The 144,179-nt window shown below is 41.1% G+C and overlaps 2 protein-coding genes across 2 annotated transcripts; one reads left to right on the top strand and one right to left on the bottom strand.

The window, feature by feature from the left end:
• The first annotated feature begins 22,855 nt into the window (after nt 1-22,855).
• On the top strand, nt 22,856-40,085 carry serinc1 (serine incorporator 1). The gene is made up of 10 exons (XM_063034004.1): nt 22,856-23,014; nt 24,749-24,910; nt 25,770-25,963; nt 28,947-29,026; nt 31,815-31,952; nt 32,130-32,299; nt 34,018-34,108; nt 35,696-35,837; nt 37,887-38,117; nt 39,666-40,085. The coding sequence occupies exons 1-10, from the start codon at nt 22,976-22,978 to the stop codon at nt 39,799-39,801; spliced, it is 1,383 nt and encodes a 460-aa protein (XP_062890074.1). The 5' UTR covers nt 22,856-22,975; the 3' UTR covers nt 39,802-40,085.
• Nucleotides 40,086-44,423: 4,338 nt separating this feature from the next.
• Nucleotides 44,424-90,075, bottom strand: hsf2 (heat shock transcription factor 2). Its single transcript, XM_063033992.1, has 12 exons — nt 89,927-90,075; nt 89,506-89,614; nt 77,036-77,163; nt 69,723-69,847; nt 66,282-66,357; nt 63,743-63,804; nt 61,466-61,547; nt 61,242-61,372; nt 58,891-59,130; nt 57,583-57,688; nt 47,734-47,803; nt 44,424-46,760 (listed from the first exon to the last, which is right to left on the bottom strand). Exons 1-12 carry the CDS (start codon nt 90,017-90,019, stop codon nt 46,468-46,470), a joined length of 1,515 nt encoding a protein of 504 aa, XP_062890062.1. The 5' UTR covers nt 90,020-90,075; the 3' UTR covers nt 44,424-46,467.
• Nucleotides 90,076-144,179: the final 54,104 nt, after the last annotated feature.

The raw sequence follows: 144,179 nt of genomic DNA, 5'->3' as shown, positions 1-144,179 counted from the left end.
CACCTCCTTGTCCCCCGTTATAATTTCTTCAGCCTCATTTTCTAGTGGTCCTATATCCACTCTCATCTCTCTTTTATTTTTTACAGAATTGAAAAAGCTTTTTCTATCTCCCTTAATATTGTTTGCTAGCTTGCTTTCATATTTCATCTTTTTCCTCCCTAATGGCTCTTTTATTTGCTATGTGTAGGTTTTTAAAAGCTTCCCGATCCTTCCCATGAAATTTTGCTTTGTCTTATGCCCTCTCTTTTGTTTTTACATTACCCTTAACTTCCCTTTTCAGCCACGGTTGTACTATTTTGCCATTTGAGTACTTAGTTGTTTTTGGACTACGTCTATCCTGCACCTTTCTCATTTTTCCCAGGAACTCACTTCATTGCTGCCCTGCTGTCCTGCTGTCATCTCTGCCAGCTGCTCCTTCCAGTGTACTTTGGCCAACTCCTCTCTCATATCACTGTAATTTCCTTTACTCCACTGAAATACTGCTACGTCAGACTTCACTTACTCACTATCAAATTTCAAGTTGAACTCAATCATATTGTGATCACTGCTTCCCAAGGGTTCTTTTACCTGAAGCTCCCTAATCACTTCCGGTTCATTACATGACACCCAATCCAGTATAGTTGATCCCTTAGTAGGTTTGATGATAAACTCCTCTAAAAAGACAGCTTGTAGGCATTCAACAAACTCACTCTCTTGAATTCTATTGCCAGCCTGATTTCCCCACTCGATCTGCATATTTAAATCTCCCATGACTATCATAGCATTGCCCTTTTGACGTCTTTTATATTTCCTGTTGTAATCTGTGGTCCACCTCCTAGCCACTGTTGTGAAGCCTGTATATAATTGCCATCAGGGTCCTTTTACCCTTGCAGTTTCTTAACTCAACCCATAAGGATTCAAACAGGAGGAAATCTGCAGATGCTGGAAATTCAAGCAACACACATCTAAGTTGCTGGTGAATGCAGCAGGCCAGGCAGCATCTCTAGGAAGAGGTACAGTCGACGTTTCAGGCCGAGATGTCACCACAAGGATTCAACATCTTTTGATCCTATGTCAGATCTTTCTACTCATATTTGATGCCATTCTTTACCAGCAGAGCCATACCACCCCCTCTGCCTACCTTCCTATCCCTCTGATACTATGTGTAACCTTGGACATTCAGCTCCCAACTACAACCATACTTCAGCCTCAATTCAGTGATGGCCACAACATCATACCTGAAAATCTGTAATAGTGCAACAAGATCATCCACCTTATTTCTTGTACTCCGTGCATTGAGATATAACACTTCGAGTGCTGCATTTGCTACCCTTATTTAATTATGTATCCCTAATGAACTGATCTTACCCTGCTGGCTGCAATTATGTCCTATCATCTGTCTGCCCTTCCTGACAGTCTGACAGCACACTATCTCTGCTTTTTTTTAAACATCTGTCCTATCCTGAGTCCCTTCACTCCAGTTTCCACCTTCATGTCAAATTAGTTTAAACCCTCCCCAACAGCTCTAACACACTTCCCCACGAGAATATTGGTCCCCCTTGGGTTCGAGTGCAACGCATCACTTTTGAACAGGTCATACCTCCCCCAGCAGAGATCCCAATGACCCAAGAACCTGAAGCCCTGACCCTTGCACCAGCTTCTCAGCCATGTATTAATCTGCCAAATCATCCTGTTTCTACCTTCACTGGCACATGGCACAGACAGCAATCCAGAAATTACTACCTGGGAGGACATACTTCTCAGCTTTCTACCTAGCCCTCTAAATTCTCTTTTCAGGACCTCTTTGCTTTTGCTTCCTATATCATTGGTACCAAAATGTACCAAGACATCTGTCTACTCACCCTCCCTCTCCAAAATGTTGTGGACACGATCCAAGATGACCTTGACCCTAGCACCTGTATTAGTAACAATCATGAAGACATTGACAAAGAAAATTCAGGCTACTGGACAGGATAATCTTTCAAGTTCTTTCAATCTTTCTATTTTTATTCTTAGCAGACTAAGGAGAGTTGGGTAAAGAATGGTTCAGCAGCATCAGCTAGCATAAATTGACATATATCTTTTTTTCTGAGCAACACACACAAAATGGTTAAAGAACTCAACAAGTCAGGCAGCACTTGTGGAGGGGAATAAACAGTCGACATTTCAGGACAAGACCCTTTATCATATATTAAATTCAAATCACTAGGTTCACTTGTTTTCTATGAGATAATAGTAAAGTCTGTATACAAATAAATCTGTGGGTTTGGACATCTTGTATTGGCAAAGATTATGAAGAGACTGGCAAAGAAAATTCATTAATTGCTCAATGATCAGAAAAAATAGTATGATATCACCATACAAATTGTTTACCCAGAGGATAATAGATTTTTAAAATACGCCATTGAAACAGACAATACTGATGAATCAAGAAACAATTACAACCTTCTCTTGATGGTCTGAAAAACATACACATTATTAGATAGTTTAGTGTTGAACTGCATTTAAGATGGTTCCACCATTTGTTTAGTGTAGTTTCCTATTTAAATTGCTGCAAAACTAAATATCGCTTATTACAAAAATAAAATCTATCATTTGTAATTCTGAATATTAAAAAAATCACATCCATTTGGCATATGGACAAAAAAAGCATTATGTAGCACTATACAGTTTTTATTATCACAACCAAAGAAACATCTCTGACAACATGATACCATCTGAGGAACAGAAATATACACGGGCGAGGAGATATGGTAGTAAATTTGGTCTATTAGAAGAAGCTTTTGTTTATTTATAATACTTCCTCCCTCCTTGTGTTACATTAGATTTTGTGAAACGTTGGATGAATGTCTGGAGGGTCAAAATGATAAGTTAGCACTTTCCAAATTTGCAGTATGTGAAATGTCTGTACAGAGTAAACAGTGTTCATCTGTAGAATGTTTGCTGATAGTAGCTGGATTCTTTATTAGTCCCAGGCACCAGTAAAATGCAAATGTATGTCAAGTTGACTTGAAAAATTCTTTTTGGATTTGAGCTTACCATGTCTCTACAGTATAAACATTAATGTACTCTTGTAAGTCCAAAGGAATGCAAGGAGTGACTATTACAAGGTCTAATTAATTCATGAAGACTCTGTTAATGGACACAGGATGTCTTTGAGAAAAAAAGAGACTGTGTTGGAACAAAAGATCAAAGAATTTGTCTGTCTCTGTGTGTCTCTGTACTTCTGAAACTTCAATTTATGGGGGTACCTTTTCCAATTGTGTTGAACTTCAACCAAGGACAGAAGTCGTGATGGTGCCAACAGTGCCTTCATGAAAGAGTCAGAATTCAGAATTCCCCCAACAACAACAATCACATGATGATTAAGAATTGTGAGTCCTGAAATCTTTGTGATTTACTCTGTAGTGTTTTGTGTAGTTTATTTGTACTTTCTATAAATTAGGCTTAAGTTACTTGGTTGTGCTTGCATGCTTATTATCACATCTCCAGGGCACTCAAATTGTTGGGACTGATTAATCCAGCTCATTGCATTATTTTAGGAGTTTTGATGATAAATTACACGACATAGGGAACCTGACCCAAAAGGACAACTTTACATTGTTTTCTGCATTCTGTCTTTTTACTGCCTCTACGTACTTAGGTATGTACAACCAATTGATCCAATAGGCTAAATTACTTCTTGCATCACAATAATGAAGTAACATTGTCTTTTCAATTCAATAGTAAGCCCAACTGGAAGTGAGGTATGTAGTGGAAGAATGTAACCCTCAAAGATGTAATGGACATAAAAAACAGGTGGCTTTGAGATTTCCTTACACACAAAATGCTGAAGGACTCAGCAGTCAGGCAGCGTCTGCGGAGAGAATAAAACAGTCGATGTATTGGGCCAACATGCTTCTTCAGGGTCTCGGCCCGAAACATCAACTGCTTATTCCTCTCCATATATACTGCTTGACTTACAGAGTTTCTTGAGCAATTTGTATATATTGTTCTGGATTTCCAGAAGGTGCAGAGTTTTTTGTGTTCAGGATTTGGGCATTTGTAGTCACACATGAGGCTGCTCAGTAAGATATTAGTCCATGGTATTACGAGAAAGGTATCAGCAAGGATAGAAGATTGGCTCACCGGCAGGAAGCAAAGAGTTGGAATAGAGGGAGCCTTTTTTGGTTGGCTACTGGTGACTAGTGGTGTCTGCAGGTGTTGGATGCTGGTACTGCCTCTTATCACATTATATGTCAATGATTTGGATGACAGAATTGATGGTCTTGTGGCCATGTCTGAGGATGATGCAAAGATAGGTGGATGGGCATGTAGTGTCGAGGAAGTGGAAAGGCTGCAGAAGGGCTTAGACAGATTGAGAGAATGGGCAAAAAGGGGGCAAATAAATATAGTAGAGGTAAGTGTATGATTGTGCACTTTAATACAAGTAATAAAGACATATACTACTTTCTAAATGGAGAGAAAGTTCAAAGAATTAGAGGTGCAAGAAAACTGGTGAGTCCTCACCCAGGATTCCCTAGAGGTTAACTTATAGGTTAAATCGGTAGTAGGGAAGGCAAATGCAATGATAGCATTCATTTCAAGAGGACTAGGATATGAAAGTAAGGATGTAATGCTGAGGCTTTATAAGACATTGAGCAGACCACACTAGGAGTATCGTGGTGAGTTCTGGGCCCCTTATCTAAGAAAAAGTGTTGGCATTGGAGAGGGTTGAGAGGAGTTCATGAAAATTATTCCAGGAATGAAAGGGTTACCATATGAGGACCGATTGATGGCTCTGAGCTTGTACACATTGGGATTCAGGAAAATGAGGGGGATCTCACTGAGATTTGTTGAATATTGAAAGGCCTAGATAGAGTGGTTGTGGAGAGGATATTTCTTATAGTTAGGGAGTCTAGGACCGGATGGCACACACCCAGAAGAGATGGACGTCCATTTAAAACAGAGATGAGGAGAAATTCTTTAGTCAAAGGGCAGTGAATTGATTGCCATAGATGGCTGTAGAGGCCAAGTCATTGAGTATATTTAAGTTGAAACCTGATGGGTTCTTGATTGGTCAGGGCACCTCAGTGATTACAGGGAGAAGGCAGGAGAGTGGAGTTGAAAGGGATAATAAATGAACCACGATGGAATGGCAGAGCCAAGTTAATGAACAGAATGATCTAATTCTGCTCCTATGCCTTATGGTCCTTTGAAGCTCAATTATGCTTCGTTCTTTGTGAGTGATGTCCACTAATAAGGAGCACTATGTTTGGATATTGGATCTCAGGATTGACTTATTTGTTCCCAAGTTTATTCTTGATGACTTTGGAGCCAGAATTCTAACAGATTTGTGCTGTCCCTAGGTATCCTGATGGATTTGTGCAGCTCATCGGCACCAAGCTTTACTGCTAATTTCTTTGATGCATGTCAGGACTTGCCTTGTCATCCTGAGGATTGCACAGGATTGCATCACTGGAAATGACAGCATTACCTTTTCTACTTCAAAGTGCCGAAGCTGAGCTCAATCCCAAAAGTGCCCGACTACGAGATATAAACACGGATAAACACAGGAGGCCCTGCTGCTGCTGGAAATCTTGAGCAACTCACACAAAACGCTGGAGGAACTCAGCAATTCAGGCAGCATCGATGGAAGGTAGTAAACAGTTTTGGGCCAAGACTCTTAATCAGAAAGAAATTGTAATCTTTTCATTCTCTCTTTGATCGCATAAATCATTTTTAAGTCTTTTTGGTTGCTTTGGTGTAATTTTCCCTAAATGTCGCAAAATTACTTTGCAATCTCCAAGATTTTAGGTGTGAACTTGGTGTTAATGGAATCACAGCATAATAAGAGTATGGTCCATAGATTTGCCAATAATCCTGGGCTACTACAGTTCCCTTGAATAGGCCATTCTAGGGACTGTACACTAGATTATGAAAAATAATATTCAATGGTTTATGACAACATTTTTGGAGCAGGGGTTCCCAACCTGGGGTCCATGGACCCCTTGCTTAATGGTATTGGCCCATGGCATAAGAAGGTTGGGAATCCTAGTCTTAGAATGACGTATTTGACATGTTTCTTGCTATTGTTTCCTAATGGAGGTTATACTTTTAATTATCAATTAGCGGCCTTACCTGAGCTAGCATGTCCACAGAAATGCTATTCTTCAGAATTATTGATATTAATTTCTTCTTGATATAACGAACAAAAGAGTTAAGAATAATGGAAAATGATTGATTCATTAATTCCACTTTACTTGGTAGATGTTGTTTTCATTGTAATTTTCTCTCAGGTTCCATGATAGGCATCAGAGCTTAGTGCAGTAATATTAAATTGGACATTATACCTCCATCCCCTTTCTCTTCTAAACAACAATTGAAGAATTTGCATGAAGTATTTACAAGCCATTAACATTTTCCCATATCATATTTATTAAAGGCTATGTTTCTTTCTCCATTAGTCTAGCTGTTCTTGAAACTCATCATTATCAATACTCCTGTAAATTAATTTCTATCTAAAGGGGAAGTATTTATTTTTGAAGTAATCATAGCATGCCTTTTATTGTGTCCTCCAGTAACATAGTTATTATAATACAGCCTTAATACACTTTCACGATGCAATATGAATGCGATGTATGAGCCAAAAGATGGTTTGATATTGAATCAATTCTATATAGATCACAATCAACTATATTAGCAAATAAGTCCATATGTGTTGTAGGAACAATAGGGAAATTCAAATAAAGGAAAGAGTCAGTAAGGGACAAAACCGGCAAATTTTACTGGAGAACCTGAGAGGGGAACTGAAACATATTTGGTCAGTAAAATATGACGAACTGCTATTAAAAAGACAATGCATAATAATAGATTAATTATAGATTGAAAGGAGAAAAATGACAACTAGTTACCAATCTACATACTTATCGGTGTAGAACAGCCAAAAAAAAATCAAATGCTTCTGCACTTCAGGGGTCTAAGTCCATTGCTCTCTCTGAGGTGTTGATCTTCAAGATTTATGGCTCAGAGAAAAGGAAGAAGTGGAGAAGACTTAAGAGTTGAGAAATCTGCACAATATATAACCCATCAATGTGTAATGAGTACAAATTCTGCTTTTAAAACATTGTAGGATTACTGTGTAGCTGTTGAGAGCAATTCTCAAAGGTTATAAAAACATGTCAATCTCTATAAAACCCAAATCTTATCAATAAAATTAAACTGTGACTGAAACTAATGTTTCATAAAGTATCACTGCAAATACGGTGAAAGACGCATTTGCTGCAGTTAGCAGACCGATTCAGAGGTGTGCTCAGAGCACCCTCTTGTGGAAATTCTAAAATTTATTGAAGAATATAATTTTGTTTTTGGAAAGTCATTTGATCTGTTATATATTAAAGTATTTTGGACATTTTTATACGGTGGTTCTTTGATTTGATTGAACAAACCCCAGGCCTATATGTAGTACCTTCTTCTTTGACATTCCCTTGGGATTGAAAATAATATGCTTCCATATCAAATTTCAGGGCTCTAATTTGGCCAATGAGAGAACTGCTGGCTCTGCCGTAAGTGGAGCAGGAGGAGTATGGTGGGGTGAATAATTAGTGAGGTGGTGTGCTTCTTCCACCATTCACAATGGGCTTCTGTAAGCTGTTTGTGCATTGATTTCATGTTCTTAATACCATTCTGAATGTTCTTTCGCTTTGACACTCTTGAGCCAAGAGTCAGGAGGGGTGTCACAATTTTTTTTCCAGGAGGCTTTGAACACATTACTGAATCTTTTCCTGTGTCCAAGTGGTAAGCTCTTTCCAAGGCAGAACTCATATTATCTGTTACAGAAAGTCCTGTCCCATAGCGGGCTACGTTGGGACTGCTTCTTTTTGTGTTATCTATCAATGATTTGGACGACGAAGTTAGTAGCTTTGTGGCCAGGTTTGTGGATGGTACAAAGATAGCTGGAGGGGCAGGCAGTGTTGAGGAAGCAGGGAGGTGGCAGAAGGACTTGGGCAGATTAGGAGAATGGGCAAAGAAGTGGCAGATGGAATACAGTATCAGAAAGTGTACAGTCATGCACTTTGGTAGAAGCAATAAAAGCGTAGATTATTTTCTAAATGGAGAGAAAATTCAAAAATCTGAGGTGCAAAGGGACTTGGGAGTTCTTGTGCAGGATACCCTAAAGGTAAATTTGCAGGTTGAGTCAGTGGTGAGGAAGGCAAATGGAATGTTAGCATTCATTTTGAGAGGACTAGAATCTAAGACCATAAGACAGAGGAGCAGAATTAGGCCATTCAGCCCATTGAGTCTGCTCCGCCATTCCACCATGGCTGATCCCAGATCCCACTCAACTCCACACACCTGCCTTCTCACAATATCCTTTGATGCCTTGACTGATCAGGAAACGATCAACTTCTGCCTTAAATATATGCACAGACTTGGCCTCCGTGCAGACTGTGGCAGAGTATTCCGCAGGTTTACTACTCTCTGACTAAAAAATTCCTCCTTACCTCTGTTCTAAAGAACTACCCCTCAGTTTTGTGTCTGTGCCCTCTAGTTCTGCATACCCCCACCATAGACTAGATGGAGTGGATCTTCTTCACATCCGCCCCATCTAGTCCTTTCAACATTTGGTAGGTTTCAATGAGATATATGTTAATAGAACATAGAACATAGAAATCTACAGCACATTACAGGCCCTTCGGCCAACCAAGTAAGCTACTCTAGAAACTGCCTAGAATTTCCCTAGTGCATAGCCCTCTATTTTTCTAAGCTCCTTGTTAACTCCTTCATTCCCGGACTCTTGCCTCTCTCTAATGATAACATATCCTTTCTGAGACATGGGGCCCAAAACTGTTGATAATACTCCAAGTGTGACCTGACTAGTGTCTTATAAATGCTCAGCATTATCTCCTTGCTTTTATATTCTATTCCCCTTGAAATAAATGCCAACATTGCATTTGCCTTCTTTACCATAGACTCAAACTATAAATTAACCTTCTGGGAGTCTTGCACAAGGATTCTTCACTGCTGACATTTGAGTCTTCTCCCCATTTAGATAATAGTCTGCACTATTGTTCCTTTTACCAAAAATGTATTATCATACATTTCCCAACACTGTATTCCATCTGCCACTTTTTGCCCATTCTTCCAATTTGTCTAAGTCCTACTGCAATCACATTGCTTCCTCAGCATTAACTACCCTCCATCTATAAAAGCAAGGATGTAATATTGTGGCTTTATAAGGCACTGGTAAGACCTCACTTGGAGTATTATGAGCAGTTTTGGGCCCCTTATATTTCAAGATATGCTGGAACTGGAGAGGGTTCAAAGAAGGTTCACGATAATTACTCTAGGATTGAAAGGGTTACCCCATTGGAGGACTGATTGATGGCGCAAGGCCTGTACTCACTGAACTAGAGGAATGTGGAGGGTTCTCATTGAAACCTTTTGAATGGTTAAAGGCTTCGATAGAGTGGATGTGGAGAGGATATTTTCTATGGTGGGGGAGTCTAGGACCAAAGGGCACAGTTTTAGAATAGAGGGACGTCCATTTAGAATGGAGATGAGGAGGAACTTCTTTAGCCAAAAAGTGATAAATCTGTGGAATTTGTGGCCACGCGTGGCTATGGAGGCCAGGTCACTGAGTAAGGCAGAGGGTGATAGATTCTTGATTAGTCAGGGCTTGAAAGGATATAAGGAGAAGGAAGGAGATTGGTGCTGAGAGGGAAATGGATCAGTCTTGCTAAAATCACAGAGCAGACTCAATGGACCAAATGGCCAAATTCTGTTCCTATATCTTATGGGCTTATAGTCTAAATCTGGTACCAAGCTTATGAACAATGTGGATGATTGAGTTTAACAAGGACCTCATTTTTGGGATGTTGACTTAAAGGTTAAATAAAAGTTAAGATAAAGATTAGCCTTATCTTTTACATCTACATTGAAAGATCAAAACATATAGTGAGATGCATTGTTTGAGTCAACAACCAATACAGTCCGGGGGCAGCCTACAAATATCACTATGTTGCCAGCGCTAACATAACATGCCCACAACTTACTAACCTGTAAGTCTTAGGAATGTGGGAGGAAACCAGAGCACCTGGAGGAAACTCACACAGTCACAGTTAGAGCGGACAGAATCTTTACAGACAAGTAACAGGAATAGACCTCTATTGCTGGCGCTAAGGCATTATAGCCATGCCAGTATGCCACCCGAGGAGATGACATTTATGATAGTTTGCTTATTGTGTCATGAATTTGTAAGATTAATGGGAAATTGTTGTTGTCTATACACTAAAAATCCAATCTTTCTGGAAATAATCTCTGCTCAGAGAGTCATAGAATCATATAGTAGAGGAATAAGTTATTTGGCCCATCATATTCATGCTGACCATTAAGTACCTATCAATGCTAATCCCATTTAACAATACTTGGTAAATGTCCCTCTATACCAGGAGTTCCCAACCTGAGATCTACAGACCTCTCAGTAAATCGTATAAAAGAAGGTTGGGAATCCCTGTTACCTTCCCATCCAGGTACTTTTGAAAGTTGTGGTAGTCTTTACCACCACCTCCTTCTCAGGCCCCCTAGGTCTGAGTCGAAGTAGTAGTAGTAGTAGTCCTTTTCAGGCATGTGATCTAGAGTGAAAACTCCCTCTGGTTAAAAAATGTTTCCTCAGATGCCCTCGAGCCTTCTTATTCCTTGGGTTAAACTTATGGCCCCTGGTTTTAGACATAACTGTTATAGGGAAAAGTTTCTCACTATCCACCCCACCTCCAGCCCTCAAAATGTTGGATACCTTGACTGGGATCCCACTCAGGCTTCTCCACTCCAAGAAAACAAACACAGCCTAATCTAGTTTCTCCTTATGAGAACATCCCACCCTCTCACTTACTTTCTTACTGCCCATTACATCGCTGGAGTTTAGGGCAGCAATGAAGGTCTTCCACCTCTCTCTGTATGGAAGGGTTCGTCATTGCTGTTTCTGTAACAATTGATATTTTGACCAGCCAGGGTTGTTAACCCTCAAACCTGGAGGACCAGTGGACCACTCTGAGTCAGGCCTCTACCCTTTGACCTGTTTGGCACGGGTGACCCTACCTAGAGCCAAACCCTGACTCCAGCCAACATAGCTCTCCAGGTCATTGAGGCACACAAGCCTCCAAACCCTACGACAAGGCTGTGGTCCTCTTGGAGGTTCCAACCTCTCAGGTGCATTCATATCCTCCGTATTCTGTGGCGACTGGAATGACACACAATACTCAACTTGCAGCTAACTGAAGTTTCATAAAGTTGTACCAGGACCTTCATGCTCTTGAATCCTATGGCAGCATTCCAAAAGCCTTATCACTGCTTTATCCATCTGTTCATTCCTGTTTAACTAAAGACTATGTTGAGGCAACAGAAAGTGACTGATGCTAAAGCTTGGCAGGACAATATTATTCATTTTGCTTTTCTATTTCCTCCTGAAGGTGAAGAGTCAATTTAATGCAAAACAACAGAACATAATTTAATCTAATTACTTGCAGTGTTACCTTTCATATCACCCTACAATATATGTAACAATGGTACACCTCCCTTACAATAACTGATCATTGATCATATAAGATTAATTTTGTTTTATAGACCATGCATTTGCAAAATTATTTACACAAAATTATGGAAGGGTTACTGTTATTATTCAATCAGTTTTATCTGGTTTGATGTGGAACAAGGAAAATTTTAAAAACAAGAGAAAATCTGCAGAATCAGGAAATCAAAGTAATACACACAAAATGCTGGAGGAACTCAGCAGGCCAGGCAGCATCGATGGAAAAGAGCAGACAGTCAATGTTTTGGGTCGAGACCCTTCATTAGGGTTAACACTGAATATTAATTAATGCTGATTCAACACTACAGACCACTGGAAATAATAGATCATCTCAGTACTTTTATTGCATTTGGGGGGAGGGTGGAAATTACATTAATTCAATGTAATTTACATGTAATTTATGCATTCTAGAGAGTCCATTCTCTCTATGATACTTGAGTCCACTCTTCCACCTCTGCCAGTATTATTCCTCATGCCAGCATGCCACTAGAGGAGATGCAACACTTTTACCCTTACACCCACGACTATGTGGTTAGGCACAGCTCAGACACCCTCTACAAATTTTCCAATGACACAACACTGTCGGCAGACTTTCAGATGGTGGTGAGGGGGCATATAGGAGCAAGATATATCAGCTGGTTGAGTGGTGTCGCAACAGCAGCCTTGCACTTTACATCAGTAAGATCAAGAAATTGATTGTGGACTTCAGGAAAGGGAAGTCGAAGGAACACTCACCAGTTGTCACTGAAAGATCAGTAGTGCATGGTGTGTGTAGTGTCAAAGTTCCTGGGTATCAACATCTCTGAGGATCTATCCTGGGCCCAACGTATTGACGTGAAGTCACGACAGCGGCAATATTTCATTGGAAGATTGAGGAGACTTGGAATATCAACAAAAACACTCGCAAATTTCTACAGATGCACCATGGAGGACAGTCTAACTGTTTGCATCACTGTCTGGTACGGAGGCTGCAGCAAAGCAACAAATTTCATGAAATGTGCTGGTGATATTAAACCTGATTTTGATTTCTCTCAAACAACAGGAATTCTGCAGATGCTGGAAATTCAAGCAACACACATCAAAGTTGCTGGTGAATGCAGCAGGCCAGGCAGCATCTGTAGGAAGAGGTGCAGTCGACGTTTCAGGCCAAGACCCTTCGTTAGTCCTGACGAAGGGTCTCGGCCTGAAACGTCGACTGCACCTCTTCCTACAGATGCTGCCTGGCCTGCTGCGTTCACCAGCAACTTTGATGTGTGTTTTGATTTCTCTCCTCCTCTCTTTTGCTCTTTTAGATTTCACTCAACTGAAACATCTTTATGAAAGCCCAAAGTTTTCTTTACCATTTTAATGCATTTGTTAACTGAAGTGTGAATATTTCATAATGGTAAACTGGAGGAGTATTGCTATTCTTTCATAGGTTGTGGGTGTTTGCTGATAAAGCTAGTGTTTATACAGTGGCATGCAAATGTTTGGGCACCCGGGTCAAAATTTCAGTGACTGTGAACAGCTAAGCAAGTAAAGATGAACTGATTTCCAAAAGGCATAAAGTTAAAGATGACACATTTCTTTAATATTTTAAGCAAGAAAACTTTTTTATTTCCATTTTTTACAGTTTCCAAATAACAAAAAAGGAAAAGGGCCCGAAGCAGACGTTTGGGCACCCTGCATTGCAGTACTTAGTAACACCCCCTTTGGCAAGTACTGTATCACAGCTTGTAAACGCTTCCTGTAGCCAGCTAGGAGTCTTTCAATTCTTGTTTGGGGGATTTTCGCCATTCTTCCTTGCAAAAGGCTTCTAGCTCTGTGAGATTCTTGGGCTGTCTTGCATGCACTGCTCTTTTGAGGTCTATCCACAGATTCTCGATGATGTTTAGGTCAGGAGACTGTGAGGGCCACGGCAAAACCTTCAGTTTGTGCCTCTTGAGGTAGTCCATTGTGGATTTTGAGGTGTGTTTAGGTTCATTATCCTTTTGTAGAAGCCATCCTCTTTTCATCTTCGGCTTTTTTACAGATGGTGTGATGTTTGCTTCCAGAATTTGTTGGTATTTAATTGAGTCATTCTTCCCTCTACCAGTAAATGTTCCCCATGCCACTGGCTGCAACACAAGCCCAAAGCATGATCGATCCACCCCCCTGCATAACAGTTGGAGAGGGGTTCTTTTCATGAAATTCTGCACCCTTTTTTCTCCAAACATACCTTTGCTCATTGCGGCCAAAAAGTTCTATTTTAACTTCATCAGTTCACAGGGCTTGTTTTCAAAGTGCATCAGGCTTGTTTAGATGTTCCTTTCAACCTTATGAATAGAACTTACACCTTACACCTCCTTTGGTGGAGACGTATCTCCACCCTACCACCCAATATTCCTCATTCTTAGGATTCCTTACCTAAAAGCATTGAGGAAGTCCCTTGAGTCCAAGATGGAAGATAACCACCACATTTTCAAGGGAAATTAAAAATAGACAACCCTAAGATCCTGTAAATGAATCAATTAAAATTTGCCTTGCCGTTGCTAATCAGTATCATTCCAGACTGCTGTCACTTGTGACAGGGTGATCTGTAGTCTCCTCCATTGCATTGAGTGGATCATTTACCAGTCCGGCCAAAGTCACTGGAGGTAATCGTAGATCAGGCAAAATCTTCGGGATTGGTCACTGGCCAACAGCTGTTGGCTTATGACTTTTAAATTTGATAGGGCAGAGATATCATGATTTGTGGTCAAGCAGTGAGAGTAGAAAGGTAATATGGCCTTAGTTCCTGGACCAGATTGAGATGATAGATTAATTGTTTCTTTGAACAAAAAAGTAGGACTTTTTTTACGAGTAATTACTTTAAATAAGGATTCAAGTTCCTTTTTATCCGTAAAATTAATTGGGACATTGTGTGACCTGGAAACTTTGCACTTGGTGATCCCAGTTTAATTACTGTTATTATCATTCCAGATGGTACAAATGACTAGCTTTGGGGAGTCTTTGAGGCTGTTTTAATCAGTTGATGCCATCCATTTTAGAGGTGGTAAAACACAATAGATGTAATGCATTGGTGGAAGACAGCAATTAAATTTTTGAGGTCTTGGTCAAGTGGATTGCTTTGTCTTGAATGAACTTGTGCTCCTTCAATACATTTTGCGCTGCAGTGATTCAGACAAATACAGAAGCTTACCTGCATGGTTGGAGCTGCAGTTTTCTAGGTGAGTGGAAAACCTCTCTTCCACTTTCAATTAATTACACCTCATATATTTTGGAAAGGCTTTGCAAAGTCAGAAGTTAAGGGTTTAATTGCAAAATATTCAGCTTCCAATATGTTCTTTCACCCACAAAAATATAATCAGAGCTCCATATCAGTTTCTTGGCAATAATGACCCATTAATGCCAATTACTTTCAAGAGCAGATGGTTACAGTTCTTCCTACTGGAGATATCCTTCCATAAGATATAGGAGGATAATTAGGCTAATTGGCCCATCAAGTCTGCTCCACCATTACATCATGGCTGATCAATTTTCCTCTCAGCCTCAATTTCCTGCCACCACCCCCCTCGTACACCCCCCATATCCCTTCATGCCCCGACCAATCAAAAAAACTATCAACCTTTACCTTAGATATACCTAATGACTTGGCATCCACAGCTGCCTGTGGCAGCGAATTCCACAGAATCACCATTCTCTGGTTAAAGAAATTCTTCCTCATCTCCATTCTAAAAGGATGTCCCTCGATTCAGAGGCTGTGTCCTCTGATCTTAGACTCTCCCTCCTTCTTTGCACTTCTGTGCTTCAGCAAGTCAAATATCAACTTTTCAAATATTGTCCCGACCTGACTGATTTTCTTTTACCTTGTTCTGCAAGTACCTCCAACTTTAGCTGCATTAGTGAGGGTGTAACAGTAACTCTCTCTGGAGGGGAGTGCAGTGTGTCCACAAACTGTTCTAGATATCTGGAATGCCAATTAAGGATTCCTGTTACTTTTTCTACAATGTCCCTTGTAGCTCCATCGCTCCCATTGTAAATTTTCTCAGCAGCTCCCTTGTCCCCCAAGAGACTTTCAGTGTGATAGAGTAGCTGGAATATGGTGAATGCAAGCAGTCCGATCAAGAATGAACAAGTCTTCCACATATCCTGTTGGTCATTGCCAAGCAACAAGGAAACGTCATAGAAGTTACACACAGTGAGTGATAATGCTTTTTTATTGTAAAAGTTCTACAGTCCTATGCTTACGCTTAATCCCCCATTGCCTTTGGCCTGTCTGGGAAGTGCTCAGACTGGGCACACCCCTGTGCTCATGTGACCTGTTGCTCCTTTTTTTAAAGACAAAGATGAATCAAAGTTCAAGGTAATTTTTTTTATTAAATACGTACTTTAATAATATTCGTGAATGTATATGTTACAATATACTGCTTTGAGGTACATTTTCTTGCAGGCATTCATAGTAGAGTAAAGATATAAATAGAATCAAGGATAGGCAACACACAAAGACTGACAAACAAACAGTGCAAAACAAGATAAACTGTGCAAACAAAAAATAATAATAATAATAATAATAAAGGCTATTCAGAACGACTGACAAGATTCTGTAATTCTAATACAAGCCTGGCAGGAAAGCAGAAATTCTTCATGTTGTTATATTGACTTCCAAAAAGGATTTGACTCTGTCCCCCACTCATGGTTAATAGAAGATCTTAATATATAGAAACTACACCCAATACATCTAGAATTCCTACACCATTGGCTTACCCTAATCACCCTATCTATTAACGACCAAAAAAGAGCAAACACCGTTATCAAAATAAACCAAAGCATTTTTTAGGGTGACTCTCTAAGCCGCCTATGGTTTTGGCTAGCTTTAAACCCACTCAACGTCGACAAGGAGGCGTTGAAGACCCAGAGTTGGAGACCTCTTTGCAGAAACAGAAGGGACTCCTGTGGCAATATAGGACAAAAAATATCAAAAATACATAATAAAAGACCAACAAATTCAAGATGATAAATGCAGAAAATGCCAAGAGAAACCAGAAACAATCCAACACATGACAGGATTCTGCAGCAGTTTAACTCAATCTGATTACTTACACAGGCACAATCATGTGGTAAGCATCTTTCACCAAAATCTTGCTTTAAAATACAAACTCATAAAAGGCATATTATACTATAGATACAAGCCTGGTCCAGTTTTAGTGTCAGAGTCCAACAAACTATATTACTATCAATCCATTATTACAGATAGGACAACCCATAATAACTGTATGGGTATAATAAAACAAGATAAACAGTCAAGAACAAATTACTTAATAGATATAGCCATTCCAAACACACATAACATACAGAAATCATTAAGTGAAAAACACTCGAAAAATGCTGAATTAAAAGAGGAAATTGAAAGACTATGGAACATGAACAGGGTAAACATTGTCCCAATAGTAACTGGTGTCATGCCAAAGTCACTACATGATAGCATTAAACAATTAGAGCTACACAGCAATATTTACGTAAATCTTCAGAAATCCACACTTAAATAGTCCGAAAGTTCCTAGTGATTGAGAAAACAGTATGCTTAGCTATGCCCATACCTCAGATTTTACCAGTTTGAGCTGAGAAAAAAAAATTAAAAAACATTAATAATAAAGACTGATAACATGAGTTGTAGAGTCCTTGTAAGTTGGTCAATAGGTGGTGGAATCTATTCAGAGTTGAGGTGAGTGATGTTATCCACACTGGTTTGGAAGCCTGATTGTTGAAGGGTAATAACAGTTCCTGAATCTGGTAGTAGGGGAGCCTCCTCCCTGACAGCAGCAGTGAGAAGAGAGCATGGCTAGGGGGTGGTGGTCATTGCTGATGTGTCTTGGCTGAAACACTGACTGCTTATTTATTTCCATGGACGCTGCCACCTGCTGAGCTCCTCCAGCATTGTGTGTGTGTGTGTGTGTGTGTGTGTGTGTTTCTGTGTGTGTGCGTGTGTGCGTTTCTGTGTGTGTGTGTGTGTGTGTGTGTGTGTGTGTGTGTGTGTGTGTGTGTGTTACTCTGGATTTTCAGCATCTGCAGAATGTCTTATGCCTTGATGATGGATGCTACTGTCTTGTGGTACCCTTCCAGGAGATGTGACAATGGCGAGGAGGGATTTTCCTGTGATGGACAATGCTCTACCCTTCACTTTTTTGTGGGCTTTTCCAATGTTGGGCATTGGTGTTTCCGTACCAGGCTGCGATGCAACCAGTCAGGATTATCTCCACTGTGCATCTACAGTATGGATGTTTGTCAAAGTTTGAGATGACATGCCAAATGTTCGCAAATTTCTAAGCCAGTAAAGGTGCTGCTGTGCCTTATTTATTGTGGCACGCACTTACTGGTCTAAGGACAGAACCTCTGATATGATAACACCGAGGAATTTCCATTGCCTTGGTAAGCAAGTCTCAGAGAAGTCAGAATTACACTGGTGAGCACAAAAAAAGTGAAGATTCATTGGAAAATAGTGGATTATTTGTTTATAATTGCCCTTTCCTGCCATTGGGTAGTACAAGTTGAAATAAAAGCAGAGACAGAATTACAACTATAGAGAAAATGTGTTGCAGCTGTAGATGTAACAGGACAGCTGTGAATATAACAGGAGAGTGTGCTGATGTTCTGCCTGGCTGTATCTTTCACTTCCTCTGAATTTTGCACTGCTTTGCTAATACCAACCCATCTGTGGGTAGCTAGATCCTAACTGATGAATACTTCCAGGATCATTAAAGCTTTGGCAGAGCACAGCACCACCTAGTGGTGGTTAAGTGTGTGAAAGTTTTAAAATTAAAATCCTTGCTTTATGAAATTACCTTTATTCAACAAAAAAACAGAAGAAGAGAATCATAGAAAAATTGCCGTACAAATGGAGGCTATTTGGTCCATCGCAGCCAGGCCATTCCAAAGAGATTTCTAACCTAACCCCACCTCTAGAACAAGAACTTTGCTCCTGAATGTTATAGTTCTTCAAACACACATGGCGGCATTTCCTAAATATGTTGGAGGTTTTTGCCTCTTAGATCCTCGCTGGCAGAGAGCTCCAGACCCCTATTATTCCTCATTTCTACTCTAATACTTATATCAATAATTTTTAATATGTGCTTTCTCGTTTTTGACCCTTCAGCTAATGGAGAAGTTTTTTCCTATTTACTCAGTCCAGACCACTCAGCACTAGTTTTCTCACAACAACAGTGAAAGCCAGGGATATTCTACAGAGATTCTTTTCTTCCTTTCTCATCTGAGTGACTCAGCACAGTAAAAGGCGCCATTATAAACCTGGCAACTATCATTTATATTCCAGAAGGTTCTTTAGTGACAGGGCTCAAGGAAAAGAGTGGGCTTCAAACAAAAGATGAATTGTGTTAAGATCATAATAAAATCTAAAGCATTTTTCTCAGAGCAAGCTAATTTGACTATGATTTCATGTCTTATTCCTTTTTGTAAATATGAATAATGCACCTATAATTCTATAGATTGCTGAATCCTCGATCTCTTGCCAATTTAAATGACTATCCTGGCATGAACCTACAAATAATATTGCATTTTTAATAAGTGCTTTTTCTGCTTTATCTGCATTCTATAATGATTCTTTAAATTCTCCTCAACTTTTATATTTTGTTTTATATTTTGACTTCATATATCTTTACATCTTGGTTACTTAAGGCTGTCATAGACGAAGGTGGTAGAGGAGATAAGCTCCAACTACCTATTAAATGTTCCCGCAACACACATAAAAGTTGCTGGTGAACGCAGCAGGCCGGGCAGCATCTCTAGGAAGAGGTTCTGCCTGGCCTGCTGCGTTCACCAGCAACTTTTATGTGTGTTGCTTGAATTTCCAGCATCTGCAGAATTCCTGTTGTTTGCATTATTAAATGTTCCCAATGGTGTGCATCTCAAATAGCCTCTGACAACTAAGACCAGCTCCTGGCCTTCACGTGTGGCTTAGCTACTAAGCCTGGCAAAACCGTTTCTACTGACGAGAGAAGCGGAAAAGGCAAGTTACTGGTACCTTAAAAATCAGTCACTTCAGGCAAATAGTCATAGTCATAGTCATACTTGATGGATCCTGAGCGAAATTTGGTAATTTCCATGGGGCTTGGTAAAATGGGGCTTGGCAGCCATGTTTTGCAGCTCATCTACGAGAAGGAATTCTCTGATCTCAAACCTCCCCTGCCTTATGCAGTACCCACTCATGGGGAAGGCTTCCAGAGTAAACCCTGAGGAAAAATCTGTAGCTGGAGTCCCTAAGGCAGTCCCACATTGAGTTCAATGCTTGCTGACAACTCCTGCAACCCTGCTGGTGCCAAATTGTATCAATCTCTGCTGTTCCTTTGGATTCAGCAGCTGCATGGAATGGGGGAGCCTAATGCATGGGCAACAGCTTGCTCCTCATATTGTACTGCCCTGACTTGCATCATCCATGGTTGACCCTGACCATCACAGGGCCTCAAACATCTTTTTGAATATTTCTGTTTGCTGATTTTCACATCTATGTTGTGGTGTATTAAATTCTATAAAATATTGGATGACAGTCTGAACAACTCCAAGTGATACTTTAACTCTTTGTGAGCTCACAGCATGTAAGGTGTCAAGGTGTCTGTACTAGTTGAACACTGCAGATTTGTTAAGATGTAATGTTTGCTCCAGCAGCTGGAGTCTTCCTTGGCCTCAGGCACCAGTATCTTGAGAGCAAAAGACCAAAGAGTTTATCTCTCTTTGCTTGTCTCTCAGTGCTTGTGGAACACCCTATTTATCAGGGTGCATTTTGCTCGGTTCTTGGGACTTCACCTCAACCAAAGAATCGCAATCGAGCAGTGCCTAGGACCCAGATCCAGTTTGGAATTTGGAATTCCGCTAACAACAGTGGCAATCAAGTTGGAGACTAAGAACTGTGAGCCCTGAAATCTTCGTGGAAATCTTTCTAACTTACTACTAGCATTTTGTGTGGTTTATTTGTGCTGTCTATCTTACGACAATAATTAAGGCCTGACTGTTGTGCTTGTACACTTCTTACCACGTCTCCTGGACACTCGAATTGGTTTGGCTCCGACCAAACCAGCCCATTACAACATTTATCCATTGCAAATCAAGGTTTACCACATTTATTCTTTTCTGGTTTGCCATGCCAAGAACTCGTTTAGGTGGTGAAACAAAATGAAACAATAAGGGTTGCAGCTGGTAGAGAGCGAGTGGTTGTCGGAGAATTACAGTTAAAGTATGTGGCAACACAAAATATGTGGGGTGGTGGGATTAGAGTCAATCAAGGAAGTGGTGGGGTGTGGAAAATGGAAATGGAAAACAGGAACAGGAACAGGAATAGGAGGCAATGAATCAGAATCAGGTTATTATCACTGATATGTGTCATAAAACTTAGTAGTACAGTGCAATGCAAAAGAATTACTGTAAGCAATATTAAAAATCAATAAATGGCGCAGATAGAGAGCAAAGGATTGAGATAGTTTTCATGCATTCATTGACTGTTCAGAAACCTAATGGCAGAGCGGAAGAAGCTGTTCCTAAACTGCTGAGTGTGCATCTTCAGACTCCTCGACTTCCTTCCTGATTGATGGCGGTGACGAGGAAAGGACACATACTGATGATGAGCGTCATTAATAATGGATTCAACCTTTCTGAGGCTTCACTTTTTGAAGATTCCCTCAGTGGTGGAGAGGCTGGTGTCCACGATGGAACTGGCTGAGTCTATAACCCTCCATAGCAGGGTCAACAGACCTCTTGCTTAATGGTGTTGGTCCACGGCATAAAAATAGCTTTGAACCTCTGCTCTACAGCTTTTTGCAATTCTGTGCATTAGAGCCTCCACACACAGTGGCAATGCAACCAGTCAAAATGCTCCCCACAGTACATCAGTAGAAATTTGCTAGAGTCTTTGGCGACATTACAAATCTCCTGAAACTCCTAATGAAATATAGCTGCTGACATACCCAGGGATCCTGTGAGAAGATGATGCCAGAGAACTTAAAACTGTTCACCCTTTTAACTACTCAGCCCTCGATGAAGACTGGTGCATGTTCCCCTGTCTTCCTTTCCCGGTCCCCCATCAATTTCTTGGTCTTACTGACACTGAGTGTGAGCTTGTATTGCCATACCACTCAATGAAGATAATTAGTGCTCTGGGATGAAGTTAGAATTTGGGATTATGAATATTTAAAAGGTGGACATTTTTTAAAGCTCAGTTGAAGACCCAAGTTTTGAGTTCTATGGAAATAGAGAAGTGCAGAGATTTAAGATGGGAACTGCCAAAGTAGGATCAACATGATTGAGGAATTTAATACAACAGCAGCTCAAAGACATGCAGAATAAAAAGGTTATTTGGAAAAGATACTGAGAGATCTAGGTGATCACAAATGAAGGAATTATCATGGTTTTACGCTCCCAACGCAAGACTAGAAACCAGAAAAATGTGAGGAACAGGCTCTTGGAAAACATGAACACATGGTTCTGCGGATGCTGGAAATAATAATAATGTTGGCGTGTGGCCAAGTGGTTAAGGCATTCGTCTAGTGATTTGAAGGTCGCTAGTTCGAGCCTTGGCTGAGGCAGCGTGTGTGTCCTTGAGCAAGGCACTTAACCACACATTGCTCTGCGACCACACCGGTGCCAAGCTGTATGGGTCCTAATACCCTTCCCTTGGACAACATCGGTGGTGTGGAGAGGGGAGACTTGCAGCATGGGCAACTGCCGGTCTTCCATACAACCTTGCCCAGGCCTGCGCCCTGGAAACCTTCCAAGGGGCAAATCCATGGTCTCATGAGACTAACAGATGCCTATATATATACTTTATTGATCTCAAGTGGCAAACTCTTTCGTTAAAGCAGCAACATTTAAAAACAGACTTGGCAGTGTGCAGACTTAACTAATAAAGTACAGAATAATAATAAAAACAGTAATAATTTACCAATGTGCAATAATAATGCACAAAATAATAAAACAGAGACTATAATAAATCCAGAGTAACACACGGATAAGATGCTGGAGGAACTCAGAAGCATCTATGGGGCGACTCTTCATCAGGATCTAGGGTATCGGCCCAAAACGTCGATTTAGCGACTGTCTGACCCGTTGAGTTCCTCCAGCGTTTCTATGTGTAGTACTCATGGATTGCAGCCACTTCGCTCGGCGTTGAGGGAACTCATCCCGACCCCGCCAGCATTCATGGCAGGGTTCAATTACATCTTAACTGTCCAGCCTCAAGTTCCCGGAGACTGGAATCACGCACACGCAACTGCCCCCGTATTGAACAGTAACTGCAGGGAGGCGAGCGCCGCGGCGCGCCGCTCGGACCCGGAAGCGCGTGCCACGCCGCTGGTCGGGAGCGCGCAAGCGGAAGCGGGGTGCGAGTAAACAAGCTGTCAATCCCGAGGTGAGGTTGGGAATCGCAGCGCAGGCAGCCGGAGCCGGAGTCCGAGCCGGGGGGACGGAGCGATGGGCGCCGCTCTCGGGGCTTGTTCTTTAGCCAGCTGGGTAGGTATATAGATCCGGGGAAATGTCGGTTTACGTGTGCAGCAAACGGCCGGAGACGAATTGTGTCCCCGTCAGAACCGTGCGAACAAAGGCTCACATCGACACGGGTTCGGGTTCGGGACCGGGACCCACTGTTACCTTTGTTCTTTTCTGTGCCGGGTGGGGGGATTTCCGTTTTACCGTCGAGCGCTCACCGCCTTTTGTCTCCGCTGGTTCACGATGATAGTGGCTGGAGAGGCTGAAGGGATGAGTCATGGTGGTCGGGCCTTTAGAGAACGAGTGCTCGTTGCCGGCCGAGAACCACTCGCTGTTGTTTCTGCGCGTCTACATGGTCAAGCGTCCGAGGGCCCGGGCTGGAACCGATGCCGAACCGTAAATCAGCTTTATAGGTGGATGCGAGACAGGTCAATCTGTTCCTTTTTATCAAAAGGGGTTGCTCCGCAGCAAGCGTTATTTGCAGTAATAATTTACTGCGTGTCTGGGTGGGCGGCTGTTGAGATGGCTGTCTGGTTGTGTTAATTTTTTTTTCGTTTAGTTGATGCTGCGAATTTCTTCCGTTGTATATAAAGATTAAATCTGATGTGTATTACTTGATCTGCAGTGCAAACGCTAACAGAGGTAGATTGTATCCTGGTTTGCCTTTCATCTTGCCCTTTGTGGGACAAGCTGCAGTTACTGGGTGATAGGGCGAGAGAACGTATTGTAGAACTGGGGCGTGATGTTCTCGCTGGTTCACAGGTGCCGGCTGGGTGGCTCTTCTGGTTTATTTTCTCTGTAAGAAAACTATCATCCAACGTGTTGAAGCTGATGCACTAATTTGTTACCTGTTTGTATTCCATGGCACGTCGCAGTTTTCTTTAAACACATTCGTCACCTTGTGCGAGAGTTTTTCCCCAATGTGATTATTTCATCATTTTCCCAATGTGATTATTAACAGATTACAATAATTAGAATTATTGAACTTTTGTACTTCAAATCATGATTATATAGTTTATCAATCTATTCTTTTCTCTCCACACACACTATTCAAATACGTTTCTAAATTAAAATATAATATGGTTTCCTTTCCTCGCCAGTAATTCCAAATGAATCCATGTTGCATTTCATCCACCATTTTAGCACACAAGTATAAGAAGACATTATTAGTGTTCTCTGAGGGACTTAACTGATTTCCTAGGATTTCCCAAAATCCTAGTTTATTATTGAAGGTAACACAGTGAGAGTGTACATTTGGTAATTTGAGAACAATGTGACTGCCAAGAAGCCCAGAATGCATTCATGCTGTGTGTGCAGTTTGCCGTCCAGACACAACCTGGTTCATTGAATTTCATACCACCACACAAGATTACTGGTTTCAGTTGTTAATACCTAGTCCAGTGACTGAAAGTGTTAATCATTTAACACTTGAAGGTTTTTTTTCCATAAAATTCACATGAATTGTTGAAAAGCAATCTACATAAAGGTAACATACATAAACTGTTTTACATGTGTGGCTATATGGAAAGTAACAATGCAAAATGCTAGAGGAACTCAGCAGGTATAAAGAGCCGATGTTTCGGGCCAAGTCCTGATAAGGGGTCTTGGCCCAAATGTTCACTCTTTATTCCTCTCCATAGATTCCACCTGATTTAATGAGTTCCTTCAACATTTTGCATGTGTTACTTCGGATTTCCAGCATCTACAGAATCTCTTGTGGCTTTCTCGTTTTATTAGTTCATTCCTTATTCTTTGCAGATACCGTGTTTATGTGGCAGTGCACCATGCCTTCTTTGCGGATGCTGCCCCAGTGGGAAGAACTCAACAGTGACTCGCCTGATTTTTGCATTCTTTCTGCTGCTCGGAGTGGGAGTGGCTTGTATCATGTTAATGCCAGGAATGGAAGAGCAGCTCAAGAAGGTTGAGTATCTGTTGGCCATCTGGTATCGCTCAGTGTACTAGTGCAAGGCACAAGTGCATCTTTGTATTTTAAATGCCAGTGTGGCAAAAATGTGCAGATGGCTCACACAGGGAGTATTGGGTCTAATGAATTCATGCATTTACAGGAATGCTAGTTGAGTAAGCAAGGGAGAAAGGGTTAGAGGATCATTATTACAGAAGGATGGGAGGAGGCCAAGGCATATAAATAACCCTCAAAGCAGTTAGTCACAAGGCATGTTTCTGTGGAGTTTGCTCCAGGTAGTTGTTTTATAATTTAGAAAGTTTTTTCCCACTTTTCAACATTTTTTTTCATTTGACTAAATTCACTTTTAACAATTGAACTAAAATGTTTAGCCTCATGAATCCATGGTGGTACTGGTGGTTGTCACCAGAAGCTTGCTTGGGAATTTGTGGAATAGCTCAAGCAAGAACTCAGTAACTGGGTTTGCCGGATCCTTCCATGCATTAAAACATCTGGGATGAACTATTGGATATATTGTTTCTGCTTTCCCAATTATCCCTCTGACACCAAACGGGGATATTATTGTGCTGTGGGGCGGTGTCAAGGCTAAAGTATATCTGCAGTGGGAAATTCAGCATGCCAGGTCATTGGTGGATATAGCTGGCGGGGGTAACATAAGGCATGATGCATCTGGATCATGGTGCGTAGTGGAAGGGTTCCGGCCCGGAACGTTGACTGATCGTTTCCACGGATGCTGCCCGACCTGCTGAGTACCTCCAGCGTGTTGTGAGTGGTTTTTTAAATTTCGTTTGCAACTTTCTTGTATTTAAATGATGAGTAATTTTAATTTCTCCTATTTCCCCATTTCCTATGCAGATTCCTGGGTTTTGTGATGGTGGAATGGGCACCACCGTCCCTGGTATCCATGGACAGGTGAACTGTGACGTGCTGGTTGGATACAAGGCAGTGTACAGGGTTTGCTTTGGCATGGCAATGTTCTTCCTTCTGTTTTCCTTGCTGATGATTAAAGTGAAGAGCAGCCAGGATCCACGGGCTGCAGTACACAATGGGTAATAGATTTCATTCTGGTTATAAGTGGGAGAGGGAGGGTAAGTTACCAGCAACTTTAGCTCCATGTGACAATTAGATAATCAGCTATAAGTGTACTGTGTAATTGCTGGTGTTGTGGGAGTAAGTTTAAAGCTGCCTACTTATCTACTCAGCCAATTTTTGAGAATTTTTTTATTCACTATGAATCACTTCCAAGGTTGCACCAGAAAGATCTGCTGCTAAGTGATACACTCATGGGTTCTATTAATGCTTACTGTAAAGCTGAGTGTAAAAAAAAATTGGAACAATGATTTTTAAGGCATTTCTGATTAAATTACCTTAAGTACGAAGATGATTGGAATAAGGATCAACTTTATTTTTCAGATACATTTACATGTGTTAAGAATTTGCTGTGGTGTGTTGCTGTGGTGATATGCAACAAAAAAATCAGCTTTCAACAATTATAACAAATAATAACAATTATAACAAATAATTATAAAATGCTGAAACAGTTAGAGAAAAGCTAATGAAGTTATAAATGTGCTCATCGGCTTTCTTCTACAATTTTTCCCTTTTGTTAACCTTGTTCCAGCCTCTTGTGTTCCTTTACTGTTTCTATCTTTCTCTCCTTTAAAACTTTATTTGGTCTTAAGTCCCTTATTTTTCACCTTTTGCGAAGTATTCCTGGAGCTTTTTATTATAGAATTACACAAGACAGAAATGGGTCTCCAGCCCATCAAGCGCTCATCTGCATTTATCCTTTCAAATTCTCAAACATGTCCTGCCCTCCCCGAAATGCCTATCATCCACTTTGCCGCAATTTGCAGTAGCCAACTAACCTTGGTCTGAAGGATGTGGGAAGAAACTGGAACACCCAGAGGAGACATGGGGAGGCCACGCAAACTTGGTATGTTTAGGGTCAAATGCAGGTCTCGAGAACTGAGGTGGCAGTAGTAACTATTGCATCACTGTGCTACCCAAGTTTCTATTTTAAAGCATTGCATAAATTGTTATTTTGAAACCTGTGTGCTTTTGAGTGATGTCCTGCATACAGCAGGCAGCTCAGAGCACTGGATAAGGGACACCAGTATTCTTCAAATCCAGTGCCGATGTCACCATTCTTTCTGAGGCCAACATCCCAACATCAAGGTCTAAGTATGCTTAGCCAGCTCTAGCATTGTGGCTCGTGCTAAACTCCCAAAAGCAAGTTACTCTAATTTGGGCTTTGACAGGAGGGCAGAAAAATATCATTAAGACCATAAGATATAGGAGCAGACCTCTTCCTTAAATATACCCAATGACTTGACCTCCACAGTTGCCTGTGCCAAAGAATTCCACAAATTCACCACTGTCTAGCTAAAGAAATTCCTCCTCATCTCCATTCTAAAAGGACGTCTTTCTATTCTGAGGCCATGTCATGTGGTCTTAAACTCTCCCACCGTTGGAAACATCCTCTCCACATCCACTCTATCAAGGCCTTCCAACATTTGATAGGTTTCACTGAGGTCACCTCTCATACTTCTGAATTCCAGTGAGTAGAGGCCCACGGCCATCAAATGCTGCTCGTAAGACAAGCCTTTCAATCCTGGAATCATTTTTGTGAACATCCTTTGAACCCTCTCCAATGTCAAACATCCTTTCTTGGATAAGGGGCCCAGAACTGCTCACAATACTCCAAGTGAGGCGTCACCAGTGCTTCATAAAGCCTCAATATTACATCTTTCCATTTTTTAAGGATGACCATCACCCAGAGCATTCCCTCTTCTCATTACTGCCATCAAATAGGAGGTGCAGTAGCATAAAGACACACACACACACAATGTTTTAGGAATAGTTTCTTCCTCTGCTATCAGATTTCTGAACAGACAATGAACCCATGTACACTAACTCACTTTTCCCCCCTCTTTTGCATTACTTATTTAATTTATTTTTTATATATTGTAATTTATAGATTTTTAATATGTACTACTGCAAAACAACGAATTTTATGACATGTTCCATGATACAAACTTGATTCTGAAATGATTGAAGATGTTCTCATAGTCATCTTGGGGAGAAAAGTAATTCCATTGTTTCACAGGAATTCCTTGCTGCTGATGGATCATAAAGAGATTTCTGGATGCTGTGAGAACCTACCTTTGTTTGTAGTACACAAACTGCCAATATTCTCAACTCTAGTTCCTCTTGCCCCACCATGAAGGGTTCTGCAGGTTGCACGTTGTCCCTTCACAGAACTGGAATGAAAGAAATTTGTTTTCAATCCAAAGGGTTTTCTAAGACAAAAGTAGTGCTTAAATTTCCTTAAATCTCAAACTCCTGATGAAACTATCTCATGGAATATCTCTGGGCTGTAATATGTCATAATTTCTTGATTAGTAGCAGCCATTGAAGTACAATCTGATACGAGTCTGAATTGACTCTTGTTTTTTTTCCAACAACGAGACTTTGATGCTTTTCAAGTAAGATGTGTCTGAGGATGAGTTTGTGCCTACAGAGTTTTGACATTTTAACGTACTTCTTTTTGTTCTCTCAGCTGAAGATTTCTGGCTAATTAATTGGGCTTCACAGTTGTACATAAAATAGCAAAGGAGAAGATGTCTATGCCATGTCTATGCTCCATTAACTAGTTGTATTTCTGACTTCTGTCCTAGGAACTATTGATATTAATACAGTAGAACATTGACTAGAACATCATTGATTAGTGATGAAGATTTTTATTAATTAATTAAATTAAAATTAATCACTTAAGGTTTTGTCTCCTGTCCCCTGGCATTGGAGTGAAAGTACTAAATTTTGCACATTTTATCATTTTAATGAAAACATTTGTTTGAATGAGTTGAAATCTTTTTACCAGGAATATAATAATTAATTTGGACACATAAAAATATACAGTATACCTTTATAATGCTGTTTAGTGCCTGCTTTGAGAACAAAAAGGATATTAAAATACATGTTTAGAACTGAAGATTGTCAATGACCTTGGGGCCTTTTATTCTTTTCTAGATTTTGGTTCTTTAAGTTTGCCACAGTGGTTGCAATTACAGTGGGTGCTTTCTTCATTCCAGAAGGACCCTTTACAACAGGTTTGTATAATGGATGTACTGGTAATTCTTACAGAGTCATTTAATTGCAAAATGTGGCATATTGGTGTGGACAAGGTCTTAATTCAATTACAATACATCCCTAGTGTAGTATGGATCTTATGACTAATTTTGAGTTCAGCAATTTACATAAACTTTTGACAGCAGGTAAAATGTTGCGTATTGATCATCAGTGAAGGAAAGTCTGTATTCAAGGCCAAGCAGGGAAAATATCTCTACAGGAAAATAATTTTAGTTACTTTGCAGAGCAGCAGATTATCTACAGAAAATGCTGGTGGAGCTCAGCAGGCCAGATGGCATCCATGGAAACGAGTAAACAGTCGATGTTTTGGGCTGAGAACTTCCATCAAGAGTTCTGATGAAAGGTCTCGGCCTGAAACTTGGACTGTTTACTCTTTTCCATGGACTCTGCTTGACCTGCTCAGTTCCTCCAGCATTTTGTGTGTGTTGTTTTAGATTATGAGAACACTTAGTCCATGTTTATTGTCATTTAGAAATGCATGCATTCATTAGGAAATCATACAATGTTCCTCCAGAGTGATATCACAGAAAAACAGGACAAACCAAAGACTAACACTGACAGAACCACATAGTTATAACATATAGTTACATCAGTGCAAAGCAATACCATAATTTAAAAAAGAACAGGCCATGGGAACGGTATAAAAAAAGTCTCAAAGTCCCGATCGACTCCCGAGTCCCCGATAGCAGGTGACAAAAGGGAGATACCCCCTGCACCAACAACTGCCAATGCATTGGAAGCACCTGACCACAGCCAACACTGAGTCCGTCAGTCCGAAAACTTCAAGCCTCTGACCAGCCCCTCCGATACAGCCTCCCGAGCGCCTTCGACCTCGCCCCGGCCGCTGAAACAAGCAAAGCCGAGGATTCGGGGCCTTCTCCAGAGATTCCGGACCACACAGTAGCAGTGGCAGCGAAGCGAGCATTTCAGAAGTTTCTCCAGATGTTCCTCCTTCCTCTCATGTCGGTCTCCATCAAATCAGAATTGTGCACGGTACCTACTTGACAAATAACAGACATCACCACCGGAGTGGCCGCGCGTGCTGCTTTAGATTTCCAGCATCTGCAGATTGTGTTTGCAATTGACTATCTACTTGGCATAGTATTACACAGAACATACTGCATGGAGTCAGCATTTTGGGTTCAATCAGTCCATGTTAGCATATATGCTGCATGTGAAACTCCTTCTAAAAATCTTTCTATAAACTTGCAGCTCTTCTCTTTTCTTGCTTGTCCAGCCTTTCCTTAACTGCTTCTTTGCTGGTCAGGGCAGTCACTCATGGTGACAATAGGTTCCATATTCACACCTTTTTTGAGTAATGAAGTTGTCTATCTTGTTACTCCTTTCTCTTAAGAAAGCTTACTCAAAATGTTTTGTAATTTTAAAGACCTCTGTTAGGTAACCTCTAAACTGCCTTTTCTTGACAGTCCCAGTATCTACATCCATCTGTAATATATATGTAGCCCCCCTGGCCGGCCTCAGGGTCGCTCGGCTCACTGTCGTCTAGGGAAACAGCCTCGGCCCCGGCAATCTGGATAATTCGTTTGTGTGGATGCTGCATGAGGTACCCCACCCCACCCAAATAACAGACAATACACCAGATGCAATTAAATGATTTACAGTTTATAGATATTACTGGAACTATATAATTAAAAGAGAATAAAATATAAAAGGAAAATAAAAGGCGCCACACTTATCAAAGTTCAATCTCTTCGTGCACAAAACAGTTGGAGCTCAAGGACCTTCTTCACCCTGCGACCCCTCGGACCACCTCGATCGGCTGCCTGGGACCAACAATGGTGGTCGACCAGACGCTCCACACGAGTCGGTCTCCGTCTCCTCGCCGAACGTCCCGCTCAGGGTCCGACCCCGTTAGCGGACTCACAGCACCTCGTCCATCCTCTGTCTCGCTCTCCCGCCTTCTGCCCCAAAACCCCGCGCATACAGTATCTTCAAATAAACCAAAACCATAACAACTATCCTAATTGGTTACTAGCACTCTCTTATCAGACTCTAAAGCAAAAACAAGCTGCTATTGCAAACTTTCTCAGCATTTAACACAACAAAGCCGCATTCCCTAGATTAACATAACAAAGACGCCATTTTAATTAGCCTCCGCAGTAACATAAAAGTCGAAACCTCCTTACATATATACTCCTTCATTTCTTCAGTCTTGTAAATCTTGTCCGCCAAGAGAATTATAAATAATAGTTTTAAGTGTGGTCTAAACAAAGCTCAGTGCAAATTAGTACAGATTTCCTATTTCGAAATTAACCATTTTGCTTTAATACTTTTAAATAGGTAAGCCAGCAGTCACCAATTATTAATTTTTATTTTTGTTATACCATCAATAGAAATTGCAAAAAAGTTTTATTTCAAGGGCTTTTAGGTTCTTTAGTATTCGTAAAAAAAATTGATTACTGTTGTGTATTTAATATTTCAGTTATATTTGAGTGATCTTTGTGTATGTGTGTGTATATATACACACACACATACCTTAAATAATTCATTGTGGTATAAATACAAATATGTGAATTGTAAGTGTCAGCACGCTACCATGTGATACATGCAGGCCTTGCTTAAAGTAAGCTTGAAGCCAGATCCACATTCCTGGACTCCAGTGTCTTCCTTTGATGTTTAATGTTTTGAATTTACAAAACATGATAGTTAGTGTTCTAAATGCACAATTTAAAGTTGTGTGTAATGTTTGTTAAACTGCCATATTAAACTATTTTTATTTATTTGCAGTCTGGTTCTATGTTGGAATGGCTGGTGCATTCTGTTTCATTTTAATCCAGTTGGTCTTACTCATTGATTTTGCCCACTCCTGGAATGAGTCATGGGTTGAAAAAATGGAAGAAGGCAATTCCAGGTGCTGGTATGCAGGTAAGTACAGCATACCAGAGATTACTAACTCCATGGGGTAGTGTGGATGTGCATTTTGTGAGGTGGGTTTATGAAAGTAGGATATAGGTGAAAATTGAGACTCTGTACTGAAGTTTACTGAAATTACTGTTCCAGTTTTGCTCTAGATGGTTAGAGTACGTATACTTTCTCTTACAGCCCTGCTGTCAGCAACTGGTGTGAACTACCTTTTGTCCTTGATTGCCATAGTTCTCTTCTACTGTTACTACACCCATCCTGAGGGCTGCATTGAGAACAAAGTCTTCATCAGTTTAAATATGCTGTTATGTGTGGCAGCCTCTGTTATGTCCATCCTGCCAAAGATACAGGTATGTTTTAGAAACTTCAGGACAGTTGATATGATATTTGAAGTTCAGGGTTCAATCAACAAAAAGCATAAATTCTTCTTCTCACTTTTGTTTGATCTCCCCTGGTAAATGTTTGTAGGAGCATGGTAACACAATAGCTCATAGTAATACTACAGCTCTTTTCCTGGAATTATATTGGATCAAGGCTGATGTGCAACTTATTTGTAACCTCCACCTATCATCTTGACAATTATAATTGGTTCCGAATCCATAGTATTCTAAGGGGTAGAGTGAGAGGAAGGTAAAATGTAGATATATGATCTGTATATGTATAAGGGAGAGGGGTGGCAGCTGGCGTAATGCTTTCTTATTTCAATCCAATCAATTTGCCTCTAATTTCATATTTCTTTACGGGTTCCTCTACCAAAGGCAATGCATGCCTGATCTACTTCTTCAAATCATTTTACCCTTTTGAAGACATCGCATTCTTTCCAGTGCAAGAAGATAAGCTGAGTTTGTTCCATGGATTCGGAAATGTAGCCCTCAAGGCTTGATTTGCGCCATGCAAGGTCAAAATGGCTGCGTTGAGATACAGTGCCCAGTCAAGAATATTATATCTCAGATGATGTTTGACTCAGCCAGTTGCTGAAACATCATTTCTTCAAATTTGCATTGCTTGCATTCCCCTTGAAATGAAAGGCCCAACTTGCCTTAATGTTTTTATCACACTTAGGATCTGCACACTTGATCTTTGTTTTATCTTTGTACCTGGTCATTTGTACTCCTTTGCTACTCTGCACATCTGAAAAATAATGTGAACTCGTCCTCTTTGAATCAAAGTGGATGATGATGTACTTGTTCAAACTCCAGCCAAGTTTTTCCCTACTCACTTAATCTGGATTTTTCCAATGACCTTTTTCCGTACTTGACTTATTGAGCCTCTTGTGTTAACTGGATATTTGCTTCAGCAATCATCCTTTCTTGTACTTAGCATTTATGTGGTAAAGATCGCTGAAAAATAAACACTATTTCCAACCAATCAGGGTTCTGATTTAATCTCTACTGTCTTGGACTTCCAACTAGTTATCAGTCTTGTTATGAAGTTGTATGCAGTTCCATTTCTGGCATAATTTTTTCTGTTCCTTCTCCACTGAGTCAGAATCTAGAATTGTGTACAGTATTCTGTGGTCTAAACAACGTTCAATACAAGTTAAGCATATCTTTCCAAATTTTGAAATGGCTCTTTGAATTAATTCATTTTAAAAATATGGTGGCATGTTGGTAATAATTTTCAATTCTGCTCAACCAATAGCTTTTAAGATATTTTGGTTCTCACAACAAACCTTAGCTCAGTGAACTATGAATCTTTTTTGTATTCAAAATGCACAATAAATTTTATAAATGGAAAATATGCATTTGAGCTTTAGTTTACACTTTTTTTGGAATATCTCTTGTGAAGAGTCTAAGCAAGTGCTTTTTTGGGAGTTTAGAATATCCACACATGCCTCGGACAATTATGCATGTGATCTCATCAATATGTCATACATGATCATGCTAGGTGAAGTTTGCAGGTATAACATGCTGAAACTTACAAAGACAAAATGATTGAACGTACTGACTAATTAAGCTAGCATCGAATAAGACTGTAGGCCTTTGCTGTCTGAATATTTGGTCATGTCTTTAAAGTTACGTTAAGGAGAAAGCATATTGTGCAATTTATATGATGGGTCTATTTTCAGGAATCTCAGCCCCGATCTGGTTTGCTGCAATCCTCCATCATCACTTTGTACACCATGTATCTTACATGGTCAGCAATGACCAATGAACCAGGTACTTTAATCATTTTCCTAAACTATGTCAGAAGGGAGGTATATTAAAAGTAATGCTCCTTGTTGTACATTAAGCCTGAAACTCTGATACTCATTGGCACTGTGAAGATGATGTTATACTGAAATAACATGCTGGAAATACTCAAGCCAGGCAGTCTCAGGGTGGCATTGAAAATTGCACTGTTGCCTTAAAATGAATTAAGAATTTCAGCACTTAAAAATATAGAGGGGGGAAAAAACGCCTTGTCTTGTTTTACTACTTCCCAGATCAAAGGGAGTAGACCTTAAAAGATTATTTTTCAAAGACAAAAAAAATCTTGACGAAATTGTCTGGGAGTTTACTGTTGGTATTTCCTCACAATTGATAGATACTTTATTGATCCCAAGGAATTACAGTGTCACAGTAGCATTACATGTACACAGAGATAAATATTAGAGGAGAAGTAAAATTGAAGGTAATTGTGAATATTTCTGGTTGCAGAAATTTAAGAAAAGGTATGGCATATTTTAAACCATCTGCTGATCACGGAAGTCTATCACCAGAACAAGACTATAATCTTGATTGTTCTGATGCCTTAGATAAAATCTAAAAAAAACGCTATAAAATTCAAATATAGTGTACTGTAATATTTTAATCAAAACACAGCATTATAGCTGGAGACTGAAAGCCTGCCGCTGTTTATTGTTGTTCAACAGCTGATTCAGGTATTCTCCCGATGCTTCTGTGCTGCTTTTGTTACCCGGAACACATTATATTTTCATTATATTAATGGCATGGAATAATTTTTACTGTTAACTACATATGTGTGATGAACAAGTGTAAGACAAAGAGCACATAAATTCAGAGTTAGAAATGATGACAATCCCAAGCTATCTGGATTGGAGAGCATGACTTGTGAGAATAGGTAGTGATCTTGGCCTTTTCTCCTTGGAGCGACGGAGGATGAGAGGTGACCTGATAGAGGTGTACAAAATGATGAGAGGAATTGATCGTGTGGATAGTCAGAAGGTTTTTCCCAGGGCTGAAGTGGCTAACACGAGGAGCATAGCTTTAAGGTGTTTGCAAGTAGGTACAAGAGGGATAAGAGAAGTAAGTTTTTCCACACAGAGTGTGGTAGGTGTGTGGAATGCACTGCCAGCGATGGTGGTAGAGGCGGATACAATAGGGTCTTTTAAGAGACTCTTAGATAGGTAAGTGGAGCTTAGAAAAATAGAGGGCTATGCGGTGGGGAAATTCCAAGTAGTTTCTAAAGCAGGTTACACGCTTGGCACATCGTTGTGGGCCGAAGGGCCTGTAATGTGCTGTAGATTTCTATGTTTCTATCTCGTTATATATTCTAAAATCTGAAAAAAATCAAAAACACTTTTGGCCTCAAGCATTTTGGATAAGGAGGTACTCAACCAGTATTGTCATTTTTATAATTCATTTAATTTGGTCTTTAAAATACTTGAAATATCCCTTCACAGATAATAAGAATGTTATTAATTGGAACATTTAGAATTAGAATCAGAGTACTGCAGCATGGAAACTGGTGAAAATGCAGCTATTCATGTGGAATTTACTTTTCGTGTATGTGTGTTTTTACAGACCGAAAATGCAATCCAAGTTTATTGAGCATGATTGGGTACAATAGCACAGGGACTCATGTCCCCGGTCAAGTCACCCAGTGGTGGGATGCACAAGGCATTATAGGACTGATCCTATTTTTACTTTGTGTTCTTTATTCAAGGTCAGTAGGTGTGCATTTTATCTTAACAATCTGATCAGGAGTATTTTTATTTTAAAAAAAGTGTGTGCCTGGAGAATGACGAAACATGTCAAAGTTGTATTGTGACAGTATATTGTGTTTATGTATCATGAAATAATGGGTGAATGGATGGTGTGGATAAGTGGTCTGCTAACTTCTAATTTTGATATTTTTTTCAGTTTGTGTTGTCACTTCCTCAGAGATTAAATAGCACAAAACATTTTTAATCCAATTTCTTCCCTAGAATTGATATTAAGATAATTTATTTGTAGTTTTGTCTCATTTTTTTTTTGATTGAAGGACTTAATTTGACTATTTTGCATCCGGTGCTCCCGGTGCGGCCTCCTCTACATCGGTGAAACCCGACGCAGATTGGGGGATCACTTCGTCGAGCACCTCCACTCCATCCGCCACAACAGACAGGATCTCCCGGTAGCCACCCACTTCAACTCTGTTTCCCATTCCCATTCAGATATGTCCATACATGGCCTCCTCTACTGCCATGATGAGGCTAAACTCAGGTTGGAAGAGCAACAGCTCATATACCGTCTAGGTAGTCTCCAGCCCCTTGGTATGAACATAGAATTCTCCAACTTCCAGAAATTCCCTCCCCCTCCCTTCCTCTATCCCTATTTCACATCACCTCCCTCATAGTTCCACCTCCTTCTACTACTACGCATTGTTCTCCTGCCAATCACCTCCCTGCTTCCCCTCCCCCACCCCTTTGTCTTTCAAATTACTGTTTATTTCAACTACCAGCATTCTTCAAACCCTCCCCCAAAGTTCTTCCTTCAGTCCTGACGAAGGGTTTCGGCCCGAATCGTCGACTAATCTTTTCAACTGATGCTGACTGACCTGCTGAGTTCCTCCAGCGCATTGTGAGTGTTCCTTTGACAACAGCATCTCCAGATTATTTTGTGTTTATGACTTAATTTGACTTTTCAAATAATGTAAACTTTCTCAAATTGGGGGAACTTCCAAAAATTGAAAGCAGTGCTTCAGCTATCCCATTACCCACTTCTTTTGGGGACTTGGCAGCCTGCTGTTTTTGTAATTTGCTCAGTATTACTTCCAGGTGATTAGCTTTCCTTTTGTACATGTTTTCCTCTCCCTAGGATGTTACCCTCTGTAGTGAAGACTGGCAGTAAATGCCTGTTCAATTCATCTACTATCTCCTTGTTTTTCTTTATTTCGGTGCACAATCGCCATCTTTCTAAATTATTTCTAATAACTTTTTTTTTACTATCTGGCATTCTATGGCATCCTAGTTGAAGCTGGAACACAATACAGGCATGGTGGCAGAAGAAATGAACAGCTAGAATGATTCCTGGGATTCCAGTCAAAACAGTTGTATTCTCCTGCATGATATTTAGCTTGGTTTTGGAAATGCATGTCCAATCAAGTACAGGATACTTGCTATGATTTCTACCTCATAAATAGTAAAAAGGCTTTGTGCTGACCGGATTTCAAGCCAATTCCTGTCTTGATTGCAAACTAACATTGTCCAATTTTCAGCAAACCTGCCTGTTTAAAACATTGCATTATTTCTGAAGCAGCTGTAGCTGTTTAGGGCTGGAACTACTGTCCTGGGGATTTGCTGGTAGAATGTCTTCAACAGGATTTTTATTTTGTGCAAATTATTGACTCCAGCTATTCAGCCCTTTGTATCTTGACTTTGGATTTACTGCCCATAAATCATGATGTTTGACTTAATGTGCTATCAATGCCTCAGATTTCAGAACAGCCACATTTCTGAAGCAGAATTCAATGTATACAAGTTGTGCACTGTCCATTTATATTGAGAACTAATTTCTAACCCCAGATTTTCCATCATAAACCTTGAATATGAGGTAAACACTGCAACACACAATGACTGATTTTGTTAATTTCTCCCAATTCTGAGTGAACGAATAAAGTGTTCATAAGCAGAGAAAATGAATTGGGATAGTGTACCGATGCAAACTAATTTTCTGTGCAGCAATTGCTTATTTATAGCAAGTAACTAACGTTTAGTCTTTTGAATATTGACAGTATTCGAACATCAAACAACAGCCAAGTTAACAAACTCACGCTAACAAGTGATGAATCAACACTTATAGAAGAAGGAGTTCCTCGAAGTGACAGCTCGCTGGATGATGGCAACAATGCACATCGTGCAGAGGACAATGAAAGAGATGGTGTCACCTACAGCTATTCCTTCTTTCATTTTATGCTATTTTTGGCATCTCTTTACATTATGATGACACTAACCAATTGGTATAGGTATGTAAATATTTTAAATCAAAACATTTCATTAACTGCTAATAGCGTTGAGTATTCAGTTTACACTTGTTTTTCTGTGGGAAAAATAAGTAGTTTGAAATTGAAAATAGTATTTAATGTAACCTTATCAAGAATTAGGCATTATAGCTTTATATTGTCGCCAAACAATTGATACTGGAACGTACAATCATTACAGCAATATTTGATTCTGCGCTTCCCACTCCCTGGATTACAAATATTTAAATTATTTAAAATAGTAAAAATTAGTAAATATTAAAAATTTAAATTATAAATCATAAATAGAAAATAGAAAAATGGAAAGTAAGGTGGTGCCAAAAAAAAACGAGGCAGGTGGGGATATTTGGAGGGTAGGGCCCAGATCCGAGTCAGGATCCATTCGGCAGTCTTATCACAGTTGGAAAGAAGCTGTTCCCAAATCTGGCCGTATGAGTCTTCAAGCTCCTGAGCTTTCTCCCAGAGGGAAGAGGGACGAAAAGTATGTTGGCTGGGTGGGTCGTGTCCTTGATTATCCTGGCAGCACTGCTCCGACAGCGTGCGGCGTAAAGTGAGTCCAAGGACGGAAGATTAGTTTGTGTGATGTGCTGCGCCATGTTCACGATCTTCAGCAGCTTCTTTCGGTCTTGGACAGGACAACTTCCATACCAGGTTGTGATGCTTGAGGCATGATAAGTTTGTACTTGTTCTTTTTTTATGTTGGGTTTGGTCATAATGATTCATCTTGTGTGATGCTACATTTTATTTACGTGAAATGGGCCCTTTCAGCCCTTTGAACCGCACTGTCCAGTAACCCCTTTTTTAACCGTAGCCTCATCATGGGAGAAAGCCAGAGCATCCATGTGGTTCCGGGGAGGACGTACAAACTCCTTACAGGTAGCTGCAGGAGTTAAATCCAGGTTGCTAGAACTGTAAAGAGTTATGCTGACCACAATGCTATCATGCCACCCCAAATAAATTCTGTGCTGAGTAAATCTTGCTGGAACACAAGCATTTGTTGGAGAGAACTGAACTTTATGTAAGCTCACCAACCTTGTCACGACAGATGGCTGTGGAGATCAAGTCTTTGAGTATATTTAATGCAGAGGTTGATAGATTCTTAATTAGTCAGGGCTTGAAGTGATATGGGGAGAATGCACAAGACTGGGGCTGAGAGGGAAATGGATCAGCCAAATGGTGGAACTCTACTCGTATATCTTATGGTCTAAGACAAGATTCAGTGTTGTTGTTCAGAATCCAGTTATGACCAGCAAGAGCAATACACCACCTTTTGTATATAACAAATGAAGTGATGATCTACCTACTGTCCTATAGCAGGGAGTGGTCATCTTGTAAGGAACAGGTATATTACCCATGTAAAGTGACTTGGCTAATGCAACAGAGATTTGTGCATCTAACCAAACATAGAGGATGGGGGCTGGATAAGACACATAAAGATAAATGACACACTTATTAAGGATACATACCTTGTGGATATTTGATCATATTCAGCATGCTTAGTGTGTTAATGATAATTATGTTTTCTCCTTTCAGTCCCGACTCTTCTTATGAAATGACCAGCAAGTGGCCATCAGTTTGGGTCAAGATTTCTTCCAGCTGGATTTGTATTCTGCTCTATGGATGGACACTGGTTGCACCACTTGTTTTGACAACTCGTGACTTTGATTGAAGAGCCAACATTTAAAGCATGTGGCTTGTTGTTTCAATGTCTAGTTAGTCTTGTGATTAAAACTCTGCTAACAGTATTTGAAGACTACTGCATAATTATAAACATGGGTGTGTTATGTAATGCTTTTCACTTTTATTGCATGGCTAATACCTCACCTTTGACGTGTTCAACAGATTCAGTGGATAATCTAGTGCTGATAATTGAGATGAATGCAAACATCAAAATGATTTGCCTATGTTGATGGTAAATATCAGTGTCCTATTAAAATATTGTTGTATACTATTTACAGAGGAAAAAGCTAGCTTTCGTCTTGAAATGTGTAACTAGTCTGTAGAAATTTTCTTAGTGACAAGGATAAAGCTAGTCAATAATATGATTTAGAATACTATCTACAAAATGAATCGTTGTGTAGTGACAAATGCAACTTGCACTTAAGTATTGGAATTGTTTTCTGGAATTTCAGGGTGTATATACTTAATGTTAGATTTAAAGATAGATCAATACTGATCACTGACTAGCCTTGCTTTATCAGATTTACTTTTGCCATTTAGTAAACTAGAAGTGATTGTGGAAATGGTTGTGGATTTTATTATAAACATTAAATTTGGAAATGAGTATAGCTTTAATGTAAATTTGATGTTAACTTTATTAAAACCCCAGCTAGGAATGAGGTAGCCAAAGTGATAAGGATTTCAAAGTACTGAATTGTAATTGGAAATTAAGAAATCCTTCATGATGCAAAAACAACTATTTATAATAAGGATAAGTTTCTATTGAAGCTTTAATCCCAAGATAAATGTCAATTAATTCTATGCAAATTTAAATCTAATCAGTTGCTATATATGAATAATTTAACATCAATCTACATGTCACTTAACATTTTAACTGTTGATTTAATTTTTTTAGTCATGTTGTATTTCAAATAAACCTCAAACCATGAATTTCTTTAATATGAATTACTGCAGATAGTTAAAACAGATCTCTCCAATTGCAATATGACCCAATTCATAGCCTACATCTTGCAGCATAGCTTAAATGGCAGCAGTTCTGTGAGGAACTCCCTTAAAAATACAGGACTTTTATATAGATGTAATAACTTACTACATTTGACAGTGTAAATTTATGCACATTTCGCTATATATGTAGGGAAACTTCACCTGTTTCTGTGCTACTTTAGACAAAGTAGTTTAAATTTCACTGTATTGAATATTTGAATGGCAGATGACAAACATTCCAGAACTGTTCATCACAAATGAGAAAATCTGCAGATGCTGGAACACCAAGGTAACACAAACAAAATGCTGGAGCAACTCAGCTGGTCAGCAGCATCTATGGAAAGGAATAAACAGTAGCTGTTTTGAGCTGAGACCCTTCATCAACAGGACTGGAAAGGAAGGGGAGAAGTCAGTAAGGAGGTGGGGGAGGGGAGGAAGAAGTGCAAGGTGAAACCAGGAGGGGAATGAAGTAGAGCTAGGAAATTGATTGATGAAAGGGGCTGGAGGAGGGGGAAATCTGATATAGGGTAGAAAACCATGGAAGAAAGGGAAGGAGGAACATTAGCAGACAGGAGTGATGGGCAGGTAAGGATAAAGGGGCGGGGGCAGAAGAGAGGAGAATTACCAGAAGTTCAAGAAATGGATGTTCAGACCATCAGGTTGGAGGATACCCACATGGAATACAAAGTGTTGCTCCTCCAACCTTTTATGTAGCCTCATCACAACAGTAGAGGAGGCCATGGACTGAAATGTCAGAATGTGAAGTGGAATTGAAATGGGTGGCTACCAGCTTTTTCAGGCAGATAGAGCGGTCTCCCAATCTACGTCAGATCTCACCAATATACAGGAGGCCACACCAGGAGCACTGGATACCATCGAATGACCCCAGGAGAATCATAGGTGAAGTGTCACCTCAGCTGGGAGGATTGTTTGGGGGCCTGAATGGTAGTGAAGGAGTTGGTGTAGGGGCGGGTGTGGCACTTGTTGCACTTGCAAGGATAAGTACCAGGAGGAAGATCAGTGGGGAGGGACAAGTGGACAAGGGAGTTGCGGGTAGGGAGTGAACCCTGTGGAAAGCAGAGGAGGAGGGAAGAGATCCCATTGGAGATGGTGGAAAATAGTAGAAACATAGAAAATAGGTGCAGGAGTAGGCCATTCGGCCCTTTGAGCCTGCACGGCCGTTTATTATGATCATGGCTGATCTTCCAACTCAGAACCCTGCCCCAGCCTTCCCTCCATACCCCCTGACCCCCGTAGCCACAAGGTCCATATCTAACTCCCTCATAAATATAGCCAATGAACTGGCCTCAACTGTTTCCTGTGGCAGAGAATTCCACAGATTCACCACTCTCTGTGTGAAGAAGTTTTTCCTAATCTCAGTCCTAAAAGGCTTCCCCTCTATCCTCAAACTGTGACCCCTCGTTCTGGACTTCCCCAACATCGGGAACAATCTTCCTGCATCGAGCCTGTCCAATCCCTTTAGGATTTTATACGTTTCAATCAGATCCCCCCTCAATCTTCTAAATTCCAACGAGTACAAGCCCAGTTCATCCAGTCTTTCTTCATATGAAAGTCCTGCCATCCCAGGAATCAATCTGGTGAACCTTCTTTGTACTCCCTCTATGGCAAGGATGTCTTTCCTCAGATTAGGGGACCAAAACTGCACACAATACTCCAGGTGTGGTCTCACCAAGGCCTTGTACAACTGCAGTAGAACCTCCCTGCTCCTGTACTCGAATCCTCTCGCTATAAATGCCAGCATACCATTCGCCTTTTTCACCGCCTGATGTACCTGCATGCCCACTTTCAATGACTGGTGTATAATGACACCCAGGTCTCATTGCACCTCCCCTTTTCCTAATCGGCCACCATTCAGATAATAATCTGTTTTCCTATTTTTGCCACCAAAGTGGATAACTTCACATTTATCCACATTAAATTGCATCTGCCATGAATTTGCCCACTCACCCAACCTATCCAAGTCACCCTGCATCCTCTTAGCATCCTCCTCACAGCTAACACTGCCACCCAGCTTCGTGTCATCCGCAAACCTGGAGATGCTGCATTTAATTCCCTCATCCAAGTCATTAATATATATGGTAAACAACTGGGGTCCCAGCACTGAGCCTTGCGGTACCCCACTAGTCACCGCCTGCCATTCTGAAAAGGTCCCGTTTATTCCCACTCTTTGCTTCCTGTCTGCTAACCAATTCTCCACCCACACCAATACCTTACCCCCAATACCGTGTGCTTTAAGTTTGCACACTAATCTTCTGTGTGGGACCTTGTCAAAAGCCTTTTGAAAATCCAAATATACCACATCCACTGGTTCTCCCCTATCCACTCTACATCCTCAAAAAATTCTATGAGATTCGTCAGACATGATTTTCCTTTCACAAATCCATGCTGACTCTGTCCGATCATTTCACCGCTTTCCAAATGTGCTGTTATCACATCCTTGATAACTGACTCCAGCAGTTTCCCCACCACCGACATTAGGCTAACCGGTCTATAATTCCCCGGTTTCTCTCTCCCTCCTTTTTTAAAAAGTGGTGTTACATTAGCCACCCTCCAATCCTCAGGAACTAGTCCAGAATCTAACGAGTTTTGAAAAATTATCACTAATGCATCCACTATTTCTTGGGCTACTTCCTTAAGCACTCTAGGATGCAGACCATCTGGCCCTGGGGTTTTATCTGCCTTCAATTTACCTAACACCACTTCCCTACTAACATGTATTTCGCTCAGTTCCTCCATCTCACTGGACCCTCTGTCCCCTATTATTTCTGGAAGATTATTTATGTCCTCCTTAGTGAAGACAGAACCAAAGTAATTATTCAATTGGTCTGCCATGTCCTTGCTCCCCATAATCAATTCATCTGTTTCTGTCTGTAGGGGACCTACATTTGTCTTTACCAGTCTTTTCCTTTTTACATATCTATAAAAGCTTTTACAGTCCGTTTTTATGTTCCCTGCCAGTTTTCTCTCATAATCTTTTTTCCCCTTCCTAATTAAGCCCTTTGTCCTCCTCTGCTGAACTCTGAATTTCTCCCAGTCCTCAGGTGAGCCACTTTCTCTGGCTAATTTGTATGCTTCTTCTTTGGAATTGATACTATCTCTAATTTCTCTTGTCAGCCACGGGTGCACTACCTTCCTTGATTTATTCTTTTGCCAAACTGGGATGAACAATTGTTGTAGTTCATCCATGCAACCTTTAAATGCTTGCCATTGCATATCCACCGTCAATCCTTTAAGTGTCATTTGCCAGTCTATCTTAGCTAATTCACGTCTCATACCTTCAAAGTTCCCCTTCTTTAAGTTCAGAACCTTTGTTTCTGAATTAACTATGTCACTCTCCATCTTAATGAAGAATTCCACCATATTATGGTCACTCTTACCCAAGGGGCCTCTCACGACAAGATCGCTAATTAACCCTTCCTCATTGCTCAAAACCCAGTCCAGAATAGCCTGCTCTCCAGTTGGTTCCTTGACATGTTGGTTCAAAAAACCATCCCGCATACATTCCAAGAAATCCTCTTCCTCAGCACCTTTACCAATTTGGTTCACCCAATCTACATGTAGATTGAAGTCACCCATTATAACTGCTGTTCCTTTATTGCACACATTTCTAATTTCCTGTTTAATACCATCTCCGACCTCACTACTACTGTTAGGTGGCCTGTACACAACTCCCACCAGCGTCTTCTGCCCCTTAGTGTTACGCAGCTCTACCCATATCGATTCCACATCTTCCCGGCTTATGTCCTTCCTTTCTATTGTGTTAATCTCTTCTTTAACCAGCAACGCCACCCCACCTCCCCTTCCTTCATGTCTATCCCTCCTGAATATTGAATATCCCTGAACGTTGAGCTCCCATCCCTGGTCACCCTGGAGCCATGTCTCTGTGATCCCAAATATATCATAATCATTAATAACAATCTGCACTTTCAATTCATCCACCTTATTACGAATGCTCCTTGCATTGACACACAAAGCCTTCAGGCGCTCTTTTACAACTCTCTTAGCCCTTATACAATTATGTTGTATAATGTGCTGGATGCAGAGGTGGTAGGCGAGGACAAGAGGAACACAGTCCCTAGAGGATGGTGTGAGGGCAGACATGTCCAACATAGAAGACAGATGGGTGAGGGCAACATTGATTGTGGAAGGAAGGACCCTTTTCTTTGAAGAAAGAGGATATCAGATTAGTTCTAGAATGGAACTGAGAGAAGGGGGTGCCATTTTTACAAGTGACAGGGTTGGAAGAGGTATAGTCCAGGTAGCTATGAGAATCAGTGGGCCTATAAAAGATATCGGTGGACAGACTATCTTCAGAGGTAGAGGCAGAGAGATTGAAAAGATAGAGAAAAGAACCGTTAAGAACTGTTTATGGTTGGAACCTCACACTAGGCCCACTCCAAGAAAGCATTGTGGGCCAGAAAGCAGCAAACTGCAGAATTGATCTACATATTTGGTGCACCATTTGTGCAAGGGCAGCAGTGTGAAGGTTGATTGGACGGATTCATTCTATAGATGACATCTTGCTTGTACAATTCCAGGATTTTTCTCTGACCTGCAACCTTCTCAATCTTACTTATGGTATGGTACTTCTCAAAAGACCAAGTCTTAAGCTGAAGCTCATTTCAACTCTGAAGCCAAGTACTACAGGTAGTTTTAAAGCTAGAGTTCTGTAGGCACAGTTCAATTAGAATACAAAGCTAAAGTACATGCATTGTCGACCTCATGCCCACATTATATTCATTTGAATGCAACTTGATTTTTGTACATCTGCTTTTCTGAGCTGATCTCCAAATATATAAACATGTCACTATTGGAAAAATCACCCTCAAGGTTATGCCAGTAATAAGCACAAAGCCAAATATGGTTGCCACAGACTGACCCTAGCTGATTGTCTGTTCTCGTGTCATTTGGGCAAACTATTTAACTTGCCCTGCAGGTACTGTCAATAATAGAGCTGAAAACAAGGTTTTTACATACAGAAACAAGGAAACAGTTTCTGCCCATACAAAAACAAAATCAGAACAATATCACTGTAGTTAAGACCTGAAAATAACTTCAAAATATAATGACATGCTTTATAGTTCAAGCATTTCATTCCTATTCCAAGTCCCTTAGCCCTCAAAATAAGGAAATATTGTTTCCAAATAATATTTCTACTCAAGGTTCTAGACAATTAAAGATCTGGTTAACGCAGCTACAATATATCAATGAACATTGGCCAAGCTTTAGCTGATAAGACAATACATTCAGTATTAATATTATTCCTTTTAAGCTTCATGGAATGTAGGGTAGTGCTTTTAATAACCCCAAATTGGTTTTGGGTAAAAAGAAAATTTACACAAGTTCAAAGGTATTGATTTTCAATTTCTTACATTGTTGCCATCAGTAACAAAAATAAAAGAATGCTCAGTAATGCCACAGCAATAGTACTAAAGTCACTTGAACATACAGCTGCATTTCTGATGGAGTTATTAAGAATATAGTGGAACAAAGTACTCTGCATATATTAGCAAAAAGAGAGCAACATATTTACAAGAATTTCAATATAGGACCTGAACTACACAAACCAATCTTACAGTATAAATTAAACATTTCAAGTTTTAAGTTAGTTATTTGCTAGAGGTACCAATACAAACCTTTAACTTATTGGCTAACTGTCCAGTAAAGAATTTTCACCATCTAATGTACTTGATGGTGTCAGTTCACATAAGTAAAACAATGTTTCTTCTTTTGCTTCTTCTTCCGTAAGAGGCTCTAATTTAAAAAGTTGACTTGTCTTTTTCTTCTGATTTTCTCCTTCTACTGGCTCATTTTTCTGCAGGTGATTGTCATCAATTGAATATTTATTGCTTGGAGCAATATGTTCCTTTTCCAATATAGCTGAGGTAGTTCCGTCCAGGAAAGCTAGTACAGGGTACATATTATACTGCATCAACTGCTTACCTGCAAATAAACCAGGAACAATTGATGTTTTCGAACCTTCCCAAAATGAGCTCTTGAATACAGAACTGCTAAAAAGTATCAAAATCTACATTAAACTAGTAAGTTAAGATTATGATTAGTAAGGGTGTTATGGGGAGAAGGCAGGAGAATGGAAAATAAATCAGCCATGATCTAAGGAGGTGCAGACTCAATGGGCCAAACGGCTTAATTTTGCTCCTCTGTCTTAGGATCTATAGGACAGTAATTTCTTCTGAATGGGTATACTGATGCTAATAAATGGAACTCCAAGTCTACCAACAGAAGGAATTAATAGATTCAAGTCGCCCATAAATGCTCTTCAGAACACTTCCCAGGCTACGTTGTGGACACTGAAATGTTTAGTGACACTTGCAGGCTGCCCCAGCATATCTTTCATTTTTTTAAAACAAAAAATGCTTTTCACAGAATGCTTTGATGTACGTGTGATAAATAAATTAATCTGAATCTGATAATAGGGGAGGCACATTGCTGCCATGACAGAACAAAAGTGGCTTCATCTAAAAGGACATTTAAAAAACTTACTTGTGTAAGCCTTAGCCTAACCTAGCAATGCTGTTCATCAGAAAATTCCTCAGGCAAGAGCAAGTTATGCTATACCACCTAGACTCCAGAATCCCCAGCAGACAAATCCCACTTTAATGGTTTCAATCTTTCCATGATCACTAACAGTGCGGTGGGCTTCTGACATGCAGTCATGCCTAAATACCCATCAGTTTCAAGTCTGACTTGCCACAAAGTTAAAACTAGGCAAGAGCAACCTAACTTTCCAAATGAATTAACCCATCAAGTTAACCAAGCCTAAATGTGATCTAGTTTGGTCTTGGACTGGGCATTCTATCCTGGACCAATGACTAGACAAAGGATGAAACATGAAAATTTACCCTTTATTATAACTGCCAATGGCAAATATTTAACAGATTCTATAATCACTAACCAGTATTAGAAGACTTGCTTTCATCCACTTTGGAATCTGTTCCATTAAGGCTTTCTTTAGTTCCTGACACCTGGTATTAAAAAGTAAATCATGTGAACACATTAAATTTTAAGAATGGAATCATGGTGCAAGTATACTTCGCTCCGATAATATTCAGTAGCAGCTCACTCACCACCCGTCAAGTTACACCCAGAAGTTTGGATTTAAGTTTATAAGATTACATTCATGATAACAAAATTAATGTTTAGCCCATAAGAATCTCTACAATACTTATTGAATTAAATCATAAAATAGAAAGTTCATCCAGATGCTTGTGTACAGCAGATTAATCTGCTATTGGATGGTTTGACATATGCTCAGTGTACTGTATCCCCATACACCCTTAAAATCATGAGGACCCTATTTCCCCATGCTTTTCAAACTTCCCAGGCCCCATTTCCAGTGCGCCTTTTAAACTCAATAGGAGCCCGTTTCCCACATTTCCTTTAAACTTGTCAGTTTCATTGGGATTTTTTTATACTACTGATTATCAATTTACAAAGCAAATTAAAAGAATGCTGCAGTAACATTAGGAGTAATACCCTATTATTACTGCAACACACTGGGAAATATTGGAAAATCTACAAATCTGGCACCATGTATGTCCTAAGGGTGGCAGAGGTTAGAGCTTTACAGTGTATCGGAGATAGAAGGTGACAATGCCAATTAACAGTTACTGATGCATCTATGTAAAGTAGAAATTAAAACTTTTTCCCCCAAATTGCTCCAGTTGGAATTTCAGAGGGAGAAGCTAAAGTCAGAGGTATCAGCAAACTATATCAAAGTAAAAGCTTTTTCATGTAAAGAAGAAAAGAGATGAGAGGGGATATAGGACCACTAGAAAATGAGGACAGAGAAATAATAAAACTGCACCCCTAAGGTTTTGAAAGAGGTAGTGGTAGAGATTGTAGAGGTGTTAGTAATGATCTTTCAAAAATCATTGGACTATGGCATGGTGCCTGAGGACTGGAAAATTTCAAATGTCACTCCACTCTTTAAGAAAGGAGGAAGGCAGCTGAAAGGAAATTATAGACCAGTTAGCCTGACCTCAGTGGTTGGGAAGATGTTGGGAGTCAATTGTTAAGGGTGAGCTTATGAAGTACAAGACAAGATAGGCAAAGTCAACGTGGTTTCCTTAAGAAGAATGATACAAAGATTGGTGAAGGGGCAGGTAGTGTTGAGGAAACAGGTAGGCCGCAGAAGGACTTAGACGGATTAGGAGAATGGGCAAGAAAGTGGCAAATGAAATACAATGTTGGAAAATGCACGGTCATACACTTTGGTAAAAGAAATAAATGTGCAGACTATTTTCTAAATGGGGAGAAAATCCAAAAATCTGAAATGCAAAAGGACTTGGGAGTCCTTGTGAAGAACACTCTGAAGGTTAACTTGCAGGTAGAGTCAGTGGTAAGAAAGGCAAATGCAATGTTAGTACTCATTTCAAGAGGTCTAGAATACAAGAGCAGGGTTGTTTTACTGAGGCTTCATAAGGCACTGGTGAGGCCTCACCTTGAGTATTGTGAACAGTTCTGGGCTCCTCATCTAAAAAAAGATGAGCTGGCATTGGCGAGGGTTCAGAGGAAGTTCACAAGGGTGTTTCCAGAAATGAAAGTGTTATCATATGAGGAATGTTTGATAGCCCTGGGTCTGCACTTGCTGGAATTTAGAAGTGGGGGAGGGTGGGATTTCATTAAAATCTTTTGAATGTTGGAAGGCCTAGACAGAGTAGATATGAAAAGGACGTTTCCCATGGTGGAGGATGGAGGAGCATCCATTTAAAACAGATGCAGAGAAATTTCTTTAGCCAGAGGGTGGTGAATTTGTGGAATTTATCATCACAAGCAACTATGGAGGCCAGATTGTTGGGTGTACTTAGGGCAAAAATTAATAGTTTCTTGATCGGATATGGCACCAAAAGGTTAAGACAAGAAGGCAGGCGAGTGAAACTGAGGAGGAGAAAAAGGGATTAGCTATGATCAAATGGCGGAGCAGAATTGAATGGCCAAATGGCCTAATTCTACTCCTATGTCTTATGGTCTTATGATTTAAAGTGGAGTAAAGGGAATTATAGAGGCACGAGACAGGAGCTGGCCAAAGTTGACTGGAAGAGGACACTACAGCACAGCAATGGATGGAGTTTCTGAGAGAAATTCGGAGGGTGCAGTATTCTAAAGACAGGGTGCCACAAGCGTGGCTGACAAAGAAGTGAAAACCAACGTAAAAAGAAAACACAGGGCAAGGGCAAAAGCAAAAGAACAAAAACTAGTGGGAAGTTCGAGGATTGGGAAAATTTTAAAAGCCTACTGAAGGCAACTTCAGCCAGAGGTCGTGGTACATATTGGTACCAATGACAGAGGCAGGAAAAGGGAAGAGATCCTGAAAACAGACTACAGGGAGTTAGCAAGTAAGTTGAGAAGCAGGACCTCAAAGGTAGCAATCTTAGGATTACTGCCTGTGCCACGTGACAGTGAGTATAGGAATAGAGTGAGGTGGAGGATAAATGCGTGGCTGAGGGATTGGAGCAGGGGGCAGGGATTCAGATTTCTGGATCATTGGGACCTCTTTTGGGGCAAGCGTGACCTGTACAAAAAGGACAGGTTGCACTTGAATCTGATGGGGACCAATATCCTGGCGGGGAGGTTTGCTGAGGCTATTGGGGAGAGTTTAAACTAGAATTGTTGGGGGGGCGGTGGGAACCAAACTGAAGAGACGGAGGAAGGGGCGGTTGGCTCACAAATCAAGAAAGCTTGTAGACAAGTGTGAGAGCGAGAATAGGCAGGTGATAGAGAAGGGATACACTGTGATGGTTTGAGATGTCTATTTTAATACAAGAAGTATCATGAACAAAGCGGATGAGCTTAGAGCGTGGATCAGCACTTGGAGCTATGAAGTTGTGGCTATTACAGAGACTTGAATGGCTCAAGGGCAGGAATGGCTACTTAGAGTTCCAGGCTTTAGATGTTTCAGGAAGGACAGGGAGGGAGGCAAAGAAGGATTCGAAGAAGGAGTCTGAGAGTCTGAGTGGGAGTGCCGAGAAAGACATTTTTGAAATTTTTGTTATTTTTTTTCTCCAACGGCGTTCTGAGAGGCGGGACTGCGCAGGCGTGTGACGTCCGGCAGTGCAGCGCGGCAGATTTAAAAGGAACAGAGCCTCATAGAGTGGGCAGCGTAGTTTGCGGGCTGCGGAGTGAGCCAGGAGCAGAGTGATGACTTAAGGGCTTCGGCTCAACGGGCTTAGGCGAAAACGGGCGAGGCGAGGAAAGTTTGGCATTCATTTTCTGTTGTTATTTGAGGAGAGGGGCAGTATGAGTGTGAGGGCAGTTTGCTGTTCTCGGTGTCGGATGTGGGAGGCCCTGGAGTCTCCAAGCCTCCCGGACGTCTACATCTGCACCAAGTGCATCGAGATGCAGCTCCTAAGGGACCGCGTTACGGAACTGGAGCTGCAGCTCGATGACCTTCGTCTGGTCAGGGAGAGTGAGGAGTTGATAGAGAGGAGTTGCAGGCAGGTGGTCACGCCGGGGCCACGGGAGGCAGACAAGTGGGTCACGGTTAGGAGGGGGAAGGGGAAGAGTCAGGTAATAGAGAGTACCCCGGTGGCTGTGCCACTTGACAATAGGTACTCCTGTTTGAGTACTGTTGGGGGGGACAGCTTACCCGGGGGAAGCGACAGCGGCCATGCCTCCAGCACAGAGTCTGGCCCTGTAGCTCAGAAGGGTAGGGCAAGGAAGAGGAGGGCAGTTGTGATAGGGGACTCGATAGTAAAGGGGTCAGATAGGCGATTCTGTGGACGCAGTCCAGAGACCCAGATGGTAGTTTGCCTCCCTGGTGCCAGGGTCTGGGATATTTCTGATCGTGTCCAAGATATCCTGAAGTGGGAGGGTGAGGAGCCAGAGGTCGTGGTACATATAGGTACCAATGACATAGGTAGGAAAAGGGATGAGGTCCTGAAAGGAGAATATAGGGAGCTAGGAAGGGAGTTGAGAAAAAGTACCGCAAAGGTAGTAATCTCGGGATTACTGCCTGTGCCATGCGACAGTGAGAGTAGGAATGCGATGAGGTGGAGGATAAATGCGTGGCTGAGGGATTGGAGCAGGGGGCAGGGATTCAAGTTTTTGGATCATTGGGACCTCTTTGGCGCAGGTGTGACCTTTACAAAAAGGACGGGTTACACTTGAATCCTAGGGGGACCAATATCCTGGCAGGGAGATTAGCGGGGGATTAGCGGAGGTGACTTTAAACTAGAATGGTTGGGGGGTGGGAATCAAATTAAAGAGGCTAGGTGTGAGGAGGTTAGTTCGCAACAGGGGGATGGGAACCAGTGCAGAGAGACAGAGGGGTATAAAGTGAGGGTAGAAGCAAAAAGTACTAAGGAGAAAAGTAGAAGTGGCAGGCCGACAAATCCAGGGCAAGCATTAAAAAGGGCCACTTTTCAACATAATTGTATAAGGGTTAAGAGAGTTGTAAAAGAGCACCTGAAGGCTTTGTGTGTCAATGCAAGGAGCATTCGTAATAAGGTGGATGAATTGAAAGTGCAGATTGTTATTAATGATTATGATATAGTTGGGATCACAGAGACATGGCTCCAGGGTGACCAGGGATGGGAGCTTGGTTAATGGCAAGGCTCCATGGGATTAAAAAAAACCTTGAATAAAAGGACACACATTTAGAACGGAGATGAGAAGGAATTTCTTTAGCCAGAAGGTGGTAAATTTGTGGAATTTGTTCCCACTGGTGGCCATGGAGGCAAGGTCATTGGATATATTTAGGCGGAGGTTAATAGTTACTTGATTAGTTAGGGCATGAAAGGTTATGGGGTGACGGCAAGAAAATAGGGTTGAGAGGGAAAATGGATCAATCATGATAAAATGGCAGTGCTGTCTTGATGGGCCAAATTACCTAATTCTGCTCTTATCTTGTGTTCTTACGGATATAATATTACAACGCTAAAGCATTCATTTTTCAACTACTTGCATTTGGATTCAGTTCCTAAAATCCCAAAACCTCACAAAGCTACAAGTATGTAATGACAAGCTGCACTGGCTATATATCTACTCTATATTGCTGGCTGGTGTTTCCTTACTGCTACAATATATTCAGAATTATTTCCCTGAATTATTCTATTTCACTGAACAATATGATAACTTGTATACTCATTGCACAAGAAACTATCTGACAAGAGTAATTTGTGACGGAGGGCCACCATAGTGAAGCCTTTAACACAAAGCTATTACAGCTCAGGCGTCAAGAGTTCATTTCTGATGTCATCTGTCAGGAGTTCGTATGTTAATTAGTCATTGTAAATTGTCCTATGATTAGGCTAGGGTTAAACTGGGTTGTGCGACTCGAAGGACCCCTCCCTGGCACACCTCTGCCACCTGTGGTGCTTGACCCTTGCCATTTCCAACATTGTTTGCTCCAGCCAGATTTACAAACTCGCTCTCCACTCAAGTTGACAAATACAATACTGTGCAAAAGTCTTACACCCTAGCTGTCTATGTGCCTTCAGACTTTTGCACAGTACTGTTAGTGTAAAAGTCCACCTCAAGCTGAACTTCAAGATGGGATTTGCAATAAATCTCTGCCTTGTGAGAAATCAGCTTCCAGGAACTGGGACAACTAGAAATCAGGCCAGGTACTAGCTTTTGAAAGGCAGAATATAATATTAATGGTAAGACTCCTGGCAGTGCGGAGAATCAGAAGGATCTTGGAGTCCGAGTCCATAGGACACTCAAAGTTGCTGCGCAGGTTGACTGTGTGATTAAGAAGACACACGGTGTATTGGCCTTCATCAATCGTGGGATCAAGTTCAAGAGCCGAGAGGTAATGTTACAGCTATATAGGACCCTGGTCAGGCCCCACTTGGGAGTACTGTGCTCATTTCTGGTCACCTCGCTACAGGAAGGATGTGGAAACAATAGAAAGTGTGCAGAGGAGATTTACAAGGATGTTGCCTGGATTGGGGAGCATGCCTTATGAGAATAGGTTGAGTGAACTTCACCTTTTCTCCTTGCAGTGACAGAGGATGAGAGGTGACCTGATAGAGGTGTATAAGATGATGAGAGGCATTGATCATGTGGATAGTCAGAGGCTTTTTCCCAGGGCTGAAATGGCTAAGACAAGGGACATAGCTTTCAGGTGTTTGGAAACAGGTACAAGGGGGATGTCAGGGATAAGTTGTTGTTGTTTTTTACACAGAGGGTGGCAAGGGCGTGGAATGGGCTGCTGGCGACTGTGGTGCAGGCGGAAACGATAGGGTCTTTTATGAGACTCTTGGATAGGTACATGGAGCTTAGAAAAATAGAGGGCTATGGGTAAACCTAGGTAATTACTAAAGTAAGTACATGTTCAACACAGCTTTGTGGGCCAAAGGGCCTGTATTGTGCTGTAGGTTTTTCTATGTTCTAAAGCATTAGATGTCAGTGTCTTTGATACAAGATGATGAAAAATACATGATGAAACAGGCCCTACTGCCCCTGACTTGACTAGACTAGAGAAGGAATAATTACTGGACAGTTTGAATAAGACATGAAACAAAGCCAGAAAGAATGTGATCTATTGTAAGAAGTTAGTATTAACACAACTGAAACAAGCTTACAGCTTCTTATTAGCATAAAATAGATTTCCTATTTACTCTTGGCACATATCTGTTATATTATTAATGCACACAAGCTTCTATAAACAGATTACTAGACAAAGTGATCATCAGCAAAATTAGTTAAATGCCATAAACATAATTCAAAATACAGCGGATTCTGGTTAATTGGGACACATTGGGACCAATACATTTTGGCCTAATTAAGCAGCTGCCCCTATTAGCCAAAGTTTTATGGAAATAGTTTAGAAAAAGACAAACTACATTTAACTGAGCTACAGATTATGTATTTAAATGAAACAGACCAAATTAGAACACTACCAATATTACTACAGTACTATAAAAACTGTCTATTAGTTCCTAATAGATATCGACAGAGGAATTCATAGTGTACGCTGCTGTCTTTTTTTTGATTGAATGTAAATGAACAAAATTTGTGCAAAATCTGCACAAAACACCTTGTGCAGATAATGGACTGCCTTCATTGCCTTCCTGAATGTCTAAAAAAATCACTACTTTTTAAATTCAGTGTTCATTGGCTCAAATGAATTACCTAACACAAGCATACGCAAATACCGATATTTAAAAATAGTTCGCACTTAACACTGTGTAGAGTAGTGGTCGCCAACCTTTTTAAGCCCAAGATCCCCTACCTCGGCCTTAGTGAAAGGCAAGATCTACCTACTAAATCGTTTAAGAGAAAAAACAACTCAGATTGTACTTCCAACTTGAGGCCTTTTATTTGGGCTACTTGTATTTGAATTACATAAAATGCTTTTGTCAAACTTTCAAATTAATTCAGCCAAGAAAACACTGTAACAAGCATATCAAAAAGGTCATAGCTACCTTTCTTTAAGAATATTACAATACTTCATACCTTTTGTAGTAACTTCTACTTTGAAAAAGGACCACTCGACAACTTCATGTCTAAAGAGACGACTTTATCTGGGATGGCAAAACCAATGCGGCAGAGGGGCTTATACACACATGCACAGAAAAGACTGGAAGTAGAACCCTGCAATCCCGGAAACAACCTCTGTTTACAAACAGCTTTCTGTAGTGGGAGTATTGCTATATTACCATTATCCCAACTGGTATTAACTCATCTTTATAATGCTCATATTACAACACTTCTCCCCCTTTAAATTCCAACATTCCCCAAATGTAAAAGAACTGGGAAACAAAAAACGGTGGTGTCATTAGCTTGAGTACCCCTGAAACTTATACTAGTGTCTCAGCAACAGTTTACCAATACAAAGCACCTGAAAAACATGGCAAATTCAACATTCAGTCTAACAAAGGGAACTGTCCATTCGACTATTCATTATGTCAGGAGGTTTGCGAGAGCGCTGTGCTGAAATGGTTTGTTGACTTGCTGCCTGAGATAAAGAAACGAGGAGCACGAGGAACTGTCAGATGATGCATGGCTACTGGATTTAGGGTTTCTGACAGACATAACGGCTAAATTAAATGCACTTAACAGCGAGCTCATGGGAAAAGACCGACACCTGTGCCACATGATAAGTGCAGTAAATGTGTTTAAGACCAAGCTTGGTGTTTGGATTTCAAATTTAAAGAACAGGAGGCTGACACACTTTCCCAACTTGGAGAAACTGTTATACGCCATCAAGGAAAAAAAATGCCTTTCGCCCTGAGCAGTACTGTGCTTACCTAGACAAACCTGCAATAGAGTTCGATCAGCGTTTTGGGGAGTTAATCGTCATGAAAGATATTGCTGCATTTATTTCAAACCCATTTCTGCCAATCGGTATAGAACAAATAGCAGACAAATTCCAGCAAGTATTTGGTGTGCCAAGTGATATTGAAATGGAAATAACTGACTTGCAAAATGACATCGAGCTTAAAGCAAGATCAAGGGACGGTGACTTTTGGGGGGCTTGTCAGGGAGCCTTTCCTCATCTCATCACATGTGCACTGAAAGTCAGTGCCTACTTCGGGTCAACTTATCTGTGTGAAATTGCACTTTCACAGATGAAAATTATTAAATCTAAGTACAGGAACTGTCTTACTGACAGACACCTCACAGACTGTCTCAGACTGGCTGTCTATAGTTATGAGCCAAATTTCAGGGAACTAGCAGAAAGTATTCAGCCCAAGTCATCACACTGAGTGCAACAGTCAATTTTTATTCATTTATTTTTCATGTTGAAATAAAATTAAATAATGAAACTTAGAATTAGAGGTGTTGTAATGTGAGCATTATAAAGATAAGTTAATACCAATTAGGATAATGGTAATATAGCAATACTCCCGCTACGGAAAGCTGTTTGTAAACAGAGGCTGTTTCCAGGGTCGCGGGGTTTTACTTCCAGTCTTTTCTGCGCATGTGTGTATAAGCCCCTCTGCCGCATCGGTTTTGCAGTCCCAGATAAAGTTGTTCCTTTGGACACGAAGTTGTCGAGTGGTCCTTTTTCAAAGTAGAAGTTACTATATATGCCCCACATATGCGCTCTAGGGGTAAAATTTGCTTTTGCATCAGAAGGTTTATCAGGCATAATGTATTTGTGTATTTATTTTTCATTTTTTTTGGGATCTACTGGGAAAGTCTCAAAGATCGACCGGTTGGCGACCACTAGTGTAGAGTCTAATGGCCACACAAGTGCATGTGACTGACACTAGTTAGAAATTGTTGCATTCTCCAAATCTTTATTTTCATTGCAACATTCAAGATGATTGTCGATACCTTCGAATTCCTTATAGTTTGTAACTTGAATTAGTGAAACCATTTCATTTTCAATCTCAGCTGTTTCTCACCTCTCTAACCCCAAATGCTTGAATTGCAGAGAGCAAAACAGTTCTAAATTGTCTTACTGCTTATTTCTTAGACAAAAATCACTCCTTTTTGAACACACACATGCAGCTGACGCTATTTCAAAATTGTTCGCTCAAAGCATGGTGTAGCATCTAACAGCCTCATAAGTGCACGCAAACGATGCTAGTTGGAAACTGCTTAGCAAATCTCCTGTCCCAATTAAGCAGCTATGTCCCAAATAAACAAAGAAAATCCCAGCTATTTTCTCAATTGGTTTTAGTTCTTTAAGAATTATCCCAAATAAGCATCTGCCCCAATTAACCAGAATTCACTGTACTTAATATAAAAAAAAATCTAAGATGTAGTTTTATCTCAGGAATAATTAGCTAACATCTGGTACAAGTGAAAAATCCAGTTCAGACCTAGTTACATGATGGGTACTTACATCTGACAGAATATCTGGATCCACATTAAATTGTTTTCCTGATAACGTAGCCTGAAAATCTTCTAAACTACAGTCAATACTGTCCAAATAATCCATAAGTTCTACCCTGCAAGACCAGAGATTGTTTAATACTTGTTAATGTGGTATTGATTCAAGCTGAGGAACTTTGAATGAGGACCAACTCTATGTTTATGACATATACTATGACAAAATCAGTGAATCGCATAAGTAAATAAAAAAGCTGAATTCATAAATGCATGCATCTTTATAAGGTATACTCATGGAAGAGCCAGTTGTGTGCAGTTTCACATCATACAACTTACAATGCTGATCTCATCCTGTCATGAACATATATTGACTTCATCTAGAGTCCTAAAAGAAATGGTGTTGGCTGTTGCTACTATATACAAAGAAATGATTTGTTAATTTGTCTACCAACTAAGAAAATTTCAAAAACATCACAATCTACAAACTAATGCAATTACTTAAGCAGACAAATGCAACAGTCAGTAAGCACACAGCAAGATTTTAATATGTAGTGTAAAAATACACAGAATATATTTCCACTTCTAAGTTTAAAACAAATGTTCCAAGTGGAATAAGTGGAAAGGGTGATTGATTTCAAGTTCCTAGGTGTCAATATCTCTGAGGATCTACCCTGGACCCAATATATCGATGCAATTACAGGGAAGACACAATGACGGCTATATTTCATTAGGAGTTTTAGGAGATCTGATATGTCACCAGAAACACTCTCAAATTTCTACAGCTGTACCATGGAGAGCATTCTAACGGGCTGCATTACCATCTGGTATGTGGTATGTGGAGGGATACTGCACAAGATTGAAATAAGCTGCAGAGAGTTGTAAACTTAGTCAGCTCCATCATGGGCACAAGCCTCGATAATACCCAGAGTATCTTCAAGGAGCGGTGCCTCAAAATTGCTGCATCCATCATTAAGGACTCCACCCCCCCCCCCCCCACAATCACCCAGGTCATGCTTTATTCTCAATGTTGCCAACAGGAAGGAGGCACAGAAGCCTGAAGGCGCACTTCAATGACTCAAGAATAGCTTCTTCCCCTCTGCCATCTGATTTCTGAATGGACATTGAACCCATGAACACTACCTCACTATGTTTTTATTTCTATTTTTGCACTCACTTACTGAAACTTTTTTTTAAAATTATGTATTGCATTTTACTGCTGCCACAAAGTCAACAAATTTCATGACATAGGCCGGTGATATTAAACCTGATTCTGAACGTGTATTGCATCAAAAATCAAAAATAAAACTTTACATTTACTCACTTGCCAAGAAGATTTATATTCTGTGAAATAACTGCATTGTCTTTCAAAATGGAGTCCATCATAGATATGGGATCTTCAGAACTTATTGATGATTCGGTATTTGTTATTTCAACGTTGTCGTTTATCATAGTGTTCATAACTTGGTCTGTACTGCATACATCCATTATCTCAGATGATGGAAGTGATTCCTGATTTTCAGTATTTACTACTTTATGTGAAGAATTATCCTGTTCTGTAACTCTGGAAAGATCAATAAGAATGTACAAAATATTGATTCAACAATATTGAATTTTAGAACTTTTTTAAAGTTGCTTACTTTTTTTTTTACACAGATATATGAAAAGAAAATTAAAGACACAAATTGGGTACTTTATGACATACCCTCAGCGATAGTGCTAAAGGACAGCATCTAACACCTTTCAAAATCTCCATTTTCCAAATGGTACTAATCCTTTAATTAAAATAAATCAATTTAAGTATTGTTAGTGGATCTCCATAACACTTTCCCAAGTTGCATGGCTTTGTCCAGTCCAAATCATTGTTGTGATTTTTTTTCTCTTGCTGAATTGCCATTATTTAGAAGCACTCACAGTATGGTTTTAAAAAACAACAAAGAACATACAGATTGAAGAGCTGCTTACTTTTGTGGTATTTTCTACGGGTGTAGGGACCTAATACCACAGAAATCTGGAGGAACAGATCCAATGGAATCATTAAGTTATGCAAAGTCATGGAAGTATTCTCAGAAGTACTTTCATCACAGCACAGAGCCACATTTTGTACAGTAGCATTAATCACAGTATATTTTCATAAATAATGCTGCAACAACCAACTTTGTAGGTCTCAGCATACCCAAAATTGTTCATGATTGTCTGAGTCAAAACTAACTGGAGAGTTTTGAGGTCCACAGAAATCATCTGAAATTCCCATTTTTTTTGTGTCTCCTGAACAACATAATCAGATCTGATTTGAAAGTTCTGTTCCTTCCTCTCCACCCCTTTATCTTTCTTACCCATCTGGCTTCGCCTGTCACCTTCTAGTTATCCTCCTTCCCCTCCCCTAACCTTTTTATTCTGGCGTCTTCCCACTTCCTTTCCAGTCCTGAAGAAGGGTCTCAACCTGAAATGTCAACTGTTTATTCATGTTCTATCTATGAATCCTCTATTATATTAAAAGTAAGTTGAAAAGATGCATATTTAGAAGGACACTACACTACACAAAACCGAACAGAGCCTGGCTGTCAATTCTGTGATTTTTCATTGTTAATTTTAAGGATGAAAATTAAGAAGCTGACAAATGTAGTCAATCAAGATCATACAGCACTTTTTCCCCACCCCCAAATGAAAGAATTCCAACACAAATTTCCTCTAAACCTCCAACCATGTATCTTTAAACCCATGGCCACTAGTTATGGACACCTCTAAGAAAAGTTTCTAATGCCTCTAGTTTTGCATACCTCAATCAGATTCCTCTGCAACATGCTCAGCTCCAATAAAAATAAACCTGGCCTACCTTGCCTCCCCTTATAGCTAAAATGCTCCCTCCCAGGCAACAACTTAGACAATCCCTTGTACATCTTCCATTACAATCACATCCTTCTTACAGCATATCAACCAGAACTGCACAAAGCTCTCCAGTTGTGATTCAACGAATGTTTCATAAAGTTGTCCCAGAATCTTCCTGCTTTTATATATCTCAGGATACTAATTCTAAGTATCCCAGATGCCTTCTTAACCATCCTATTCACTTGTGCTGAAGCTCAAACTGGAATACTTGGACTCGGATACTCCAAGTTTCTCTCATCATCTTTACTGTGCAACCTCAGGGGAACTTGCTGGCCCTGAATTTTAACTATCTCCCATTTAAAAGACTCACACTTGTTGGATGATGTTTTATTTGCAAGCGGGTGCTCTCAATCCATTTTCACCAGGTTCTGTTGCATATTATTGAAATTGGTCCTTCCACGATTTAGAATATTAGCCTATTTAATTTCATGAAAGTAGTAGACTATCCATCATATATTGGCTCAAAAATTGTCCTGGATACACCATTAAAAACTCTACTCCATCTAAGCCCCTCACACCAAGGCTAAGTCAATAGAAGGATCAATAGTTTATAACAATGAAGGTAGAATCCGCCATAACTTTAACATTGCACATTCCTGTGACTAGCCCATGTATACACTCATCATCACTCACTGACTGTTGATGGGCAGGAATGTGGTATAACCCCAAAGTGATGGCCCCTTCTTATTTCCAAGTTTTACACTTACAGTTAAGAACATTTCTGCAACTGAATACTGTAATTCAACAATCACAGTATGCAAAATAACAATTGGGAATTAATCATACTCATTAGTAGCAAATACAGATGCTTCATCCTTTTCAGATTCTTCTGTTGGCCTGTCTGTGATGTCACAAATGACAATATCATCTAAGTTTCTAACACACTGCTTCACACCATTTGGTCCATGCACAGGTACCTAACAAGACAGACATAAATTTTAAAAATCATTTCCAACCTTACATCTTAAAAAGTGAAAAAAAGTTAAAACTTCAAAAAGGTGCTTATTTACATGAGTCGCATCATCAGGTTCTTTGACTATGTGATGAAAGTATTTTGGCTTAGATGGTCCAGAGGTATTAATCATTATTGGCCTAGAGTAATGAAAGAAAAGTTATGTACAAGCTTAAAATATGAACCAATATAATCTAAGAACCAAGCATGAAATAGTAAAACTCAACTAGATTGTGTAATTCTAGCTTCTGGATTTATTTACACAAACAAGGAAAAACAAATTGGAAGGCTAGGCACTTGATTGGTAAAGAATATTACTGTAGCTTGATAAATACTAGCTTGTTGCCAGGTCTGGAGTACCTCAGTTATAGAGATAGATTGAATAGAATTTTATTCCTTGGAACTTAGAAGACTGAGAGATTTGATAGAGGGTATACGAAATTACAACAGGTATAGATAGGGTAAATGCAAGTAGGCTTTTTCCACTGAGGTTGGGTGGGTCTACAACTAGGGGTCATAGGTTAAGGGTGAAAGATGAAAAGTTTAGGGAAACATGAGGGGAAACTTCTTACTCAGAGGGACATGAGAGTGTGGAATGAACTACCAGTCCAAGTGGTGCATGTGAGTTCGATTTCAATGTTTCAGAGAAGTTTGGATAGGTACATGGACGGTAGGGGCATGGAAGGCTATGATCTTGGTGCAGGTCGATGGGAGTAGACAGTTAAAATGGCTTGGCATGAACTACATGGGCCAAAGGACCTGTTTCTGTGCTGTACTTTTCCATCATCCTACAAATACATTATATCCTAATCAGAGCCAGAGGTACTCTTTCACTTACATAACGCAAAACTCTATTAAACTAGTAAGTGGATACAAAGGATGGCATCATCTAACTCCCATACAGCAGTGAATTTACTACTAACACTTTGCTTCACAAGTTATTTAACTTCAGCCTGATGGATAACATTTCAAGGTCTTGAAAACTCAGATTTCTGGGAGAATATAAATTTTCTTACCTCTTCAAGAAAATGCCCAATAGTTTTTATATAAACATTCATTTTGAGTAGACCAAAGGAAGAATAAGCACAGTTAACAATGCACCTCAGAGTTATTAACTCTGTACTGCCCTTTATAAATCAAAAACTGAAGTGGCCTCTCTAAAATAATCAGTCAGACACCTCACAGCAAATCTAACAAGATGTTTATAAAAAAATTAGCAAATAGAACTATTTTTGCATGACAAGTTGTTGTCATGTGGTATTTGAACCCTATATTAAAGAAAGAAAGTTGTACCATATATTCACGTACTTTCATATTAGACTAGGATTTTAAGCATTCACTGCTTGATTGCTATATCCATGGCAAACTATCAAGCTGCATGAGAAAAATGTTGCTTCAATCTATATCATTGTATACCCATGCTTTTACTCAAATGAGCAGAGCTTAATGGCAGAAATATTTAAAGGTCTACGCACTGCCATTTAAATTTCAAAACGCTTGTTACAAAACAGACAAATAATCCACACGGCTCAACAGTATTTCAAAACAGCAATCAATCACCATTAGATTTTACCATCAATGGTCTGAACGGCCAATGAACCCATGAACATTACCTCACTATTTTTGCAACTTTTAAATATATATACATTTCTTACTGCAATTTGTGGTATATTTTCTGCATAGCACTGTCCTGCTGCCACCAAACAACAAATTTCATGACATATGTCAGTGATAGTAAGCCAAATTCTGATCGCGTTATTTTTGTTGTCACTCACAAAGTCAATATGTTACTGGTAATCATCAAGCATTTATCTGAAACTGTACAGGTAAACAACTTGTGTGACAGAAGGCAGGATGTAATCCAAATTTGAAATTAAAAGCTACTATAAATGTAAAATTGGTAAGATTTCATAGTGCATATTGAGGTGCTAAGATATGCCAATTTGCAAATGTCTTGAGGAATTTCATACTGAAGTTAAATACTGAAATTTAAAAGCAGCTGCAAAGCACGTTTTCTTATATACTTTAAGTGAATTAACATTGCACTATGTACAAAATAATGTGGATTACTTTCTGAAATTTCTTGAGAAGTAAATTAAAGAACATTATTCTCATGAGCTTGAATATCCAGAAAAAAAATCATTTCATAGTCTTGGGGAAATTAACACTTACCATTCTACCAACTAATGTTTCAAAAGATGTTTCATTCAAAACTATATTTATAAACCAAATACAATTACATGGAGACCTGAATGCTTTCAAATTATTGGGACATGACTGAAACAAAAACACACCCCAATGTGAAAAAATATATTTGCAAAATAGACATGCATACCTCTTCCGCTTCAAAGTTACAATTTGGTTATTCTGCACCAAACTAACGATAAATTTAATAATCTGAAAAACAGGGAGTGTAAATATTTTGAATTTTCAACTACAAGTCTGAAAAGTCAACATCTTTCCCCTAACAAAGTCATAGACAGCTGAGAATATGTTCACGCAACCACTGCTACACTAACAGTAAGAAATACCTGATTTTCTCCTCGTATTACTATCTAAGTAATACTGTATAAACACTAAACAAAAGTAGTTAACCATTTCTTAAAAATGCAAAAGCATTAGACATTATATGAAGCTCAGAGGCTTATACTTAAGAACCACTACTTATATACTTACTGCTCTCTTCTATCAGACTTTCGAACCAATCACCTCTTTCAAACCCTCTTCCTGATGGTGTAACCATGTTCTTGAAATCTTAATTCTAGCTCTCCCAATTATTCTATTGCCACTTCAACATTTCTTTTTGCATCACTTCAGATTGCAAAACACTCTATGCACTGTTCTGCACTTGTATTTATTGGCAGATTTATTATTACAATGTATACTGTTTACTGAGTTTCATGCAAGGAATTTCATTACATCCAGATGTATTTAGAAGAATGACTGGAGATCTTATAGAAACATATAAAATTATGAAAGGGATAGATAAGACAGAGGCAGGAAAGTTGCTTCCACTAATAGGTGACACTAGAACTGAGGGACATAGCCTCAAAATCTGGGGGAGTAGATTTAGGACGGAGATGAAGAGGAACTGCTTTTCCCAGAGGGTGGTGAATCGGTGGAATTCTCTGCCCAATGAAGCAGTGGAGGCTACCTCAGTAAACATATCTATCCAATATTCTCTTAAATTTTTGTATAGTAGTGGAATTAAGGGTTATGAGGAAAAGGCAGGTAGGTGGAAATGAGTCCATGGCCAGATCAACCATGACCTTATTGAATGGCAGAGCTGGTTCGACAAGCCAGATAGCCTACTCCTGCTCCTATTTCTTATGTTCTAATATGACAATAAACTATACTAATTTTAATGCAGGAAAATAAACAAATTTAGTTTACAGATGCTTCTTCTGAAAAAAGCAAAGCAGATGATAGCTTATGGACAAGTGAAAAGAAGCCTTAAGAGAAAAGTTCAGTTATTTTGTCAACTAGGCCCTATGATGGTGGAGAAGGAATGGAGGATGAAAATGACAGTATTAGGAATGGAAGATAATCAAATCTGGAGAGATGAAGGGAGGAGGTCACCGAGGAGTTTAAACCTGAAATACTCATGGGGCAATGGCTAATAAATTTGAGCCAGTGGGAGCTTGCACAAGTTTGAGATTTCTTGGATGAATTTAAGTTTGTGTAGGTGGAAGATGGGATGCAAAGTTGTTGAAAAGAGGTAACAATAGCACAAAACATGTTTTGTGGAGATCAAATCATGAAGTGTTCTCTTACGGGAAACAATGAAAACGTTTTTAAATAAAAAGGTGTGGTCATTAACTGATTCAGCTAACGTGGGAGCCAGAAAGTCGGTTTGATGAGAGTTTAGTCTGAATAAGATCAATAGAAGGGTAGTCAAACCAAAAGCAGTATCTAGCACTGATGGCCTAGTTACATTCAATCAGCTATACTGGGCTGACCACATTCTGCATCCTCAAAACCAGACCCCAAACAGACACACGGGTTCCAAGATCTACGATAGGAAGGGATCAGATGTACTGAAGAAAAGATTCAGGGATGTGCTTAAAGTTTCACTGAAGTTGAACAGCATACTCATTGACTCCTGAGAATCTCTAGATCAAAGCAGAGGAGCAGCACGTGGGTATTTCAAAGCTCTGTATGCATTGGGGTCATATAGAAGCTCTGTGATACAAAGAGCACACCACCTTGCTCCTAACCAATCCATGGAAGAGTCTACAGTTCCATTGGTAGTCTGACCAGCCATCTAAAAATGCACAATACCAGAATGGAAACATATCATTCATGATCCTGAAGGATTTTCTATAAGAAAAAAAGGAACCAACTAGTTGGTCTCAAATACTCAGTCATGTTAGAAGTTGGGATTTTAAGTTCGGGGAATACAGTACGCAGACACAGAGATACACACAGAGATACAGGATTAAAATAAAATTTCCAACCTTGTAACATTTGCCCTAATCTTTCTATCAGTCTTAATATCATTTGATGGTACTGCTCCAAATATTGTTAAAAGTAGGGATCCTTTAACATAATCTTTGGAGCAGCATAATCACTAGCATGTTTTATTGAATTTGAATAATGCGTTGAGTTTTGGAAACTTAACAGTTTAAGTCAAACTTTAGAAGTTATTCATTCTGAGTCATTCTTTTTTTTATGTGGAAGGAGGCACATAAACTGGATTAGCATGAAAAGATTAAATTTGAAATAATTTTTGCAAAGTTAAATTTGGAAACACCATTGCAGCTTTCTTAAACAGCTTGGAAAGGACTAACAACCTAAGCACACAGGACAGTATTTCAAAAAGCCTCTTTAATGACATTTTACACAGAATTTGAAACAATGCAGGAACATTTTACCTGTCTGATTACTTGCTGTTGCTGGGCATGTTTCTGCCTAAGATCACCAATCTCTCTCCACAGAGTTTCATTTTCCCTGTCAATCAGCAAATAAGAAGTCAACTTGACAGCAATGCTTTCTAATTGTTAAAAACTAAAGTGACGATAAAGAATTATCTATGAACCATTATAGCTTGAAGTGTTACAATCTACGATTGGGGCAGGGAGAAAATAAAAATCAACAGATTTCAGTTTGTTTGTATGTGGCTTTGAATTAACATGGAAATGGAACCAGGCTACTTAGGCCCTTTAGCCTCATCAGCCAACGAGTGTCATGACTTAACAGTATTCCCTCACTTTTGGCACACATCTCCAAGGAACACTGAACAAAAAAAAAATGCATTTCTGATTTTAAATTAAGTTTTTATTTGTAAATTGAAAGAAATTAGAACACCTTTTACCTTTTGCAGCCTGCAGTTTTTCCATGAAAGACAAAATTAGAGCAAGACTGACGCCCCCTTGCCTTAGCCTCAGCTAGAGAAAATAGTCCCCAACCTCTTTATAAAATAATTCTCATTGAAAACTCCTTCCCTCCAGCAAACCCTTAAATTTCAGGAATACAATGAAATTATATCATCCTTATACATTAATTCTCGGGAGTCTAGATATCCTTTAATCAAGTTCATTCAACACTAGGTGTTAGCATTCTCATCTTGTAAAATTGAGGCTTTGGTTCTCACTCTAAACAAAAAACTAGACTAAGTGATTACTATACATTACAGATTTTATCCACTTAATGAGATTTTAAATTCAGGGTCCCATCTGGCACTTGGGAGATGTAATAGACTGACTGACACTACTTCAAACAGGATGGGAGTTATTCCTTTATCAAAGCAGGGGTTCCCAACACTTTTTATGCCATAGACCCGATACCTTTGACCGAGGGGTCTGTGGACCCCAGGTTGGAAATACCTGCATTAAGATTAATTGATCCTATCAGACTGCTCATGGTGGATGCTTCCTGTATGCAATATGGCTAACATATTTCCCATATTACAAAAAAAACCTTCAATTTAAAATTACTTTAACTATAGAGCATTTTGTGACATCCTTATGCATTAAGTGGTTCTGCAGAAATGTAAAACTCTTTCATTCTCTCCAAGACCAAACTATTGATCCTAATCTGCAGTGTCCAGACATCTGTGTGGTCCAAAATAGATCTTGCTCAACCAATATCAAAACTTCTAACTCTAAATTCTACTGCTCTAGGTAAAAGGACAGGCATCCTGTTGGCCTCGGGTAAATTTTATGGACCTGCAAGTCTTTTTGTACCTTTAATATTCCTGGATTTATTTATTTATTGCCATGCGGCATGATGTAGGCCCTTCCAGCCACACAGCCCAGCAATCCCCCATATTAATCCTAGTCTAATCACAGGACAATTTACAAAGACCAATTAACTGACCAACCAGTACGTCTTTGGAATGTGGGAGGAAACCGGAGCATGCGGAGGAAACCCACACGGTCACATACAGAATGTACAAACTCCTTACAGGCAGCGGCGGGAATTGATCCTGGATCGCCTTTACTGTAAAGTGTTGTACTAACCACTATGCTACAGTGCCACCACCACTTCAAGTACTTTATTTTATTTTTTTTAGGTCCAAAGTATAAAATATTATTTATGATATAATGCTTTTATTTACATTGCTTAAGATGTTCTTTCATGTGCCATCTGATAAAAGATTATAAATATGATTAATTGCAAATCCACTAGTCATATCTTGATATTGTTCTTTTCTACCATGCAGTCAATTCCAAATTGACTGGCATTCCCTCATTACTTCAATTACACATTCAAAAGATTTCACATTTTACCAGCCACAAGTAACATTAATGAAGTTACCTAGCCTCCTTTAAAAAAATGTTCAGTCAGCAGTCTAAATTTATAATTTCTCCTAACAATAGACATTAAGCCATCTGGTAGATAGCAGTTAGTACTCACTTTCTTTTCTCAAACAGTAAATGTGCATTTTCCAACCCCCAAATAGCTTCTTAATCAAATTGGTTGATTTAGGAGAAGCTATTTGGGGGGGTTTTCATTAAAAAAGAACTCTACTAAGGTCACCTGTCTTGGGAAATTGTCACTCTAACCCATTTTCTTTATTATTTTCCTTACATTGAAGTGGTCAATTCCTATCCAATTTATTACTTACTTGGAAAATGCGGCATGCTAATTGTTTTAATACTGTAAATATTAGTATAAAGTAATTATTTTCTAATCTCTCTATTCCCTATTTAAAATACATTGTCAATTTTCAAGTTTTCCTAACTTCATTTGCAGCCGATTTTGTTCTTCCAGTCACAAATATCAGCCAATACATATTCTGCTGTATATCTCTTTTATAGGTGCTGTTCTTTATTTTGTTTCGGCAATTATGGATCTTACTCATCAAGATTAATAAGTTTTGCAGTGAACTAAAGTTACTCCTGAAGAGACTGCTTACTTCTCACTTTATTCATGAGAAGCTTGGTCTAGTTTAATACGGATGGTGTGAATTATCCTACAACATTTGACCGTATCTAAATCTTCTTTTCTTTTTCCACGTTTGTTATTAAATAAAAGTCTAATTGCCATTTAACTATTAATTGAACTTGCTTCACTAATATATGATCTCTGGCTTTATTAGTCCTGCTTGATCTCACTGCAGAAAACTATTCCAAATCCACAAAAAATATTTTTTTCTGACAAGACCAATATCCAACTCAATCAAAAATGCAAGTTATAAAGGCTATCAAAACATTTCTAATCATTTCATTTTCATTTATTCTCTTAATTTTCACGTTGCTCAATTTAAACTACACAATAGAAGACAGTGACAGCAACCACTGCAATCAGAAATACATTTTTTAAATACATTAATTTTACCTATACAAATTCCCCATCACGGGAATCTCTTAACGTCTATCACTAGCAATTTCAAACTTAATAATTTTGGCTGTATCTATCTTGTCACCATTTTCCACATTCTTCCTTTAGATCTGATAATTATTGTTGAAATACAATATTTCAATACAATAATATTTCTATACAATAATAAAAGATCAATATCATTTTTCCAAAAATAGAACAGGAACCATGGGGAAGAAATAAAAATCATGGATGGTGCATCATGATCTATCTTTCTTAAATGAAGAAAGCATTCCCTTACAAAGATATTTCAAAATAATTTATTTATATTTTATAAAATTTAAGCAAATTTATTTTATTTGGTCCTCCTTACTCAGAGAAGGCATCCAGCAAAATTTGAGTGCCTAGCATTTAGGAAATCCAGTTCTCAGTTTGTTCTAGTAATTATTGCATCGACATGAACCAATAAACCTAAGGACAAGAACAGAAAATTCCATTCCCATTTTGTAGCCGGGTTAAGGAAACAATTAAGAAGCACTACGTAGCAATACCATTTCAAGGAAGTTAATCTTGAGTCAAGGCTTTCTTGTTTTGCTTGTATTTCTTGAACACTGGATAAAATAGCATTCAAGCCCTCCTGTTGAATTTTAGCTTCATCCGGTTTAATTGAGGATACCTACGATACCATAAGCACAACTATGTTACCAAACACAAACACAAAATGTGGATTTACACTGAAAAGCTTTTAAAGTCCTCACAAATTTCTTCAATTAAATCTTGATTTGTGACTAGTTAGAAATGTAAATTAGAAAGTCATCCCAATATATTTAAACACAATTTACAAGATTAGGACATAACAGTAAAACATGTAGAGACTTTATAATGCCTATACCCATTACTGTAGATATCAATTACTTAAAGAGTAGTAGGCTGCCATTGATCCTAGGGGATCACGGGTTTGCGCTTCTGGTGGACTGTGTCCTCTCCAGGGCGCAAGCCTGGGCAGGCAGATTTGAAGAACCGGCTGTTGCCCATGCAGCAGCTTTCCCCTCTCCACATCACTGATTTAGTCCAAGGGAAGGGCAAGTGTGGATACATCTTGGCATCAGTGTCGTCGAAGAGACTCCCAGAATGAAGTTGTAAACAACATTAAACTGCTTTAGGGGCCCCAGCTCTGGATTTTTCCCCCTCGGGGTTTACTCCCCTTGGGTAGGTACATGGATGGTTGGGAATGGAGGGCTATGGTCCCAGTGAATGTTGATGGGAGTAGGCAGTTTAAATGGCTTGGCACAGACTAGATCGGCCAAGGGGCCTGTTTCTGAGCTGTACTTTTCTATGACTCTAAATTAGTCATATCAAGTTCATTATAATTTTGTAACAGAAAATAGATCTGCAAAACAGTAATGCAGTGCGTATGGGAAAGGGTTAAGAAACTGATGTGTTGCTAAAAGCTAGAGAGTAAAGGTTTTCAGTTAGACAAAAGTGATACAAGATTGGTATTTAGCAGTCTTTCAAGGACTGAAATGCAATCCACAAGTTTATGGGAAAATAGCAATGTTTTACAAATAGACTTTTGAAAAGGGGTTAACAGATTTAGAAGGCACAATCCCAGATTCATTTTGGCTCAGTAATTCTAGGTATGCAAAAGGTCCTCATCCTTGACTATTCACAAAAGACCAGATATTAAAATTACAAAACAATGTAATGGGCCGCTCTCTGAGAATTAAGTGGTGGTGCAATAAGTACCTTTGCCAAACACAAATAACATCTTAATGCTTCAATTATTACTAAGCTAATCTGTGACCCCTTATTGTTGCAGGCCTGGGGACTTGTCCCTCAAATGTTAATCATCTCCATCACCAGAAAACTCTCAGCAGGTTCCTCACTTTTGGTCTTCCACCCTCAACCCTCAACTTGTTTCCCTATTGAACTGCTCTCAAACCCAAGCCTTCCATACCAGCATTTCCAGCAAGTAGGCCACTGCCTTATGCCTTTAGCATATCTTCAATATAAACCACGTCAGGAGCAATGTTCCCTCTAATTTGTAATACTAGTGTGCGGAAAAATCTTGTGCTGTGCAATTTTTTGCCCAATGACAACAACATGGGCGCAGAGTTTTTAAGTGGAAGTAAACCTGCAGCTATTCTAAGGATAATAAACTACCAGGTTCAGTTCATTGCTTAAAACAAACAAAATAATACAGTGAGTCTTATTTCTCATATACTATATGGCAAGAAGTAATAATATCAATCTTTTCATGTTATTTAAGTTGTTTGAAATGGTCAAACAAAAGTTATAAAATTACAAAGCTAGTTGACAAAATCTGCACTCTCATAAAACATATGCAGCAGGCCTATAGTGGGTATTGAAGGGTTTTCTTGCCGAAGCTTTTGCACGCCATCCACATGTGATTTGTTTGCTAATTAACACTTCAAAAAAAGTCAAGTTTCTAAATATCACTCTACTTCTTCCTTTTTGCTAATTCTCCAGCAACTTTTGCATTATGCCAATACATGCAGGTAACACCAGTTTCTGTATTGTACATAAATATTTCTCACAGCTGCACATTCCTGACCATATGTTCTTTCGGGTTAGCAGTTTCTACTGTTTCATTAAGTATTTCCACTTTAAATTAACTAGCAGATCTTCTGCACTTCATGTTCTTTGCTTGTTTGGAATGCGACCAAGTGAATCAACAATTTCTTCAATAAAAACAGTATAAATAAGCCAGTTCTAAAGTCTGCAGATGAATCGTTGCAAACCCCATGTTGTCAACACTGTCTGCATCAGAAACCAGAAAAGGAAATGTGATTGTGTACAATCATGAAATATACCTCACATGCCAACGAGATAGACAGTGACAAACTTTGGAGCGCAGTTTAAATTCCTTTGTGCATAGTAGGGGAATTAAGGGTTATGGGGAAAAGGCAGGTAGGTGGAGATGAGTCCATGGCCAGATCAGCCTTCATCTTATTGAATGGCGGAGCAGGCTCGACGGGCCAGATGGCCTACTCCTGCTCCCATTTCTTGTGTTCATATGCAGCAAAAGATGTGTGCATGCATACACCTTACAGGGAACATTGGTCAGGAGGGAACAATCAGAGTTTAAAATGGCCAAGTCATTAATTGACACATATATCTTGCAATTAGTTTGCTTGTTTCAGCCAAAAACTATTACGACGTCCATGCTCATCAAAAGCACATTTTAAAGCAGGCAAATAACACAAGAGAATATCTGGAGATGCTGGAAATCCAAGCAACAAGTGGAGGAACTTAGCAAATAACACAAGTTGTTTTCTGTAACCATGGAACTTCCAATACATACTTCAATGCAGGTTTCTATCACTTGTGTTGCTTATATTTTCTGCCCCATCGTGTCATACTTTGGTTTACATTTCATCCCTTCAGTACCCTGTGCTGTAGTCACAGGCTTTTCCCCAGGGCTGAAATGGCTGACACGAGAGGGCACAGTTTTAAGGTGCTTGGAAGTAGGTACCTAGGAGATGTCAGGGGTAAGTGTTTGTTTGTTTTTTTATGCAGAGTGGTGAGTGCATGGAATAGGCTGCCGGCAACGGTGGTGGAAGCAGATAGAATAGGGTCTTTTAAGAGACTCCTGGATAGGTACATGGAGCCTAGAAAAATAGAGGGCTATAAGTAACACTAGATAATTTCTATAGTAAGGATACGTTCAGTACAGCTTTGTGGGCCGAAGGGCCTGTATTGTGCTGTAGGTTTTCTGTTTCTATGTGTTCTTGAGGATGGTAAAACTGTTTCAGCGACACTGGTTCAATTCTAAGCTCTGGTACTTTCTGCATAGAGTTCGCAGATTTCTCTGCAACTGCACTGGGTTTCCCCAGGGCGATTAGTTTTCCCTCCTACATCCTATAATAAGCACATCGGCAGATTAATAGCTCACTTTAAATTGGCCCTGTTGCTTAGTTGAGTAGATATGAGATTTTGCATGTGCTGAAATCTTGAGCTACAACACAAAATGCTGAAGGAACTCAGCAAGTCAGGTAGCATCTATGGAGAGGCTGATGACCACCGCTCCCTGGCCTTTAGCATTATCATGGAAAAGGATAGAATCAGAGAGCACAGGAAAATTTTTATTGGGGGAAAGGCAAATTATGAGGCTATAAGGCTAGAACTTGCGGGTGTGAATTGGGATGATGTTTTTGCAGGGAAATGTACTATGGACATGTGGTCCATGTTTAGGGATCTCTTGCAGGATGTTAGGGATAAATTTGTCCCGGTGAGGAGGATAAAGAATGGTAGGGTGAAGGAACCATGGGTGACAAGTGAGATGGAAAATCTAGTCAGGTGGAAGAAGGCAGCATACATGAGGTTTAGGAAGCAAGGATCAGATGGGTCTACTGAGGAATATAGGGAAGCAAGAAAGGAGCTTAAGAAGGGGCTAAGAAGACCAAGAAGGGGGCATGAGAAGGCCTCGGCAAGTAGGGTAAAAGAAAACCCCAAGGCATTCTTCAATTATGTGAAGAAAAAAAGGATGACAGGAGTGAAGGTAGGACCGATTAGAGATAAGGGTGGGAAGATGTGCCTGGAGGCTGTGGAAGTGAGCGAGGTCCTCAATGAATACTACTCCGGTATTCACCAATTCACCAACTTGATGATGGTGAGGACAATATGAGTGAGGTTGATGTTCTGGAGCATGTTGATATTAAGGGAGAGGAGGTGTTGGAGTTGTTAAAATACATTAGGACAGATAAGTCCCTGGGGCCTGACAGAATATTCCCCAGGCTGTTCCACGAGGCGAGAGAAGAGATTGCTGAGCCTCTGGCTAGGATCTTTATGTCCTCGTTGTCCACGGGAATGATACTGGAGGACTGGAGGAAGGCGAATGTTGTCCCCTTGTTCAAAAAATGTAGTAGGGATAGTCCAGGTAATTATAGACCAGTGAGCCTTACGTCTGTGGCGGGAAAGCTGTTGGAAAAGATTCTTAGAGATAGGATCTATAGGCATTTAGAGAATCATGGTCTGATCAGGGACAATCAGCATGGCTTTGTGAAGGGCAGATCGTGTCTAACAAGCCTGATAGAGTTCTTCGAGGAGGTGACCAGGCATATAGATGAGGGTAGTGCAGTGGATGTGATCTATATGGATTTTAGTAAGGCATTTGACAAGGTTCCACATGGTAGGCTTATTCAGAAAGTTAGAAGGCATGGGATCCAGGCAAGTTTGGCCAGGTGGATTCAGAATTGGCTTGCCTGCAGAAGGCAGAGGGTGGTGGTGGAGGGAGTACATTCAGATTGGAGGATTGTGACTAGTAGTGTCCCACAAGGATCTGTTCTGGGACCTCTACTTTTCATGATTTTTATTAACGACCTGGATGTGGGGGTAGAAGGGTGGGTTGGCAAGTTTGCAGACGACACAAAGGTTGGTGGTGTTGTAGATAGTGTAGAGGATTGTCAAAGATTGCAGAGAGACATTGATAGGATGCAGAAGTGGGCTGAGAAGTGGCAGATGGAGTTCAACCAGGAGAAGTGTGAGGTGGTACTCTTTGGAAGGACAAACTCCAAGGCAGAGTACAAAGTAAATGTCAGGATACTTGGTAGTGTGGAGGAGCAGAGGGATCTCGGGGTACATGTTTGCAGGTCTCTGAAAGTTGCCTCACAGGTGGATAGGGTAGTTAAGAAAGCTTATGGGGTGTTAGCTTTCATAAGTCGAGGGATAGAGTTTAAGAGTCGCGATGTAATGATGCAGCTCTATAAAACTCTGGTTAGGCCACACTTGGAGTACTGTGTCCAGTTCTGGTCACCTCACTATAGGAAGGATGTGGAAGCATTGGAAAGGGTACAGAGGAGATTTACCAGGATGCTGCCTGGTTTAGAAAGTATGCATTATGATCAGAGATTAAGGGAGCTAGGGCTTTACTCTTTGGAGAGAAGGAGGATGAGAGGAGACATGATAGAGGTATACAAGATAATAACAGGAATAGATAGAGTGGATAGCCAGCGCCTCTTCCCCAGGGCACCACTGCTCAATACAAGAGGACATGGCTTTAAGGTAAGGGGTGGGAAGTTCAAGGGGGATATTAGAGGAAGGTTTTTTCCTCAGAGAGTGGTTGGTGCGTGGAATGCACTGCCTGAGTCAGTGGTGGAGGCAGATACACTAGTGAAGTTTAAGAGACTACTAGACAGGTATATGGAGGAATTTAAGGTGGGGGCTTATATGGGAGGCAGGGTTTGAGGGTCGGCACAACATTGTGGGCCGAAGGGCCTGTACTGTGCTGTACTATTCTATGTTCTATGAATGGTGGCCAAAATATCAACTGTTTATTCCTTTCCAGAGATGCTGCCGGACTTGCTGAGTTCCTCCAGCATTTTGTGCGTGTTGCATAGGTGAGTAGTAGAATGGGTAGATTTGGTGATAATTTGTACTTTTCTCACCCATTAATCCTGCAATTATTACCCTTGTAGTTCTGTTTTTCAGTTTTATCCTCTTTCCTAGTTCAACCAATGTTATCAGAGCCCAAGTGGACCACAATAAGTGTTCCTTTCCCTCCCATCTCAAGTTCCACTCCAGCTCAAAGGGAAATCTTTGACCTAGGCACTGGGCAAGTTACAGAGCCTATGCTCCAAAGAACCACTTCTCTTTTAAATGTCTTGCCTATCATCTTATGCCCTCTACTTCTAGATTCCTCTGCTCCTGGGCAAAAGATTCTGGCCATGTATCCAAACTATGCCCCTCAACAAGGTCACACCTCAGCCTCCTGCATTCCAATGAGAATAAAGACAGCCTATCCAACCTCTACTTAAAGATAAAGGCAAAATCCTGGTGAATCTTTCCTGCACTCCTGTAGTGTGGTGACAAGAACTGTATACCATACACTTAGTGCAGTCTAATCAATTCCAAACAATTGAAGCAGGACATCCAACTCTTATACTTAATGCTGAAGCTTATGAACGCAAACCATACAAAGTAATTTTTTTCCACTATCCTCTCAGTTTCAGGGAGCTATGGACTTTACCCCAAGGTCTCTCTATATATTATAAGGTCCCTGTCATTTATCCTATATGGAATATTTTGGTGTAATTTAGCACCTTGCCAGGGTGCTTCGAAAGGCAGATATGAGATAACTGCTTCGCTAGGATCAGAAAGGCGAGTCGAGGTAAGGATGTCAAAACTGCATTTGCATACTGGCTGTACACCAGATAAACAACTAAAGATAATGCTCATGAGACAAAGATTTTGATAACATTTTCATAGCTAGTCCCGTAATACAGGATAAATTGGTCCCAGTACATAATTAAAAATGAGTTTCTTTTAATACTGATATATAATTAAGAAATCGATCTGTATAGTCATTTTCAGATTTCAGTAGTACAAAAGCAATACTACACATTCTGGAAATAGAATTACAAAAAAAACATTCTCAAGCAGCTGACCATTTTCAGCTTTTATTTTCCTTTCTGATGTCAACAAGCTATGGGCATGTTTTGAACACCAGATATGTTTAGTAAGTTCTTTAACATTTTTTGCAGAATTTCCTGCTAAATGAGGCTACTTCAGCATTTAGCAACAACAATGAAATCCAATTTAAACTTGTCTCCGATAAAGAGCATCACAGATGGACTCATTGGGGGATGCTCTCATTTCAGATTTGATATACGTCATGAATTCACATGGATCCTTTTGGATTAAGATTCTTTTGTTTAGCTCTCTACTTAAACATTAATCATTTACAACTGTTCTTATTTAAACTAATGCATCACCCCTTGAAAGAAACAATATAAAGAACCAAGGCAAAGAACAAAAGTACAGTAAATGGTTAACAAAACAGGAAAAAGGGAAAAATAAGAGATGCATTTTTTTCGCTCAGCACACTAGAAATTATGGCACTTACCTTTCGTTTTATGTTTTCCAATAAGTCATCTTGCCCTTGCTTGAAAAATGGATGTTGAAACTCTACAGGTCCATCACGTTCCTGTTTAACTATACCTCCATCGACATGCAGCACTTTACGAAAGCCATCTATAAAGCATTTACAGATTACTTCAGCTTTAGGGAAAGATTCTTGAAAGTCACTTGCTCCAGATAACTAAAAACATATTGGGATTTTAGTAACATGGTAAAAATGATAAGACGATAAAAAAAACAAATGATACAAACTGAAAGGAGGGAGACAATGGGGGAATCATGACAACAAGCAGATCCTAATTATTAAAAAGCTCAGTCGTATAAGCAAAATAAAACATACTGTTGAAAGCTTTTCATTCACTTCAATTAACTATTTTCAGTTAGACTCTTTTTTTGGAAAGGGCAGTCATTCTCACCACTGAAATTTAGGTTGTGTCCAAACTGAGGACTGGTGAATGCATGCCCCTTGGTAGCAGTTAATGATCCCATCAAGCAGTAAGTACACTAGCAAGATATTAAATGTTCAGAAAGCATTTGTCTCACTCCTGTCTATAAGAGAAAACTTCCAAGTCAGACTGGCTGAAGATACAGCAAGTTGTTGGTTAGTCTTCAACACATCAGCTAAAGTAATAAAGATATACTCAAAAATGGGAACATCTTAGAGATCATGAAAAAAAAGACCTTCAAAAGGTACCAGACATGAAAAACATCTGCAACAAGGAGAATGGAAAAGCTGAGTCTGTTCACCTTAAGAGTTATGAGGAAATCTAACAAAAAAAATTCACAACCATTAAGAATTCTGGTAATTACTAGTAAAACTGTTCATGACAAGAAGCCAAAAATGTAACATGATCAACTTAAGAACAAAAGGTTAAATGTGAAAAACTTATTCTGACGCAGGGTCTTGACCAAAACATTGACCATTCTTCCCCTTTAAAGATTTTTCCCCGACCACGAGTTGTTCCAGCAGCTTGTATTTTTCTCCATTACCCTGGGTTTCAACTTCAAACACTGTCAATAATTTTTAGGTATATCCAGTGGTGTTCCTTGTGACTGTAGTTACTAGACCGAGGACAGTTTAAATAAAGTGCATTGAGGTGAGGGTGTGAGGTGGAAGATGGTAAAATGAACTATAGGAATCTGACATTCATACAGAACTTTCCCTGCACAATTCACAGAGCACACTAGATATATGCGCATCACTAAATTTTAGGGTGGATATTAAACTTGCATTACTGAAGGACGGATTTCAATATACACTAAGTGGCCACTTTATTAGGAACACCTGCTCGGTAATGCAAATAGCTGGTCAGCAATTCAACACGTAAAAGCATACAAACATGGTTAAGAGCTTCTATTGTGTTTCAGACTAAATATCAAAATGGGGAAGAAATGTAATCTAAGTGGCTGATTGTGGAATAACTATTGCTACCAGGTGGGCTGGTTTGAATATCTCCGAGCTGCTGATCTCCTGGGATTTTCATGCACAACAGTCTCTAGTCTAGAGTAGTGGTCACCAACCCGTCAATTGTGATTAACTAGTCGATTTTCGAGACTTTCCCAGTAGATCCCGAAAAAAAAAAATCAAAAATAAATACACAAATACTGTTGTAATGTGAGCATTATAAAAAATAAGTAATACTAATTAGGACAATAGTAAAATAGCAATACTTTCGCTACTGAAAGCTGTTTGTAAAGACAGATTGCTTCTGGGTTGCGGGGTTTTAGTTCCATTCTTTCTGCCCAGTGCGCATGTGCGTAGCTCCACTGCCATGCACCGCATTTTCAGCGTGGCTTGTGCTGCATCAAAGTGACCAATTAGATTAGATAAGAGTACAGACTGTAGCAAACATCAATACTTTATACTTTATTGCCGCCAAACAATTGGTACTAGAACGTACAATCATCACAGCGATATTTGATTCTGCGCTTCACACTCCCTGGATTACAAATATTAAATATTAAAAATAGTTAGAATTGGTAAATATTTTAAAAAATTAATTATAAATCATAAATAGAAAATAGAAAAATTGGAAGTAAGGTAGTGCAAAAAAAACCAGAGGCAGGTCCGGATATTGGGAGAGTATGGCCCAGATCCGGGTCAGGATCCGTTCAGCAGTCTTATCACAGTTGGAAAGAAATACGGCACTCGCTCGTGATATCCTGATAGCATGGCGGAGGCTCCACGAAAGAAGGCGAAAACGTACAACTTCCATCCAGAATGGGAAGAGAAATTTCTGTTTACCTTGGTGAAAGGCAAGTGTGTGTATATGTTGTGCCACCAAACACAAGCACTGACTAAAAGAGGGAATCTGGAGCGGCAGCGCAACACCAACCACCAGGAATTTAAAGACACCTACCCCAAAAAGAGTGCAATCCGTGCCGGGAAAGTTGAGGAGCTGAAATCTAGCAATCATTTTTCACAAAACATGCTGCTCAAAATAAGGCTGCTATTGAAGCATCATTTCATGTGAGTCACCTTTTGGCTAAACACAAGCTTTTACAGATGGCGATTTATTCAAGGACGCAATGGCCATTACCACAAAGACTATTATTAATGACTTTAAAAACAAAAACGACATCACAACCGCAATACATGATATACCGCTTGGCCCTGCAACAGTAACGAAGAGGGTAGAGTCACTGTCAAGAGTTCGTGAACTGACTTGTCACTCTGTGAATATTTTTCACTGCAGTTCGATGAATCCCTGGATGTAATGCAAACAGCTCAGCTTGTTGTATTTGTCAGAATAGCTTTCCAGGATTTTACAACAAAGGAAGACTTCCTTACTCTTTTGCAATTAAAGGAGAGAACGAGAGGTGAGGATATTTACAATGAGTTTAACAAATATGTCCGTGGAAATTACATCCCCATTCATAACCTGGTGGCAATAACAACCGATGGGGCCCCAGCAATGCGTTGGTTTTATAACACTAAAAGTCAGTGCCTACTTCGGGTCAACTTATCTATTAGAAATTGCATTTTCACAGATGAAAATTATTAATTCTAAGTACAGGAGCTGTCTTACTGACAGACACCTCACAGACTGTCTCACACTGGCTGTCTGTAGTTATGAGCCAAATTTCAGGGAACTAGCAGGAAGTATTCAGCCCCAGTCATCACACTGAGCGCAACAGTCAATTTTTATTCATTTATTTTCCATGTTGAAATAAAATTAAATAATGAAAATTAGAGTTAGAGGTGTGAAGTATTGTAATATTCATAAAGAAAGACAGCTATGGCTTGCTTGATATGCTAGCTACAGTGTTTTCTTGTTTGAACTAATTTGAAAGTTTGACAAACGTATTTTGTGTAATTCAAATACAATTAGCCCAAATAAAAGGCCTAAATAAAAGGATTGGAAGTACCATGAGCTGTTTTTTCTCTAAACGATTTAGTAGGTAGATCTTGCCTTTCTTTATGGTCGAGGTAGGGGATCTTGGGCTTAAAAAGGTTGGTGACCACTAGTCTAGAGTTTACAGAGAATGGAACAATAAACAAAAAAAAATCTAGTGGACAGCAGTCTGTGAGCAAAAATGGCTTGCTAATGAGAGAGGTCAAAGGAGAATGGCTAACCTGGTTCAAGCTGACAGGAAAGGTGACAGTAACTCAAATAACCACTTGTTATAACAGTGGTGTGCAGAAGAGCTTCTCTGATTGCACAACGTGTTGAACCTTGAAGTGGATTAGCTAGAGCAACAGCAGACCACACTGGGTTTCACTCCCCTATCTAATAATGTGGCCACTGAGTATATGACCAAAAGCGTCCACCCACTACAATTCATCTATTGCTTAGTGAGTTTACAATCTATAGGATTCAATTTTCCAAAAATGAAGAGTGAAGATGGCAACTCGCCTGCGCATGCGCAGCCCTCCGGTGAAAAGTGATATCATATCTGTTAAATAGGGGCCGCGGACAATTCTGATTTGATGGAGAATGGACGTGAAAGCACAGAGGAACATCTGGAGAAATTTCTGAAACGCTCATTCGCTGCTGTCGTTATTGAGTGGTCAGGAATCTTTCAGAGGGTAGGCCTCAAAATCCCCGGCCTTGCCTGCTTTTGGTGACCGAGAAGGAGGTCGAATTGTTCGGACAGAGATGGCGCTCAGTACTCGGTGTTGGACAGCTGATCAGACCTTGAAGTTTTCGGATGACTCAGAGTCGGACTGTGTCGGCATGGCAGGGAGAGTTTTTCTTTCTTCTCCCGTCTGCGTGAGATGTGGGACATTTAAGAGACTTTGAACTTTACAGTGCTCATGGGCTTCTTCATCAAGTTATGGTATTGTTGCACTGTTGTAACTATATAATTATGTGGTTTTGTCAGTATTTTCAGTCTTGGTCTGTCCTGTGTTTTCTGATATCACACCGGAGGAAATATTGTATCATTTCTTAATGCATGCATTACTAAATGACAATAAAAGAGGACTACATGTCTTCATAATCTAAAAAAAATTACTACGTAGATCATTCAGCCGATGATAAACTTGAAGTTAATGAATTGTCTTATGTAGCTGTAGGGCTAAAAGCTAAACCTTGGACCATGATCGGGGGAAAGTCCTTCAACTAGCTGGGTATAAACAGAAAGCTTGATAATAATTATAATTTTCTTCACTGTCTATTTTTTCCCACTCCATCCAATTTCACCCAATAACCTTGCTTGAGTCAGAAGCAAATTGAATGTAAAAGCAATAACTACACTAATATTGTTCAGCTTAAACCACTGATTACATCTTCAACCACAAATACCCACCACTAAGCACACCTTTCCTTCGCCCCCACTTTCCGCGGGAATCGCTCTCTATGCAACTCCCTTGTCCACTCATCCCTCCCGGTACTTATCCTTGCAAGTGGAACAAGTGCTACACCTGCCCCTACACCACCTCAAACGGTCCTTCCAGGTGAGGTGACACTTCATTTGTGTCCATTTGGGTCATCTGCTGTATCTGGTACAGCCTCCTGTATATCGGTGAGACATGTCATAGATTCAGAGACCACTTTGCCAACTGCCAAAATCCATCTGCCAGAAAAAGCGGGATCTCCCAGTAGCCAACCACTTCAATTCTACTTCCCTTTCTTATTCCGACATGTCAGTCCACAGTCTCTTCTATTGCCACAATGAGGCCACACTCAGGTTGTGGATGCAACACCTTATATTCCCTCTGGGTAACTTCCAACCTGATAACATGAATATCGATTTCCTCAAACTTCCAGTAATTGCACTGCCCCCCCTTTACATTCCCCCATTCCTGTTTCTCTCTCTCTCACCTTATCTCCTTACCTGCCCATCAGCTCCCTCAAGTGCTCCTCCCCTTTCCCTTTCTTCCATGGTCTTCTGTCCTCTCTTATCATTTCTCCATTTCCCACTTCTCCAGCCCTTTATCTCTTTCAGCAATCAACTTCCCAACTCTTTACTTCAACCCTCCCTCTCTCTCGGTTTCACCTATCACCTTGTCCTCCCCTTCCCCCACGTCCTTACTCAGACTTCTCATGTTTTTATCCCAGTCCTGATGAAGGGTTTCGGCCCAAAACATCAACTGTTCTTGTTGCAACATACATCAAAGTTGCTGGTGAACGCAGCAGACCAGGCAGCATCTGTAGGAAGAGGTACATTCGACCTCTTCCTAGAGATGCTGCCTGGCCTGCTGCGTTCACCAGCAACTTTTGCTTGAATTTCCAGCATCTGCAGAATTCCTCCTGTTAACGCTTTTAAAAATTGTTGTTGTTGTCTGGCTTGGAGAGCATGTCTTATGAGAATAAGTTGAGTGAACTTGGCCTTTTCTCCTTGGTGCAATGGAGGGTGAAAAGTGACCTGACAGAAGTGTATAAGATGATGAGGGGCATTGATTGTGTGGTTAGCTAGAGGTTTTTTCCCCCAGGGCTGAAATGGCTAACACGAAGGGGGCATAGTTTAAAGGTGCTTGGAAGTAGGTACAAGGGGAACGTCAGAGGTAAATTTTTCCACACAAAGAGTGGGGGGTAATGTGGAATGCACTGCCAGCGACGGTAGAGGCAGATACAATAGGGTCTTTTAAGAGACTCTTAGGTACATTTGGCTTAGAAAAATAGAGGGCTATGCGGTAGGGAAATTCTAGGCAATTTCTAGAGTAGGTTACATGGTTGGCGCAACTTTGTGGGCCGAAGGGCCTGTAATGTGCTGTAGATTTCTATGTTTCTATTTACTCTTTTCCATAGATCTGCCTGGCCTGCCAAGTTCCTCCAGAATTTTGTATGTGTTGCTTACATCTTCAATTCAAACTTGTTCCACATAGAATATATAGATCATCCACAGCTTATGAACACCCAGCATATATACAGCCAGTATGTGGGAGATTGCACTTAGGAGGCTGGAAGATGGATTTCAGGATGCTGTGTGACTGTAGGCAGGCAACTGTTCTTGAAACTAGCTGGAACTTTGCAACATCAAACCCACAAAGCAAAAGTTCTCGTTAACACACTGATGTCAATGTTGCAAATCTATTCTAGAGACATGCCATCTGGGCCAACAGCAGTGGCTTTTTTAAAACCATCAAAAGCATTTAAAACCTCACCTACAATGAAATCTTTTAAAATGTTATTGGTCAGAAATAGCCTCATACTAAATTTATTAATATCAGCTGTTTAACAAGTGTAACAAAACAAGATTTAAAATCGCTTCTCCAGACCATCTATTTCTGTGAGACTATCCATCATAGCAGGCATCTTCTGCCCTATGAGAATTTGGTTTGTGGCTGGCAAACTGGCTAACAAATAGCTGTCAGGAATGGAAATCATCCAAAACTAGGGAAGGACATATTAATGTTGCAATAAAAAGGATGGACAAGGGATTGAATTGCCTGGGACTGTGCTCTATGGAACTTTGGAGGAAGAATGGGGAGGGGGGTAATTTATAGAGACATATAAAGTTGTGAAATGAATAAACAAGATGGGGGGGCAGCTGTTATCACTGGTGAATGGGCCTAGATCTTGGGGACACAGCCTCAGGTTTTGGAGAATATATTTGGGATAGAGAGGATTTTCCCAGAGAGCGGTGAATCGGTGGCATTTTCTACTCAGGTAGCAACAGAGGCTACCTCTTTATGTACATAGATATTTTTTACATAGCTGGGGAAATTAAGGGTTATAAGGAAAAGGAAAGCAGGTGGAACTAAGTACATGGCCAGATCAGCCATCTTTTTGAATGGCAGAGCAGACTAAACGGGTCAGATGGCCTAGACTTATTTCTGATGTTATCCGGGGCCAAACACATTAATGCAATCATGAAGAAGGCACACGAGGGGCTCTACTTCATTAGGAGTTTGAAGGCATTTGGTATGTCATCAATCTCTTGAGAATTTCTACATATATATGGTGGTTGGCGAGCATTTTGACTCGTGCATCACTGCCTGGTGTGGATGGTTGCAGGAAGCTTCAGATGGTTGTAGACTCAGCAACCTCCATCATGGATACAACACTCCTCTCCTCCCCCATCAAGGATATCTTCAAAGAGGTGCCTCAAAAAGGTGGCAACCATCATTAAGGACCCACACCACCCACCCCAGGACATACCCTCTTCTCATTACTACCACGGGGCATGAGATAAAAGAGCCTGAAGATTCACACTCAACATTTTAGGAAAGCTTCCTACTCTCCACCAGATTTCTGAGCAGTCCATGAACCCAAAAATGCTACCTTGCTATTCCTCTTTTGCACTATTTTAGTTTATGTTTTGCACTGTACTGCTGCAGCAAACCAACAAATTTCACAACCATTGACACCGATAATAAACTTGATTCAAGGGTGAAGAACATTTATTAGAAATAGAGTAAAAATAGGCATCCTGTTATCAAAGAATCACTACTTTGATTGTTACCAACAGGAAATCTAGCAAAGTTTTCACAGAAATGGGAATATAGCAAGATGTTAAAGAGAATAGGATTGATTAAATTGTGGATAAGGAGAGGACAGGAGGAAGATTCATGGGGTGTTAGGACCAGTTCTGGCACCGAAGAGGCCAATTCAAGGTGGACAGAGTACACCTCAGTAGCAAGGCTATCAGCCTTTTTGCGAGGACTGGAGAAGGAATAAGCATTCCTTCTTATTCCTTCAAGTATGAGCATGAAGTAGTGAAAAAGAATAAAGTTTTGAGTTAACAAAGGATATTAAATTGGGTATATTAAAAGCAAATCATTTGACCAACTCAAATGATTTTTTTAAAATACAAGTTACAGAAGGTGTTTGAAGTGAATGCAGACTTCAATGTGGATTTACAAAAGGTGTTTATGAATGTGCTATTTGTAAAACTGAGGTTGATGGATTAAAAGTCTTTATAAATAAGTGCTTTCAGACAGAATGGAGAAGATGGAGGCTCGACTCAGCTCGCAGCGGCCACTCCGGTGAATGATTATCTGTTATCTGTCAAGTAGGGTGCCGTGCATAACCCTGATTTGATGGAGACAGACGTGAGAGCATGGAGTAACATCTGGTGAAACTTCTGAAATGCCTGTTTCACTGCCGCTGCTACTGTGTGATCCAGAATCTCCGGAGGGAAAGGCCCCGAGTCCTCGGCTTTGCTTGTTGCTCGGCAGCCAGGGCAGAGTCGAAGTGCTCGGCAGAGATGGTGCTCAGTGTCGGAGGCTCGAAGTTTTCGGACGGACTCAGAGTCGGCTGCGGTCGGGTACTTCCAATGCATTGGCAAGTTTGCAGCGCTTGGAGGTTCATGGCAGGGAGAGTTTCTCTCTTCTACCTTCTGCGTGAGATGATAGACTTTTTTTTTACCGTGCCCATGGTCTGCTCTTTATCAAATTATGGTATTGCTTTGCACTGTTGTGTAAACATGTTATAATTATGTGGTTTTGTCAGTTTAGTCTTGGTTTGTCCTGTGTTTCTGTGATATCTTTCTGGAGGAACACTGTATCATTTTTTATTGCATGCATTTCTAAATGACAATAAACGAGGACTGAGTGTCCTCGTAATCTAATCTAATTACATAGTAATGGCCCACAGAAGTCAGTGCTGAAACCTATGTAGTTTTTAATGAACTTTAATTACTTGGATTTGGTTGTTCAAGACACTACTTTAGAATTTACAGATGATCTAAAACAAGAGATGTGTTTTTTTGAGGATAGCAACAAACTGCAACAGTTTATAGATAGGCTGACATAATGAATAGATACTTGCAGATTAAGTTTAATATTGCAAAGTGTAAAGTGATACATTTTGGCAAGATGTTAAAAATATAAACAAAATGCACGATTTGAAGGACATGCAGGAACACAGAGATCTGAATGTATACATGTATTAATCATATGAAAGTTCAATCAGCAAAAGACAGAAGCTTGGACATCAGAAACAGAGGCATTATATTGAATCTCTATAAAATATTAAACTGACCACAATTCAAGTATTGGAACTGATTTCTGTTACTACAGTTAAGGATGAGAAATCTCAGTTACAAGTTTCGACTGTAAAGCTGTGATCGCGCATTGTGTAAGCAAAGGATGAGAGGATATTTGGTAATTGGTTTATTATTGCCATATGCACCAAGATACAGTGAAAAGCTTTGATAAAGCTTTATTTGATAATAGTATTCAAGATAACATCAGGTTTAATTTGAGTAAATAGAGAGAAGATGTTCCCAAGAGAAAAGATTCAGAGATCAGGAAAAACAGATTTAAAAAGATGAACATCAGATTAAGAAAAAAAACAGTTGGTGGTTATGACCTGGAAGCCATAACTTGAAAGTATGGTGGAAAACAGTAAAAGTCGGTTTAAAGACTAACTGCACAAGCACTAGGAAGAAAATAATTTGCAGAGCTACAGAGAAAGAGCAGAAGGCCACAAAACTGTTCTACATAATACAGGTACAAACACAAAGAAAATCTCCATTAACAATAAGGAAATCTCCCACTGTAATTCTTGTGCACATTTGTAACTTCCCTGCAAATTCAACCCTCTCTCACAAGTTGGTGGACTGTGCAAAAGTCTTATACTGTACATAGCTAGGATGCCTAAGATTGTTTGCACAGCACTACATTTGTCAGTGTGAATCAGAGAGAGTTTGAAAATCCGGTGGATGCAAAGGATATTGGGAATGGTGACGGTGCAACGCTGCCGGAGAGGTGTGGAACAGGTGGCACAGGTGTGCGAGGAGCAGGAGTGAGACATGTTTCCCACAGCTTCAGATGGAGTGTCTCTTCCAGGATGCAGAAGACTAGTGCTGGACACGCAAACAACGTAGCTTACCTAAGAGAGCAACTAGGGCCACAATGTAGGGGACACTGACTGTGAAGGGGCACTGACATTGATTGTCTTATCCTTTAGTGAACCTGGACCACTTTACAGATGCAAATATAACATTGCTTTGTTCCGCTGTGCTGGAATGCCTGCTATTAGTAATGTATGTATGAGATCAGAGATTACTATTGGCTGGTAAACCATGAGTTTTGTACAGATCATTGGGTACAATTGTCCATCAAGCATCAGTTTCCTCAATCAAAGGCTGTCCTTGTTCAAATGTTGTAATTGTGCCTGTCACAACTGCTTCCTCTGCTAGCTTGTTCCATATACCCACCACCCTCTGTGAGAAATACTAGTCCATGTTCCCTACAAGCTTTCCCTTCTCGAATAGGGGACTGTCTTGTCTCCCTTTCTCTTCACCATTTACACCTCGGACTTCAGCTACTGCATAGAGTCTTGTCATCTTCAGGAGTTTTCGGATGACTCTGCCATAGCTGGATGCATCAGCAAGGAAGACAAGGTTGAGTACAGGGCCACAGTAGGAAATTTTGTCACATAGTATGAGCAGAATTATCTGCAGCTTAATGTGAAAAAGACTAAGGAGCTGGTGGTAGACCTGGGGACAGCTAAGGTACCGGTGACCCGTTTCAATCCAGGGGGTCAGTGTGGACATGGTGGAAGATTACAAATACCTAGGGATACGAATTGACAATAAACTGAACTGGTCAAAGAACACTGAGGCTGTCTACAAGAAGGACCAGAGCCATCTCTATTTCCTGAGGAGACTGAGGTCCTTTAACATCTGCCGGACGATGCTGAGGATGTTCTACAAGTCTGTGGTGGCCAGTGCTATCATGTTTGCTGTTGTATGCTGGGGCAGCAGGCTGAGGGTAGCAGACACCAACAGAATCAACAAACCCATTCATAAGGCTAGTGATGTTGTGGGGATGGAACTGGACTCTCTGACAGTGGTGTCTGAAAAGAGGATGCTGTCCAAGTTGCATGCCATCTTGGACAATGTCTCCCATCCTCTACATAATATACTGGTTGGGCACAGGAGTACATTCAGCCAGAGACTCATTCCACCGAGATGCAGCACACAGTGTCATAGGAAGTCATTCCTGCCTGTGGCCATCAAACTTTACAACTCCTCCCTTGGAGGGTCAGACACCCTGAGCCAATAGGCTGGTCCTGGACTTATTTCCTGGCATAATTTACATATTACTATTTAACTATTTATGGTTTTATTACTATTTATTATTTATGGTGCAACTGTAACAAAAACCAATTTCCCCCAGGATCAATAAAGTATGACTATGACTAGGTTGAGTGAACTTGGCCTTTTCTCCTTGGAGCGACAGAGGATGAGAGGTGACTTGATAGACGATGAGAGGCATTGATCGTGTGGATAGTCAGAGGCTTTTTCCCAGGACTGCAATGGCTGCCACAAGAGGACACAGGTTTAAGGTGCTGGGGAGTAGATACAGAGGAGATGTCAGGGGTAAGTTCTTTTACTCAGAGTGTGGTGAGTGTGTGGAATGGGCTGCCAGCAACGGTGGTGGAGGCAGATGACAGGTTCTTCTAAGAGACTTTTAGGTAGGTACATGGAGCTTAGTAAAATAGAGGGCTATAGGTAAGTCTAGTAATTTCTAAAGTAGGAACATGTTCAGCACAACTCTATGAGCCGAAGGGCCTGTATTGTGCAGTAGGTTTTCTATGTTCTTACCTATGCCCACTAGTTTTTGCTTCCACTAACCTGAGGAAAAAAAAATCAAGCATTCACTTAATTTTAAATACTTATATAAAGGTCACCCCTCAGCCTCTTATACCTCGGAGAAAAAGTCAGAGCCTTGTAAATCAAGTCCTCATTAATCTTTGCTGCATTGTTTCCGGCTTAATAACAAACCTCCTATATCTGGGCAACCAGAACTGAACATAATACTGTCACATGTAGCTTCACCAATGATTTTTTTAGTTGTAATATTTATGATTAGACAACGTAAAACTATCAAGATAAAATCAGATTACTTTTCTATCATTCCATCCAAACGATTTTCGGTTTATGGGGTATTGCCAACGCAACACAGACATTTAATTATGCACGAGGAGATTGCTACTGTTAAAGGAGAATTTAAAAAGGAAGTCATGCCTGAGGAACCAGTTGCGGTGTTGTGATGGGCGAGACTAGGCCTGCGTGCCTGATGCACATGTCACCAGGCAAAAGCGTGTTTACACTTACACATATTGAGCTGCCGGACGAAACTGGCCATATTATTGTGCTTGAAGTACATGGGCAGGATTTCCTTGGAGAACCGCTGCTCGTCCAGGACCAGGAAGCCGTGGCCATTCTGCAGTCAGAAAGGGAATCGAGAAGGAGATGTGACCCAGACTTTCATCACACTCACCCCCAGCACCCGCTCCCTCCCCGCACTCCCTACACCAGGCCCCGAGGACTGTAACACCGCCCGGGCCGGCTCCCCCCGCCGCTCCCGGGCTTGGCCACACGGACGGGCATCACTCCTTTTGTTTTCCTTCCGGATCCACGACCCACCGCCACCAGGCAACAAGCCGGCCCTGGCGAGGGGGAGAACGCCGCTTCCCCGTGGCTGAAGCACAAAGGCCCCCGGAGGACGCGAGGCAGGTCTGCAGCGTCGTTTCACCTGGTTCCAGCAGATGAACTCGTTGGTGTCAGGATCCTCGACCAGGGCCCACAGCTTGGTGAGGAAGGCCGGCACCGCCACCGTCTGCTTCATCCTCACAACGGGAACGGGTCCGACTCCGACCCTCCTCCCCGCCCACAAACCGCCGCGGGCACCCGCACGTCCGGCTCTAACGTCACAGGGCAGCAGCGAGGCGCGCTCCCGATCGGGCGGGGCGGAGGCAGCCTCGCTGGGGAGGGAGGTTATGTCGGGGACTTGGAGAACAATCATGTGTGTGTGTTTTGTTGGGGAGAGGGGTCACAAACGAAAAAATCTGCAATTGTTGGAAATTCAAGCAACACACACAAGATGCTGGAGGATCTCAGTCAGATCACACCCTTCATCATTATTCCCCAAGTTCCCTACATCCTTCCTTCCCATCCCAAACATGTCATTGTTCAAACAAACTGCTGGAGGATCTCAGCCGGCCAGACAGCATCTATGGGAAAAGTCGACGTTTCGGGCCGAGACCTTTCACAATGAAGACCCTTACAGCATTTTAAATGGGAGGTGTGTTGTGATGGGGAGTAGGGCAATTTAGGGAACAATGATAGGCCACAGAAAAAAATCTTCAGATGCTGGAAATCTGAACAACACACACAAAGTGCTCGAGGAACTCAGCAGGCCAAGCAGCATCTATGGAAAAAAGTACAGTCAACATTTCGGGCCAAAACGGCGATTGTACTTTTTTCACATAGATGCTGCCTGGCCTGCTGAGTTCCTCCAACACTTTGAACAATGACATGTTTGGGATGGGAAGGAAGGATGTAGGGAACTTGGGGAATAATGATGGGGAGGAGGGAGATGTAGAAGATGTGATAGGAAACAAAGGAGGGAGATGTAGGGATGCTTTGGGGAGGAAGGAAGGAGAGATGGGACTTGGGAAGTGGTGATGGGAGAGGTGTGTCATGGGGAGGATAAGAGGGAAATTCCAGAGATATGTTGGGGAAGGAAGGGAGGGATGTAATGGGGAGGAGGGAGATGCAGAGGATATGATAAGGAAGGAGGGGAGTCAGAGAGCAGTAATGAGGCTGTAGGAGAACTGAGGGTGTGTGATGGGGAGAGAAGAAGTGAGATGTATGGATGTGATAGGGAGGGTAGGAAAGAGGCATTTGATGGGAAGGAAAGGAGGTGGGGTGTAGGGGATGTGATGGAGGGGCTTAGGGGCAGTGATGGGAGGGAAGATAGAGCTGTTGTGGATGTGATGGGGAGAGAGAGCTAGTTGCTGGGATGTGATTGAAGAGCTGCTAGGATGTGAGAAGGAGGGAGGGGGTTTGCAGAGATGTGATAGGAGGAGGAAATGAGGAAGCTGTAGAGATGTGATGAGCAAGGAGGGGACTGCATAGGAGTGATAATAGACAATACACAATAGGTGCAGGAGTAGGCCATTCAGCCCTTCAAGCCAGCACCACCATTCACTGTGATCATGGCTGATCATCCACAATCAGTATCCAGTTCCTGCCTTATCCCCATAACCTTTGATTCCGCTATCTTTAAGAGCTCTATCCATCTCTTTTTTGAAAGCATCTAGAGACTTGGCCTCCACAGCCTTCTGTGGCAGAGCATTCCATATATCCACCACTCTCTGGGTGAAAAAGTTTTTCCTCAACTCCGTCCTAAATGGCCTACCCCTAATTTTTAAACTGTGGCCTCTGGTTCTGGACTCACCCATCAGCGGGAACATGCTTCCTGCCTCCAGCGTGTCCAATCCCTTAATAATCTTATATGTTTCAATAAGATCCCCTCTCAGCCTTCTAAATTCCACAGTGATAGGGAGGGGAGGATGGTGCTGCCTTAAGGAGGAAGGAGCAGTACTCTTAGGATGGTGCTAACAAATGTAGATCCACATTCTGTGTCCTCTAGATGTATTTGCCTTCAAGAAACTGTAGAGGCTTGTGAACTCTGCTCAGCACATCACAGGAACCAACATCCCCTCTACAGACTCTGTTTATAGTTCCATTGCCTCAATTAATCAGCCAGCATAATCAAAGAACCCACCTGGGCATTCTCTCTTCTTTCCTTTCATATTTACCTAAGACTTTTGCACAATACTGTAGTAATTTTATGTATTGCACTGCACTCCTTTTCTTCCACCTATCCCACGCCCTCCTACTGTGCTCTACTCTTGCCATTTCCAACATCCTTTGTTCCTGCCAGATTTACAAACTCACTCTCTGCTCCATTTTGACAAATACATGGCTGTGCAAAAGTTTTAGGCAAAAGAAAACAAATCTCATGACGGGTGAGTGATGATAAACCTGATTCTGATAGGGATCTCTATTGTGGACTGAGAGCGGGAAGGAGGCATGGGGAGGGAAGATGGAGCAGTTAAATGAATGACAGTTAAATGTCAGAACTCCAAGGCTCCCCCCCCCACCTCCCTTCAGAGTTCAATTCCAGCACCATTCTGTAAGAAGTCTCTGTACGTCCTATCCGTGACATGGGTGGGTATCCTCCCGCAGTCGGAAGACCTACAGGGTAGGTTAATTGGTCATTGTAAATTGCCCTGTGATTAGGTTAGGATTAAATGGGTTTGCTGGGGTGAGCGTGGCTCGAAGGGTCTACACCGCACTGTATCGTTAAATAAATAAATAAATCTGCTTAACTTGCACACTGAGCAAAATATATGATTTTGAGCTACTGTTGCCCTCTGCTGACAGGCAGGAGTAAACGCTACAAATGCTGAAAATCTGAAATAAAAGCAGGAATTGCTGCTTCTGCTTTGCAGATCGGGCAGCATCTGTGGAGAATGAGAGTTAAGATTGCCGGTCACAAATATCTCATCAGAAAATATCTATTCAATGCTTATCTGTATTTTGGTATAAATATGCAACAGTTGGTTTATATCCATTCAACCTTGATAGTAGAGAATGATCGATGTCTGTGAGTCTGACAAGCGGTTACAAGCACTGGAGGCCCTGATGCAGCCTGTCCCTGGGGTTGTAGGACTGTCTGCGTGCGTGAATGGGTGGGTGGGAGGGAAGGGACAGAGGCTTATTTTGCTATGGTTGCCTTCTTTTGATGTTGGTGCTGTTGATTGTGTTGTTGTGGGCACTAGAATGTATGGCGACATTTGCAGGTTGCCCCCAGCACACCCCTTGGTGTGCTCGTTGTTAACGCAAACAACGCATTTCACTGTATGGTTCAATGTACATGTGATTAATAAATCTGAATCTGAAATGTAATATTTAGGATTGTTGTTCTTCCATCTGACCACCACAATTTATAATGGCTTTCCTCGATTGGACTCCATGTTAAATTCTGCAGAAGTGAGTCTCTGATTTGGAGTATTGTCCAGACTAGAAATCACTGTTGGTAAATCACAGGTTAATTTTCCTTCATATTCTGCATTGAGGACAGTGACCAGTGGTGTTCTGCAGGGATCTGTTCTGGGACTCCTCCTCTTTGTGATATTTATAAATGACCTGGATGAGGAAGTGGAGGGATGGGTTAGTAAATTTGCTGATGACACAAAGGTTGGGGGTGTTGTGGATAGTGTGGAGGGCTGTCAGAGGTTACAGTGTGATTGATAGGATGCAGAACTGGGCTGAGAAGTGGCTGATGGATTTCAACCCAGGTGAAAGTGTGAAGTGGTTCATTTTAGTAGGTCTAATTTGAAGACAGAATATAATATAAATGGTAAGACTCCTGGCAGTGTGGAAGATCAGTGAGATCTTGGGGTCCAGGTCCTTAGGACACTCAAAGCTATTGGGCAGGTTGACAGTGTTGTTAAGAAGGCATATGCTGTGTTGGCCTTCATCAACCATGGGATTGAGTTCAAGAGCCGTGAGGTAATGTTACAGCTTAGTTAGGTCCCACTTAGAGTACTATGTTCAGTTCTGATCTGTGCTGTGGATTTTCTATGTTTCTCTGATGTTTAATTCTTTGTTTATAATATTTAAAAAAATAAAACTTAATTGCTTCCATAGAGAAGCATTTGAAGCTCTATACACAAGCAGTGGAATCAATTCAACATGAAAGCTACAGGAAAAGAACGTGGGTACATTTTACCCACCTTTTGCTATTTTTCTCTCTTTTTACACTATTTTAAAAAATCTATTCTTATTGTACTTTATAGTAATTCTTATGTATTCCACTGTATTTCTGATGCAGAACAATAAATTTCACAACATATACCAATGATAATAAAATGGATTCTGACCCTAAAGTCAAACTAGTATAAATACAAAGGTCAGCATGGACATAATGGGCTAAAGTTCAAAGTAAATTTATTATCAAAGTATGTATATGTCACCATATGCTACCCTGAGATTCATTTTCTTGCAGGCATTCACAGTGGAACAAAGTATAGAAACATAGAAACATAGAAAATAGGTGCAGGAGTAGGCCATTCAGCCCTTCGAGCCTGCACCGCCATTCAGTACGATCATGGCTGATCATCCAACTCAGAACCCTGTACCAGCCTTCCCTCCATACCCCCTGATCCCTTTAGCCACAAGGGCTATATCTAACTCCCTCTTAAATATAGCCAATGAACTGGCCTCAACTGTTTCCTGTGGCAGAGAATTCCACAGATTCACCACTCTCTGTGTGAAGAAGTTTTTCCTAATCTCGGTCCTAAAAGGCTTCCCCTTTATCCTCAAACTGAGACGCCTCGTTCTGGACTTCCCCAACATCGGGAACAATCTTCCTGCATCTAGCCTGTCCAATCCCTTTAGGATTTTATACGTTTCAATCAGATCCCCCCTCAATCTTCTAAATTCCAACGAGTATAAGCCTAGTTCATCCAGTCTTTCATCATATGAAAGTCCTGCCATCCCAGGAATCAATCTGGTGAACCTTCTTTGTACTCCCTCTATGGCAAGGATGTCTTTCCTCAGATTAGGGGACCAAAACTGCACACAATACTCCAGGTGTTGTCTCACCAAGGCCTTGTACAACTGCAGTAGTACCTCCCTGCTCCTGTACTTGAATCCTCTTGCATGCCAGCATACCATTCGCCTGTTATACAGTAAAACGCCTAAGTAATACAGTAGAATCAGTGAAAAACTACACACAAAGACTGACAAACAGCCAATGTGCAAAAGGAGACTAACTGTGCAAATACAAAACAAAAACAAATAATGAGTGAGGCCTCTATCAGTCAGACTTGATCATGGACATTGCATCCTAGCTGCCTAGATATGCAAGCCTGTGCAGTACGATGTAGAGAGCAAGCTGTAGCCCATGTAGTAAGCTCCCCCTCCCCACACAACTAATGAACCCAAAGGAACGGCAGAGACCGAGACAGTGTGGTACCAGCAGCATTGCAGGAGTTGCCAGTCAGCATTGAACTCAATGTAGGACTGCCTGAGGGAATCCAGCTCCAGATTTTTCCCTCTGCGTTTATTCCCGAAGCCTTTCCCATGAGTTGGTATAGCTGCAAGACAGTGGAGGTTTGAGATAAGAGTTTTTCCTGATGAGCCCCATCTGCTCGAAGTGACTGGTTCTAAGGCGCCAGTAACCCACCTTTGCTCCTTCTCTTGTCAGTAGAAACAGTTCCACCAGGCTTAGTAGCTCAGCCACATGTGAAGGCCAGGAGCTAGACTTGGCTATCAGAGGTAATTTGAGGCGCACACCATTGTGAGCATTTAATAGGTAGTGGGAGCTTGTCCCCTTTACCGCATCAGGCTACAAAAACCTCAAGGAAGCAAACAAAAAATAATAATATTAAATAAATAAGCAAATAAATAATACTGCGAACGTGTGTTTTAGAGTCTTTGAAAGTGAGTCCAAAAATTATGTAATCAATTCAGTGTTGAGGTGAGTAAAGTTATCCACGCTGGTTCATTCAAGGACCTAATGCTGTACTCTACAACTTTATGATTCCCCCTGAGTCTATAACTCTTAATTGGTTAATTACTTATTGCTTCAATTTTAAAGTAGGATTAAATTACATAAATCGTTCAATTATCCTTCTTTGGTGTACTGATTGTTATTCAAATAGATTTCATGTGAAAATGCAGCTGGTTCCTTGCCAGGAGGTTTGAGATTTTCGAATATGTTTGTCAGGACACAGAGATCCTGAAGTTGCTAACTTGTAACACACACAAAATGCTGGAGGAACTCAGCAGGTTAGGCACTATCCATGCAGAGGAATAGAGTCGACGTTTTGGGCTTCATCAGAACTGGCTTATGTGTATTAGCCAGCATTTCCAGAGCTAAGCTCTAACACTGTGTAATAGAGGAGTACGAAGTTACGACAAATTGCAGCAATTACTCCAGGGCTTCTGCACGAACAGGCTAGACCTGAAACAGAATTCCTCATCACCCATTTTAGTTGGGAGGGATTATAATGAACATTGGTATCTTTAGATACATTTTAATTGAATTTATTTGATTTTTAAAATAATGTTCTTAAAGTATTTCTTTTAATTTTATTTCACTGATAGCTTGATTTATATTCATTCATATTTAGGCAATTATTAAGAAAATGTAAATTCACGAGGATTTTGACAGATCTGGAGGGCTTGAATTATAGAGAGATTGGACAAGCTGGGCTTGTTTTCCCTACAGTGAAGGAGGCTGAGGGGTGACCTTAATAAGGTCTATAAAATCACAAGGCGCATTGATGAAGTGGATGGTCACAATTTTTCCCCTAGGGTAAGGAAATCGTGGGTGGTGAGATGGAGATACGTCTCTGCCAAAGGAGGTATAAAGGTCACCTTCCCTCTGCTATCCTGCAGGCCAGCCCTGGGCAAAGTGTAGCACATGCTTAGCCCCCAATCAGGGTCACATGTAGCTATGGGAGTAGGTGGTGGATGGTCATATGAGCAGCTGGTGCACGTCACAGGTCCTGGTAACATGACCACTGACGCCAGGCAGACAATCTCTGAAGAGTATTGATAATGGCTGGGGTCACCCATCTTGTAAAAACACTATCCAAAAGAACGCAATGGAAAAACCACTTCTGCAGGAAAAACTGCCAAGAACAATCATAGTGAAGACCATGATCGCCAACGTCATACGGCATGGTACATCATGATGATGATGATAGGCTCAGGTTTAAGGTGAAAGGGTCAAGATTGAAAGGGGACATGATGGGCATATCTTTCACATAGAGTGAAGTGGTATATGGAACAAACTGCTGGAGAAGTTTGTAAAGGCAATTACAATGTTTAAATGATATTCGGACAGGTTCAAGAAAGGAAGGGTTTAGACTAATATGGGCCAACTTCAGGCAAATTAGGTGAGCTCATGTCTACAACTTAGTCTGCCTGAATGAGTTGAACTGAAGGACTTGTTTCTGGGCTGTATAACTGACTCTAATTTACCTACCAGTGTCTCAGGTCTGCCACTCTTGTTTGTGCAGGAGCAATATCTCTCTCTTTCCCTCGCCAGTGAGGGAGAGTCTGTTTTGAGATGTCGAACTGTTGGAGTGGACAGTAATTTTTTTGCTGGGCTCTAATCATGGCTTTGAGGTGCTTTGCTATTGCTTGCATGGTGGGATGGTGGGGTGTCAGTGTTGTTGCTAAAGCAAGTGGGGGGGGTGGGGGAGGGTCGATGCTTTTGCTGCTCCTTGTGTATGGGAGGAGGGGTGGGCTTTGAGATTCTAATGTTCCTGCCTTTCATCCTTTAGGTGTTTTTTTTCTGCTTTATGGATGTCTGTGAAGAGTAAGAATTTCAGGTTGTATACTGTATCCATTCTCTGATACTGAATTGAACCACTGAACCATTCCATTCCTGTGAATTGAACATTCCAGTATCAAGTCTAACCTGGCACAAGTTCAGAGGTCACATTCCCCAGGATAAATAAAAGCAGCAATGCTGGAAATACTTAGCAGGTTAGAAAGCATTTGTGAACAGAGAGTTTGAGTTAACAATTTCCAACAACCGCAGTTTTCACTTTGCTTTTTGCCGATGTAAATGCTAGAGGGACAGCAGTTTACAGCTTGCTGCTGGATTCCGTGAGACATCCAGCAGCAGATCATAATTACGAAGTCCCCACCCGTTAGGAAGATTGAAACTCCTGAAGGCGTGAGGTGCCCCGAATTTTCTGACACTTGCACAGGTAGGTACAGGCAGTTACACAAGCAAGCCCTGATATTTCTCAGATCACTGAGTAAATGGGCAAAACTGTGGGAGTGGGTTTCAAAACAGGCAACTTCATTTATTTAGCAGAGTTCTGCTGAGCACAACCTGGGACCATGCTCCACAGGACATATTTATTTGTCATTATTCAAAGAACATCAGGAAGCAAAATGAGCCTCAAGGAATATGCTAATCTCCAGAGTGATATTGGTTGCGTTCGTTGTAGTCTTGGCTTCTACTCAGGAAACCTATAGGATTTCTGCATTGGTGTGTGATTTATCAATATTGTGGTGGCAATGTCTTCACCCACCTAAGCTATCGGCTTGCTCTTTTTAAGAGTATCATAAATACAGTCCTTCAGTGAAATTTGCTTAATGGTTTATTATGGTCACATGTACCAAGATACAGTGAAAAACCTTGTCTTGCATACTGTTCATACACATCAAATCATTACACAGTGCATTGAGCTAGAATAATGTAAAACAATAACAACGCAGAATAAATTGTAAAAACTACCAAAAGAGTGCAGTGCAGGTAGGCAATAAAGTTCCAAGATCATAACAAGGTAGATTGTGAGGCCAAGGTCACATGCAGAGCAGTTGCCATGCCAAGCCTTCATGCATCCAGGCAGAATGCTTTCTATGAAGCATCAATAAAAATGGATGAGAGTCAGTGGGGACAGAGATGTGAACTTTAACTGTAGAAAGGTTAATGTGAAGACAGAGCTAAAAAATTTTATGGTTGTGGCGATCAATCCAGCATTGCCACTTCTGTCCTTTCAGTTATCTCCAAAACAGCAAATTTGAAAGAGATGAATTTATATCATCAGTATTCTTATTATTTAATATAAACTAACCTAAAGCCATCAACATAGGTGACGTCATGCGGGTGAAAAGTCCATGTACCAGATTTTCTGCCACATGGAAAATCCAGTCTGTTGTGACTCCTCTAGTTGTCAGTAAGCTTTCAAGATTGCCTGTTCAAAAATTTACTTGCGTGCACATTATGAAATTGGAACCAGATTTGTTGCACTGTTTTTGATTAATGCGTTTATGTTACCCAATGAAATAAAATGCAAGGCATGAGAGGTTGATATTTAGCAGGGCTTTGAAATGTTTCTGTCTTTCTCTGTGCCAAGCCTACCAGGCTGTGCTGTCATTCACCAGATGTATTCTATTGAATTACACTTTTCTGTGAAATCACATAGAATAATCAATGAAGAATTAGTTTTTTTCTAAGCTATGTGGAGTAAAATGAAGCCATGCTAAAAATCTGCAGAGCCTGCAAGAAACGATGAAGACAATTATAGACTTCATATAGAAATTTGTTTAAATCAATGGAAATGTTTTCTGCGTCTCTTTTGAAAATGAAATAACACACAAAATGCTGGAGGAACTCAGCACATCATGCAACTTTATGGGAAGGAATAAAGAATTGACATTTCCGGCTGAGCCCCTTGAGTCTCAGACTGAAATGTCAATGCTTTATTCCTTTCCAGAGATACCGCTTGACCTACTAGGTTCCTCCAATATTTTGTGTTACTGTGGTTTCCAGCATCTGCAGAATCTCTTTTGTTTATGCAAAAGAAATAAGATCTGTTTATTAGGCAAGTTTCCTGCCTTTTGTTTTTGAGCAATCTTTTACAGAAATGTGTAACAAAAAAATTAAATGCGAGTTTTATGAGTTATATGAGGTCATGGACTGCTTGTCTCACTCCCTTCAGGGAGGAGGCTACATAGCATCCATGCCAGGACTACCAGACTCAAAAACAGTTACTTTCCCTGAACTGGTCAACACGTACACCCACTAACCCACCCCTCCACACTACAACCTCCCACACCCCCCCAATTTCCTGTCAGAGGCAGCATACATACAGACACTCCTGTGCTTAGCGTCACTTTATAGACATACAATTTATCTATATACAGTATATAAGCTATCTTATGTATTTATATCTATTGCATTTTTAAAATTATTGTGTTCTTTAACTTATTGCTTTTTTTTTGGTGTTACATCGGATCTGGAGTAACAACTCCCCTTCCTTTCCAGACCTAAAGAAGGGTCTCGGCTTGAAACAGTTGCTGCCTGACCTGCTGAGTTCCTCCAGAATTTTGTGTGTGTCACTTTGTTCTTCCAATATCTGCAGACTTTCTCGTGTTTATGATTTTCCACTCCACTGCAAAGTCTTTCTGAGGGATGCCTACCCTGAAGATGTTTAAATCTTCCTTTTGAAGGGTGTTCAGTGATACTCTCTCCACTGCTCCCTCTCTGTGATCTCTGCCGCCCTCCAACTCTTCCCACACGTGCTCACCCAGACCCGCAAAGCCTTCTCCCCCTCTTCAGAGTCTGACTTCTCCCCTGCCTTTGCAGTCCCAATGAAGAGTCTGGGCCTGAAACATTGACTGTTTACTCTTTTCCATAGATGCTGCCTGGCCTGCTGAGTTCCTCCAGCATTTTGTGTGTATTTCTTTGGATTTCCAGCACTTTAGATGTTTGTAACAATTGTTTCATTCTCCTTTACACTTGTGTACTGTAAATTACATTAAATGATCCTGAATCTTATAAAAGTGAGGCCACAGACTGCAGATCCATATTAGTGTATCATTGATAATGATACCCAGAAGAGTCAAATGTGATAAAAATATTGTGCGATTGATTCTTGCTGATAAATGCTTGCAGATCTGCTGACATTTACTCCTCCGAGTGTGAGCAAGTACAGGTGTTGAAACAGGTGTGATGGAATCTAAGTCCAGCTAGTGAATCTACCGGTAAGAACTCTGCATGGAGACCAAAATCACATGGCCTACTGAGATTCCCCAGCATTCATACTGGGAGACCAACTCAATTGTCCTTCACCAGATCAGACACGTCACTTCAATGGCAATTTTACAGCTGTGAGGAAAGGAGACAAGATACTTTTTAATTTGTTACAATTTTTAAAAGTTTGTATGTGTCTGAGATGATATAGTTAACTTCTTTAATATGTTGAAATAATTCACTCATTTTGTTTCAGAATCAGAATCTGGATTATTATCACTGGAATGTAGTCTTTTTGTGACAGCAAAGACATAAAAAAATACTATTAGTTCATCATCATCATTATGTACCGTGTGGTTTGATGTAGGCAATCATGGTCTTTCCATGACCTTGATTGTTCTTGGCAAATTTTTTGGCAGAAGTGTTTGCCATTGCCTTCTTCTGGGCAGTGCCTTTTCAAGACAGGTGACCCCAGCCATTATCAAGACTCTTCAGAGATTGTCTGCCTGGTGTCAGTGGTTGCATAACTAGGACTTGTGACGTGCACCAGCTGCTCAAACAGCCTTCCACCACCTGCTCTCATGGCTTCACATGTCCTTGATCGGGGGCTAAGCAGGTGCTACACCTTGTTCAAGGGTGACCTGCAGGCTAGCAGAGGGAAGGAACACCTTATACCTCCTTTGGTAGAGATGTATCTCCACCCCACCTTCTGCCACTATCAGTTACAATAAAAACGTTATATTCTATGTTACAATGACTGTTCTATTTCTTATAAATTATTATAAATTAATATGATTGTACTTTGCACATTTAGATGGAAATGTAACACAAAGATTTTTACCCCTCATGTATGTGAAAGATGTAAGAAATAAAGTGAAATAAAATAAATAAACAGAGTAAGAGAGGAATAGTGCAGTATAATTGTCAGCTTGCTTGTGCTTCTGCAGACAGATGATGGGCTAACATACTCGATGCCCTATGACACCATTAGCTCTGTACCATGAATGCTGAGGGTTACACTGACATCATAACCACTGAGACTGGGAGATGGGTGTTGTATTCCTCTGGAGTAGAAATTGGAAGTCACACATCAAATGGCACAAATTCAGATATTAAAATGGGCAACAGAATAAGAGTACAAGCCCAAAACCTAAATAAGATCAGTAACGATCAACACAAGAGATTCTGCAGATGTTGGATCCAGAGCAAGGCACACAACATGTTGGAGGAACCCAACAGGCCAGGCGGCATCTGTGGAGTGGAATAAACAGTGAACATTCTGGGCGGTGATCCTTCATCGGGACTAGAAAGGAAGGGTGAAGAAGGCCAGAATAAGATGGTGGGGGGAGGGGAAGAAGTGCAAGCCGGCAGGTGACAGGTGGAACCAGGTGAGAGGGAAGAAGCTGGGAGGTGATAGGTGGAAGAGGTAAAGCTCTGATAGGAGGCAACAATGAACCATGGGAAAAAGGGAAGGTGGAGGGGGCACCCGAGGGAGATGATGAGTAGGTGAGGACAAGAGAAGGGGTGAGAGTGGAACCTGATCCTGAGCAGTTTCTGTTCCATAATGAAAGCATTGCAAACAGCTTGCAAAAAAGAGAGAAACAAACTAATTTTAGACTAACTTGCTGCACAAGAAATCAGCACATTTTTGATTAAAAATAAAAGATTGACAAGAAAGAATCTGATTATTCAAACCGAGTAAAGTTAAATAGGATGTAAAAATTATATTTAGTAAGTACAGATTTTTTCCCTTCAAAGTACTCAAAAACAGTCAGCTTACTAAATTGTGAAGAAATTGGTAAATTGGTTTATTATTGTCACAATTACTGAGGTACAGTGACAAACTTGCCTTGCATATTATTCATACAGATCAATTCATTACAACAGTGTATTGAGGGAACAAGGTAGATTGTGAGGTCAATAATCCATTTTATCATACCAGGGAATCATTTAGTATTCTTATAATGGTGGGAGAGAAACTGTCCTTGAATTGGGTGATCCGTGCTTTCAAGCTTTTCTATCTCCTGCCCTGTGGGAGGAGGGAGAAGAGAGAATGTCTCAAGTGGGTGGGGTCTGTGATTCTCTGGATGCTTTATCGAGAAGTGCATAGATAGAGTCAAGGCTGCTTTCCATGATGTGCTGAGCTCTGCCTACAACCGTCCGAATTTTTTTTTAGATTTTTAGATTATGAGGACACACAGTCCTCTTTTATTGTCGTTTAGTAATGCATGTATTAAGAAATGATACAATGTTCCTCCAGAATGATATCACAGAAACACAAGACAAACCGAGACTGAAAAACTGACAAAAACCACATAATTATAACATATAGTTACAACAGTGCAAAGCAATACCGTAATTTGATAAAGGACAGACCATTGGCATGGTAAAAAAAAGTCTCAAAGTCTCTCGAAAGTCCCAGCATCTCACGCAGATGGCTGAAGGAAGAAAAACTCTCCCTGCCATGAGCTTCCAGTGCCACAAACTTGCCGATGCAGCACCCAGGAAGCACCCGACCACAGCCGACTCTTGAGTCTGTCTGAAAACTTCGAGCCTCCGACCAGCCCTCCGACACCGAGCACCGAGCACCATCTCTGCTGACCGCTTTGACCCCGGCCCCGGCCACAGGCAATAGGCAAAGCCGAGGATTTGGGGCCTTCCCCTCCGGAGATTCTCAACCGCACAGTAGCAGCGGCAGCGAAGCAGGCATTTCAGAAGTTACTCCAGATGTTCCTCCATGCTTCTCATGTCTGTCTCCATCAAATCAGGATTGTGCACGGTACCTACTTACAAATCTGATAGCATTTCGGAGCGGCCGCGTGCGCTGCTTCACGTCGCCATCTTCTCCTCCCCCTCTTCTTGTGCTCACGGACAGAGCAGTTGCCATACCAAGCTGTGAAGCATGCGGATAGGATGCTTTCTATGGTACATCAATAAACATTGGTAAGCGTCAAAGGGGACGTGTTAAGTTTCTTTAGCCTCTTGAGAGTTCTTGGCTGTGGCATCAGTGCGGTTGGATCAAGACAGGCTATTGATGATGTCCACTCCTTGTAACTTGAAACTCTTGACCCTCTTGACCTCAGCACTGTTGAGTACACTCATTGGCCACTTTATTATGTACACCTGTATACCTGCTCATTAATGGAAATATTTAATCAGCGGATCATGTGGCAGCAACTCAGTGCATAAAAGCATGCAGACATGGTCAAGATGTTCAGTTGTTCAGACCAAAGGGCAGAATGGGGAAGAAAAGTGTTCTAAGTAATTTTATTGCAGCCAGACGAGATGATCTGAGTATTTCAGAAACTGCTTATCTCCCAGGATTTTCACGCAGAACAGAATTTAGAGGATGGTGCAAAAAGCAAAATATATATCCAGTGAGCAGCAGTTCTGTGGGTGAAAATTCCTTGTTAGTGAGAAATATCAGAGGAGAATGGCCAGATTGGTTCAAGCTGACAGGAAGTCAAGAGAAACTCAAATAACCACACAGTACAACAGTGGTGTGCAGAAGAGCATCTCTGAATGCACAACACATCGGACTAGGGGGCTGAGGATGCAGTCTCAAGAGGCACCACCGTTGGGGATTGTGGTGGCAGAAGTGTTACTCCCTATCTTTACTAGCTGCAATCTGTTGGTCAAGAAGTTAAGAATTCAGTTGCAAAGGGTGGTGTTTAGTTTCTTTTCTAGAAACTTGGAGATGAGGTTGCTTGAATTATACTATTAAAGTTGGAGCCATAATCCATAAACAATAGGCATCTTTACTGTCCAGATTTTCCAGAGGTGAGTGTAGGGCTAGGAAGTTGGTGTCTCAGCAGTAGGCAAATTGCAGTGGTCATTGTAGTCTGGGAGGCTGGAATTAATGTGTATTAGATCCTTGAAGTACTTCATGATAGGGTGGATGTAGGAACTACCAGGTAGTAGTAATTAAGACTTGTTATCTTGTTTTTCTAAGGTATTGGGAAAATAGTGGCCCTCTTAAAGAGGATGGGAACTTCAGATTGAAGCAGGGAGAGGTTAAAAATATCTGCATATATCCCCACCAGCTGATCTGTGCAGGATTTAAAGACATGGCGAAGGACATCATTTGGGCCCATTGCTTTCCATGGATTCAGTCTCCGGAAGGCTGACCTTAGGTGGTCTGTAAGAGTGACGGTGGGTTCATGTACATTTGAGGCCGTTGGGGCGGGTGGTGACTTTCCAATCCTCTTCTGTTCAAAATGACATCGAATGCATGAAGCTCATTGAGAAGGAATGTGCTGTTGTTGGCAATGCTGCCTGACTTTGTCTTGAAGCCAATTATTTTATGTAAGACCTGACACAATTGACAGCTCGTTGGGGACAAAATATTGGACTGTTATTGTCTCCTGGCATTTCTGGTAACTTTTTAGCAGTCGTATCTCAAATTCTTGTAAAGGTCAGCGTCTCCTGATTTGAACGCTACAGTCCTGGACTTCAGTAGAGCGTGAATCTGGTTGTTTGGGAAAGCCCAGACTGTCCTCTTTGGTATACAGTACTCAGCATACTTGCTAATAAAGTGACGGTGGTGATGTAAACATCTAGGCTGGCTGCTGATTCTTTGAATATGGACTAATAGCTCAATAGTTAATATCGGAGAATCTACACAGTGTACAACCTGAAATTCTTACTCTTCGCAAACATCCACGAAACAAGAGAAAAACCCTAAAGAATGAATGATCAAAGAATGATAGAACCCCAAAACCAGCCCATTCCCTCCCACGCACAGGTAGCAGCAAAGCAACAACTTTCCCCCTCCCTCTCCCCCCACCTGCCTCAGCAAAAACATCAGCCCCCCTCCCACCTGCCATGCAAGCAATGGCAAATCCCCAAAGAGACCATGATCTAGAGTGCATAAAAAAACCCGCTGTTCATCCTAACACTTTGACATGCCGCGGGCTGTCTCTTTCACTAACAAGGGAGAGAGAGAGATATCACTCTTGCCACAGCAAGAGGGAGACCAACAGTTCGCTGCTTTGTCGTTACAGTCTGCCGTATTGCTTATTTCAACAGCACTGCACACCGCTACTTCGATGTTCTGATCTCCTGTGATGCTTCTCCGGCGAGGAATCGGGTCATCCACAGGGCCACAGGTCGCGCCCCGAAGTTGCATGTCTTTCCTGGCCGCTCCTGGAGATATTGAAAACGCTAGGCCACTCGGCGAGCTCTGAGAGGGGGACGCACTGCCATGAAGAACTGCAGTTTGAGTGCAGTTGTAGATCATGGACTCCAACAGGACCCCAGCCACCTTGAAGAGGAATGAGGAGACATTAGAGAGAAGAATTTCGACTGTTTCACAGATGAATTCGAAGAAGTCACCCTCTGGCACCAGTCAACCTTCTCAAATCAGTCAAGTGGAAGATCATCTATTTCCTAAGACCAGCACTAAATGACTTTCTGAACTGGATCCTCACATTCCAGTTTCTCATTAAGGCAACGATCATAGTTTGCTTATTGTGCTGGACGGGCCTTACAGAGAAAAGCTGTTGGAGTTAGTGTTTAAAAGTTGGTGCTGGAATAAAGGGTTGGCCAGGGGTTTGGGGCGGAATTCAGTGCTAAGACACAGGGGATTAGGATACAATTTTTCTGTTGCAGGGTAGTGCTGGTGGAGGGATAAGAGTTAAAGGTCCAGACAGGGTGGAGCGTGTGTGGCCCCAGCAGTTATAAAGGTGAGTTAACATCTTAAGCAGAACATTTCCGAAGCTGATGTCAAGCATTTGATTCATAAGCTGGGACTTGTTCAGACATCTCCATTTCAGCGTTCAGCTAAAGTAGGCCTCAGGCTCATGGGTACGGTTTGTTGAGTATTTTGTGAAACATGGTTTCAGGACAACTCCCCATGCACCATTAATCTTCTGGCCTTGCCCCACTCAGGGACTTGTGCTGGTATTTTTTTGCTGCCATAACTAACATGTGTGCTAACATGTCATGTGGTGTGTGTGACTGTACATACCACGTTTGGCATCTTGGCCCCAGAGGAACACTATTTTGGTTGGCTGCATATATGTGTACGGTTGAATGATAAAAATCCATTTCATGGCATGTTTTACTATTAAGTAGTAGAATTCCCAAATCATAAATCTAGATATTCAGATTCAAATTCACATGTACATTGAAACATACAGTGAAATGCGTCATTTGTGTTAACGAGTGGGGGCAGCCCGCAAGTGTTACCACACACATTCTAGTGCCAACGTTGTTTGCCCACAGTGTTCTGCAGAACAACGCAAACAGCAGCAGCAACAACAGCAGCATCAAGAGAACAAGACAGCAACAGTAAAACCAGCCCCTTTCCCATTCCTCCCGTCTGCTCACACACCTAGTCAGGCCTCCAACTACTGGTCAGGCTGCCTCTGGGCCTCTAGTCCATGTCTCCAGAGGAATTAAATAAATGATTTCTACTTTTGCTTCACATCTTTTTTCACAACACAGAAGGGTGCCATTTAACCTCTTGAGTCTTATGGATCATGAAGGGCAGGAGTTGTGGTGGAGAACGTCCCAGGGTGGGGAAGGTACAGATCTTCAACTGAGGTGAGGTGAGGCCCCCGTCATTCAGGATCAGCTATGGACAATGCATCCTAGCTGACTAGATACGCAAGCCTAGGTAGTACGATTATGGAGAGCAAGCTGTTGCCCGTGTAGCAAGCTCCCCCTCTCCATGCATCTGATCATTCCGAAGGAATGGCAGAGACTGATACAGTTTGGCAACAACAACACTGCAGGAGTTGCCAATCAACACTGAGCTCAACATAGGACTGACTTAGGGACTCCAGCTCCAGATTTTTCCCTCAGGGTTTACTCCCAGAACCTTCCCCATGAGCAGGCATAGCTGTAAGGCAACAGAGGTTTGAGATCAGAGTCTTCCTTCTAGATGAGTTGCCAACCACGGCTGGCAAGCCCCATATGCCCGATGAAGGTAAGACTGAACATTGATGGTAACTGACTGCTCTGGGTAATGGTTGGTGCAGAAGCTGGGTTGCCAGCAGGCTTCTTCTAGTCATGGGAGAGCTAAGGAAGATCTGCTGTAAGAAGCAGATCCAAAAATTTATAGGACATCCACACTGTAACTGGCTTTAAACACGAGACACTAGTGCACTTGTCCTGGTCAGGTTGAAGCCTTCCTTAGTACTTGTATTTGCAAGGGTAGTCTTTGCCAAATGAAGGGCATACATGCCCAGTTAAGATTTGTGATAGCATCTGGTATCTGGATGTGCATTTACGGCATTGGATGCTAAGCACAAATCTGGGTGTCTCCTTTTGTAAACACATCACATATACATTTACTGTTATTTAACAACCGTGAACTTCTTCCCCTCTTGGTTTTCTGCTATATTGCTACTGTGTGATACACATAAGCTTTAGAAATTGTGCTAAGATAGACAAAACATAGCCGAGCAGTAGTAAACCTATAAAATAGTCAAAGCAACTTTATTTGACAGCTGAATTACACATTTGAAGCATAGAATAAAAAGATAGAAGTCAGCTCAGGTCACTGTGATGCACAGCAACTAAAGAAAGAAATATGTTTATAAAAGGAATGGGTTACACTTGTCAGGAATCTAGTAGTTAAAACATATCGACTTAAGGGTTTTGTCAGAACTAGAGTCTGGTCCAAGAGTGACTTATAGCAAAAGTTTAGTTACTTAAGCAAATAAGATTCCTTCCCTGCTAATTGCCTCCGTTAGTGTTTTTTTTTTGTTGTTCGTTAATTGGAAGAGCTTATCACTGAACCAGATGCACTTTGGAAAATATTACATGTTAAGGCACCATGCAAGTGTGCTATCGTGCCAGGCCTGTTATTAATTCACTGAAAAATCAGGTGATAATTAGAATACATGGCCCACTGCTCCTGAACTTGTTCTTATTTGGAAAACAGGCAACATTTTCTTCACTTTGTAGGAATGTACAGCTGAAAGAACCTAGTTCTATGATATTATGAAATGAATTGTTATAGCAGAGAAGGAGGCCATTTGGCCCATCAAGTCCATGTCAATGCCTAGTAGGGCAATTACATCAATCCATTCTCCTACACTATTCCCATAGATCATATCTGAAGTGTTTATCCTGTTCCTTGAAGGATATCTTCAAGGAACGGTAACTCAAAAAGGCAGAGTCAATCATTAAGGACCTTCACCACCCTGTTACTTGTGAAAATGCCGTCCCCTTCTCTCAATTTCTCTGTCTCCACTGCACCTGCTCTTAGGATGAGGCTTTTCATTCCAGAATGAAGGAGCTGTCCTCCTTTTACAAAGAAAGGGGCTTCGCTTCCACCATCAAGCTGCCCTCAACCACATCTCTTCCATTTCATGTACGTCTGCTCTTACCCCATCTTCCCATCACCCTACCAGGGATAGGGTTCTTCTTGTCTTCAGCTACCACCCCACCAACCTCTGCATACAACACATAATTCTCTGGAACTTTTGCCATCCCACACAGGATCGCACCACCAAACACATTTTCCCTCCCCCCGCCCCACTGAGTGCTTTCCGCAGGGATCGCTCCCTATGAGACTCCCTTGTCCATTCATCCCTCCCCATTGATCTCCCTCATAGAACATAGAAATCTACAGCACATTACAGGCCCTTCAGCCCACAATGTTGTACTGATCATGTAGCCTACTCTAGGAACTGCCTAGAATTACCTTAACACATAGCCCTCTATTTTTCTAAACTCCATGTACCTATCTAAGGGTCTCCTGGCATTCATCCTTACAAGCAGAACAAGTGGTATGCCTTCCCCTACACCTCCTCTCTCACCACCATTCAGGGCCCAACCAGTCCTTCCAGGTGAAGCGACACTTCACCTGTGAGTCTGTTGGCTTCATATACTGTGTCCGGTGCACCTGGTGTGGTCTCCTGTCTATCAGTAAGATCCGACGTAGATTGGGAGACCACTTTGGCGAGCACCTATGCTCTGTCTGCCAGAAGAAGTGGGATATCCCAGTGGCCACCCATTTTAATTCTATTTCCCATTCCCATTCCAATATGTTACGCCATGGTCTCTACTTTTGTGATGAGGCCACACTAAGGTTGGAGGAACAACACCTTATATTCAGTCTGGGTAGCTTCCAACTTGATGGCATGAACATCGACTTCTCAACCTTCTGGTAATGGACCCCTTTCGCCATTCCCCATTCCCTTTGCCCTCTCTCACTTTAACTTCTTGCCTGCCCGATGCCTCATTCTGGTGCTCCTCTTCCCTTTCCTTTCTTCTCTTACCTTCTGTCCTCTCTTATCAGACTCCCTCTTCCCCAGCCTGTATCTTTTTCAACAATCAACTTCCTAGCTCTTTATTTCATCCCTCCCCCTCCCAGTTTCACCTTTCACCTGGTGTTTCTCTCTTCCCTCCCCCACCTTTTAAATGTACTCCTCATCTTTTTTTCTCCAGCCCTGCTGAAGGGTCTCAGCCTGAAGCATCAACTGTAATCTTTCCCACAGCTGCTGCCTGGTCTGCTGAGTTCCTCCAGCATTTTGTGTGTGTTACAAGCCCTCTTCTCATTGCTACCATCAGGAAGGAGGTACAGAGGCTGAAGACACACACTCAGCAATTCAGGAACATCTTCTTCTCCTCTGCCATCCAATTTCTAAATGAACATTCAACACTTGAACACTACCTCACCACGTTTTTATTTGTTTTTCTTTTGCACTACTTACTTAAATGAACTAATATGTACAGTATATATACATATACTTCCTGTAATGCGCAGTTTTCTTTTTTCTCTATTATCATGTATTGCATTGAACTGCTGCTGCAAAGTTAACAAATTTCAAGACGTATGCCGATGATATGAAACCTGATTCTGATTTCCCTTTAAAGGAACTAATTAACACTGTCTGTACTACTTCAAAGGCAGTGATTTCTAGATTGTAGCTACATCCGAACGAAAATATTTTCCCATATATGTTCCATGATTTGCCTAAGCTTTTGAATCTGTGAGCAGTATTTTTACTTCAAGACACTGCATGCAATAGGCTATTCGGGGCCTTTGAGCTGTACTGCCTCACAACCCCAGACAGCCCCGATTTAACCCTAACCTAATCACAGGACATTTCACAATGACCAATTAACCTACCCGGAATGTCTTTGGACTGTGGGAGGAAACCAGAGGACCTGGAGCAAGCCCATGCATTCCATAGGGATGTCATATAGGTACTCCTTGGAGAGGACGCCAGGAATGAATTCCAATCTCTGATGAGCTGTAATAGTGTAGTGCTGCAGTAGTAGGGCACCAAAACTTCTGAACTACCAGGAAAAGCTTCTCTTGAGTTACCATGTCAAAATATTTCTTGAACACATACACTTCAGTCAAGTGTCTTCTTAACATTACTTTCTCCAAGAACATAACAAGGTTTTTTCAGGGTGGTCTTGCAGCTGAAATTAATTATCTTTAGCGACACAAGAGATTGCAGATAATGGAATATGAAACAACGTGCAATCTGCTGGAGGAACTCAGAAGGACAAGCTGTATCTGTCTGTCAGAGGAAAGAAATGATAGAAACATAGAAAATAGGTGCAGGAGTAGGCCATTCGGCCCTTCAAGCCTGCACTGCCATTCAGTATGATCATGGGTGATCATCCAACTCAGAACCCTGTACCTGCCTTCGCTCCATACCCCCTGATCCCTTTAGCCACAAGGGCCATATCTAACTCCCTCTTAAATATAGCCAATGAACTGGCCTCAACTGTTTCCTGTGGCAGAGAATTCCACAGATTCACCACTCTCTGTGTGAAGAAGTTTTTCCTCATCTCGGTCCTAAAAGGCTTCCCCTTTATCCTCAAACTGTGACCCCTCGTTCTGGACTTCCCCAACAACGGGAACAATCTTCCTTCATCTAGCCTGTCCAATCCCTTTAGGATTTTACATGTTTCAATCAGATCCCCCCTCAATCTTCTAAATTCCAACGAGTACAAGCCTAGTCGATCCAGTCTTTCATCATATGGAAGTCCTGCCAAGCCAGGAATCAATCTGGTGAACCTTCTTTGTACTCCCTCTATGGCAAGAATGTCTTTCCTCAGATTAGGGGACCAAAACTGCACACAATACTCCAGGTGTGATCTCACCAAGGCCTTGTACAACTGCAGTAGCACCTCCCTGCTCCTGTACTCGAATCCTCTTGCTATGAATGCCAGCATACCATTCGCCTTTTTCCACCGCCTGCTGTACCTGCATGCCCACTTTCAATGACTGGTGTATAATGACACCCAGGTCTTGTTGCACCTCCCCTTTTCCTAATCGGCCACCATTCAGATAATAATCTGTTGTCCTGTTCTTGCCACCAAAGTGGCTAACCTCACATTTATCCACATTAAATTGCATCTGCCATGAATTTGCCCACTCACCTAACCTATCCAAGTCACCCTGCATCCTCTTAGCACCCTCCTCACAGCTAACACTGCCACCCAGCTTCGTGTCATCTGCAAACTTGGAGATGCTGCATTTAATTCTCTTGTCTAAGTCATTAATATATATTGTAAACAACTGGGGTCCCAGCACTGAGCCTTGCGGTACCCCACTAGTTACTGCCTGCCATTCTGAAAAGGTCCCGTTTATTCCCACTCTTTGCTTCCTGTCTGCCAACCAATTCTCTATCCACATCAATACCTTACCCCCAATACCATGTGCTTTAAGTTTGCACACTAATCTCCTGTGTGGGACCTTGTCAAAAGCCTTTTGAAAATCCAAATATACCACATCCACTGGTTCTCCCCTATCCACTCTACTAGTTACATCCTCAAAAAATCCTATGAGATTCGTCAGACATGATTTTCCTTTCACAAATCCATGCAGACTTTGTCCGATGATTTCACCGCTTTCCAAATGTGCTGTTATCACATCTTTGATAACTGACTCTAGCATTTTCCCCACCACCGATGTCAGGCTAACCGGTCTATAATTCCCCCGTTTCTCTCTCCCTCCTTTTTTAAAAAGCGGGGTTACATTAGCCACCCTCTAATCCTCAGGAACTAGTCCAGAATCTGAAGAGTTTTGAAAAGTTATCACTAATGCATCCACTATTTCTTCCTTAAGCACTCTGGGATGCAGACCATCTGGCCCTGGGGATTTATCTGCCTTTAATCCCTTCAATTTACCTAACACCACTTCTCCACTAACATGTATTACCCTCAGTTCCTCCATCTCACTAGACCCTCGGTCCCCTACTATAAAAGACTCATTCCACCAATCACCTCAAAATCCTTTCTTGCCACTCTCCATCTTCTCTCTATGCTGGTAATCTCAACTCTCTACTTTCAGTCCTGTGCAGGGTTTTGACCAGAAACATCGACAATTTCTTCCCCCCCCCACCCCACCACCCCACCACCCCACTGATGCTGCTCAGCCATGTGAGTTCTTCCAGCAGATTGTATCTCTGTAGATATTTGAGCCAATCTTCCCTGCATTATCTTCATTTATGCTTCCTCAATTACTGTGACCTACAATAGGGGCATTATGTAATTCGCTATGATGTAGACATTCATGGTCTTCCCATGACCATGATTGCTCTTGGCAAAGTTTCCTGCAAAAGTGGTGTGCCATTGCCTTCTTCTGGGCAGTGCCTTTACGAGAGGGGTGACCCCAGCCATTATCAATACTCTTCAGAGATCGTGTGCCTGGAATCTGTAGTTGCTTAACCAGGATTTGCAATATACAGCAGCTGCTCATATGACCATCCACCACCTCCTCCCATGGCTTCGCGTGATCCTGATTGGGGTCTAAGCAGGTGCTACACCTTGCCCAAGGATAACCTGCAGGCTAGCAGAGGGGAAGAGTGCCTTACACCTCTTTTGGTAGAGATGTATTTCCACCTAGCCACCCGAGAGCTATGTAGAGGTTTAACAGAACACCACTTGTAGTCTAAGCTTCTACTTATGGCTCAGAATGCTAGATGTTTACTTTAAGGCAAAAGAAAACTGCTGAAAGAACCCATCAGGTCAGGCAGTATCTGTAGAGGCAAAGGGATAATTGCCATTTCATGTCAAGACCCTGTATCTGGACTGAGTGCATAGAGGGAAGAGAGAGAGAGAGAGAGTGTGTAGAAGTGAGAAGGAAAGGAAAGGTAGATGATTAGAGTTAATAAAGAATTCACAGTGCAATAGTTAATTAGAATTACTCTTGCACAGAAAATTTACATAAGAAAAAAGTTCAGAGACTCGGTCTCATTATTTCTAATGAGCAAATTAGACAAAGATAAGGAGGCCTTCAATGGTTACAGACGCCAACGTTTTGAGGTAAATAAATCTTTCCAGGTGGTGACTAAAACTGATTGCATATTTTTCAATAATGTAATCAACTGTAAAAATAAACAGCTCAATTTTAAAGATAAATGTGTTTAATTATAAATTAATTAATAGTTTCTGTTTTGTCCTTAGTTTTAGTCAAGGTACATGGTTTAATTATAACAAAACAGCAGTAAAAGCATGGAACTCCTGTTGCCTGAGTTGCTGAGTATTTCCAACGGTACTTTTTTGTTTTTATTTCATATTTTCAGCTCCTCCAGATTTATTGATTGTCTTCGGTGATTGCAGGGAATTAAAAAAAAACAGCATCTGTGGTCCTGAAGCACAGAGGTCTTGTGATCCGGCGTGGAAGATGTAGGTAGGAGGAAACATCTAACCCTTTCAAAGACCCCAACACCAGTTCCATCAGAATTTGCTGGGTCAGATCTGTCTAAAGGACGAAGGTGGTTATCCTGTTTCAGTGTCACGGATTCTTTTTGTCCCTGGGCTGGCAGATCAATCAGAATTGGTTTTATCATACGTTGTGAAATTTGTTGTTTTGCAGGAAGTAATGTTCATGGTTGGCTCATGGCAGATAGGAAGAAGCTATTCCTCAAGCATTGAATGTGGGTCTTTAGGCTCCTGTACCTCCTCCCTGTGGGTGGTGTGGTGGAGATACATCTCCACCAAAGGAGGTGTAAGGTGCTCCTTCTCTCCTCTAGCCTGTAGCTCACCCTTGGGCAAAGTGTAGCAGCTGCTTAGCCCTTCAATCAGGGTTACATGAAGCCATGGGAGCAGGTGGTGGATGGCAATATGAGCAGCTGGTGCATACCACAAGCTCCAGTTATGCGATCAATAACACAAGGCAGACCATTTCAACAGATAATGGCTGGAGTCACCCATCTTGTGAAGGCACAGCCCAGATGACAGCAATGGCAAACCACTTCTGTAGAAAAATTTAACAAGAACATGGCACATAACGAATGCGTGAACTTCTTCCCTGATGGTAGTAGTGAGAGCTGTGCTTCCTCAGGATGGTAAGGGTCCATAATGATCATTGATGACAATAGACAATAGGTGCAGAAGTAGACCATTCGGCCCTTCGAGCCTGCACCGCCATTCTGAGATCATGGCTGATCATCTACTATCAATACCCGGTTCCTGCCTTGTCCCCATAACCCTTGATTCCCCTATCCATAAGATACCTATCTAGCTCCTTCTTGAAAGCATCCAGAGAATTGGCCTCCACTGCCTTCTGAGGCAGCGCGTTCCACACCTCCACAACTCTCTGGGAGAAGAAGTTCCTCCTCAACTCTGTCCTAAATAACCTACCCCTTATTCTTAAACCATGCCCTCTGGTACTGGACTCTCCCAGCATCTGGAAGATATTTCCTGCCTCTATCTTGTCCAATCCCTTAATAATCTTGTATGTCTCAATCAGATCCCCCCTCAATCTCCTTAATTCCAGCGGGTACAAGCCCAGTCTCTCTAACCTCTCTGCGTAAGACAGTCCGGACATCCCAGGAATTAACCTAGTGAACCTACGCTGCACCTCCTCCACAGCCAGGATGTCCTTCCTTAACCCTGGAGACCAAAACTGCACACAATACTCCAGGTGTGGTCTCACCAGGGCCCTGTACAAATGCAAAAGTATTTCCTTGCTATTGTACTCAATTCCCTTTGTAATAAAGGCCAACATTCCATTAGCCTTCTTCACTGCCTGCCGCACTTGCTCATTCACCTTCAGAGACTGATGAACAAGTACTCCTAGATCTCTTTGTATTTCTCCCTTACCTAACTCCACATCGTTCAGATAATAATCTGCCTTCCTGTTCTTGCTCCCACAGTGAATAACCTCACACTTATTCACATTAAACACCATCTGCCAAGTTTCTGCCCACTCACCCAGCCTATCCAAGTCACCTTGAATTCTCCTAAACTTGCTGATGGTTGGAGGACTGTGCCTTTGATGGAGCTGGCTGAGTTTATAACCCTCTGCAGCCACCTGCGATCCTGTGCAGTGGAGCCTCCATAAAAGGCGACGCTGCAACCCTTATCTGGAGGTTGAGTATGCTGCTTTTATACTCAAGCTTGCAAAACAATTGAAGACATTCTTACAGCAAGCACAAGAAAGAGATCTCACAAATATTCTGCAACTAGGCATCTGGAGACCAGACATGTGAGGAAATGATGCCATGTGGCAGCATCTCATCAGTAAAGTGTTTTGCCCCTGAAGATCCTCATTCCATATCTTTGTGGAATTAGGTCAGAGTGTCCCTGAACATCCCCACCCCCCGTCCTCCGTCCCACCTATCCCACTTTGCGCTCTCTACATCTGCGGTTCAACTTTGCTACTGTTTGTGCCATCTCTGTCACATCACCAGATTCATACCGCAGCTGGAGCACCATGTATAAACGAGCTGTGGCTAAGACACCAAAAAATAGTTTTTGAGTCTTGCTTTATCGGCTTTGCCAGCTTGTCAGTTGTGTTTAGCCAGGCAGTGCCTGCAGTTACCTGCCGAATGCGTTGGGTGGCGCTGTGCACATTTAAAACTGCCTTAGCATCACTGTTGTTTCCTGTGCTGCTGATGTGGATGTTTGTCTGATTTGCTTTAGGAGCATAACAAAGATCAAGGATCAAGGATAAACTTTTTTCTATATATACATTTACAGGTATTAGGAATTCCCTGTGTTGGCACTACATGCTACAAAACCAACATTCAACAATGATTAAGTATAAAGAAATATCAGATATCAGAAACAAAATTTGATATCACCAGCATGTCATAAAAATTGTTAAAAATACAATGTAATCATGATAATATGGAAAAAAATCTGTGAGTTGCAGTAAATATATATTAAACACATGCACACTCCCTCGCTACTTTTTTATTTCTGTTCTTGCACTACTTATCTAATTTAACTATCTTATATATAAAATACATATTTCTGCACCTCTTTTCTGATGGTAGTATTGAGAAGAGCGCATGTCCTGGGTGGTGGGGTCCTTAATGATCGACGTCACCTTTTTGAGACACCACTCCTTGAAGATGTCTTGGATATTACGGAGGCTAGTGCCAACGATGGAGCCAACTAACTCTCTGCAGCTTACTTCAAATGGTGTGTGTTCCCTCGTCTTAACGTTTCTGAAATCCACAATCAGCTCTTTGGTCTTACTGACAATGAGTGGAAGGTTGTTGTTGCAACACCACTCAACTAGCTGGTATATCTTACTCCTGTACGTCCTCTTGTCACTTTCTGAAATTCTGCCAACAATATTTGTGCCATCAGCAAATTTATAGATGGCATTTGAGCTGTGCCTAGCCACTCAGTCATAGGTGTATTATATAAGATACAGTGAGGAGAATGGGTATAGACTAAAATGTACATAAATAGATAAATACAAGCATGTATTTACAATGAAACAGCATTTGGAGAGGAGTTTGTTACCGATTCTCGGGTCAGAGAATTCGGGGGAAAAAGTGGCATGACTGACTTTATCATCGTAAGTCAGCAAATTGTTTTGTTGTGTCTTCCCTCTCGCTGTGGAAGGGGACTCCTCTTTTCCCCTTTATTAGGCCTGTGGTATGTCGAATTGTTGTGTGAACGATTAGTTTTTGTTATATTACAGGAGAAGAGCAAAGTGGCTAAAGAGGAATACAGGAGAGAGCTGGAGAATGAGATTGGGCAGAGTAGCACACGGGAGGTGTGGAGAAGCATGAAGACCATCACTGGCTTCAGCCTGGCTGTAGAGCCTTGGAGTGCAGCCACGAATGGACTAATGAATTCAACCAGTTCTTCAACAGGTTTGACAATTACCCTCCTGTTCACACCCCCCTCAGCACACCAGTCCATGTGCCGAGGCACCCAGTGTTCCCTCAGAACCAATACCTCTCCTCCACCCTCCTCAATCCTCCTCCCCCCCCCTCCAGTTCAACACGTGGATGAATAACACAGGCTACCACTGTCTACATCTCCTCCTTGCCCTGCTCCTACTATCCACACATCCACATACCAACTGCTTTCTTCACCTCCCCCAACTCCCCAGTCATCATGGGCTCACCTTCACTACTGAGCATTGAGAAGGGCTCTGGATAAACTCAGACACGGCAAAGCACTGGGACCGGATGGTGTGAAACTCAAGGCCCTGAAGGAGTGTGCTGAGCAGCTGTGTGGAGTTCTCCAGCACATTTTCAGTCTGAGCCTCAGCCTGGAAAGGGACCTGACTGTGTGGAAAACATCATGTCTGGTCCCAGTACCCAAGAAGAGCCAACCAAAAGTCTTGAATGACTACCGTCCGGTGGCCCTGGCCTCACATCATGAAGACCTCAGAGAGGCTGGTGCTGGCTCACTCCCGACCCGTGGTCAGGTCAACCCTCGATCTCCTGAAGCATGCCTACCAGGAGCACAATGGAATCAACAAGACTGTCAGGTACCTCCTGAACAGAGCCTACTCCCATTTGGATAAGCAGGACAGCGCTGTGAGGATCATGTTTTTTGATTTCTCAAGTGCCTTCAATACCATGAAGTCCTCATTGCTGGGGGGAAAGCTCCATTCAATGCAGGTTGGTACTTCCATTTTAACCTGGATAATGGACTACCTACTGACAGACCACAGTTTGTGCGACTTCAGGGCTGTATGGCTATAAACAGCACTAGGGCCCCACAGGGGATTGTATTGGCTCCCTTCCTGTTTACCCTGAATACCTTGGATTTACTATTGGTGGTGAGAACATGGATGTAATGAGGACCTACAAGTGCCTGTGGGTGCACCTAGATGATAGATTTGAGTGGAGCACCAACACCGAGGCTGTGTCATTTTTGCTCATTTCTTTCTTTCTCAATTCCTGCTATAATATTGTTTACATTTACATTATTTGTTATTATATTGTAATTTGTCCTCTACTGGGCCTATTGTTTTGATTATTAATTATTGTACTGTCTTGCACTGTTTTGTGCACTTTATGTAGTCCTGTGTAGGCCTGAAGTCTCATGTTTTGTTTCATGTTTCATGTAGCACCATGGTCCTGGAGGAACATTGTTTCACTTTTACTGTGTACTGTACCAGCAGTTATGGTTGAAATGACAAAAACAGCGACCTGACTTGACTTGACTTGTGTACAAGAAGGGCCAGAGTTGCCTCTACTTCCAGAGGAAACTGAATTCCTCTGCAGTATGCCCGCCTCTCCTTCACATGTTCTACCAGTTTGCTGATGCCAGTACAATATTCTGTGCAGTGGTGTGCTGGGGCAATGGCATCAACGCAGGTAATGCCAGCAGGCTCAGTAAATGGATTGAAAAGGCTGGCTCTGTTATAGGAGTCAAATTGGACACACTGGAGGTTGTGGTAGAACAAAAGAACCTACGAGAAATCCTGGCAATCCTGGACAATGCTTCTCACCCTCTGCATGCCATCTTGGCTGAACAGGAGCACTTTTAGTAATATACTAAGACAGCTGTGCTGCTCCAAAGAGCACTATATGAGGTCATTCTTACCCTTGGCCATTAGGCTCTATAATGAGTCAACCTATACCCGGGGATCAATATAATATTATTTATCTATCTATCTATCATGATCTTTCTTGGGGGCTTTGCTGTTGCTTGAGAGTGGGAGTAGTGGGGGCTTTGGGATTCTAATGTTTTTACTGTCACTCATTCTTTGGAACACGCTTCTGCTTTCGTGGATGTCTGCGAAGAACAAGAATTTCAGGATGTATATTGTGTGCATTTCTCTGATATTAAATGAAGCTACTGAACTATTGAATTATTATAAGAAGTGTTTTAAAGTGCCCTTTCTTTCACATTAAATCCCTCAAGATGGGATTCTTCAATTTCGAGCAAGGAAGGTTGGGAAAAGATTTGATGGAAGTGCATTTGACTCTGATTATCAAGGGTGAATGCAGAAAAGGCATTCCACCAGTAGACAGTCCAAGTCCCTGGTCTCTCAGAACATAGAATAGTATAGCACAAGAACTGGCCACTCAGCCCACAATGTTGTGCTGAACCAGTTAAATTAGTTATTAGTTATTAGACTTTAAATTTTGGGGAAAAGAATAAAGACAAATGTGAAGAGAATCTTTTGTACGTAGAGAGTGGTTGTTGGCTGCAGGTCATTGCCTGTAAGGTGTGAAATAATTTTCAGCTTTCGAAAGGAAATTAGATTAGATTAGATTAGATTAGATTATGAGGACACTTAGTCCTCGTTTATTGTCATTTAGAAATGCATGCATTGAAAAATGATACGATGTTCCTCCAGAAAGATATCACAGAAACAAACACAGGACAAACCAAGACTAAAACTGACAAACCACATAATTATAACATATAGTTACAACAGTGCAAAGCAATACCATAATTTGATAAAGAGCAGACCATGGGCACGGTAAAAAAAAAGTCTCAACTCCTGATAGCCCCATCATCTCACGCAGACGGAAGCGCCGCAAACTTGCCAACGCATTGGAAGCTCCCGACCGCAGTCGACTCTTATTCCGTCCAAAAACTTCGAGCCTCCGACCAGCCCTCCGACACCGAGCACCGAGCACCACCTCTGCCGAGTGTTTCGACCCCGCCCCGGCCACCGAGCAACAAGCAAAGCTGAGGACTCGGGGCCTTCCCCTCTGATGATTCTGGATCACACAGTAGCAGCGGCAGTGAAAAAGGCATTTCAGAAGTTTCACCAGATGTTCCTCCGTGCTCTCTCACGTCTGTCTCCATCAAATCAGGATTGTGCACGCCACCCTACTTGACAGATAACAGATATCATTTCACCGGAGTGGCCGCTGCGAGCTGCGTCGTGTCACCACCTTCTCCTCCTAATTAAATAAGTATTTCATAAATACAAGAGATTCTGCAGATGCCGGAAACCTTGAATAACACAAAGTACTGGAGCAACTCGGGCAGCACCTATGGAGGAGATATTTGCCTGAACTATGGATGGCATGGTGGCACAAAAGCTGGTGCTGCTACTCCCAATTCTGGTGATGCAGGTTTAAGCCTGAGCTCAGGCACTGCCTTACAGAGCTTGCATGTTCGTCCTCTGAGTATGGGGGTTTCATCTGGATAGTTCCATTTTCCCCACATGCCCTTGCTCACAATACCCTTATTGCAGGTAGATGACAACAATAATCAAAAGGGGGAGTTACTATGAATGTACGAGAGAGGATAAATTGCAAGGGCACAGGAAAATAAGGAGTGGGAATGGGATAAAATGAATTTCTGTCCCAGGAACTGTCATGGACCCATTACCCCAAATTATCTCCATCTATGTTGATATAAGTATCAGACTTTGCAAGACTTTGAGAAAATAGGACTTGTAAAATAGGACTTCTATAGTGCAATGCTGCAATCAATATCAGTAAGACTGAGGAATTGATTGAGAACTTCAGGAAGGGGAAGTCAAGGGAAAACACACCAGTCCTCTTTGAGAGATCCGAAGTGGAAAGGATGAGCAATTTCAAGTTCCTGGGTGTCAGCATCTCTGAGGATCTGGCCTGGGCCTAACATTTTGATACAATTACAAAGAAGGCACAACAACCACTATATTTCATTAGGAGTTGAGGAGAATTAGTATGTGGCCAAAGACTCTCACAAATTTCTCCAGATGTACTGTGGAGAGCATTCTAACAGGTTGCATCACCAGCTGGTATGGAGGGGCCACTGCACATGATTGGAAAAAGCTGCAGAAAGTTGTAAACTCAGCCAGTTCCATCATGGACACTAACCTCCCCAGCATCCAGGACTCCTTCAAAAGGCAATGCCTCCAAAAGTCAGATTCCACCACCAAGGACTGTCATCACCCAGGACATGCCCTTTTCTCATTGCTACCCATTGTGGTTGAGGTACAGGTGTTGACCGTTCGACAACGGAACTAGGTTAGGAAATTCACTACGCAACTCGTAATTAATCGAAACTCATGCTTTATTGTCTCTGCACAAACAACAATGTAGCTATGTTGACCTTAGGCTAACATCTTAATACATGAACTCTACTGTTCCCTCTGTACCATTACTCACTCAGACAAATTGTCCAATCTATAACACCGAAATAGGGGAACTCCATTGGCCAGATGATCAATCCTTTCTTCGCCCAGCCGCTGGCATGGGGGTTCTTCCTTGCGATGGTGGGTCTCTTGAGAGAGTTATTGCTTTTATACTCATTCCTTACCAATTCAAATATTGCATTCCAATGTTACTGGCTGTAGGTAATCTGATTGACCTTTAACACATTTTTTATTGGCTCTTCTCCTGGCCAGCGTCTATTTATTGGTCTCTTCGCAGCAAGTGACAGTCCAGTCGGTAATTTACGGCTCTTTGTCCTCTTCGGTAACCAGCTCCAATCACCCCAGGCAAGAACCAACCCCAACATTCACAAACCTGCATGTTACATTATATCAAAGAACGCCGCACAAATGACTTCTTTGGAAATTATCCAAATTATCCAACTTATCCAAATTATCCAAATTATCCAAATTATCAGCAGATTACCTGAAGTATTACTGTGTCTACTTTAAAACAGCTTTTATTATCATGTATTGCAATGCACTGTTGATAGAAAACAACGAATTTCATGCCATAAGGCAGTGATCTTGAACCTGATTCTGATTCTGAAATTGCATTCATAGGAGTTGACATGAACTTTTGGGGACATATGTTCTTCTGCCAAGACTTAACAATTCCATGAAATTACTTACATTCACCCTAGCGAGAAAGTTCAGGGTTTGCTAGATTCAGATACAAACTCCCAAATGCATTAAAACCAAATCAGTATCAATGCAGAATAGCTCCAATCAATCAAGCATGGGTTTTATGTTACATCAAAGGTTTTTATGTTTTCCACTAGATGAAGTAGATTTTGACTTTGTGTAATTAATGAAAAGAAGTAGTTCCATTAAACTGAATAAAAATCAGGGCAAGGGTCAGAGCCCGAAACATTGACTGCTTATCTCCCTCCATAGATGCTACCTGTCCTGCTGAGTTCTTCCAACATTTTGTGTGCACTGGTCAGTGAAACAGGCTGTTAGCTAATGATGATCTGTTTTACACATCTGTTTTAGAAAATCATAATCTTCTCAGAAGTTAGTGAACCTTTAAAATTTTTAAATGCATCATTATGTGCCATGTCATCTGACATGGGGGATCATGGTCTATCCATGACCATGGTTGTTTTTGGAGAATTTTTCTACTAAAGTGGTTTGCCATTGCCTTTGTCTGCACAATGTTGTTACAAGACGGGTGATTTCTCCAGTCATTATCAATACTCTTCAGAAACTGCCTAGTATCAATGGTTGTATCACCAGGACTTGTAATATGCACCAGCTGCTCATACAACCATCCACCACCTACTCCCATGGCTTCATGTGACCCTGATCGGGGTGGCCTGCAGGCTAGTAGAGAGAAAGAATGCCTTATACCTCCTTTGGTAGAAGTGGATCTCCACTGCACCACCCAATTTTAAGTAGTATACTTTTGAAATTAGTTTTCAGATTATGCCACTGCTCAGTTTTCGTTAAAATTGAGCAGGTCAGTTGCCGACTTTTACAGGAACATTCTTAGAGAGCTCTGCTTTCACTACACCTGTCAGCAAGGTATTAAGATTAGGTTCTCCTGTTTAAAATACAGTTTTTTTTGCATTAGCTCCAAACAACTGCAGCCTCCCATGTTAAGTCCAGAATTAGCTATCAAACAAGGAATACACAAATATACCTAAGTTTTCTTCTTCTAAGGGACAAAAATGAGCTTTAGTAATAAAGAGAAGTCCACTAAGATATACTGTAGAGAGGCTAGGAAAGTCTCAGCTGTAACAATATAGTTGGAAAGGTCGTTGAAAGAGGATAGGATTGAACAACCCCTCCTCAAGCCACTGCACATTCTACCAGCTTAATTGATAAACCAGGCCCTCAGTTAAATGCCCACAGGCAAGACGTAAATAACATTCAGAAGATATTGTAACTTATGGTCAATGAGAGTGAGGGGACACCCAAGGAGAGGCAGCAGAGAGACAGAAGGTGCTAAAAAGTTTAATTATCTGCTCTCACCTTAGGGACCAAGAGGGGCAGAGATGCTCCTCCCAGAGTTAACAAGGGAATCTTCAGTATTCACCAGTCTCAGCTTCTTTCCCTTTTTCCAGACTTGTTAGCTTTGGTGGGTTGTCCATTTGATCACAAGATCACAAGACAAAGGAGCAGAAGTAGGCCATTCGGCCCATCGAGTCTGCTCCGCAGCTCCCCCACGAGCTAAACTATTCACCCATCTAGTTCCAATTTCCGGCTTTTCCCCCATATCCCTTGATACCCTGACTAATTAGATACCTGTCAATCTCCTCCTTAAACACCCTCAATGATCGGGCCTCCACAGCTGTATGTGGCAACGAATTCCACAAATCCACGACCCTCTGGCTAAAAAAATTTCTCCTCATCTCTGTTTTAACTGGGTACCCTCTAATTCTAAGACTATGGCCTAGGACTATTTGCATAGTGTTCCTCAGGATTTTAGGATAAAATTATAACAAGGAACAAGCATTACCACAGGTGGATCTGGAGGCCAAGCCATTGAGTACCCGTGAGCATGTGTATTTTCTCCAAGAGCTCTGGTTTCTCCCAGTGTGCAAAGAAATACCAATCAATAGGTTAATTGGTTATTCTAAATTGTCCAGTGATTAGGCCAGGGTTAAATATCTGGGTTGCTGGGCAGTGCAGTTTGTTGGGCCAGAAGAGTCTGTTCTGTGCTGTACCTCTAAATAAGTGAAAAGAATAACTTCATTTAAAGCAGAGGCTGATAAGTTCCTAAATAGTAAGGGCATCAACATTACGAGGAGAAGACAGAAGAATGAGGCCGAGAGAGAAAATTAATCAGCCATAATCGAATGGCAGAACATACTCGATGGGCCAAATGGCCTAATTCTGCTCCTATGTCTTTTGATCTTAAACTCCTTTGTAAAGCTATGGGAGTACTAAATACAATATTAGCTTTATTAAGAACAGATTTCCTGAGGGAAATGTGAAAACATTGCACCTAAACTCATGGAAATGTTCTACGGTAAGCACCATAATTTCATTAATTCCAGAATGGTGTGATCCACCCTGATGTTATCAATTATTTGATTGGAATCCACATTTACAAAATGAACATAGTCTTCAGTGGATTCATAATATTTGCAGATAAATAAAACAGAACATTCTCCTTAATTGAATGATGAAATAGAATCAATACAAGATGCTCTTGTACTATTGCATTACTGTGGAATCTGGAACATCACTCCCTCCTCTGCTGGATTCAGATTAGTGTAAGATTGAAGGTTACGTTGTTGAGAGGGAACTGAGCTGAACAGAAGTTGTTTTCTGTCTACTTTAATTTTTTTTGCCTATGTGGCTGGATCCCCTAGTGCTGACTTTAAAGCACTTGTCCTGGGAAAATTATGGACAAACACTGAGTCTACGGGCTCTGAAGGTAATCATCAAGTTTATTGTCATTCGAGTGTTTACATCTATACCACCAAGCAAAACAACATTCCTTTTGACCAAGGTGTACAACACAGTACATATAACTGACACACATAACACATAAAGACTATAAGACCATAATAGAGAGGTGCAGAATTGGGCCATTTTGCACATCGTATCTGCTCCACCATTTCATAATGACTGATCTCCCGCCTTCTCCTCGTATCCCTTCATGCGCTCACTAATCAAGAATCTATCAACCTCTGCCTTAAATAAACCTAACGACTTGGCTTCCACAGATTCATCACTCTAATAAAGTAATATTACCACAAAATATTAGCAAATAATAAGGTGCATATACGATACAAGTTAAAAAGTAGATAGTATAATGCTATTGGTACTTTATAGGAGATGAGACCTGAGTGGTGGCAGGGAGTTCAGTAGTGTTACGACCTACTGTTCCTTATCCGAGCTGTTATTGTCCTAATGCAGTGGTACCTCCTGCCTGATGGTAGGGGGTTAAAGAGATTGTTGGACAGATGGGAGGGATCACTGGCAATGCGAAGGACCCTGCGTATACGGGGCTCCTGTTAAATATGCTCACAGGTTCTGGAGCTTAGCACAGAAAGCGTGAATGTGTTTCTAGGCAGATCTCTCTCATAAGGACGACTCGTACAAAGCAAAGAACTTCAGGTTTTCGGCTGGCAACAGTAAGCTGATGTTAAACTCAGGAGATTCTGCAGATGCTGAAAATCCAGAGTAACACACATAAAATGCTGAAGGAACTCAACATGTCAGGTAGGTGATGCTTCAGGCTGACATCCTTCAATGGGATTGTGAATGCACTGCTCACACAACTCTAACTATCACGTATGTGTTCCTTTCTCAGTGCCGCGGTCCCTTAAGGATACACAGAATGGACATTGTCTCTGTGATCGCGTGAGTTTCCTCTGGTTTTCCCTGTTAACTCCTAGTCTAAAAGTGTACCGTTTTGTAGGCCAATTAGTCATTGTAAGCTGTCGTGTGATCATTTAACATTCAGAGAGGGGAATGTCTTGAGCATGTCACTGGTTTTAAGTGAAGATGAGTGTTTCCTGGCTTCTTGGCATCGCAGGACTCCTCATTACCTTTGGTTTTCTTCGGGATGCTGAATCACATAAATCAAGTTACCACGAACAATACGAACAAAGAGAAATGATGCTGCAGTAGTCCAACTTTAACCTTGGCAAGGATTTCAAAGGAAGGCCCTTATCCAGCATAGCTGCCAAATTTCTGCATGCAACACAAAAAAACAACACCCCAAAGTCCTCTCAAGTTATTGAATCAGTCAATAAAATGTGCTCAAAGTTATTGATGCCCCAGCATTTTTTGATCCACATCACACCATATTCCCTCATTCTCCATCACTCTTGGCACACTATGGAATGTCATGGTTAGCATGATGTTATCACAGCTCCGCGTTGCTGCTGAGTTTGGTATTCAATTCCAACACAGGCGTTTGTATATTCTCCCTGTGACCACGTGGGATTCCTCTAGACCTGCCTGTTCCCACCCAGTCTAGAGACGTACCGATTTGTAGGTTAGTCGGTCATGGTAAATTTTCACGTGATTAGGTTAGTGTAAATGCTGCGTTGCTGGGTAGTGCAGCTCATTGGGCTAGAAAAGCATGATCCACACTGTACCTCCAAATACCATTTGTAAATCCTGGTTCTGTGAGAAGCCTATTTCACCACATACTAGAACACCAAAGGTTTTATTTTGTAATAATCGTACTTCCCTATCTGTAGCTTGGGTTAATTTTTGAGGTAGAAACAGAAAATATTGAGATATACAGCAGATCAGGCAGCATCTGTACAGAGAGGAAAAAAAGAGTTAATAAAAGCCTGCTTGCATTAATCCTATCTACACTCATTATTGTATCCAAAATTTTGAGGGGTGTATGTAGGGTTAATGTGAACTGGCTTTTTCCAGTGATTTTAGGTGAGACTAGAACTAGAGGTTATAGGTTAAGGGTAAAAGGTAGCATAGTAGTTAGTGTAACTCTTTACAGTGTAAGTTCTAAGTTCGGGATGCAGTTCTTGCCGTTGTCTGTAATGTTTTTGTACATTCTGCCTGTGACAGTTTGCGTTTTTGCCTGGTGCTCTGCTTTCCTCCCATCTTCCAAAGACATACATGTTAGTAAATTGTGAGCATGCTATATTGGTACTGGAAGCATGCCGAGACTTGAAGGCTGCCCCCCAGCATATCGTTGGGCTATCTTGATCATTGATGCATTTCATGGTATATTTCGAAGTTTCAATGTACATGTGACAATTAAAGCTAATCTTACTTGCCAAAAGTGGGGCTTCCCTCTGCCATCATTGGCAGAGGCCTCACATGCATTTTCCTCCTTTGCCCATTATTCTGTTCTTAACCCTTTTTTTCCAGGCAGCACAGAGGTAATTCTCCATTTGTCCTCAACTTTCACTCCATGATCTTCCTCATTCTCCACCAATTCCCCCAACGAGATCCATCAGCAGATGCAACCTTCTCTCTGCTCCACTTCCTGCTATCCACCGGGACCAATCTCTCTATGGCTTCCCCATCCTTTCATGCCAAGCCTGTTCCCTGGCAATCCCACCTCCAGCTGAAGGTGGTTTAAAACCTGTTCCTTCATGTACACCATGACTGCCAGCCAGGGACCAAAACTGCTCTTCTAGGTGAGGCAGAGATTCACCCTGTATCTCTGCCAAACAGGTCTACTGCATTAGGTGCCTGTGATGTGGCCTCCTTCACAATGAGGAAACCAAGCAACTCATTTGTGAAGCACCCGCTCTCTTTCTGCAACAGCGTTTTGAACTTCCAGTTGCATGTCACTTTAAATCTCCTTCCCAATTCCACGGCGACCCCTCTGTCCTTGGTCTCCTTCATTGCTACCATAAACTCAAGAAATTCTGGAGATGTTGTAAGTCCATATTAAGACACACAAAATACTGGAGGAATGCAGCAGATTGTGCAGTATCTATGGAAAGGAATAAAAAGATGACATTTCAGGCTGAGACCCTTCAACAGGATTGGCAAAGGAGGGGAAAGAATCCAGAGCAAGAAGTCAGGGGGTAGGAGAGGGTTGAAGGTTGGAGATGAAGCCAGGTGGAGGGGAAGGTAAGTGGGTGGGGAAGCAAGTGATGAAGTGAGAAGCTGAGAGGGGATAGCTGGAAAAGTTAAAAGGGATGAAGAAGATGGAATCTGATAGGAGAGGAGATTGGACCACGGTAGAGAGAAAAGGAGGAGGGGCACCAGAGAGCAGGTGAGGAGAAGGGAAAGAGCAAGAGGGGGGCCAGAATAGGGAATGGAAGAAGAGAGAAGGGAGAGGGAGGAGAAATTGCTGTAAGTTAGAGAAATCATTATCAATGCTGTCACATTGGAGACCACCAAGATGGAAAATGAGGTGTTGCACCTCCAATCTGAGGGTAGCCTCATTGCAGCAGTAGAGGAAGCCATGGACTGACATGTCAGAAAGGGAATGAGAATTGGAATTAAAATGGTTGGCCAATGGGAAATCCTAAAGCCTGATTTATACTTCTGCATTAACTGGACGCCGTAACCTATGCAAGTGGCCTACGCACGTTGTGAGCATTTACACTTGTGCGTTGGTGCATCTGAGTCGCTCTGCAATTCGCGCACATCACGCATGCACACTCATCTGCCTGCACAAGGTCATGGTAGTCTTTCTCGGGGTAAACAAGAAGCGAGCATCTTTTTTCGTAAAAGTGAAATGTGTCCATAATTTCGGAGGTCTGTAAAGCTTTATGGAAAGCAAGCAGCCTGAGTTCCTTCCCTGCCCTTCGGTCGCCCGATGGGAAGCTATTGCAGCGTAGGATGAAATGCAATGCTACCAAGCGGACCAATCACAGTTCTTACAGTCTGCGTTGCCGCGACGCGCGGTTACATTTTGGGAGAGGTGCGCGTCGCAGCAACGCAGGCGCTCGCGTAGGGTTCCACATCGGATTTGCATAGGGTTTGCAGCGACGCGTTGACGCAGAAGTATAAATCAGGCTTAAGAGGTCAAACACAAATAAGAAAAACATCCAATATTACACTTGATTTGCTCACAACTCAATAAAAATACCAATTGCTTTTGTGTCAGGCATTTGTGTTGACTGAAGTTTCATCTACATTCCTTAAGATGGTGAACCAGAAGTTGGTGTGATACACTGTCCATGCTGAAGTCAGTGCTTGCTCAATAGAAGTCAAGACATATTGTGTTCAACTGCAGACTGCTGCAACATTCATGCACTCAGGAACTTGGAATTTTTTTGTGTGTGTGACTGTATTTTACTCAGTCTTACATGTGCTATGTGTGCATTGTGCTGGGATTGATTGCTGGTACTGTATTTTGTACCTTGGCCCTGAAGTAATACTGCTTCTCTGGGCTGTATTCATGGGTATTCATGTATGCAATTGAATGACAATTAAACTTGAACTTGATCATTCATTTATACAGCAATCTCCTCTCAGTACAAACATCTGTTTCCGTGAATCTCTTTTTACTACATGAAGTCTCTAGTCCTAGAATTAAGCTCAGAGCTCTTCCTTGATCCTCTTCCAGTTTATCAATTTCCTTTGAAGGGCCAAGTGCTTAAATCTCAAATAGCACCACAAATTGAGTCTCAGCAATGATCTGTTCAAGGCTAGAATAATTTGTTTCACTTTATAATCAAGTATCCTTGAGATCTATTCCATTATAGGATTAACCTTGCTGATAAGAACCTCATATTGAACCAACGCCAATAGATTACGTATAACATTTATAATCAAATGACCTTGCAATACTTCCTCTCATATGATTCATCTAACCAATAATAATATCATGTTCACTGGTTACTTTTGTTGAAGGATGCATATCTATACAAATTTTCATGTTCTACCTTTTCTAATGGATACCTCTATATTCTGAACATATTTCATTCTCTAATTTCAACTTTTATTGTCCCACTTACTTGCTAGAATGATTTATGTTCAGTAGCTTTTCCTTAGCTTATTTGGTTTAACCACTTAATTGGTTAAAGTCAATTTGGATTCAATCAAAACTTCCAATGCTAATGAGATTGAATAGCAGCATATTAACAGAGCTTATTTTCACAAAGGACACATGATTGCAAATAACAGGAAGCCTATACAAATTCCTACATCAATCCCCAGCCAGAGTATTCATCTCCATAGATTATCATCCTTTAGAAACATAGAAAACCCACAGCACAATACAGGTCCTTCGGCCCACAAAGTTGTGCCAAACATGTCCCTCCCTTAGAAATTACTAGGGTAACCCATAGCCCTCTATTTTCCTAAGCTCTGAGTACCTATCAAAAAGTCTCTTAAAAGACGCTATCATATCTACTCCACCACCGTTGCCGGCAGCCCATTCCTCGCACTCACCACTCTCTGTGTAAAAAACTAACCTCTGACATCTCCTCTGTACCTACTCCCCAGCACCTTAAACCTGTGCCCTCTTGTGGCAGCCATTTCAGCCCTGGGAAAAAGCCTCTGACTATCCACACGATCAATGTCTCTCATCATCTCATACACCTTTACTGATAAGCCAGTTAAATCTAGTTAACTGTTTGCCATTATACTAATGGACTTTTTCCTTTTGAATAAAGCACACTTCAGAAACCTTATGAACTGCTCCATGAAAATCTGAAATGATACTTCTGTATTGTTCTTAGCAAACAATTGAATTACTTCATTTGGAGGGCACACTGGTGCTTATAAAGGCCTCGCAAATTCAGAAATCAAGTGCCTCTCACCTCCATAAGTGCTTTGTGGTTAATAAGTTAATCACTCAAGTTATAAGAAACCTGGTAGCCAGGGTGCACAAAAATGCCAAGGACAGTAAATAAACCTTATTATTTGTTAATTTATTTGGGGTAATATTACATTATGTGGTGTGTGTGCGTGTGTGTGTGTGTGTGTGTGTGTGTGTGTGTGTGTGTGTGTACAATTGGAGACATCAGAAGTTACAGAGGAGGATGTTTTGGATGCGGAGGCTCATGGGGTGGTAGGAAAGGACAAGAAGAACTCTATCTCTGTTAAGGCGGTAGGAAGATGGGGTGAGCATGGATACTTAAGAAATGGAGGAGATGCGGGTGAGGACAGCATCTATGATGGAGCATAGATATGGTGCTCTTGACTGGAACTTGAACTCACAACCTTCCAATATAGAGGCAACCATGGTCTCTGGTAAGCTACAGCCAATACCGTACATTTGTGGTGGGACAAGAAGGAGTCAGGCAGTGGTGGGTACGTGGAATGCACTGCCTGGCGGGGTGGTAGAGGGAGGTACATTAGGGAGTTCTAAAGGACGTTTAGATAAGCACATGGATGTGAGGGAAATGGGAGGATATGGACATTGTGTAGGCAGAAGGGATTAGTTAAATTGGCAATTTGATTACTAAATTACTAATTGGCTTGCCACAGCATTTTGGGCTGAATGGCCTGTTCCTGTGTTGTATTGTTCTATATTCAATGTAACATTGTGGACTAAAAGGACCGTACTGTGCAGGACTATTCTATGTTCTATGGCTTCCAGCAATGCCATCGCTGTCCCACAATGGAACGCATTTCAATTGTGGCATTTGGTAGTTTATCTGAGTCTCTGATAATCAGAGGCATTGAAAAGATTTGAAATACATTTAAATTAAAATTTAAAACTATGCACAAAAGTAATCTAATTTAAAATATAAATTCAGTCATTGTGCATTGTGTGAAACCATATTATAAATTGAAAAATAGAAACTTAAATAAAAACATCATGTGTACTTCCCTCTTTATGAAGGCTGACACCCCTATTCTAAGGAATGGGCTGTATTAGATAAAACTGGTCCAGATATAAAGTCTAATCTTCCCCTCAGATCAGCACCATCTGGAAATCCTTTGAGCTTTGGAATGACATTCGACTCCAAACACACTAAGTGTTTGTGAACACACTAACACATGGATAACATAGCAAGCAGTTCATATTTCTTTTCATGTTTATGAGATATTTAAATATATTAATTATTTTGATTAATTGTGGGAAAATGTTCTCACAGTAAAAAAAATGTTCGGTGATAGAAAAGATCTGAAAGGATCCCCTATTTATTTAAAAAGTTATGAATTATCATACAACAATTCTTTTTAGGACTAACTAGTTTAATTCATTATAGTGGGAATAAATATAAAATTAAAATTCTCCCTGGCTTATGGCAACATTTTAAGCTACATAAATACATTTATTAGTCATTTTATTAGGCACACCTGCTCATTAGTGCAAATATCTAATCAGCCAATCATGTGGCAGCAACTCAATGCATAAAAGCATGCTGACATGATCAAGAGATTCATTGTTATTCAGACCAAACATCAGAATGGGGGAAGAAATGTGATCTGAGTAACTTTCAACATGGAATGATTGTTGGTGCCAGGCAGGGTGGTTTGAATATTTCAGAAACTGCTGATCCCCTGGGATTTTCATGCTGGACAGTCTCTGGAGCTTACAGAAGATGGTGTGAGAAACAAAATATATATTCAGTGAGCCGCAGTTCTGTGGGTGAACATTCCTTGTTAATGAGAAATATCAGAGGAGAATGGCCAGATTGGTTCAAGCTGACAGGAAGTCAAGAGAAACTCAAGTAATCACACAGTGTAACCCAACACCAGCCCCCTAGGCCTGACTTGACGTCATAGTAGTAGTAGTAGTAACAGTCATGTACAGAAGAGCATCTCTGAATGCACAACACATCAAACTTTAAAGCAGATGAGCTACAGTAGCAGCTGACCATGAACATACACTCGGTGGCCACTTGGGGTATACCATTCTTTCAGGAAATTTTGTTGTAATTTTAAGTGACGTAATCTAAGTAAGACCACATAAGAGTAGTGTAAGTTCCTGGATTTTAACATATTGAATAAATTATTAGGTAAAACAAACATTTCATTTGAGTATTTATTATTTTCATTACCAGTATAATTCTTGCAGAACTTAAGCAATGGAAAATATGATGTGCTACAAATTGGAAACAAATCTCAGTGCTGAAGGAATTGATAAACAATACAGGACTGGTAATCTACTGTCAGGTCCGTCTTTTGCAATACATGGAATTGGGCAAATATTAAGTGAAATTATTCTCAAGAAATTCAATTTTTCAGTATCATTTATTTCATCTGGAAAATGACAGTAAATTGTTCTCTGGCACTCTGATATTAACTTAAATATTAGGTACTAAATCATTTGGTAGTAAGTTAAATTGTAAAACATTTCTTAAGTCGTGGCTGCTTTCTTTTAACACTAAAATTCTGTAAGACTAATCCTTTTTAAGGTTTTACAGTTGTGTTTTATATTTTAATCACAAAATATCGTAATGACTGAGAGGCATTAAAATGGTCTGAGTTATACATTCATTAAAGTTTTTACATTGATTTATATCGACTATTAGCTGAATTAATTGGTTCGCCTAAAAGCCCTATTTATTGGAAATAGATTTATTATACTAAATTTCTTTGAACATCAAAGGACTTCAACAGTAACTCAGAATTCAAATAATTAACACAGTACTCCAAGAAACTGAGTGACAGTAAAGGCCAATTCTCGGTCAAAATATTGTTGAAAAATACATCTAGAACTAATCTGCAGTTTGCATAAAAGAAAGCCTAACCATAAATATTTGATCTTTTCTGTCACTGAGAAATTTTACCAAGATCGTGAGATTACTTGGTTTCATAATATAGAAGAACAGGTTCAAACATCACTTTTTGAACATAATCTGGCACCAGCTTCAATCCCCACTCTCACCTTTTCCTTCCCTTCACCTCTGTGCAGCTTCAGAATACAAAAACAAAGCATTTTATATTTTGGAGGAATATTAAGTATGTTTTTAAAGTGATTTGGGAAGCATACAGATTGAGTTACTAGGCTTGTGGCCTGAGTTCTGGATTGTTCAGAAATATGAGTTTGAATCCTACTAATGCAGAAGGTTAATTTAAATTCAAGTAGTTTGCAATTAAAATTAGTCTAATTAATGGCAGTCATCAAACTACCAGATTGCTATCAAACCCAACTGGTTCAGTACCTCTGTTCAAAAAAGAAAATCGGCTGTCCTGACTTGTTCTTTGTTATATGTGACTCCAAGCCTACCAATGTGGATGAATTTTAATGAGTACCTCAGTTATCAATAATTAGGGATAGATGCTAAATACTGGTGTTTCCAGAAATGTCTACTTCTGTGGAAATATTTTAAAAAAGCCAGCTTTAACTTTAGTGATTCTTGTTCTGTAGTGAATTTGTATATGGATGTAAATACAAATGAAGCACGAGGCACATTGGTTCTTAAAGGTTGTTGTAAATGGGCGTGGTAATGAGGACAAGCTCCAATTACCTACTATATGCTCCCAGTGGTGTGTGCCTCAAATAGCCTCTGACAACCAAGTCCAGCTCTTGGCCTTCATGAGAGGCTTAGTTTCTAAGCCCGACGGAACCATTTCTACTGGCAGGAGAAGGGGCAAAGGCGGGTTACTGATGTCTTAAAACAAGTTGCTTTGAGTAGGTGGGGCTAGTCAGCCATGATTGGCAGCTCTTCTAGGAGAAGGAAAACTCTGATCCCAAATCTCCGCTGCCTTGCGGCTATATTCACTCATGGGGAAGGCTTTGGGAGTGAACCCCGAGGGAAAAATCTGGAGCTGGAGTCCCTAATGCAGTCCTACATAGAGTTCAACACTGACTGGCAACTCCTGCGATGTTGCTGGTACCAAACTGTATCAGTCTCTGCCATTCCTTGAGGTTCATCAGAGATGGAGGACCTTCATTGTTGCCTTAAATGGTGTAATGGGCAGTAAGCTAACTTTATGTATTACTGTTTCTGTAGCTGAAATGAAGAAAGTAAGATAGCAAGGATAAATAACAATTAAGGTTATAAGGAAATAATACCGATGAATTGGCTGGTATGAAGAGGTACAATTTTCATATGGATCAGCAATGCTAAAAGCACAATAGTTATTTTTCTTATTTTGACTGTAGATATGCAGTATTCCTTCAGTAACACATTTTCTCTAACACAGATCAGAAGTGAAACCTTCAACAGTGCATTATATAAGGAGCTTAATACTCCAAACATCTGAATTAAATCTCTATTATTTATTAGTGTATAAAGGAACCTGACAATATTCTTCTGTTCGGTTCAGCAACTCTTCTCAAATCACTATGAATTTCATAGTGACGAAAAGTGATTTCATAGTGATTCATAAGTAATTCAAAACCTTTGTTATTTTGAGCATGTTATTGAATGCTGTAGGTCACGTGTGGCTCTGGACAGTGAACTTTATGTTAATGTTTCCTTTGAAATGTGACTTTCTTTTTGTCCTTGCACTTGTCCCCACTTGGAACAGTTAAATTTATTTATTTATGAATTGAGATACAGATGGCCTACTCGTGCTCATATTTCTTACGTTCTTCTACAGTGTGGAACAGGCCTGCTGGTCCTTTGAGCCACGCTGCCCAGCGAGCCTCCCGATTTAACCCTTGCCTAATCACAGAACAGTTTACAACAACCAATTAACCTACCAACTGATGTGTCTTTGGACTGTGGGAGGAAACTGGAGCACGCGGAAGAAACACACACAGTCACGGGGAGAATGTACGAACTTCTTACAGGCAGCAGGGATTGAACCCAGGTTGCTGACACCGTAAGCTGTTGTGCTAACCACTGTGCTACCGTGCTCCTTATGTCTCAATGTGTGGGCACGTGGCCAAGTGGTTAAGGCATTGGACTAGCGACCTGAAGGTCGTGAGTTTGAGCCCCAGCCGAGGGAACGTGTTGTGTCCTTGAGCAAGGCACTTAACCACACATTGCTCTGCGACGACACTGGTGCCAAGCTGTATGGGTCCTAATGCCCTTCCCTTGGACAACATTGGTGTCGTGGAGAGGGGAGACTTGCAGCATGGGCAACTGCTGGTCTTCCATACAACCTTGCCCAGGCCTGCGCCCTGGAGAGTGAAGACTTTCCAGGCGCAGATCCATGGTCTCGCAAGACTAACGGATGCCTTTATTTATTTATTATGTCTCAATAATATCATATTGAAATTTGTCTCTAGAACATAGAACATTACAGCACTGTACAGGCCCTTCAGCCCATTGTGCCAACCTTTTAATGTACTCTAAAATTATTTTAACCCTTCCCTCCCACATAGCCATCCATTTTTCTTTCGTTCAGGTGCCTATCATAAGTGTCTTGAACATATTTACCTGTACCACCACCTTGGCAGCACATTCCATGCACTCTCCACTCTCTGTGTAGACAATAGACAATAGACAATAGGTGCAGGAGTAGGCCATTCAGCCCTTTGAGCCAGCACTGCCATTTACTGTGATCATGGCTGATCATCCACTATCAGTATCCAGTTCCTGCCTTATCCCCATGATTCCACTATCTTTAAGAGCTCTATCCATCTCTTTCTTGAAAGCATCCAGAGACTTGGCCTCCACAGCCTTCTGGGGCAGAGCATTCCATATATCCACCACTCTCTGGGTGAAAAAGTTTTTCCTCAACTCTGTTCTAAATGGCCTACCCTTATTCTTAAACTGTGGCCTCTGGTTCTGGACTCACCCATCAGCAGGAACATGCTTCCTGCCTCCAGCGTGTCCAATCCCTTAATAATCTTATATGTTTCAATAAGATCCCCTCTCAGCCTTCCAGAGTATACAAGCCCAGCCGCTCCAATCTTTCAACATATGACAGTCCCGCCATCCCGGGAATTAACCTTGTGAACCTACGCTGCACTCCCTCAATACCAAGAATGTCCTTCCTCAAATTTGGAGACCAAAACTGCACACAGTACTCCAGGTGTGGTCTCACCAAAGGACCTCTTTGCTCCTATACTCAATTCCCCTTGTTATGAAGACCAGCATGCCATTAGCTTTCTTCACTGCCTGCTGTACTTGCATGCTTGCTTTCAGTGACTGATGTAAAATGCTAACTTCTGACATCCATCTCTATACTTTCTCCAATCACCTTTAAATTATGCCCTCTTGAGTCTGCCATTTCAGCTCTGGTAAAAAGATCCACTCTGCTCCTTCCCTCTGCTAGCTGCAGATCACCCTTGGGCAAAGTGTAGCACCTGCTTATTGCACCCCCCCCCAATAGGAACACGTGAAACCATGGGGAGCAGATGGTGGATGGTCGTACGAGCAGCTGGTGCATATCACAAGTCTTGATATGTGACTACTGATGCCAGGCAGAAAATCACTGCAGAGTGCTGATAATGCCTGGGATCACCCGTCTTGTAAAGACACTGCCCAGAAAAAGGCAATGGCAAACCACTCCTGTAGAAAAATTTTCCAAGAACAATCATAGACATGAGACTATGATCTACTACAATGCTATAATAATTTATTGCTGTTCACCAAGTGAGACACCAGTGTCTAGACACTTGTTTCACTTTGCCTGTTGTCAACATATATGGATATAATCAAGTATTTTTGAAACCTTTGCTGGTTTAAGTTAACTGTTCAGAGTGGCATGTATGTGACGAGAGCAGGAGCCTGACCGATAAACCCTTTTTCTGGTTCAGGAATGCTGAGGTCAAACACTATGACTGCTGCGTGTCTGAAACAAGCTAAGCTGGCACGAATCTGTGGATTAACAAAAATAACTCCTTATCCACCTCAATATTATTTTGTACGTTTCTCATCATTTCTCATGTCAAATTTGAAAACCTTACTTCAAATATGGGTTAATCTGGAAGACTGGTTTCCACTATTGGCTGAAAGAATACTGAATTTTAAAGAGAACAATAAATTAATCTCTTCTGTTCATGTTAAAGTGGGTAATACTTGGGAAGGCACATTTTCTTTTTATTTACTTTGGACACCATCATGCTATTTCAGCTCAAGAATATCACCAGAAAATTAAGAGCATAATAGTTCTGTTTTGTCCCACAAGTTTGCCTTATTCTCCACCATCTCAGTAGAGCTTACATCCCTTGGAGACAAAGATTCAGTGAACATAGCAACACAGAAACAGGCCCTTTGGCCCACCTAGTCTGTGCCAAACTACTAGTCTGTCAAGTCCCATCAACCTGTACCCAGATCCTAGCCCTCCATACCCTTCCCATCCTCCTACATTTCTTTTAAACGTTGAAATTGAACCCGCATCACTACTTTCACTGGCAGCTCGTTCATCACCCTCAGCACTCTCTGAGTGAAGAAGCTCAGAATTAGAATCAGGTCTATTGTCACTGGCATATGTCGTGAAATTTGTTAACTTAGCAGCAACAGTACAATGCAATACATGACAGTATCGGAAAAAGTGTAAATTGATTATAGTAAGTATATACATATACGTATATTAAATAGTTAAATTAAAAATAGTTTATAACCAGAAATAATAAAGAAAAGGCGAGAGGTAGTGTTCATGGGTTTAATATCCATTTAAGAATCAGATTGCAGAAGGAAAGAAACTGTTCCTGAATCACTGAGTGTGTGCCTTCAGGATTCTGATCTCCTTCAGCATGTATTTATGAAGGGGAAATCGTGCTTGACTAATCTTCTGGAATTTTTTGAGGATGTAACTATGAAAATGGACAAGGGAGAGCCAGTGGATGTAGTGTACCTGGACTTTCAGAAAGCCTTTGATTAAGTCCCATATAGGAGATTAGTGGGCAAAATTAGGGCACATGGTATTGGGGGCAGAGTACTGACATGGATTGAAAATTGGCTGGCTGACAGGAAATAAAGAGTAGCGATTAACGGGTCCCTTTCAGAATGGGAGGTGGTGACCAGTGGGGTACCGCAGGGTTCAGTACTGGGACCGCAGCTGTTTACAATATACATTAATGATTTAGATGAAGGGATTAAAAGTAACATTAGCAAATTTGCAGATGACACAAAGCTGGGTGGCAGTGTGAAATATGAGGAGGATGTTATGAGAATGCAGGGTGACTTGGACAGACTGGGTGAGTGGGCGGATGCATGGCAGATGCAGTTTCATGTGGATAAATGTGAGGTTATCCACTTTGGTGGCAAGAACAGGAAGGCAGATTATTATCTAAATGGAGTCAAGTTAGGAAAAGGGGAAGTACAACGAGATCCAGGTGTTCTTGTACATCAGTCATTGAAAGCAAGCATGCAGGTACAGCAGGCAGTGAAGAAAGCTAATGGCGTGTTGGCCTTTATAACAAGGAGAATTGAGTATATGAGCAAAGTGGTCCTTCTGCAGCTGTACAGGGCCCTGGTGAGACCACACTTGGAGTACTGTGTGCAGTTTTGGTCTCCAAATTTGAGGAAAGACATTCTTGCGATTGAGGGAGTGCAGCGTAGGTTCACGAGGTTAATTCCTGAGATGGCGGGACTGTCATATGTTGCAAGATTGGAGCGACTGAGCTTGTGTACACTGGAATTTAGAAGGCTGAGAGGGGAACTGATTGAAACATATAAGATTATTAAGAGATTGGACACGCTGGAGGCAGGAAGCATGTTTCTGTTGATGGGTGAGTCCAGAACCAGAGGCCACAGTTTAAGAATTAGAGGTAGGCCATTTAGAACGGAGTTGAGGAAAAACTTTTTCACCCAGAGTGTGGTGGAATGCTCTGTCCCAGAAGGCAGTGGAGGCCAAGTCTCCGGATGTTTTCAAGAAAGAGATGGATAGAGATCTTAAAGATAATGCAATCAAAGGTTATGGGGATAAGGCAGGAACTGGATACTGATAGTGGTTGATCAGTCATGACCACAGTGGATGGCGGTGCTGGCTCGAAGGGCCGAATGGCCTACTCCTGCACCTATTGTCTATTGTCTATTTTCTTTCCTGATAGTAACATTGAGAAGAGGACATGTCCTTCGTGATGGGGGTCCTTAATAATGGATGCTACCTTTCTGAGGTGCTGCTCCTTGAAGATGTCTTGGATACTACAGAGGCTAGCCTCTTCGATCCTATGCAGTAGCCACCCTGACCCCACCCCCTCCCCATACCTGACAGTGAGGCAGCCTGTCAGAATACTCTTCAAGGTACATCTGTAGAAGTTTTCAAGTGTTTTAAGTGACAAACCAAATCTCCACAAACTCCTAATGAAATATAGCTGTTGCCTTGCTGTCTTTATACCTGTATCGATATGTTGGGGCTAGGTTAGATCCTCAGAGATCCTGTCAACCAGGAACTTGAAATTGCTCACTGTCTCCGCTTCTGATCTCTCTATGAGGATTGGTTTGTGTCCCTCGACCTACACTTTCTGAAGTTCACATTCAGCTCTTTGGTCTTACTGACGTTGAGTGTAAGTTTGTTGCTGCCACACTAGTCAACTAGTTGGTATATCTCACTCCTGTATGCCATCTCATCTCCATCTGAAATTCTGCCAACATCGTCCCTTATGTTCCCCTTAAACATTGCACCTTTTATCCTTAACCCATAACCTCTAGTTTTAGTCACATCCAACCTCAGTGGAAAAAAGCCTGCTTACAATAACCCCACCTATACCACTCATAATTTTGTATAGCTCTATTAAATATCCCCTCATTCTTCTACACCCAAGGGTATAAAGTCCTAACCTCTTCGATTTTTTTCTTATAACTCAGGTCCTCAAGTATTGGCAACATTCTTGCAAATTTTCCCTGCAGTCTTTCAATCTTCTTGACATGTCTCCTGTAGGTAGTGACCAAATTGAACACAATACTCCAAATTAGGCCTCACCTAGGTCTTATACAATTTCAACATAACATCCCAACTCTGTACTCAATACTTTGATTTATGGCCAATGTGCCAAAATCTTTCTTTATGACCGTATCTGCCTGTGATGCCACTTTCAATGAACTATGGATCTGTATACCCAGATCCCTCTGTTCTATGCAATCCTCAGTGCCTTACTGTACACTGTATAAATCTTACCCTGGTTTGTCCTCCCAAAGTGGAACGTCTCAAACTAGTTTGCTTTACTGTGCATTCCATCTGCCATTTTCCAGCCCATTTTACCAGCTGGTCCAGATCCTGCCGCAAGCTCTGATAGTCTTCATCACTGTCCTCCACACCACAAACTTGGTTTTATCCTTACATTTGCTGATCCACTTGACTACATTATCATCCCGATCATTGATGTGGATGACAAATAGCAGCAGATTCAGCACTGATCCCTGTGGCACACCGCTAATCACATGTTGACTACCCTTAATCAGTCTCTGTCATTCCAAATACTCATATATCCGAACTCTTCCATTCACTACCCACTACTGATGGATGGCTCACTGGCCTATCATTTCCTGGCTTATTCTTGGAACCTTTCTAAAATAACAGAACAACATCAGCTATCCTCCAATCATCTGGCACCTCACCTTTGGCTAAGGACATTTTAAAGATCTCTGCGAGGGCCCCTGTAATTTCTGCACTAGACTCCAACAGGGTCTGAGGAAATACCTTGATGGGCTGTGGGGAATTTTCCACCCTAATTTGCCTCAAGACAGCAAACATCTCCTCCCCTGTAATCTTTATATGGACCATGACCTCACTACTGCTTTGCCTCACATCTGTATCCATCTCCTGAGTAAGTACAGATGCAAAAATCCATTTAAGATCTCCCTCATCTCTTTCTGCTCCATGCATAGATGATCACTGTGATCTTCCAGAAGACCAATTTTGTCCCTTGCTAATGTTTTGCTCTCAATATAACTGTAGAAGCCTTTGTGATTCACCTTCACCTTCTTTGCTAGAACAACTGCATACCTTCTTTTAGCCCTCCTGATTTCTTACTTAAGTGTTCTCTTGCATATCTTATACTCCCCAAGTACCTCATTTGCTCCTTCCTGCTTGTACCCGCTATGCACCTCCTTTTTCTTAATGAGGGCATCAACATCTCTCGAAAACCAAAGGTCCTTAAACCTGTTAAGTTTGCATTTTCTTCTGACAGGAACATACACACTCTGTACTCTCAAAATTTCACTTTCGAAGGCCTCCCACTTACAAAGTACACTTTTGCCTGAAAACATCCTGGCCCAGTCCAGACTTACCAGATTCTTTCTGATGCCATCAAAATTGGCTATTCTCCAATTTAGAACCTCAACCTATGCTTCTGCATCATTATCTTTCAACTAATACTATTATGATTATGCGATGCAAAGTGTTCCCGTACACAAACTTCTGTCACCTGCCCTGTCCTGAGTTTGTTTTGTGGATTTGGAGAAGATCAACAGGCTGGTTTTTATTGGCATCTGCAGTTGCCTCTTTCTTATCTTTTTTTTTCATTTTTTTCTTCCATTTATAGAGACCAATTCCATTCCTCCATTCTCCAATAAACAGGTGATACTCAATGGTTAACTGAAAACAAACAAAATCAATGTGAACATATACATACACTTCATTTGGGCATCCTAAGGCATACATAGGACACACATTTTCCTTGAATGATATTGAGGAAAATTGGGCTTCTATGAATGTTTTAGAACCCCCAAGTTGAATATTTATGAAAAGAAGTAAGCATTGTATATTCAAGCCCCACCTTCTTGATACATTGAAAGAAAGAATCAAAGACTACTTCAGTGATACTAAAGGATTATCATGGAAACAGGTGAAGCAGCACTACTGGCTTACATTCCCAAAAAAAATCAGTTAAAGTAATGGAAGCATACAGCATGGAAATTTTCCCTTCAGGCCATCATCAACCACCCATTTACACTAATCTTAGTTTGTTTCCTTTTTTATCCTCTCCATATTCCTGTTAATCTCTCCCAGATTCTACCATTATACTAAACACTAGGCACAATTGTGTTTAGCCTGTCAGGCCTCTCGTTTTTGTGATGTGAGGAGAAGCCTGCACAGCTATAGGAAGCTCACTTGGTCACAGGAAGAATGTGCAAACTCCTCATGGAGACCAATGTGTAGCCTTTGTAACTGCATTGCCTAATTCTGCATTGCCTAAGTCAGTGCTGACGAAAGGAATAATTATTGCAGGTTAGAGAAATCAATGTTCATGCCAAATTGCTATTGAAGCAAGGCCTAAGTATAGTGTAAACATCCTGTGTGCTGTGTTGAGCAGGAAGATCACTGAAGTAGTTTCTCTTTTACACACAGGATGAAACTGCAACTGCAGTCCTGCCGAAAGGTCTCAGCCCCAAATGCCGACTGGACTTTCTTCTATAGATGCTGCCTGGCCTGCTAAGTTCCTCCAGCATTTTTTGTGTGTGTGTTGCTTGGATTTCTGGCACTTGCAGATTTTCTCTTGTTTGTGACTAGAACTATTAAACCTCTTCCTTTCTGGGAGAAAATGATGCCTTGGATTCCTAGGCAGCAGACTAGGAACAGGTCAATAAGTTTTATCAATAAGTTAATATCTTGTTGATGAAACCCAGAGCAAGATTATACTCTTCACTGTATTCTTTCTTTAGACCTGTACAAGAATTTCATATATCAGCCATCTGACCAAGTTTCTTTAAACATGTGCCTCATACACATATCAAATTTTAGATAAAACTCACTCACAAGGTTCACAGAAGCCTTGTGTCCCTAAGTTACTTTCAAAACTTAGCCTTTATCTCACATCACGTCAAGTATTTAGGAACTTAAATTGCTCATACTTTTGCATTTCTCGTCGTAAATAACTCTCTGTCTTATCCACTTTTAACCAAGAACTTCCCGTAACAGTGTCCAACTGTTCATACTGTGTTAATTCTTTTCCTTGTTTTTTTAGGTCAGTTATTTTTAGAATATTATTTTTCCTTCTTAAACAGTATATTTTAGATGGCACTATGTATTTTTTTCCTATTTAATTATTAT

This window comes from Mobula hypostoma, chromosome 2 (assembly GCF_963921235.1).
Source record: "Mobula hypostoma chromosome 2, sMobHyp1.1, whole genome shotgun sequence".
In the NCBI taxonomy this organism is placed as follows: Eukaryota; Metazoa; Chordata; class Chondrichthyes; order Myliobatiformes; family Myliobatidae; genus Mobula; species Mobula hypostoma.
The sequence above is the reverse complement of the archived record's forward strand: the minus strand, read 5'-3'. Positions and strand labels throughout refer to the sequence as shown.

Coding starts and splice junctions, on each gene's coding strand:
- serinc1 (XM_063034004.1), top strand. CDS start 22,976: ATGGGCGCCGCTCTCGGGGCTTGTTCTTTAGCCAGCTGG. Junction 31,953..32,129: donor TTCCAGGTGCTGGTATGCAG/GTAAGTACAGCA, acceptor TTTCTCTTACAG/CCCTGCTGTCAGCAACTGGT. Junction 34,109..35,695: donor AGCAATGACCAATGAACCAG/GTACTTTAATCA, acceptor GTGTTTTTACAG/ACCGAAAATGCAATCCAAGT.
- hsf2 (XM_063033992.1), bottom strand. CDS start 90,019: ATGAAGCAGACGGTGGCGGTGCCGGCCTTCCTCACCAAGCTGTGGGCC. Junction 89,615..89,926: donor AGTTCATCTGCTGGAACCAG/GTGAAACGACGC, acceptor TTCTGACTGCAG/AATGGCCACGGCTTCCTGGT. Junction 77,164..89,505: donor CGTCCGGCAGCTCAATATGT/GTAAGTGTAAAC, acceptor AATGCTTTATAG/ATGGCTTTCGTAAAGTGCTG.